Source organism: Pieris napi, chromosome 7 (genome assembly GCF_905475465.1).
Source record: "Pieris napi chromosome 7, ilPieNapi1.2, whole genome shotgun sequence".
In the NCBI taxonomy this organism is placed as follows: Eukaryota; Metazoa; Arthropoda; class Insecta; order Lepidoptera; family Pieridae; genus Pieris; species Pieris napi.
The window spans coordinates 7,234,812-7,378,990 of NC_062240.1; the positions used below are offsets into that span (position 1 = coordinate 7,234,812).

Sequence of the window (144,179 nt, forward strand, 5' to 3'; positions counted from 1 at the left end):
CCGGTAAAACTTGGTCGTGTAATCTGTGCGTGACTGGACGAGCTTGATTGGGGCCTATTCTTTTACGCGTGATAAATGTAAAAACATTTAATACATCATTTTATAGAACAGCATGAAACGGGGAGGAGGTTTATCTTATCACTCATAATGACGGTCACATCCCAGTTGTAGTCATTAATTTTGTTGGTGTCGAATGGCATTAATTAAAAAAAAATTGCTTTCTATGTAGGCTCGATACAACCGCTTCATAGATGTTTTATTTTACTTACACTATATTTTATATAATTATGTGGAGTCTAGTTAATGGCGAGAAGAGTTTTTACAGCTAAGTATGGGCTGTTTGGCAAGTACAGTTTTGCACTCTGGAGCTCGGCACCAAATAGTATCAGTATAGCGGGCTGAAATTGTGTTTTTTTTTAAAGACATTTCACACCAATTGACCTAGTCCCATGCTAAGCTGGTGAAGCTTGTGTTATGGGTACTAGGCAACAGATATACATACAAATTATAGATAGATAGACATATAAATACATATTTAAATACCCAAGACCTAAGCAAAACACCAAATGCTCATCACATCGATGTTCGTCTCAGCCGGGGATCGAACCCATGGATTCGCAGTCAGGGGTACTAACCACTAGACCAATGAGTCGTCAATGATAAAAATGTGATAAAAAAAAACTTTGTAGCGTTTCGTTCTTGCCGGCTGACCACTTTCGATCACGATTTTACCTATTTCAAAATTAATTATTATTACCAGCTTGTAAGTGAATAATAATTTCACTTTATTACATTAAATTAACACAAATTATGAGAAAAAAACTAAAAAAAATGAGACTACTAAAATCAATCTTATGTTTTGGATTATTTTATTCGTTAATTTAAGTAACGTCTTTGAATAGAGAACACTTAAGGTGAGAAATAATTGCAACCTTCCGTGAGTTATGTGACCTAACTTTAGTTAAATTACATATATTTTCGTTAGTAAATAGAAGCGTAAACAAAATGTACGCAATCAACGCAAACTTGAAGCCAAATTGAGCCCTTTAGTTTTTACCACTCTCATAAATTGTAATTTAACATTCTCGTTTCCGATAAAGTCCAATAACATAAGTGTCACTTAGATTTACGAACTCTTCAATAAGTCAAGTTAGTTTTTTGTTAATCCACCGGCGCAACCCCACTCCCTTATATTATGTTTGTTTTAAGCTCGTGTTTCATTTACATTTAACATATCCATACAACAACTGACAACTACACCTAACTTAACAAATGAAAAAATTTAATGTTTTTCGAGCAGAGAAGAAGAATCGCCCCCCTGACTCGTATCGGACAAGCTGTCGTGCAGTTTATGCGAAGTCACTCTTCATATTTTTCCGTTTTTGTATAATTTCCTCCACTTAGCCATTTTAGCTCAAGCCATTTACAACAATTTATGAGCGCCTCACGGCTCGCTAATGCTTCAACGATGACTTGGAGCATTGAAAATAACTAATAGTGTTTTTAAACATTCAGAATCTCCATCTACATAAATTACAACCTTTTCAAGCGAAGTCCACGTTCATTAACTATTGACGAGGTCACGGTCAGGTCGACTTGGGTGTGTGTCTGTGTGTTTACGTGAATGTGTGTCTGTGTATGTATTATTACTTAATTGTTTATCTAATAAACCTAAAACTTTTATACGTCAAATTATTACCTAACATTTAACATAAAATTTATTATCAACTATTTAATTATGGTAAGCATTTTTTCTGTTTCCTCATAGTAGCCACGGTGCAACCATCTTCTTGCACTCATATTGTGTTAGAGGAAAGGGAAGGAAAGGAAAATATAAACAGATAAATATATATTGTACTCAATATAATATCCAAGTGCAACAAAACTAGGTTACACAGATATTATTTTAATAACTATTATAGTGGCAATGTGGTGATAATTACAAAACATCTAAACGAATGATGAATAAGGCTTGGCTATGAAGAACTAGCAACTGAACCAGGTTTTTGACTTCATTTGCAATTAGTTTTTACTTAAGCGGGCCATAGACGGACCGCATGTAGCAGTCAAGACCGACTGCAATATGCGGTTTGCTCAGGAACTGCTCGAGCGGTCCGTGTATTGCGGATATGAATTTAGTATGGAAACTGCAGATCGCCGTGCGGCGACCGCATATTGCAGTCGGTCTTGACTGCAACATGCGGTCCGTCTATGGCCCGCTTTAGACATACTTCAACCGCTTGGACCAAAAACATAGGCAAGTGATTTTAATTGATCTTGATGTATGCATCGAATGGCGATGAAGCGATTCAGATTTAAAGACTATTTGTGCAGAAATTATTTTATAAAGTCTTGCATAGACATAAGAAGCGGTTGTACTAGCCCAAGAATAAATATTCAATATATGTTATACATTGTAATTGTGTACCCTTTACAGAGTAACAATGTAGAATCTTGATGCACGTGATTTTATTTTTATAAGTGTTTTTTCACGTACCCAAAATCCGTATAAACCGCGTGTATGTAAATGTACTAAATTATTTAGTCAATTTATCTCTTGAAACGCCTAGTCGGTAGTACCACTGTAAAGAAGTAGGTAGTCTATAACAAAAATGTTCAAATTAATTAAAAATACAAGACAAGGCATTCAATTCATGAAACATAGTACACACAGTACACGCATTAAAGGTATTTCACGTAAAGGTGGGAGTAACAATAATTAAATAAAACAAAAACTGAGAAGAATGGTTTATTTTAACCACAATAAGAATCTTAATAGTCACAGTTAGTCATGAAATTTTTATATACAATTTCTAACATTAAGTACATTGTATTTTCTTATTTACATCCATAGACAACATTCACACTTACGTTTTCATAAAAGCTAATTCAGTCCAATATGCAATTTGACAGTATGAAAAAACCTGTATTATTAAAGAAATCTGTATAATATATGTCTTTAAATCAGCGTTATCGTTAATCAGCAAAATAAAAAAATCATAAATATATCGAAAATTCGTTAAATTAATATTGATTTTTATACGCCAGTCACGTGACACACAACATGGCACAGATTAGTCGAATCTACAAGACGTACCAAACCATGTGATAATTTCTTCCTTTATCTAATCCGAATACTATCAGGGAGTTGAATATGTACTGTTGGGACGCCATCTTGCCTAGAGCGCTTTGGGTGGTTATTGATAGTATCATGGTTTAAAGAAAATATTTAACAATAACAATTTGTGTAGTTTCTATAGTCACAAATAAATAATTTGAAATGGTTTTTTTAATCTTACGAATTAAATTAAATACCAAGCGTAAACATAACTAAAAGTATTTTAATAAAAAAATGGAATTAGACTGATTTAGTTTTTTATAAAGAAATACTTTTCTACAAACTAAAAGAATATTATGTATAAAATGTTCCAATAAAGGCAGTGATTTTAGTATAGTAACTTACTATTACATTTCTAGGTTGGAAATGCTAAAAATATAATATTTTTGGATTTTTTAAACAAAATTAACCTTAATGTCCCACTAAAGGACTGATAAAATTTTCCAATTTTATAAACTCTTAAATAATCGTAAATTTGCTTTCTAAAAGAACAATTTAGGTAGCCCACAATTTCTAGGTATTGTAAAAGTATTTATTAATGATAAAGTATATATTCAAACTTTGTATTATCACTATTACATATTATAATTGCTTTCCAATTTTATAGAAAGGTAAGAAAATACCGGTAATACCTTATCCCAGATCGGTGCTTGCCAACTGGAAAACCGGCCAATTATCGATTTTTGTATTAACTGTCGAAACTTCCATAATTTAAGCCGAAGTGGTAGGTATATGTTTATGGCCCAGAACAATCTAGAAATGTAGTAGAAAATAATATTTAAAACAATGTTAAAGATTCGCTTGTTTTCTCATTCATATCTCTTATTAAGTACATACAAAACACATCTTACAACTAGTTAGGAACGAAAATAAGTTTATATTTACACAGATTTAATAAAACGTATACGATTTCTATAACTCTTAATTACACATAGAATATACTTCGACATATAACAGACACAATAAAACTTTTTGAAAATCCAACAAAACAATTGCGAAAAACGATACTATTTAAACAATCCGCGACTGGACTAAAAAATTCAACGAACAAAAGGACTACGTCGCAAAATTAAAATGAATTCTTTGAATAAACAAGTCGCAAGGAACGTGCCCGTGAATAGGGCAAGTTCGCGACAGCTCCCCGGTGCGCGATCATACGGAATGATTAATTATTGTGAGTTCACAGTTCACACCACGCCCTAAGACGCTCACTTACTGTAGTACAATGGTACATTGTTTGCTTATACTTCCACCGAACAACAGATCACTTTAGATAGAAAATTAAAAATATTGATTTTGTTTATAAAAACGCTACTATAAACGTTTAAAAAACCCTCGTCTCAGATTTCTGTATTTGTTTCGTGATATTTTTCTTTCTTTCTACCCGATACACGCCATCGACCATTTCGGTCTAAGGCGTGTGTTCCTTTACAAGCGTGTTAAAGTACAAATATAAAGAAAAGTCTACTGGTGCACAACAGGGGATCGAAGCTACGAGCTCAGGGAATAATCTCACGCTCAAGCCACTGACAACACTGCTTAATAAAATGTTTTGTTAGCCGCTTTTGAGCTCATCGCCGGACATCTCAACAAGAGGTCGTTAAGTCGTGGCTGTGTGACGGCACGGCGTGTGTAACGAGGTTAGACGGGTGTCGACATGTGCAATGTGCGGCCCAGCGATGCAGGAACATGCATCCAAGTGAACTCAACTGCACAATGCACTCACTGGTAAATTGTGACGTATGCACCTAACTACTAACTTAACTAGTGTTAAGGGTGTACACTGTACATGTATAGTGTATACTATAAATTGTCGTCTGCGTATCATTTCGCAACATGAGAAGAAACTCGTCCACGAACACATTTTTGTGAATAATACTAAAAAATAATTGTAATACTATAGTATCTACTAAATCCTGGAGCCAATGAGGACACCCATCCATGCCATGATCAGGCGGTTAAAAAAGCTTATTTGAGTCGACCTAGTGGTCGAAGGCCAGTAGGATGGCCTAGGTGCCGCTGGATCGACAGAGCCGTGGAAGACCTGCTGCAGCTGAAAGGTAGCAATTGCTAGGTGGCACATGACAAGGAGCGCTGGAAGTTCCTCGTTTCGGAGGCTAATAGATTTTTTGGGTAGTAGAGATGTAGATATTGAGGGAGTAAGTAATATCTGCTATGATATTTTTCACATCGTAAAATCATGAGTTATCTCAACGCAAATATAATTACGGAAAAAACACGACGGCATTAAAAGGAGTATGGGTTTTAAACATCGCTTATTTAAATCTGAGACCTTAAGGATAATAAGATCAATATACCATGGTTAAATTAACCAAAGTCGAAGAACATTATCACTAAGCTGTACATTCATAATTCGCATTAGTTCTACAGAGGTCATTGAGATAGTGTATCATTTGGGCTACTTAATTTAAAACTTTATATAATCCACTTACTACATACGTTTTCACAACTTTATACCGATATTACGAATCATTATATATGGGGAGTGCATACTTAGATTTTTCTAATAACTCACTAGAAATTGTTACACTTTACACACTCACAGCAACAGAAAAGTATTTGCACTGATATTTGTTCAGAAATCGTCTATACAGAGATCTCTTGTATCTGCACGCGTTTCTTGGGAGGCGGGACGGCGGAGGCCGGTCTTTCTACCAACTCTAAGTCGCTGCTGCGCTGTGGACACCGATTGATATATTCATTCAAAACCACCACACACCCACCACTAAATAAATAAAATGTCCAGCTGAAATCCTATCAAAACTTCAGTGACAACGTAGTAGGAGAAAAAATATAATTTATGAGGCGGCTATAAATTTATGAAGCTTTAGATTTAAAGCTTTGTGTCATTACATTTAGTTTTAAAGGAGTGACAATAAATTTCTTCATTGGTCATCATAACACACACACACACACACACACACACACACACACATATATATAATTCTCGAGTCACAGTGTTTGTGTTTGCAAACTCGGCTTGACCGATTTTTATGTTTTGTTTATGTATTATCGGTAGAGCCGCTATGCCTCCAACTATTTTAGTTAGGATCAAAACCCCAAAACCTTCTATTAGTATTAGCCATTATTTTTATTTTTTTTATGATTTAGCATAAATACATACATACTATGGCATGTTTGCCGGATCAGCTAGTTTCATATAAATAACCATCAGTAACATAAATAGCATAGCTAACACACGCGGCGAGTCATCACGGCCCATTATGCGATCGTTTTGCTCGCATCAATCACACGGAGCTGCATTTATTCGAACCATCGATATTATGCGTCTATTTGTCTACCCCCTACCCCTGCCCCGGTCATGCATTGTTCCGCACCATTTCTTTTAAAGCAATACTTACGCCAATACGCGAACTCAATTCGCTGTTTTTCAATTGCTCTGTGGCCTTTGTTAATGTGTTTTTTGTATTTTAAATAATTGTACGTTTTCTACTTGAAATATTAATCTTTAATTCTTTAAAGATGTAACAATGAATTTATTGCTTTAAAATAAATATGGTTTAATAAGAAATTAGGACCTCTGTAACGGGATTGGAATTTCGGTAGCTATTGGAAATTACCGAGTAAGGTCTGGGCTGGTCCGATGTTCAATCAGATTGTGAATGAATAGAGTGCGTTAAAAGCTCCAGTATTAAGCGATCCTAGGTAGCGTCGAAAATAAAAAAATGCCGTTGCGATTTTTGTAACAAAAAAATTGCATTACGAAGATCAAAAATCCTACAACATCATTGAAACATAACTAGATATACTAGAAACTTAAAAATCTACTAAAAAAACCGTTGCTAAAATTAAGGTTACATATTTAGTACATCTTTAAGACTTTGAAGGCATATAAAACAATTCCTATTCAAACGATTGATGCTCTGAAGTTTAAATTTTTTTTTCACATCTTTTGGAAAAAGCGTTACAGAGGCCCAAGTACTATCACTCGCTTGGTATCAGGATCTCTCGTGCCTTGCATAAGCATGGAAAAGACCCCCGATTTCTCAATACTCCCGTTATACAGAACACATACCTTAATAGAGGTTAGTAAAAAATAGGTTTTATATGTGAACACGTTTACCTTAAGCGTGCTTTTCCGGGGCGACGTGAGTGCCTCCGTAAGTGCGGTTCCTCGGCCTGCCCCGCTGCCTGTTTTCAATATTATTATTAAGTTTTTCTTAATCTATGCTTTTAAATTATAAACCTTATATTACTTTGTATAAACGCTGTGTTTAATGAGCAATTAGTAAGTAGAATTTTATTGATATTTATGAAATGAGTTTTTACATTCTCTTACGACTATCACTAAAACGTACCCATTGAAAGTTCGGCGCAGCCTTACAATTCTGTAACTCACTTTTCGAACTCTCACAGAATAAACAATAAACAATAAACTACAAGCTCCCTCCTTATCAGAATGCCAAATCGTAAAATGACTGCTGAACGACTGATTTGAGCGCGACCGCCGCTGCAAAAACCGCTGTGAGAGTTTGAAAAGTGAGTTACAGAATCGCAAGGCTGTTTTTGTTGCTTTAAATCTAGTAATTACATTTTGTTAATATTATTATAAAATAAATTAAATATCTAGGGTAAAGGCCATAACTGCATATGCTATAAATTCTCGGTACGTATTATAAACGGTAGGACTCTTCTTGGTTTAAATACTTTTTAAATTTATAAAGATATTACAGATTGTTTTTTAAGAAATGTACCAGGACCATATAAGTTTTGTCTGTTTTTACCTTCACGTCGGGGTCTTGAACGAGCGCGCCGCTTGCCGCGCTGCAGATAAATACCAGCGAATACAATTAAGTTCAGCGCCAACAGAAAACATCCTGCGCCCACAGTGACGCCCAGCGCCACCGTATAGCTGCAAGATGATGATGGAGTTAATCTAATATGTATATAAAATTCTCGTGTCGCGGTGTTTGTAGTTAAACTCCTCCGAAACGGCTTGACCGATTCTCATGAAATTTTGTGTGCATATTGGGTATAACTGAGAATCGGACAACATCTATTTTTCATCCCCCTGTTAAGGGTAGTCCACCCCTATTTTGTTTTTTTTTAAATTTTTAGATAAAAAAAATATTTTTATTTTTTTATGATACAGCATTAAAAAATACATACAACCCCTAATTTTCACCCCTCTACGATCAACCCCTATTTTTTATTATAAATGATAAACATGGCAAAACGACGTTTGCCGGATCAGCTAGTACATTATAATAATCTTACGCAGTAGTGGTTTTTAAACAATGTATAACTGAATCAGTATTTTAACAGAAAACTTGAGTATCAATAATAGAAATCTCGTATCAAGTTGAAAAGGTTTAATAATCATTCTTTACATTAAATTAATTTCTTTAGTAAGTACGGCCTTACGTCAACATCAAAAATATTTTCAGAAGAGTTCATTAAATTATCTCGAATGGTTTCAGATTAAAAAATATATTTAATTATCTTAAGAGTGTTACAATGCGGCCAAAAGACCTTGTTTCGTTTAAAATTTACGAAATGGCTTAAGTACCCGTTAAATAATGTACGACTCAAGGTCTACTTCTTCTTCTTACCTCAAATCTATTACGTTCCGTTACTTTAATACAAACCTTATTTTACTATTTTACTTAAGATTTTATAATCAAACCACAAATATAAATATTAATTCTGAAGACAAACTTTCAAAAATTATAATTTTCTTTAAATGATATATGAATGAAATATCACATCTCTACGTTTCTTTTCGCTGTCTAATTTAGCCCACCCGGTGTGTATATTTTCCCATTATCTTCTGGAGTCAGGCGAGTTGAGAAATGAGTCATTTATGTTGAAAAAGACGATGGATATTGAGGTCGATCAATCAGTCTTTGGTAAATTGCTGTCGATTCAATATTTGAAAAGAGAACGTACTCATAAGTTATTATAACTGTCAAATGGAATGGACGGATGTACAGATGTGTACAGACATGATTCCAATTTTACAATTGGATTAGAGATTATTGGACCGTTGACCGTTTTGTATTTAGTTTGAAATTATTATTCCCTTTCACACTTAGAAGTGTGAATCAACAATATATCACTATTTTAAATCCAATAATGAACTTACATGTTTGTATGGATCAGGGCTTTGTGAGCGTATTTGTAACTTAAAAGAATACATACATAGTCAAAATAAAAATTGTGCAATAAACTATTCAAATTAAATGTAAAATCAATGCGTCCAAGCATTTAAGAGAATAACCTACCTGACGAAGCCATCGCAAAGTTAATGGTAAAAAGCTTGATGTTTGTAGTGAAAATTGGTTTACGAAGTAATTAAATTCATAACACGAAAAAATGTATTCCCGCGTAAAAACCTGCTTTTCATACAGCTATGACTGTCATATGTCAAATGTCATTCTGATATTACAGAAACACGCCAACGCCAATATCAGGAAATACTAAAAACCGATCACAGATACAACACCAAATTAAATGATTTCAACAGATTAAACAATATTATTATTCCACATTCATTTCTATGCCTTGAAATTAAAATAAAATTAATCTAATTTGTAACAGTTTTATATTTACATATTTTTTTACAAAAATATCCTATAAGCGATGTTTTTGGAATGTTAATTCAGCCTGTCAGCCCTAACAAAACATGCACTGTCAGCAGGTAAACACATTAGCGGGATTACAACGGAGTCGTGACTTGTAGCCTCTATCCAAAGCCTTCTGTCTCCCTTAAACCTTGTTTGTTTTTTATTAGGCGTCATTTACAATTTATACATTACCTTTTTAGCATTAAAAGGTTTTCATAATGTAATATTGTTAAAATATAATTCGTAAAATAATAGCTTTTGAAATTCTATCCAATTCCGTCGATTTCCATTATGACGAATGTCCTATGTTGTCAAGATAGCGTTGCTTTTTACCACAGACTACAGAGTATCATTTCAGTTAAATTTAAGTAAGCACATGGGGCCTCATAGCCTAGCGGTCTTATTAAGTGGCAGCTAGGTGAGGGGTACCGGGTTCGATTCCCGGTTCGAGTACAAGTTTTAATTTAATTTAAATTTGTTCTCGGCCTTTGGGAGGGCTGTGCGGTACCGGGCGAGTGCTTAAACTGTACATGGAGGACACGGCCGAATTTCTAAGACAAGCACGAATTATAAAAATCTTATATACTTGACGCTGGCTAATGAACAAACCGTGCCAGAGCCATAAAAAAAAAGTAAGCACATTACATACATTTTGAATCTCTGGTTGACCACGGTTTATAACGAATGTAATGAATCTGATATGTCATTATTGCTTAATTTATGCAAGAAAAATAAATAAAAACTACATAAGTTCACATTCAATTTTTGTATATAAACACTATTCACCCTAAACAATATGCATCGTATGTTTGTGTGAAGAATAATCTTCTATAAGGGGATCCGAGCTTCCACAATACGGTATCTATTTTCCTCTTTACTTAATAATAAAAGAACCATATTTCCTTATATTATATTTTCGCTTCTTCCTGCTATTGTTTATGTGACAAAAACTTTACTAGAGAAAATTGGACGGGGTCTTATACTATTCGTAAGATAAGGTCAAAGTTGATCCGAATTTGTCCAAAACATTTATAGAATATAAATATTTATTTTTAATCTGCTGTATGAACTTAATTTAAATTATTTTTATACACTAGCGGGTCGGAAGTTTAATTGTCTGTTTTACCATTCTTTAAACAATAGACATCATGCGCAAGCAACAATACAGCAATTGTATTAACCTGAAAAATTAAAAGACTTTTTGTGGTAGTCGGATTTGCAAAGTATGTCGGTGAAAAACGGTTGAACGAAAAAGTTTCTTACGAACGCTGTCTTAACGATGAGAGATATATGATTGAGTGACAACATATGTCTAACTTTTTATTATATAAAAATAAGTCCTCCGCCGCGTCTATCTGTCTGTTCGCGATAAACTCAAAAATTTAATGCGACTTTTACCAATATCTAGAGTGATTCATGAGGAAGGGCTAGGTATATAATTCAATTTTCAAGGTTATGATAGACTACGCGACGCTAGTAAGAGCCTAGAGCTATAATCTGAGACCTAATAGAAGAGAATATAAGAATATATCCCTATACCTACCCGTACACACCAAGAATTTTATTCAATAGATAGACATGTTATATATTGCATTAACCGCATATCCAATACCTCATTTCCCGGGGGAGTCATTAGCACTTCCTTGTTCCAAGAAGCGCCCCAACTCTGACGTAATATCTAGATTCACGGCGAAATTTACAACAAACACTATAAAAGTAAGGCATTGTTTGATTTTAAAAGTTTCGCAATTATCCAGCTCGTGCCAGCGGGACACGGCTAAAACAATACCTTTATTAATGGCTAAAGTTGTGTTAGGCAGTCGCAAATAAGAGGGATATTTTTGGGTTTTAATCGCAGCCAAATTTATGTATCAAAGTAATTTCATTCTCGACTCTATGATATTAAACCGCACCCCATTGTTCGCTTGTCGAGTAGCTAAAGGAAAATTTTGGTGACTCTTTGTTCAATTTGCAAAATAAGGTTCTTTCTAAAATGAAGGTTACCTGTAGTATTGCGAGTCCAAAGTAAGGGAGTCCTCTTTAGGGGAAGGTCTGGGAGGCGGTAGTGCGGCAAGAGCTGGACGTGCAGAGGGAGGAGGGGAACATTCTTCTGCTTCTAGGCTGTCTTCAGCCTCGCTCTCCTCTTCTTCGTCCAGTGAGGTTGTTGTTGTGTACATCTCAGGGAATATGTCACCTGTGAAAAATATGCGTTATTTAAAGATAGCCAAAACATCTGACACTTTTTTCTTCCAATGCTGAAAAAAAAAAGTTAACAAATTCTGCAAATATCTATTTCTCTGTTCTTACACTTGCACCATATTCCCAGAAGTGTCTGACTGGAATGCTAAAGATAAGGTCACATTTGGCGTAAAGTCGTTCCGTATCTGCTATCTCGTGCGGGACCAATTACGTGCAAAGACTTTTCCGAAATAAAGTTTAAGAAACAGGAATTACCGGGAGATTTATATGACTGCGGGGGTGGGTGGAGCGGTATTTTGTGATATGTGACGTCATTGGCCGCAATTTACTGCTGCTATTTGTCTGACTTTATTGTCGCGTGTGTTTCATTTACGTTCGATAGGTTTTGTGCTTCGTTTCGCTTCTGTATGGTTTGGTGACGTCACCGTAGCGTTTGTACTAGTAATATAAAATGTTATAACGTCAATAATTTAACCTTTTACTATAGAATAAATAAATGTAATAGGTGCTTAAAATAAGAAAATAAAATAATAACGGTATAATATTGGTATTAAATTATATAATTTTAAAGCTACAGGTACCTTGGTATTAATTATAAATCATGCAGTCGTATTAAGCCCCATTTTAAGTATCATTTACTGCATTCATACCTTCAGAAATGTGGGACGGAAGATGCAAAAAACTCACTATAAGTCGTAGAGGCTTGTAAACCTCGAGCGCCTTAAGCGATGAATGCGCTGTTGACTTTTTGAGTCACATTCAGCGGGCTTACAAGAAGCAATAGGAGCTCTTTTAAACTAACATAGTAATCGCTGTTTTGGCTGTAGTTTGGATGTTATGAAATAAAAGTTTTTGAACGCATTTAGTTTTAGATGAGTAAAGTTCCGTCAAATGTTTGAGACTTTTTTTCAACATTAAGCTTAATGGAAATCTCATAAGCTCGGGATAGGCATATACGTATTTGATCTATATGTTTTTAATAATATAAACTGAAGAGTTAAACGATAAAATCTCAATAAATACCAAAGATGTAAATTTTTTAGTATAAGTATATAAAATCAAAATGCATATTTTTAGATTTTTCTTTTAATATACCTACCTAATTTCATAACTTAACACTAATTATTAAATTATAAACACTTAACAAATAACAAACAATATACATATAAGTTCAAAGGTTCATTCATGTTCTTTACGGGGCTTCATAATCATTCCAATTAACGAAACAAAAAATAGTACGTGGAGTTCCTCCACGGGGAAGAAGTGAACCTTCGTAATGTGGAAATGAAAATAGGAAGGGGTAGAAATTATTTTTAGTGAACTCATATTTTAATTAACATTGCTTACAATTCACAATTGATCGCATCTTTTAATTATAATTTTCGAGTGGAGAAATATCCAAATCTACATTGGAATTATCATAACTAAAGCAAGATACGAAATGTTTGTGTTGTATTTTTAAAGTGAAACTTCTAATGCGACTTCCAACAAGGTAGCGTTAAACGTTCATCGCACGTATTAGAAGTTTAAAAACGCGTTTAAAAAGTTTTAAAACGCGGTAGAAGTTATACTTCTTTGGCGTAATAATGTTCTTCCAGCACTTTAGAGGGACTTTTCCCTCTTCGAATTCTAAACACTAGGTTTTTATCACATTGGGATGGGTTTTCTCTTATACGAGAAAACTCATCATTTTGCTTAAAATAAACACGACTCTGAAAAACACGCGATGACAGACAATGCAACTTGTCGATAAAACAGAGCAAGCGCCAACTAGCGGCCCAGACTGTTTTACTGACATTTGAATAGATATTCATCGTGTCGGTTTTATGTGACGGTGTGCGCGCGCATCGTAAAAAAATAATATCATCATTTTTCCCTAACGCACCAAAAGAATTATACCAAAATCCACTTATGGAAGCGTTTTTACATTTGGATATCTAATGAAGGGGTTTGAGACTAAATCACTATTTGACAGGCTGACCCAACCGCCAAACGAATTTGTATAAAATGTACATGTGACAAAGCGTATGTTAGAGGGGTCGAAACCACAGGGACTATTATTAATTACATTAAAACAAAAAGTTGTTTATCTTCCGCTGGCCATAGCGGACAAACAACGACGTTGTAAAGTATTCGGAATGTCGGGTTATGTAAATAATATAATTGTTTCAGACATAGTGTTAAACCCACTAAAAGGTATACTTAATATAGTGAAAAGACAGCAGAAGTGTAAAAGTGCTTTTCATTATTTTTATTTTATTTATTTGATGCACAAAACACATTACAATCTTTACAAAAATAAACTTAAAACTAAGAGATTTGAACTGGATTCTAACGTAAAACTATGTGCACACTGCAAAATTAATGTTACAATAATGAAAAAGCTCATGACTATTAAAGGTAACATAGTAAAAAAATAAGAAGTTCCTCGACACCAGTTTAACGATGAGGGTGGGTCAAGTCATTTAGGTATAGCAACCAGGGCCACAAGGGTCAGCACTTAACCTACGATGGAGGATGTCTTTAATGACACTGATGAATTTATTAATATTGTGACAGAATATGTCCACAAGTAAGTGATTGCTCTTTATACCGATGTACACCCTGCCAGCCAGTGGACTGTGAAATGTGTGTTTAAATTTAAACTTTAAAGGAGTATCTGTATAGTGTATGCACTAGATAACTAAATACATGAGTGAGACCTATGAACCTAACTACCCTACGGATCCCTAACCTCTACTGTATGTACATAAATAGTGAATTAATAAATAGGTCTGCACCAAGGTACCTAAGGTAACATACGGAGCCCTACGGGTAGGATCAAAGGTGGGATTATCTCGATTATCTAAGGGCTTGAAGGAGTCTTCGCTACTTTGAGAGGAAACGAGAAATGAATAAGACGGAGCAACATTCAAATCTCATTTATGGTTCAAAAACATTATCATAAATCCTACTTACACCTATTCACACATACATGACATTCTTTTCGCGAGGTGTATAACTCACCTTCAGCTATTTAGAGCAACCACGTGAGCCATGTCAGGTGTTGATCAATGTTCAAGTAAAACATATTTAAAATTACTCTTCAGTTGTTATAAATTGGGAATTCGCGTGAGCCGTAGCAGTTGGTCAATGTTAAAATGAAACCTGAACAACCGTAATTATGGGATTACGGTATCAATAAGTAATAAAATCCCTATATTAATTTTATATAAGGAAGTTTTATTTTATTTATTAATACATATTTAAAAATACTCTTCAGTTAATTATGGGATTACGATATCAATAAGTAATGAATTCCTTATATTAATTTTATATAAAGAAGTTTTATTTTATTTATTAATACATATTTAAAAATACTCTTCAGTTGTTAAAAATTGGGAATACGCGTGAGCCGTAGCAGTTGCTCAATGTAAAAAATAACCTGAACAACCGTAATGATGGGATTACGGTATCAATAAGTAATATATTCCCTATATTAATTTTATATAAAGAAGTTTTATTTTATTTATTAATACATATTTAAAAATACTCTTCAGTTGTGAAAAACCGTAATGATGGGATTACGGTATCAATAAGTAATAAATTCCCTTTATTAATTTTATATAAAGAAGTTTTATTTGAATAAAAAGTACACAATCAAGACATAAAGGCAGACAGAGCTGTTACCAGACCCGCTATTATTCACGGTTTTGAAATAAGACACTCAGCAAACGGAGGTGGGCGAGTTAATTTCCGTTATTAATGGGGTCGCAGGCTTAGAACCTCGGGAAGGGCAGGCATGAATCAGCACTAATTTACTGCAACTGCCTAAATATAGCCATCAGGTCTAGGGATAGACTCATCTATCTATGGATATAACTGTTACTTCTACACGAGTGCAAATGAAGTGATTATGAAAATAATTTGATAATATGGAACCTTTCGATTCTTCAGTATACTATATACGGCCGTATCTCTTATATTGGTATTATTAAACATTTTAAAACTTGTTAAGAATTATATGTTATGTTATTTTTAAAATTAATGATATTACTTTGACTTTATTTAAATGGAATCTCGCTGCTGGCCTGAAGAGCCTTGATAACTCAGCTCAGCTGTTTGGCTCATAGCTCTACCAGATCATTATAACGCTCATAGTTACTCACTAAATTGCAAAATGAAGAAGACCGAAGAAAATCTGTTGCAATTTCTAAAAAGTGAAAATTCAATTATGTATGACACGGTTCAACTCGTTGTAGTATCGTTTGACATTTTTAACATCAGAACTTCAGATAAATGATAAATTTATCCATATGTGAAAAAATATAGAAATCATCATACACATACGTATACATATCATTTCAATATTAATTATTAATTTAACTCAATATTAAATTCATTTATTAAAGAAAAGCTGTGTAAAAAGGCTTACTATAAAGTTAACGATTATCTAGTTGATAAAAGGGGCTGGGACTAGTGCAAGACAGGCTACTTCTAATTAGTTTGCGATATTTGTTTTAAAATAAGTGTTGTTTGATGATTTGCTACTTTAAAAGAGTACCGAGAGTTTTTTACGCCGGCTTTATCTCTCGGCCTACACCCTCTGTCTTCTTTGCCGATGAGTAGGGAATAATAAATTAATAACGTGGAATAAGTGATACCTGTATCTTATGTCCCATAATACACATATTTATTAAATACTAGCTGGCCTGGCGAACATCGTACCGCCTAACAGTCGATTCTTTATTTTTTTTAAATACTTATTCTGCTATTCGGGACACCGGTCTAGCTAAGACAAAAAAAGAAAGTTGATAAGACAACAAATACATTATGTCAATAAATAAAAATTTAACTTCCCGGAACCCCTCCACTAACACTTGAACTTTATGATATGGTATTAAAGTTCAAATTGACTTTTAAGTATTATTACGAATATTATGCATAGGAATATAGAAAAGTGTTGTTTTTAGACTTTTTCACTCAATTTTTATAATTTTTCTCTCCGTAAGAACCATCCTCGCACTTCAAAGAATATTATAAAAAAAGAATCAGACAAATCGGTCAAGCCGTTTTCATGTTATGTCGTGACAACGGAAAACGGGTTTCATTTTTATATATATAGATAATTTGATGTTGTTCTTATTACAGTAGATAATGAAGAGAATTAGGTTTAGTTAAAATAAGCAATAATTACCCGAATAAAGTGACAATTATCCAAATTAGTAATTTGCATTCACGTTAGACGTCTGAAGACAAAACCTATCTAAAATCGAGGCACGTTCGTCCAGCCGCCCAAATGAACGAAGCGCGCCAGCGTGGCTACGAATGCTACGAATAATTCTTATAACGGAACACACTGAGTTACTAAGCACCATATAGAGAGATCCAGATTCAGATATTTAATGAGAAAAATGCTTTGAAGATTTTCGAGTGACCCTTGTATGAAAGCGTAAAATGCTTAAATGCCAAGAAAATTTTGATGAATTCGGATGTAATGCCTATGCATTTTTTATGAATGACTAATGTGTCGTAATATCGCTTATTTATCGTATTTATTTTCGTCCCTAATTGCAAGATACTTGATATAACATAATATTTAAATACATTGGAAAATTTACAAATAAAATAAAAGTAAAAATAATCCAAAACAATGTTCAGGAATTACGTAACTGTCATTCGCATTTCGTGTTCATCCCGTCGATACGGTAAACTCTCTCCTCAAATTAGAACGTATTTATATAAAAGTTTCGAATCGACAGGATATATCCACAATAATCTGAAAATGGCGTATTTTATATTTTTAAATGTAGAATAATATCTGTAATGACAAAGGATTGATTTGTCAAACAATGAGTACGTTCAGAAATTTAGTTTGCGTTAAATTTTTTTTTAAATATTAATCATACAATCAGTCTTTGCGACTATAAGTAGATACGTTGAGTGCTTCTTGACGTGTTAGGCGCTACTCCCAGCGAAGCCTGCCTATTCTTATTTAAACTCTATCTGTTGGGTTGTCCTGAAACCTGGTGACTGTGTGTTAATTAAGGAAAATATATTAAGGCACTCATTCAACAAATCAAGGCACAGTATAGATATATACATATTTATTTATTAGTAATTTTACAGCTAACATACATATTATAAAAGAAAACCCTTAGACGATACAAAGCCATAACAGATTACATAGATAAACAATATTCATGAAACAGAAAACATAAGTAAGTAGTAAATCTGTAAGTACATTAATAGACAAAAAGAAAAAAAAAACAAAGAAAACTAAAATTTAACATTAAACTAACGACAGTTATTACTAAATATTTCAAAGAAAATACTAAAAAGTTACTGCTAAACAAAGTCAAAGTATTCCCATCGGTGAGGTGGAAAATATCAACATCCTCATAATTAGTGCCATAGTTGGTGATATTATATTTATTGTATTACTTTCAGAAATCAGAAATTAAGGTCAGCTAATAACACGACGCTCATTCACTGTTAGGCGGTAAGAAGTTCGCCGGGTCAGCTAGTAATAAATAAAGTCAACAAATACTTTCATTTTTCATGATGTATATGAGTATTACAAGTCACGAAAGCATTTGATTAAATATTTTTTGGTACAAAAAATACCTTATAACAGATATAAGAGAAATCCCCGATGTAACCCAAGCCGATCGATTCCTATTATAGTCAAGGGACAACATCCCGTGGCCAAAATAGGTCTGATAAATATAATATCTCTCGCGGTTCCGCAAACATTGTAACCCTTTTAGATATTCCGACATCATTAATATTAGCTATCACCAGGAATCGGATACACCTAGTTTGATTCATATCGAGTTGCTACTCGTGTTACATTATTATTATTTCATTCCCTTCGATAGTAATTTAATTAAGCTATTTCCTTACGAAAACAAACAAATACACGTCTACAAAAAGAAGTTATTTGATACCTCGTTTGATATTTAGAAAACTTATCCATAAATTATTGTGAGCGATAAAAAAGAATTGTTGTTTTTGACATAAAGATATTTTTATAGAGAGCTTCATCATAAAACGACAACCCTGAGGTCGAGCGTTCGAATCACAGCTGTGCTGCACACATTTTATGTCTTTTCCCAAAAATCTTTGGCGGCTGACACCTGCCTGATATCGTCAGATTAGTGGATGAGAGCTTTTTTTTGGTGCACTTAACACTCCCTTAGAAAATCTGACGCGCTCGATAATTTTTTTTTCAGCCCTTAAATACAACCACCCGCATCATGCAAACGATCAGATTAACATACGTACATTATTAAAAATACGTAGGGCATTGATGCTATCAATATCTGACGCGCTCGAGGATGTCCATGCAACAGTTTTTTTTTACATATTTAAAAATCTATAGCCGCTTCCCCTACCGATGTAAAGGTATATATCATTTAAAACATTTTCTTCTTATCATCTAAGCTTTGCATCCCAATAGGTCTCTACGACGCTTGAGTAAATCCCCATTTAGCATCGTGGGCTCCCCTACTATTAAGAAAAAATTTAAAGATATCTGAGGACATCATAATATGCTATAGTGCCATTAGTGTTGATTTATTATATTATTCATTAGCTTCCTGTACATTATAGTAAATGTATATGTCATAATAATTTTTTCTCAAACAAAGAAACTTAGTTTTATTTTGCCAGTACCAACTCGTGCAAAAGGTGCTCTGCAAGTGGGTTACGTTATTTTAAAGTTTGACAGCGAACGAATAAACGGTACGTATAGTTAATGACAGAGATGCTAAATTACGAGCGTAGAATATTAGAAGTTTCGAGAAAATTACTTAATTAGTATGATTTTACTTCACACAGCACATTCTTGTTGTTGCTTTTGGTAATATATAATTAAAATTTTAGCCGTAAAAATATACTAATTTATGTATTAACTAGATATTTCAGTGTAAATGTAGTTACGCAATTAGGTTTTAATACCAAATTACCGACAAGAAAAAATTGTGTTAACTTAATGAGATTGTAATAAAATTTATAATATAATGTATATGATATTAAAATGTTTATAAAAATATAAACTTTTTCAAATATAATGAATAAGAAACGAAGCCACGTTTCCATCTGTTGCGGTCACATAGTTAAGGAGTGTGCAGGAAATTAACCATAATCAGTAGCTAATATTTTTTTGCGCGCGAGATAAGAAGAACGACCGGCGCTACCAATTGTACCCTTCACACTGTCGCAATACAAAATGTGTAAGTAGAGGTATACATAAACCCCAACAAATCTTTTGACACATTTCATACAAGGCATTTTCTCATTATTTATTCGATCCCGATTCAATTATAAGTTAAAATTTCATAAAAGTAAAAAAATATATATTTGAGTAATTTGTAACAAATAAAGTCGATAGTGATAAATGTCTTAATCACGTCATTTGCCTCATTAATTTCTTAAATAAATCCTAAAATTTCTACTATTAATTAGATGGATTTTAAAAATTCAACTACATATACTAGTAGTTTTACGTCTAATGGTATGATATTCAATAGAGTCAGTTATCTTTTGCCTTGATTCATTTCAAAAATCACTTTGCTGCATTGAGAATGTAAGGTCATTTGTTTCAAAAAACAAAACAAAAATCCAATACGAATGCTAAATATCCACGAGTGCTGAATACTGTTCGTCGTTCAACAAAAACTGCATTCTTTATTCAGCGTCAGACGAAGGGCGGGCGGCGACGGAAGTACGCCGCGCCCGCCATTAAACCGCCCTAAAATCTCGCGTTTTATAAGTTTCCGTCACGGGCTATCGCTCTAATTGCTCACTCATAACATTTCGTCCATTAAATTTTGCGCCTATTTAAATATAATTTGAACCGTAGATTGCACAACAGTAACTGTATTTCGGGCTTTCGCCAACTTTGTGCAGCGCCCAGCTCAATTTTATTCACGTTTAATGAGCACCCCAATGTAAAAGAGGAAATAAAATTTGATTTTCATTAATTCCGCTAATGATTGTAGCTGAAATTCAAAATTAGAAGGCGCATTATTAATTTTAATTAATGAACTAGTTTCTTTTAAAGATTCATTCCCTATGTATTTTGCAAAAAAATATTATGTTGAACTATTTTTTGTTAATCCATTCTTTGCTTTATCTTTATGTATATTAAAGACAAAATAAATATAAGCTAATTATAAGAAATACGCCCTCACTCATTCCTACACCAGTGTTTAATTTGGTCACTGGTTATAATGTAATTTCATTATTATACTTTTAAATAATCTATATATAGTACTGTTTATGACATTACACAATGAATTTCAGCGGCTCAACGATATATAGGGTAAATATAACTTTTACAATACGATGAGATTTACAACTCTACTTATCTAGAGTTTAGTAATAGTAGAATAAGTGACTGACCGGCAAACATGTCAGGGTGAAGATCCCGAAATTGGTGGTGCGCTGGTGCCGCTCCAGCTCGATGCAACTGCGGTATCAAGTGCAGCCACAGAGACAGCTTATGACCGCGGTAGTGGCTGCGTACACGCATCTTTGTTCCTATAAAACAAATGTATTAGTATTTGTATAATAAGGTAATCTTCATATTGAGGAACAATAAACGACTAAACGAATTATGAAAGGAGTTTCGCACGAATTAGTCTTTAGAATAGCCCGAGGTCTGCCTTAGGATGTGATTAAGACCGAGGGGAGGAGAATTTTATTGCTTTTGAGTGGGTTTGAACTAACAATGTTAAGAAACCGTTTATTAAATCTGGGGGGTAACTGCCCATTTTGTTTTAGTTTCGATTCCGTTCTTGTTTTTATAAAATAATTGAAAATCGAACAATTGCATAATGTATCAAGCGTATTTCCTGTTGAATACAAATCTGCAATGGTCTGCCCTGCGATTCTGTAACTCACTTCACGAACTCACACAGCGGTTTTCGCATCGGCGGTCGCTCTCAAATCAGTCGTGAAGCAGTCATTTTATGATTTGGCATTCTGAAAAGGTGGGAGCTTGTAGTTTATTGTTTATCAGAATGCCAAATCATAAAATGACTGCTTCACGACTGATTTCAGAGCGACCGCCGATGCGAAAACCGCTGTGTGAGTTCGTGAACTGAGTTACAGAATCGCAAGGCTGTACTTGTTGTTTGTGTTTTTTTTTATGTTTTAGACTTATAATTTCAATTTATACTAAAGTTTGTGGCACACAGCCACGGCATGATTGAGCGAGTGTCAAGTTAATTGTATTAGGTTGTTCTTTTGTTTCTTATCTTTATTGAAATTATGTGACTTACCTATACTTAAGTATTGTTGCGTGTTCAGTTCATAACGGGGCCAGGAAAGAGCGGTCTCCTGGTGGTCATCCGGCTTGGGACTAGGGTCTCCTGTCTTGGCGAAGGCGGCGAGAAGCGCTACACAGGCTTCCGCTACGGTCACATCTCCGCGGGAGTAGTTTCGTGGCCCACCCACAAGCGGTAATCCGAGGAAGTATGGCAAAGTCTCACTGGGTACACTGCCCAGCCGCTGCATAACGATTTTTTTATTTTGACTCGTTTATTTTAACCATAGGATATATAACTTATAAATATTAACAACGTTCAAAGCAATTCAGTACTGATATTTTAAGGAACACCCTAAAACAATAATGAATATAATTGTTCTCATTTGAGCGATAAACTTGCTACCACGAAAATAAGCAGAGAATAATTATAATATTTATTTCAACAACAAATTTACTACGCAAATATGATAAAATATAATCATTAATAACATAAATCCTTAAAACGAAAGGTGAAAACGTTTTACTCCTGACTTAAGATAAATATAAAGTTATGTTTCGAGAATAAACAAACGAGTCAAGTTACGTCCTATCATCGGATTTCTCTAACGATAATCTTACGATCTGGAGTTTCAGCGTCATTTTCTAAGGTTATTTATTCTTCATTTGTGTCTTAGGTACACAATATAAGTTGAACAACTCGAGATATAAAGTATAACTTATTTGTTACTTTAATTTCAGGGCACAAATAATATTATAACGTATGTTTATTAAGCACAATTACTTCATAAATATTTTCGATAAATTGTTAACTTTGTAAGAGAGTGTTAGACATAAATTTTATTCAGGGAAATGGCTGTACTGAATAAGAGACTACTTTGTCGCGTGAGCCACTTTGGTATCTAGTTTATATGAAGACGGTCACTAACATATTCTTAGATATGCTGATGCCAATCTATAATATTCTACTATTTATTTTTTATTTTTACTATTTTTTTGTGTTCTATTTCTATCCATTACCATACTTGGGGGCACAATCTATACTAATATTATAAAGAGGAAAGGTTTGATTTTTTGTTTGTTTGAAATGAATAGGCTCCGAAACTACTGGACCGATTTTTTTTATTAAAATACCACCGCTAGAAAAGGCTCTTTATTCGTACCTAGGTTTTTGATCCTTATCAAAATAATTACCAACGTTTCACATAAGTTACAATTTAATGGCAAAACCACCAAAAAAGCATGGTGGATTGGTGTTCTCCTGCCTTTTCTCTTGAATAGTTTACTACTATGTAATATAACAAAAATCTTAGCCACAGCAACGCTTGGCCGAGTCTACTAGTTAATAATAAAGTCACCTGCGGATAATCTGCGTCACGTGAGTGATGTGCAAAGTGGGCAAGGTACGTAGGCGCCCCGCGTCGTGCATGCAATTGGGCGACTCGTAAGGCGGGCGCAGCACCAGCCCCATCACTGAGCGCCTCCAAAGTAGCATCGCGAATATTTATTGGATGCTGTATTGGCTTTTCCCAGTCTGTGTACTCATTGCGAACAGCCGCAAAAATTTCGTTGCGGTGAAATCGGTACACGTTTCTAACGTATGTACGCAACACCCGGTTTCTACGGATATAAATATAAAATATAGCTTCCTCATCATCGTGTTTGTATAAGTCAAACAACTTAATAGACCAGTGCCGATAATTTTTGAAACCTAAAAAAATTACAGTAGGATGAAACCCATTAGAAAAGCAGGGGAATATGATCAAAATGAAAGGAAAAATAAATTACGGTCGATCTGAGGTCGGGAAGGGGTAGGGGGGGGAGTTTTAAGGGTAAAAAACGGTTTATCTCGATTTCCGGCAAAACTACAAGTCCTATCGAAGAGAGTTAAATGGCAAAGTTGGAGGTAATAAAAAGATCTAAAACTTTTGTATTCACACATTTTTCACATAACCTCAAAATTTATGTGAAAAATTCAAAAAACCAAGTTTTTGGTTTTTAATTTTTATCTTTAACAAAAATATTTTTTTTTAACGAAATTTGGTGAAAACTTACCTTTCTATGTCCCAAATACACTGTAATTTATTTGATTAAAAATATTTATTTGTTCACCTTATTTTGAATTAATATCGAAAAAACACCCTAATTTTCAATCGAAAATTCTGACGTCAAAATTTCAGCTTTTTTCAAAAAGTTGGTGTGCTTTCAGTTCGTTGAAATCTCTACTTTCTTTTGGTAAAAAAATATATATATATTACCATAGTAAATCTTCTCAGAAAACGCAAAAAATCGTATGCAGTAACGCCCAGACCCGTCATCCCCTTCCCTACTTCTCTATGAATCTTCTTTAAATTATAATCAGATGCCTATTTATTACTATTTTAAGATAACTTATATATACCTGAGTGACCTAAAAAAAAATTTTGCCTTTAGATGGGCTAAAATTTTCGTATTTCATAGAGAAGTAAGGAAGGGGGTGACAGGTCTGGGCGTTACTGCATACGATTTTTTGCGTTTTCTGAGAAGATTTACTATGGTAATATATATATATTTTTTTACCAAAAGAAAGTAGAGATTTCAACGAACTGAAAGCACACCAACTTTTTGAAAAAAGCTGAAATTTTGACGTCAGAATTTTCGATTGAAAATTAGGGTGATTTTTCGATATTAATTCAAAATAAGGTGAACAAATAAATATTTTTAATCAAATAAATTACAGTGTATTTGGGACATAGAAAGGTAAGTTTTCACCAAATTTCGTTAAAAAAAAAATATTTTTGTTAAAGATAAAAATTAAAAACCAAAAACTTGGTTTTTTGAATTTTTCACATAAATTTTGAGGTTATGTGAAAAATGTGTGAATACAAAAGTTTTAGATCTTTTTATTACCTCCAACTTTGCCATTTAACTCTCTTCGATAGGACTTGTAGTTTTGCCGGAAATCGAGATAAACCGTTTTTTACCCTTAAAACTCCCCCCCCTACCCCTTCCCGACCTCAGATCGACCGTAATTTATTTTTCCTTTCATTTTGATCATATTCCCCTGCTTTTCTAATGGGTTTCATCCTACTGTAATTTTTTTCACTTTTTATTTATTTTAAAGGCTATCTGCACTGGTCTATAATGGCTTGAATGAACACAGTTCTGTCTTTTTATATTTATTTATTAGAATACACCACACCATATATAATGCATTTTTTACACATGTTACAATCTATCTATTCTACAGACAGAATTTGGGAGAATCAGCCGATTTTGAACCTTCGAGCTTCGGTATGAATAAGGGACGACAATGTTTATATTCTGTTAGACATTATTGTTCTGTATTTGACCATTTAACATTTTGTATAAAGCCGCTTGTTTCCTCTCACTCTGCTTTTCTCTACCGTTCGAGGAAGTGTTGTTTGAACATAAAAAAAAACCATTGGTATTTGAAACTAGGATTCGAACCACCTTAGTATTGATAGTCGCATCTAGCCAGCCTTATACTTTAAATTTTATAGGACACTAATTATAACAATGAAACATACTCAATCGTATCTGAAATCACAAGTATGAAGATACAAACACGCTGGTAACTACCTGTACTCTTCTTCAAAGCCGTGACGTATATCATCCTCGCTGAAAAAGTGATAGCTCTCAGTCGTAGTAACGATAACAGCGAGGGCGCAATCTAAAAAGGTGTCGCTGGCGTGCAACGCGCGACTTGGTGACGGATTGGGCAAGTCTTGTGAGCGGGGTACACCAGGACCCCATCCCGCAAGAAAACGTGCCCGGGGCGCCTCTACGGCAACTAGCGCTGCCAGAGGACGGTTCGAGACACACGATACTAACCTGCAATAGATCATTCTCAGAAAATAGTGCTAAAAAAGTGCATGCGTACAAAGTACACAAGTCAGAAGTGAAACTTCTTTGGCAAACAAATTTTTAAGTCATGTTCATATTTATACAAATCTAAAACCTTAGATTTCCGAGACTTACAGGGAGGGAAAAAGGAAGATAAGTTAGGAATTTAATGAATTTAATTGTCATTAAGATATTAAGTGTCGAAAATTAATAAAAAATTTATTAAAATTTAATTATTTTCTATAATAAAAACACGTGCCATTTTAATGTACAATTCGTCATTTGAGATTTCAATAAATTATTTTGCATACAATATAAAACACTAATCTATATATATATAAAAATGAAACCCGTTTTCCGTTGTCACGACATAACATGAAAACGGCTGGACCGATTTGTCTGATTTTTTTGTTGTGTTTGTAATTGTCAGGAGAAGGTTCTTATAAAAGAAAAAGAGAAAAAAAATGCGCGGAAAATTAGAAAATTTAAGAATACTTAAATTTCCACCATACAATTCGAACTTTTTGATGTAACCTTATGGCGTTTGACATACCATTGACAGAATGCGTGCTGCAAATATCGTCAAAGAGGATGTAAGAAAAATTAATATCGTTTAAAATAAATGCTTCGATCGGAGTTATTATATTGATAATATAATAATATGCGAGCCAGAAAAACAAACAAAGAATGTTGTATAACATAAAGCATTAGAATAATAAACACTTTGTTTCTGAAATAAAAATATTACCCTCATGCGCCTAAAGAAGTTTCACTTCAAAAACATCTATTGACCTTTTGTGCATCGAAACCCATTAAATACATGTTGTAATGTAAATGAAGTATATTATTATATATATCAGTTAGCAATTCACGACCAGAAGAGTGAGGACTCAGGACTTTTATAGGTATATCGCTTCGCAAAGCCTTAAAAACACTCGGTCCTCATAAAGCCTTCATGGATGCAATGGAACGAGCGTAAAGAATATGAACTGTAGAAGTACCAATGTTCTCCAGGGTGCGTGTCTCTAGTGCAGCGCAAAGCTTGCGCGGCGTGCTCGCGCGCTAACGCGGGGTCCGGAGATAATGCTGTTGGACTTAGTGCCGACCCGCTTAGCAGCACGATGCGAGATACGAGACCTATGGACAAAGTGTTTCTTTCTTTACTAATTATCTCTTATAGTATTTCTAGTTGGTAAACGGAAATATCCGCTATATTTCCGTTTACCAACTAGAAATACTTAAACTTGTCGGTTGGCTCACAAGAAATTAATTAAGATAAAATCTAATAATATAAATTAATTAAGAATTATTAATTTAGAATTTTTTTTTTTTTTTTTTATATATAATTAATTAAGATCTGGCAGCTACCTCGGATAAAGAATTAGTCTAGCAATTCAAAGGGGGAACGCTGCCAGTATCTTCGGAACCTTGCCTAAAGGGACTCCTTTTAATGATATATTTTAGTTTATGTTAAGTTTAGTTATTTATTTCAATGTATATTATTTTATTATTAGTTTTATGTGTCTATATGATTACAATATAGTAAGTTACTACATATATATATATATATATATACATATTAAGTTAAAATAAAAATTGCACGTAATTATTAAGATTTATACCGGAGTTTAACGATAATCTCTTAGACTGAGATGGTTTGTTTCATTATTCTTATTTGAGCCTTTCAATAATAGAATTACTTTCTTTTAATATATTTGTATTCTTACCTTTTATGCTGGGCAGCATGACGACAGTATTGACTAATGCTGCGGCAGTGGCGTGTCCCAGAAGTGTGACACGGCGCGGATCCCCGCCAAAGGCAGCGATGTTTGTTCGTATCCATGATAACGCCGCTACTACGTCTAACACTGCAGCGCCCCCCGATAGTGAAGCCTCATCATCTTCACCCGTCGTTAAGTAACCTAACCATTTAATAAAATTCTTAAAAACGTTTTTAGGAATCAAGAAAATACTTTTATCGCAAGATTTTGTACTCCATATAAAAACAAGCAAAACTAAAATCATCTTTACTAAATGAAAGCTTTGTTTTAATAAGCATCATGATACAGGTCAAACCTCAACATCAGGGCTTGTGCTACAGGTCCTATTTATTGCTATTGTAGTACAAGGTTGTATAGTCTACAATAGTTTATATTCCAATTATGTTTTAATAATTTTCCATAAGATTGCATATATGTGTTACTAAATTGTTGTTACGATAAAAATGTGCCGTCTTTATTCCCTCAGATGTTTCCATAGTAATTTATTATAATATGAATATTGTAATAATGAAGTCAGTGTAACAACGATTTAGACCGTGGCTCTGAGCGGCGGCAATAAAGTAGCCGTGCCAAACGCCAATAAACCCATTTGGCTGGCAAGCATGAAAACTTAATGCGCTAACTGGCATATTATTTATTTTTAAGGTACTTACCAAGTAATCCTATTCTATAGTTGAGTGTGACGACTAGCAGGTGTGCCCGAGCTGCCAAAACTGCTCCATCTAGAGCGTTGCCCGATCCACCTTCCGGGCCGGCGCCCGCCCAAACTGCAACTGCATAGGGCGCCTCGACGCCACGGGACCCTTCACAACAACAATAGATTTATATTGCATGGATCTTTGTAGGATTCACATTTCTGCAACTACTCTAACGTAAGAATAAGCTTGACATTGTAACAACATTCATGATATACAAGCTCAAATCTTATGTTTTGCTCTATCGTATTTGCTTTCTCGTATTAAATATATTCAAAGTGTACTGCGCTCTGACAATTTTGAGACAAATTTAGAAGTAACATTAAATATTTATATAACTCACGCCCGTTTCCCAAATAGGTAGCAAAAGACCACAAACCTTCACTATCCCTACCTATCTTGCTCACGACACTCGCCTTGTTCAAAGCTGATAATTAAATATTAACAAGATATTCGTGAAACCTACCGCTACCGGGTACATAGATGTTGAGGTAGAGACAATCTTCGCTCTGGTTGACGAGCAGTGGTTTTAATGCCACCAGCTCGTTGTACACACCCAGCGGCATTCTCGACAACGCTGCAGTCCTGTGTTATAAGTTCATGAGCTAACGGTTCATTACGCTTATTACATACATACATAAATGTTATTAGAATACTCTGCGGTTCCGCAAAAATGCGGCTGTAGTGTATTGTTATATTTCCCTCGTTAAATAAAAAAATATATATAATAATTATATCTTATACACGATATAAAGTACAAACTTTACTACCTATTCTGTTTCTTGTACATATAAATTCTTGGAATAAGCATTTTTATCACTAACTTGGTTTGCGACCAGCAACTCGCATCTACTCACTTATAAATTCAAAGAGAAAATATAAAACTCAGATCAGAAAATGTTTATCTTTTTGAGCGTTTGTAACCCATAATACTCTCATCTATTGGCAGCTTATAACTCTCTAAGATATAATTGAACTGCGTCAGAACGCTATTCTAACTTAATCAACACTTGTGCTCCCCGGAGTCCTTGAGGTTGCTAACATATTGCGCTACTATCTCCAACAAAGTTGTAATAACGATATATTAACATGATGATGAAGCCGCTATTCAGATTAGCGTTTTGTAATTTTTAATTACTTCTAAGTCATACACATTTCAATAGGTTTTTTACACTACTTCAAAAAAATGGAACAGAATATACATGTGTGTATGGTGGCCATCGACATAGCATACCAACAAGTATAAGTTGCTATACTTGGTTTAGACTTACTAAGGTTCAGAGTACAATTTAAAGAAATGAGTGTGTCGGTCAATGGCTTATTTAATTATACTGCCCGAGGAGTTCCAGCCTCGGGCACCTATCCCGTTTAGGTTGAATTTTATTTAAACATGAACTGAATATCATAATAACAATAAATGTTTACTTATTTTAACCTTTATAAAATTTCAAATAAAAACTGAACATATTTATCATCCAAGGCCCTTATCCTCCCCTCTATGTCACGATTGTAACAATTTACACATGTGTGCTATACATCGATGGTTTTTAGTAATGTACATACTTGTTGGCTATATCTGGAATGCGCTGTGGACAGACGGGCGCAAAGGTGTCGGCGAGGCGCGTGCCGGGCCAAGGGGTAGGCGGTAGAGGAGCGCGCAAACGAGGCGGCAGTGCGGCGTAAGGCACCCCCCGGAACACCTCCACAGGCTCCAGTCGCCGCGACGCTGGCTCTACTATGATACCACGGATGGCTCCTGCGCAACATTATTATTGTCATACTATCATACTTACGAGTACGGGCATTATTAATTTTTTTATGTCTCATAAAGGTGGGAACTGACCAAAGTTACGAGGTGTAATGTAGCATTCGCATCGAGCGTGTTACGCATCGAGCATGTTACGCTATTGTTTTAAAATCAGCGTAACATGCTCGTCAAAACTCTGTGCTCCACTTTCGCCGCCAGTGTTCACGAGATGTGATAGTGATAATGTTGATATCTTTCATTCTATTTAATTATTGTTTCATCCAAATTAAGAAGAAGAAAAAATGTTTCTGGACATAAAACTTTTTTAAAAACACAGGCGTATGAGGTGGCTTGTTATTGATTGCAATATTAAAAACCAAATGATTACTGGACAGTATAAAAACTTTGTACGCAGGTCTCGATTTTGAAGAACTGTTGAATTTAATTGGACCAAAAGTACTTAAAAAAGACACAATTTATAGAAAATCATAATCATAATGACTCGCGACGTGCGACGCGTAATTACTGAACCGCGTAACAGTCAAAGGATTCGCCAAAAAACCGACAGCCGGGTGGAGCACTCAAAGCGAGCAACGAGCGGCTCGTTGCTCGCTGGTTTCCCCGTAACACGACGAACTGACTGCACGAATGTTCGCTGTGTAACATTACATTACATGTTACATTACACCTCGTAACGTTGGTCAGTTCCCACCTTAACATAACATTCATAACCTTTCACAATTATTTTTAAATTAATTTGTATAAACACTAAGCCAGAGCTTCAATCGATGCTTCAAATTACTTTTAGGATTTAAGTAACAGTAGACATACATAATCATAATTAATAAATAACTATACAATATTTTTGTTGAACGCGTAAAGTGTAATAATGAATGCAACGAATTCATTTTCTCATTTCAAAGTTTTGTTAAAAATAGTGGAATAATTTAATTTAGTGCAATTTAAAAAATTTAATAAAGTCTGGCCACGCTCGTCCGCGTCACACAATACCTAATTTTTCATACATTGCGGCTGTCTCGCATCTGAATGCACGCTGTGTTGTTGTTAAACACAAAATGCAGCGCAAAAGCTGTTTCATGTCACACAAATTACCGAGAATTTAAGGCACTGCAAAATTAAATTTCCATAGAAATAAAAATGTAAAATCTGCAGTTCGGTTGTACAAACTAATCGTTTTAATAACTTATTTAAAATTTATTATTTATTATGAGCGCGCTGGTTGGTAAAATGCTCACCTATGATACAAAATCGATGGCATATTTCCGAAAGCCGATCACAGTGCTTATAAAGAAGAATTAAAAAAAAAACCCGATACAGAAATCTGAGGCCAAGATCTCGCTGTAGCGCCACTGAATCTATTTTGTGAAATGAATGAAATGAAATGTAATGAATGAATATACTTACTGACAATTTTGTGTCCACATTATGATGTAGAAATATAGAAAGCTTACCAAAATTTATAAATCACAATCATCACATGCTGGTAGTAGTTACGAGATAAAATATCAAGGACCCTGTCGCTGAAATCAACCACAACGACTGAGCAAAGTGAACCACTGACAAGAATATGTTTTAATAAAACAGACGTCACCCGCATCGTGTTACGATTGATAGGATATTACTTTAAATAATGTTATTACAACTTTATTACACCGTACACAGACAAATCATCATTTTTGATACAAATTACGAGGCTGATGTAATTTGTACCAAAAAAAAGATCTAGTGAGATTACGCACAGATTATCCAATTACAAGACCGCAAGGAATCCTGGCAATTAATAATTTGACCGGTGACTGCTGAGTACAACGGGCAAAGGGCGTTTTAACTGATTGGATTGTTCTGTCACGCCGTACATTCAAATCAATGTGATCAGGGCTAGGCTTCTTCAATTAGTTTATTGCGTTTGATGAAGATGGAAAGAAGGAAAACAAAAAATCATTAAACATTTACAAAATAAAGATTTTATATTTTCTACTACATTCGCTCCATCGAATTGTGTTGCTTTATGAACTTAATTCAACTGTGAATTGTATTAATACTGTAGTGGTGCACCAGTTCTATTTTCAGTTGGGTTTCCCTCAAGGTTTATTATACATGCATATAATATCTATTACGATCTATTCTATGATCAAATTTAGCAAAGTAAACCACTCTGTCCTTGTACTATAAAATGTCCAACGCTCAACGTGAAGATATGTGAATACTGCCAGCATTTTTATCTAAGTTTACCCTTTTTTTCTAGTAAAAAACGGTCAGTGATACTGTTCACCATATGTCTAAGCAGCTGGCCACTAAAGTATTTCCACACCTGGTATATATAAAATAATAAATAAAAAACTCTATTCGCAACAATATAATGTACAATAATAAAGCCCTCAGCCCTACAAGCGGTTTAGTCGTCCACAGGTTCACTTCAAGGACGGTTTCGTTTGTATGAATTATTTATTAGGAATGAGATCTTAAATCGTTTAAATTTTACCAAGGAATTTGGGGTATTTTAACGAGCGTCTCGCATAGTTCTCCCGAAGGAATCGCTTCATGAGAAAGACGCTAACGGCCCTAATAATATTAATAATAAAGGTAATGTAATATTTTGAGAGTAAATAAAATGAATCTCTCGGTAAATCAGAGCACCGCAAAGCGAAAGATACGTTATCTCCGTTTAAAGGGGCTAAAGTTGTTGGAATGTAAGTTTGCAAGTTTGTTGAAGGTAATCTCGGGAAAATCCGATCCAATTATGAAAATTGTTTTACTGAAGAGCATTACTTCTAAGAGCGAAAGCAGATAAGGTTCTAAGAATTACGTGTGAATTTGTATTGCAACTAATATGATACACTAACTGGTTAGCCCATGCAGTCACCACGTGCCCGAAAAAGATATTTTAGCACCGCCAACCAAAAGTTTTCATAGAAAATACAAACGTTTATATCTATACAATGATGTGATATCACCATACGATCGGTGATCTTTGGCCGGTGTTACTTTTTTGTATGAATTGCTAAATAATCGATAAGGATATTAAAATTGTCGTCGTTACTAATTCCCAAAGTCTAAAATCAGAAAAAAAATCCAAATACCTTCTGCAAAAACTGACATAGGAGTTCAGACACCTCAGTTTTGAATTCTTCGCGATTTTAACGGATTAAACAGTATTTATCCCAAGCTGGATATATTCGGTAGTGGGCTGATCGGTTTTAAAGAAAGCATTGTCAAGTGCCTATCTCGAACCTAATCCGTTGTTTTGCTGCTAATTTATTTTTCTTTGTGCATAACAAACATTTCTGGTATTTTTATTTTATCATGTATATATTTTAATTAATTTTTGTAACATTAGTCATACATTTAAGATAAAAAAAGAGTTTGTAACATATGGTAGGGGAGCCCACGATGCTAAATGGGGATTTACTCGAGCGTCGTAGAGACCTATTGGGATGCAAAGCTTAGATGATAAGAAGAAAATGTTTTAAATGATATATACCTTTACATCGGTGGGGGAAGCGGCTATAGATTTTTAAATATGTAAAAAAAACTGTTGCATGGACATCCTCGAGCGCGTCAGATATTGATAGCATCTACGCCCTACGTATTTTTAATAATGTACGTATGTTAATCTGATCGTTTGCATGATGCGGGTGGTTGTATTTAAGGGTTGAAAATTTAAAAAAAAAATTTTTTATCGAGCGCGTCAGATTTTCTAAGGGAGTGTTAAGTGCACCAAAAAAAAGCTCTCATTCACTAATCTGACGATTTCGATGGGACGCAAACCCACAGCCATTTTCTTAATTTGCAAAAAAAAATCGCAATTTTGAAATACTCAAGCGCGTCAGATTAAGATATATGTGGTTCATCTTTATGTTCTAAACGTACTGTCTCATAATCTGACGATTATCTAGAGGGATTCGCCTGATCTGACAAAAAAAAAATAGAAAAACGGTTCACCTAAAGGGCCATGCCTGCAACTTCCCGCTAATTCCATTCCTGGGCGCTTAAAATTGATATTTTGAGCTCGCTGAGTTCAAAGAAATAACATTTCTATGCATTTGAGCTCTCCCAGCTCGAAAGTCTGATAGAAGTTTCATAGAACACTATTTTTGGAATTTTCAAACCGCAATAACTTTTGAATGGATCAAGCAATTTTCACGCGGTTGGCGGCATTCGACGCAGTTTTATCATCCTCATAAATAATTTTTGCAATTTTAATTGATCGAACCACAAATTTTGGAGTAATCCCGAAAAAACAATTTTTCGGGTTTCTTTCGTGTACGATATCTCTCGAACGAATCAACCGCTTTTGACCAGCTTGGTGGCGATCGACGTGGTTTTTCAAGCTCAAAGGCGCATTAGTTTTTGAAATTGATCCATCAAGAAACCACTTTAAAAAAAAATATTTCTTATTTTTTTAAGATTTTTCAAAATTTCTCAAAATCTATCGGTCCGAATCGGTTCAAATTCACAGGAAATGTAATTTTGAGGGAAATATTTAGAACGCCGTTTAGTAGATTCCGATCGGTTTAAGGAAATGTAGGCATCACGCAGCTGCACGCATTTAACTTTATCGACGAATTTTTGTTATTTCGGCTTGCGGAAATCGTCAGATTATATATTTTTCATTATTCTTGAATTATTTCCTTCAAAATAAAAAAAAAATTAGCTACGCTCGAGAATGTCGAGATGATGTTTTTTTTTTACAACTTTGTTGCCCTCCCCTTTTTTTCCGTCACTCTCAAATTGTCAGATTAGTGGAATATACACTTTTTAGGATGTAATTAACTCACCCTACCTTAATCTGACGCGCTCGGGAATTTCTGATGGTCAATTTTTTTTTACTAAACTGATCCTGTCTCCTTCACGTGCGGCCTTATATATGGGCCTCATATTTTGTGGAGGTACTTAACCGGGTACAAGGTATCTCCCTATATATTAATCTGCCGCGCTTTAGTATATCCCGAAATCCCCTCTTGGGCTCCCCTACCAATATACCTTAGATTTAGTACTGTGATATGGTAAACTTTAACAAATAATAGGTATACAAAAGGCCTCACTAGGCAATATGCCCTACTGCCCTGCGATTCTGTAACACACTTTTCGAACTCACACATATTGTTTATCAGAATGCCAAATCGTAAAATGACTGCTTCACGACTGATTTGAGCGCGACCGCCGCTGCGAAAACCGCTGTGTGAGTTCGAAAAGTGAGTTACAGAATCGCAGGGCTGATCTGCAGGCAAATAAGCACTATACGAATGAGACAGTCGAATAGGTGAGATAACGTAGACTAATGTACGTACCAGGCTGCGTGTGCACGATTCGCGAGCTGTAGCGAGGACCGGCGGCGGCGAGGTGCAGCGCGGCGAGGACGAGCGCGCACCACGCCCGCCACGACCACTCCATGCGCCATCACGCGACAGGGGGCTGCAACAATACAAATGATAAAGAATCTATTTAAAAAAAAAATATGTTAACGAAACGTAAATATTAAATCACCTACTAACACATTTAAAAGCTAATAAACGTAGATTTAAACTAATAAAAAATAAATAATAGTTTAAAAAAACTAAAAAACACGCTTTTAAAGCACATCAAACTAAAAAGTGAAAAATAATTCCTAATTTAGGCTGAAAATGGTAATGAACAAAAAATACTGGTATTATTGTGAAAAAGCGTGGGGCGCTCTGTGCTATATTTTTTGTCTATAGAGCAACGTGTTTGTTAGTTTTTTTTAACTATTATTTATTTTTTATTTTTTAGTTAAATTTTTATTTTTTTTCAGATTATTGCATTGTCATCGATCTTTGACAGGTGCGCAAAATTTGAATAAAATCTGTCCGTTCAAAGTGGGTCAAAATCGAGTCCGAAGGAGTCGGTTACACACATACATACATACATACATACAGGTGAAGCTAATATAAAGCGTGTAAAAATAAAAAAATCAGTGGCGCTACAACCTCTTTAGGTCTGGGCCTCAGATTTCTGAATCTGTTTCATGATCATTTTTCAATCTCATAGGCAAGTAGGGGATCAGCCACCAGTGCCTGACACACGCCGTCGACTTATTGTTTCCTTCACCGTTCGAGCGAATGTTAATACGGACATATACGTATAAAGAAAGTCCATTGGTACACAGCCGGGTATCGACCTCAGGGATAAGAGTCGCACACTGAAGCCAACATTGCTCAAATATTATCTAAGTGACATTTAAATTTGTTATTATACAACAGTTTACTGCTGATCGACTAATTGGAATCGGTCATATTATCGATAACTAGTCATAGGTGCGAATATATTTCATTTAAATCATATCGTTATCTGAGTCCGTGTGTAAATTTCCACCATAAATCTATGTCCAATAAGTTGAAATGTCAGCAGGACGTGGGGCGGGCTACCAATTATTACGACGGGCAGTAAGCTGGACTAATCTCGTGCGATTACAATTGCCGTGAATAATTGCTTAATCAATAATTACTATAGCAATAATACGTTAAGTGAATTAGCGGAATCCTTCTTAACGTATTACTTGGAAATTAATCATCTCATATTTGCAACAGCCTTAACAAACTGAGCTGAATGGTTCAATAAATCATTCAACTCATATACAAAAAATTATAGAGTTTCGCGGAATCCGGAAGATATAATTTTGCGGCAACTGACGGCTGCAGCATCCGACGAGCTCCGTAATGGATACTTGGTAAGAACCCATGTTATATAAGTACATAAAAATATTAATTTTCTATCAATTACAATGTATATATTATTAGCTTCTTTGTATAAACAAGGAACAACAGTTTGAAAGTCACGCACCAATGCACTTATTAAAAATATGATAAATCTATTTCACTTTAAATTTTATTGTTATTTTTTTTTATAGAACAGGGGGCAAACGGGCAGGAGGCTCACCTGATGTTAAGTGATACCGCCGCCCATGGACACTCTCAATGCCAGGAGGCTCGCGAGTGCGTTACCGGCCTTTTAAGAATTGGTACGCTCTTTTCTTGAAGGACCCTAAGTCGAATTGGTTCGGGAATAGTTCAGTGGGCAGCTGGTTCCACATAGTGGTGGTGCGCGGCAAAAACTGCCTTGAAAAACGCTCAGTTGTGGAACGGAGGACGTCGAGGTGATACGGGTGGAATTTCGTATTCTGCCTCGACGTCCGATGATGAAACTCAGCTGCATATATTAATCCGAACAACTCCTCTGAACACTCTCCATGGTAAATGCGGTACAGAGTGATGCAGAGTGACCCCACATCTCTTCACAACGCCAAAGGATCATGTTATTATACTTTTGTCCTAACCTGAAAATGCCACCCAGCGTATGGCACGAATTTTATATAATATATATATAACTGACTTTGCGGCAGCGTATCAAGATTGAACTTTACGAAAGATTTTTCTAGTTAAAATTTTACTTTGATAAACTATACCGTTTACTAGTTCTTGCGTACATTTATGTATCAAAATTGAGTTTTTCCTACAGATATGTAGACTATAATAAAACAAAAAAGTATAAATAGTCTAAAATTAAGTATTTTTCCTTTGCTTTTGTTCATTTACTACATTACTTCTACTTCTCATATCTAGATGTACAAAGTTATGATCCTGACTTGCAAAGCTCTCGTTCCAACATTGACTTTCATGTTTTCCTCGAACAATTTTCATAAACGACAATTCGCTTTGAACTATAGCTAATATAGAAGCTCGAGTCATAATCTGAAGTTTAATTTAGAGTATGCAGGTCAGCCTTCAAGAAAATCTTATGAAATTCAAACGCAAGCTAAATTCCTTTATGCACATACATATTAAATTCAGGTATTAACATTTAAATATGGAATTATATTTAGGCAAATCCGCTATCAGTGATATGATAGCGGTTCTGTAGGTGTGCGGTTGAACCCCTGACCCCAATCTACATAAACCCGTCCCTCGCTAGGGGCTGGAATGACACCCGGAGTCCCAGCCCGAATCAATTTCATTCCCGGACAAAGAAATGTCCGAAGAAATGACACTTTTGAATATTCATTCGACGCTGAGACTGATTGGAAGGCTTACTTATACAGTTTCATCGAAATACACTTTTATTTTTAGCTTCTGACTGACAATGTCATTGATATGAATATTGAATAGTTGGTTTATGAAGACAAAAAAGAAATAATATACTAATAGCGAGTTTGTTACAGAAATAACAGCGCATTTTATATTTTTCTGCTACGATTATCTCCGTCATGCCCTCCATCTATTCATCCTAAACAGCATTTTTACTAAGTGCTTCACGTAAATCGAAATTTAACAACACTTTGACTCATTAAAACCTGGCTACTCTTTTGAAACATAAAATAGAAAGAGTTTTCTTGTTGAAAAATTAAAAAATATTAAATTTTGTCCTATAACTCTCGGAACATTGGTTAGACTTGTTGGCACATAGGTCAGTGATCTCCTCACTCCACTGAATACAATAGTATGTTGGTACAATATTTATTATTTTACAACCTTGTAAATAAAACAAAAGGTTTTGTATCGTTTTCATTACAAATAGCAAATATTCAATGTTGTTATTTAATAATACAGTAAGCGTAGGAGTTCTTTAAAGCAAAACATCGCAAATAATATAATAAATTATTGCAGATATAATCTTATATAGGTTTGAGAAATGGAAATAATGAATTAATTTAAATACCATTACATTCCTAAAGATAAAATATATTCAAATATTCTATTTAAGATACTTGTGGTTTCTTTTTTGGTGCCTTATGAAAATTGTTACGTAAAAAGAGGTTAAAGTTGAATTTTACTATTAAACGGTGAAACAAAAAAGCTGAATTGAATTTAATGGTCATCACAATTCATTCAGTGAACTCATTTTATTTTAAAGTTTTATGGAAATCAGATAAAAAGAGCACTCAGTGACAAAGTGTTCGTGGAGTTTCGGAAAAACCCCAGCTCGCATCAAATGGCATATAATAAGTCAGTTCGGATAGGGCCTGTAGCAGTGATCAATTACACAAAAACGCTCCAACATTATTTTATTTTTTTATTGAATTTACGTGAATATATAATCTACAGGCTCGTGTATCACTATGTGTCGGTTTTCACGGCAGTGCATACTGCGGTCTTTTAACATTTAATATAATATATATTATATGTATATACCGTTTTTGCCTGTACTTAGAAATCCTAAAAGGAATAATTCGATGACATATATAATATAATATTATATTAATACTCTAGCTATAATAAAGATTTTGTTCGTTTGCAAAAGCAGATCTTATAGCTACTGGTTCAAATATAGTCATTTTGTGTTACATTATTAATTTATTAAGAATGGTTATACTTTCTATAATATCTTGCTGCTCTTGAATGAAAAATGTCGCAAAAACGGGCAAAATTCTTTCTTGAGAGCTTCCGCCGCGAGCGTTGCTTAAACTATGAAAGGAACGCAAAAACCACGTATGATGGGATTATTCATTTTTAAAACATGCAACAATCTGCAATAGCATCCTACTAATATCACAAATGCAAAAGTTTGTAAGTATGGATAGATATTTCTTACTCTTTCACTTAAAACTATTGAATGGATTTTAATGAAACTTTACAATAATATAGCTTATACATCAAAGTAACACATAGGCTAAAATTTATAAAGATATTGTGTGAATTGTCTAAACTATCAAGTAAGTAGGAAAAAATCTACCATCTGCGAGCTATTCTAGCGTGCGCTACCAAAACCGCTAGAGTTACACATATGTAATGTATGATGGAAATATTTATCTTAAACAGTCCTACAAAAATGCCCACCACAGTATATATCTATGTCTTGTGTGTAAGCTATTATAGCCAAAATAGTAAACCATAACTACAATAAATACTGATAATTTATTTCAAATGCACATTTGGTAGTAATAAATTGATTCCTAAATGATATATACTTTTATCGTTTCTGGTATTTAAAATATGTCTTTCACGCTACATCATTTGGACAAATATTATTTTAATCCTGCGCAGACGAAGTCGCGGGCACCAGCTAGTATATTTTTATGTCGACAATGCATCACTTGTATTTCGGTCATATACTGTGCAGCAGTAAGGGAGATTATTCCTAGATCATTGATTACGAGTATTATTCCTTATTACTTTTATTTCATATTCAGTTTCACATAAGCTAGGTTAAATTAGTTTATGTATCTCCGAATCAGTAGTTAGGTATATAAAAACGGTGCAGTGCAACACAATTCCTGTTTACAAAATACAATCGATATCGAAAAATGTTGGACTTTTACAGTACAACTTCAACTTTTAGTTAAAAATCCTTTTGACAGCATTGGACCACACAAGTAGACCGGAAAAATTGATTAAAGCTAACAGCGGTACTACAGACTATAATGGAGCAGTGATGTCGAAGAATTTATTTACTATATTGAAAGCGTTTGTATATTTGCAATGCCTTGCAATGCAACTGAATTTAGAAAGCGCGTACACGGCTCATAATAAACATCACGAAAAATTTTCGTTTTATTTAACTATTCTAGCCAAACAGATAATAGAAAATGTTAATATCACACATTAAAATATAGTGCCACTTCATATTATTATTAAAAACAGTGGCTTTGGTACACGGAAATTCTTGTTTAGCCTCTGTCTTAATTTCTGTATCTGTTAATCATGCCCTGTGAAATGCCTGTCTGGTGCTCTATTATGATACTTCAAAATGATAAATCCATGAGATTTACTCTTCGAGTCGTATTAAGTGATTTTTTGAAGTTGTACTGCTTTAGGCGCGTTATGACAAATTGATGAGAGTGAAATTTTACGATGCGCACGCACCTGAGACACAAAGTTGTCAGTGTGATTATAGCGTGCGCGAGCGAGATGGGAATAAGACAATCTACAAGTAAAAAGAAATAGAATATGCGTGAAGTTAGCAGCTATGCCAAGAATTTTGAATGACCATAATGACATTTACCTTTTAAACAAATAAAGGAGTTTTTATTATTTTTTCAAAGAAATTTAGCAATGCTTTTTCACAAAGACCTATTGTTACTTAGTTAAAAGGTTATGAAACATACCTAGTTATTAAATTGAATGAATAATATAATAAAATAATAAATAATAATAATTATTATTAATATTAATTAATAATTGAATAATATACTAAATATTGAATATTATTAAATTATTAAAGTTAAATATTTACTATTAATTATTTAATATTTAAAAAAAATAAAGAAAGCCAATCCATATCATTTGGGTTTGATGACATTTCTGTTGCATAGAGGCCTTTTTAAATTGTTATTGTGATGGGTTATGTGACTGAAAGTAATAGTTCTTAGTTGATTTCCCTTTCCTACTTACCTGAGGTAAGAAAAGTAATTAAAGTAATTTAATCAATATAATAATTAGCATAGAATGTAGGTATTATATAACAGTGAGCTCTTTGTGGACTGGTGGTGCCTCGGGGAGCAACTCACAACAAATTAACCTCATTATAATTTATTCAGAAAGGTGCAACCTGCTATGTTTTTGTTCTATAATTAATAAGGGCTACAAATGCTCTCAAAGATACGGTTCCGCGTTAAAAAATCCGCTTAGTCTTTATATATATAATTCTTCTGTGAGTGTGTATGTCACTGAACTTCTCTCAAACGACTCGACCGATTTTGATGAAATTTTTTGTGTGTTCAAGGGGATCTGGGAATGGTTTAGGTTCCCAAATCAGCCCGGCAGGTGGCGCTGCAGTCGGTACTTTCATACTTTAATATCCTAATAGCTTGAAATATCATGCAGGACAACGTCTGTGGGGTCCACTAGTATCCTATAAAAACATTCTAGATATATAATACAAAGATCTTGGGAGTTTCTAAATGTTTATCGTAAAAGGTCGTAACGGAAAAGTTAGTAAGCCCCGTGTTCTGGCGGTCGCTTTAAGGTGCCCAACTTTGTACTGGGATCAAACCTCCTACGCTAAGCTCCTAATGTTACGGAGCACTTTACATACAATATTGCCTTCATGTTTCTAGCAGGTAAGCGGTAAGCATTAGTTTACTTCTAAATGTGCATCCTTGACGACGGCGAGGAATATTGATAATATAAAATCTTAAAATTAATCTTAGTTATCATTCAAATCAAAATCGTTTCTTCATATAGGTATATAATGTACACTTATGAAAGTCAAAGAAGAAATATATATTAAATGCTTCTAATTTTAGATTTACTGCTCAAATCAAGTGGGTAGAACTGGCAATAAACTCTCCGCCACTCTTTGTAATCGCCAAGTTTTTTGTTTTATACAATGTTTGTAAGGAGTTGCAACCATTACACCATATTCCACATGACATCTAAAGTAATATAGAATACAAAGTAATATATTTATTTAATTAATAACAATTATTTAGATTGAAAAAAAAAAAAAAAAAACTAAACTTAACATAAACTAAAATATATCATTAAAAGGAGTCCCTTTAGGCAACGTTCCGAAGATACTGGCAGCGTTCCCCCTTTGAATTGCTAGACTAATTCTTTGTCCGAGGTAGCTGCCAGATCTTCGGTCTCCTGTGATGTCGACTAACCTTTTTGAAATTTCTTTGAAAAGCCTTAAAGCGTTAGGACCCCACGGACCAAGGGAAAGTAATTAATAATAGTAAAATAAATTAAAAACAAAGATTTGTACTCTATCAGCAGGAGGCATGGTGTAATAGGAGCAGTTTCGTGTTACTAAACGACAACCAAACTTAAAACAAGTTTCATAAAACTGTAGTTATGTTTAATAGTATAGCGTTTTGTTGAAAGAGCAAGTGACAAAGTTAGCCGAGCAAGCTGCGCTTATCTAAGACATAGTTTAAAGGAAAATGCAAAATAAATTGAATTAGAAGAGTGACGTTAAGCCGCTGCAACCGCCCGCCCTACGCGAGTTTCGTTAGACTTTTTAAGTCTGCCTTAGTTGACAATAATAATGGTTCCGTTTTATACTTCGATAATAGTGGGCCTTTTTTTATTAGCGGGCAAACGGGCAGGATGCTCACCTGATGTTAAGTGATACCGCTGCCCATGGACACTCTCAATGCCAGAGGGCTCGCGAGTGCGTTACCGGCCTTTTAAGAATTGATCGTATATTATATGTATAGGAATAGATAGGTATATGCAATATATGCGTGGCGTAGCTATTTCGTTAAAATGTAAATAAGATCAAGATATGAATTCGTTAATTTCTATTGTTTGTAAATAATTACAAGTATTTTTATCGACTCTCATACCTGAGGTCGTAGGTTCGATCCCCGGCTGTGCACCAATGGACTTTCTTTCTATGTGCGCATTAAACATATGCTCGAACGGTGAAGGAAAACATCGTGAGGAAACCGACATGTCTTAGACCCAAAAAGTCGACGGCGTGTGTCATGCACTGGAGGCTGATCACCTACTTGCCTATTCGATTTAAAAATGATCATGAAACAGATTCAGAAATCTGAGGCCAAGAGCTAAAGAGGTTGTAGCGCCACTGATTTATTTATTTATTTTATATTTATCGGAAGTAATTTATAATTTCCCATTCAATTAACTCCCACGAGAAAATAATACAACTTAAGGTAAACATTTTTCTAAAACAACGAGTAATTCGCGCAAAAGCATGGACGGATCTCTGAAAGCAACAAGGCTAGGGAACCTTTATCAAAGTATGACAGGCGCGGCTAACTTGGGAGTTTCAAATTATTTGAGTCCCCACTACCCACCCCCCTTCCCACACTGCAGCTTCCTTAATGCCATGCTTAAAATAACTAAGTTTGACGACATTATTGTCTACCATTCAGTATCCTGAGCCTCATAATTCCACGCTTTAATGTCTATTAATTTGGTAATAAGCTTTATTTTTCAGACGCACAGATTTTATAGTAAATGGTAAGAAATATTTTAGTCTATATACTTACAGCCCTGCGTTTCTGTAACTCACTTTTCGAACTCACACAGCGGTTTTCGCATCGGCGGTCGCTCTCAAATCAGTCGTGAAGCAGTCATTTTATGATTTGGCATTCTGATAAACAATAAACTACAAGCTCCCACATTTTTAGAATGCCAAATCATTAAATGACCGATTTGAGAGCGACCGCCGATGCGAAAACCGCTGTGTGAGTTCGAAAAGTGAGTTATAGAATCGCAGGGCAGTACAGTTACAGTAATAAATATTAAATAGATAATATAGCCTATATAGTAAGTATAATAGCAAAGTACGAGTTATTTTACACTAATATATAATAGTTGCACACTGGCTGAATTTAAAAGAATTGCATTATTTATAAATAGGTTTAGGTTTTAGTTTTTTTGTTTTGTTAAAATAAACATTTGTTTTTAGTTTAATTTTTATATTAATAATTTTTATTATATTATTAAGTTCCTGTAAAAATAGGAAATAAATACATTTTAAATATATGATTATACTTTTGTGTGCTTAATATGTATATATATTCATTTATTTTAAACGGTGTACTAGAATTTCTCAGTAGTTTAATTTAAAAGTCTAAAACTATAGTTTTTATTGGTGTAACTGAAAGTAGTTCGCGACATTTAAGTTTCAATAAAAGACTTCAAAATCTTGCCAAGTTACGTGCCGAGACTATCTGTGTCAATTAGTTAGGGGATGGAGCAGCTCGACAGGAAATTAAATTTTATAAATGAAAGGAGGATAAATTGGTCAAAGGCATGTTACTGTAGTTTTAATATATTATGTTTCCCTAATAACTGCAAAATGATAGTTAAATATCATAAGCTTATAAATATATACTGTCTTGTTTCAGCTTTCAACCGTGAGGTCGTCTTTTAAGGATGTGCACCTTTTTCTTTTTATATCTTTCATACTGTGAAGAAAACCAGCACTCATAGGCCTATAAATCGAGTATCAGATAGGATTTTAGTATAATATTAGATGAAAGAAGAACAATGATCAAGGATACTCCAAGACCAAGTTTTGTATCTGTTTGTCTATGTTTAATCATCGAGAATATATAAATATATAATAAGATATATAATATAATAAGATAAAGATTATAATCGTGATATATAAACAAAAATACGGTGTAAAGAAATCTGTATTTAAGGCACAACGTATTTTTGTTTGAAACAAAGCGTCAAAGATGTACAAAGCTCTTTCAAAAGTAAGGGTTGGGTGCGGCCTGGAACGTCCGGTAGCTTTGTAGCGAGTTAATAGAGACTCGCTTTCATGACACCTCATCAATCACACAACTCTATAAAAATAACACGTCACTGTTAGCGGTTAAAAAATCATTCCATAAATTAAACAATGTACAATGAACCTATCGAATACAAATCACACGAGAGAAATGAGAAGACAACTTATTAAGAAGAGACAATTTTAGAAGACAATTCAATTAAATGCAACTACAACTATAAACAAATTTATAAAGTTTGATTTCTGTTCCCTGTGCCTTTAATGCTGGCAGCATTTCTTCGCTGTATTACGATACTTATTCGTTGAGCGAGGAAAGCACCAGCTCTAGGGTCGGGAGTATTTTAGGGGTCTGTATTTACTAGTCTAGGGTTACCGGTACTATTTATCAGCTGCCAACTTAATCAACGCCTATACCTTGAACACCACGGCTCAAAACTGCTACTAAAAGGGAACAAAATCGAAGTTGGAAATACTATTCAAGCCACGGGCAAACTTTCTAACTATCAATATTTAATAATTATTATTATTACTATGTAGGCTAAGAATATTGCTCTTAATTATTGATCTAACACATAGCTCGTTTGATTCCCCACTGCAGTATAATAATATCTAAAGTAATCTAATATGAAACCTGTGGTATAGCGTTAACAATATCGCATCTAATTAGCGAACTTAATTTCGGTATTTATTTGTAAAGGTCGAAAAAAAAAGCTCAATGTTGACTGTATACACAAAGTTTAAGTTGAACAATGAACATTGGGCGAATTCCGAGGCAATGGGAGGAATGGGGGGCGATTTCCCGCGCTATTGGGCCGCTGAACGAATTCTGACGAAACTTTTCGCATATTCCACGCTTCACTTAGGATCCGTTTCATTAGCCGATAAAACTTCTAACTATATATCACGGAGATGTTTAAAAATATGTATATTTATATGACTGTAGACTTCTTTTTTCTATTAGATATAGGATGTAGCAAAAAATCCGAGACGCCTTTTTAACTTACTTAGTTGATAAAAACAACAAACAAAAAAAAAAAATTTCCAACGCCGATAAAGAAGTTTCACTTCAAAATTTTGTGTTACATTTTTTCGTTACGCGTCACATTCTTCCGTTACGCGCCATCTTTTGAAGTGAAACTTCTTTATTGACGTATGGGAGAAATTTTGTAGCAGGTTACGCGCCATCTTTTTCTTGTCCCTACCACCTGTGATCCGAAGAGATTCGAAGCCATTTGTAACAAAAATATATAATAACGATAACAATGATAGTAATACTAATAATCTTAGTACTACATAGTAGTACAGTAATAAGTTAAAATGAAATAATTGTATTTGTTTTCATGTCTATGATAATAAAAGCCGTAAAAAGTTGCATATAGTAGATCATTTTTCGAAAAATAAGGTCATAAAGAAGTTTCACTTCTTACCTGTGTACACCTTGTACACGCACACATTTTTTTCCAACCCCGATAAAGAAGTTTTACTTCAACAAGTCAACCAACTATAACAAGAATATTTATTAAATGCCGAATAAATAAGTTGTTTTTGTGATTGTTTAACTGTTACACTTTGTAATACTATACACTACTGACTATTTATGACACCACCATCGAGCCAGAAAGCTTCCAACATTCCTGGCATCAGTATCGTTTACCGCCTTATATATCTCAGATTCCAAATCTCTAACGACGGCGGCTCTGTCCCCGAGATAAAAAGGTGAATCAGCATGGCTAAAGATTCCTTGACACGTTTAGGCAACATCTGGAAGAAAAGAGGAATTGGTATCAAAACCAAACCGATACGGGCTCTAGTGTCTTCCTGTATTGAGTGGAAACGTGGACTATCTTAGCTCGAGAAAGGCAAACGATCGATGCATTTGAGATGTGGTGCTGGCAGCGAATGCTCGGAATACCGTGGACTTCGAAGCGTAGAAAGAAAGAAGAAAAAGGCGTAGAAGCCACACAATACGTAGAGGCGATGAGAACTTGGAGAAACTGATCGTAGTTGGTAACACAGAATGCAAAAGATCACGTGGCCGTTCACCAACCAGATGGACCAATCAAGTGAAACACTCATCGTCCTCAAAACTGTACACTGTCATTAGAGAGGCGCTAGAAAACAAACCGGTGGAAACAGATAGTCCGCTAGATGCTTCGTTGCTGACCAGGACGTTCGGACATGAGCTGCTGATTAAAGAGAGAGACACCACCATCGTTGTTAATTATTTTTTCGGCGGAGGCGGTTACGTTTTGCGTAAAATGTATATATCTAAATTGTATTAGCACTCATACAAAATAAGATGTATTTTATTATCTTCTATGTAGAAAATATATTATAAGTTCGTATGTCTTAATTTGTTATTAAAATTATAATGGCAATTCTATTTTCTAAAGATTCAAATTAACTGTTTGTCACTCATTTGTAAGTTAACATTACTTAGGGGATTAGGTTTACATTTAATGTTTGTTAAAATGTTGTTTATTATTGATAGAATCTTGGATATTTTCGTAGAGTATCCGAAGTATCAAAAGGGTAAGGTTGCGTGAGCGGTGAGTCAGCTATCAAAATGCTGAGACAAACATTTTAAGGACCCTCCTGAGCTCATAACGTGTACCCACACGACTGTTGTACTTCTCTCGTTTCAGTTTATTATGTAATTGAAACAAAGCGGAATTTTCGTTTTTCACGTTAATTAATTATTTCGGCGTAATGTAGGTACAATTTTTATTTCGTAATAAACCCTGAATAGAAGGCTGTTTGAAGTTCTCGCGACGGACTTGACCTCATTTCCTAATTATTCACCTTCAATATTTGGACTACATATTTATTTTTTGGAATAATGACATTCTGGGTTTGTTTCCAGGCTAGTATTGTAGTTTAACTTAATTACTTATATAGACTGCATTGCAGTAAAGTTAGTGTGCTGTGAAATCAAAACTAAATAAATATAAAATCTTACGTGCAAGAATAGTTTTGTATGAGAAATATGAAGATTAAGAGTGGTATGACGTATGTGGGCGGGAAGTCGACGGTACAATACGGCTTTGTGCTCAGAAAACGATTCGCATATTGCCTTCATAGAAGAAATCTTATTTCCGTGTAGATGTCAAATGTGCCGGCTTGAGGGATAGGGGGGGGATGTAATTTATCACTCGTGAAGAGAACTCGCTCGTAAATAATGTGGGACCAATGGAAAATGAAATAACAAGTTCAAATGGCAATATTGCCAGAAATGAAAGGATACGAATGTGAACCAACGCAGGCATCACAGCTATAACGTAAGGTTGTTTATCGATAACATATATTATTATATATGTATATTTAAATAGTTCTGTCTTTAACAATTTACAATATCACCTAAGGGGAAATAAAATTAAACTTTGATGTGAGTAGTGTATTTTTGTAATTATAAGTATTAAAAAAACACATTTATAAATATTTTAGAACTACTTCAAATGCGGTGACAAATCATAAAAAAATAAGTTACGATTAAAGTTAACCTACGCACCACAAACAGATGCCTTCGTGCCTTAACAAGGAATATTTTTTCCACTTTTTGCAACATTTTTATGTCTCTCACTGGCTATTTAAAATCATATAATTTGATTCTTAACGATATCCATAACAAGATTTTTATTTAAAATCGTAGTTTATGAGCGCGCTTAACGTAACATACTTTAGTAATACAAACTTTAGTAATAGTACATCCCTAAAGATAATAAACATGGTACGGGCTCAACTGATGTTAGAGAGATCGCATGCCAGAAGCGATCGCATGTGCGTTGCCGGCCTTTTAAAAATTGGTATTCTCTTTTTTTTAAGGACCCTATGTCGAATCGATTCGGAAGTGGGCAGCTTGCTCCACATTGTGGTGGTGCACGGCAAAAATTGCCCCAAGTAACGCTCAGTTGTGGAACGACGGACGCCGAGGTGATACGGATAGTATTTTGTATTCTAGCTTGACGTACGATGATGAAATTCATTAATCATTGTATTAATGTTATAGTTGTAACATATTTTTCTTCGATACCTTTAACATAACATCCAAATTAAAAAAGGTAGGTCATATCCGTGGGTCCTCCATAGAAATCACTGCAAATAAAATATCAGTTGTCTAATTTAATATTCCGGATTGTCGATTCCCAAGACAGATGATAAAACACGACAAAGCATTAAGTGGAGTGTAATAAAATATAACGTAACGCCTGAAGAGTGAAATATAATTGAACCAAGCGTTGTACCATCGCAAGGAGCGGAAACATTTTCACTTCTTCGCTATATTCAATTACATTAAGCAAGTTTAAACCCATCCTCACGTATTCACTACATTACTTGAATTTTAGCATTTAGTTCTAATTTACTATTAATTAACGAGCTGCTTCATAAAGGTCAGTCTTTTGAATCCGTTTGAGAAATCCGATAGAGGAACAACTTTCAACAGATTTACTCACTTATGTTAGGTATTAAAGATTGAAATTCAGTTCTTTTTCACGGTAAATTAAATTAATTTGGCCTGCATGAGTATTACTATAAAAATTGTCTTTTTAACGTTATGCTATATTTTTAAGCAAGAACCCCTTATAATTCTATAAGGGGCTTCCGGGTTATCTGATTTCTTATCATCTTAAGAAATGCGTAATACTCCAGTTCAAAATGGAAGAATATTATGTATCATCTAGTTGGCAGCTTAATAATAAAGGTTACTTATATTAAAAATTATTCAAACAATCAGGGGTTAAAGAAACAGGGATTGCAGCCGTATTTGAGTATCGAGTAATGTAGTTCCTTAATTGGTATGCAGCGAGGGGTGATGAGAGATGTATGTGTCTCGTTAAGCGTGCGACACCCAAGACTTGAAGTACTATGTACTTAATGATCGGATTTTGGTAGTTTGATGTTCTTTAATTGTCGGTCTGCTAATCAATCAAGAGCTGCTCATTCTTCGGTTTACTTTTTTTAATGTTACAGGAGGCAGACGGGCAGGAGGCTCATCTGATGTTAAGTGATACCGCCGCCCATGGACACTCGCACTGCCAGAAGGCTCGCAAGTGCGCTGCCGGCTTTTAAGAATTCGTACGCTCGTTTCTTGAAGGACCCTAAGTCGAATTGGTTCGGAAATACTTTAGTGGGCAGCTGGTTCCACATAGTGGTGGTGCGCGGCAGTAACAATTTTTACTGTAGTAAAAAGAATTTGTAGCATTATTTACAAGGCTCCAATCGATCACAGCTATGGTGGGTACCGAAACTGACCAAGATATGATGACCACAACAATTAAGTAAAATGTGAAATATAATCAAGCATACATCAGTTAAAAATGTTTTATTCAATCTAACAGTCTTCAGAAATAATTTCTCATATCATTTATCGCCAACAAATTTATCCGTCAAAAAACACATACCATTTATGAAGGGATAAACGAATTAATTTGGTATAAGCGGCTGGCTTTTGGCCGATAAATCAGCATTAAATAAATCGGGTTGACGCGAGATATGAGTAATCCCGACAAGTAATAACGCCACGGTTCTATTCCTCCTCTTCTACCCTGACGTACTTGTTCGTTTTTTTTAATATGAACGAACAAAATGGTTAACTATTAAATAAAAAATAAAAAAGTAATAGTTTATAAATAGTGGCTCTGTAGATTTTGGTCTTGGATTTTAGCACGTTTCATTAATAATTTCATCGAATTAGGTAGCAGCCTGTCATGTCAGTTTTCTCGCGATGTTTCACTTCAGTGCACTAGTTATTAATATAATAATAGTTTATGTATTACATATAATAAAAATATAATACTGTACAATCGGAATTCGAACTAACTATCTCTGGCAGATTAGAAAATTTATCAACTAGGCTCTTAGCTAGTAAACAATTGCACATATAAATATACAAAACTATAATGAAGCAACCATTAATTTCTCCTGTAACGATGAATGTATACATAAATTAAAAATTCAAGTAAATATTGAATGCATTAAAATTTTGTACGAAAATGTAATCCAAGTAACTTTTTTACCTACTTTATATTACAGGCTGACTCGGGAGTGCTTACAGCTTTACTTCAAAGATATACGTCTCTATGTCAGTAGTTTTAGAGAAAATTTTAATTTCATTGGTAACGGACCGTTAGCGAGTACTTGTTCATTCGGAGCTGGATGTTCCCTTCTTAATGTTGAGAACTACTACTTGACATTAAGAAAATAGTATAATGCGTAAAATTTACGAATTCCAACTACGACTAAGGAAAGGATATTTTCTTACAGGCTACTTTGAAAAACAACATAATAATATACAACACAACAACATACTATACGTTGTTTTTGACGGTTTTGTCGCTTCACGGATTCTTCCCAGACCTATAACACATAAACCTCGTACTAGCAAAACATCCTCAAGAAAAGATGTTCAGAATTAATAATGAAAACTTTTCGATGTGCGATGGTTTAAATGCGTGAATAAATTTTTAAACTGATTCATCTTTCCTTGTTCCAATCGTTTTAAATCAAAGAAGCGTTCAAATTAAATTTAAAAGGGAACAAGCAAAATGCCCTTCGGCCAATTCGTTGGAACAAAGAGACATAATGACTAAAACGGAGGCAAACACGAGACGATTACACAGAGATTTAATTGATACCGAATGTTTGACATCAATATTGTTCTAAATGAAATAAGTCTTTCAAAGACGGCACTTGAAGGCACTTGAATTTTTAAAACAAAGGAATATTAATGGACGTTACAAAAATCTCTGTGGAATATTTATAACATGTAATACGCCTTTATAATGTATAAATCTATTAATAGACTGATGTGTAGGTGGTCTCAGCAGGGATTGCTTCGCAAAAATGTGAGGGTAGGTTTGTGGAGAAATATAAGTCCCACCTGGTCTTGTAATAACCTATCATGAATAGTCTAAATAGATACATAGTTATCAAAAACTTGAAAGGAATGTTTCTTGTTAAGCACTCCAGTGTTAACAAGAAACAACAGTGTTACTCCAGTGTTATGTAACCTAATACTGACTCTGCTTAATCTGTATTCTAGATAAGATAAGATACATAAAAATCACTAGTTCCTAAAAATAACCTCAAGATATAATAGAAAAATATTAGGTTAACCTCGGATAGGATTTTCACAGCATTTTACACATAACTCGAATGAGTACCTCATTTCGTCGGTCGTGGAAAAATATTTTTACAAGTACATAATGTAAAAAGCTTTTAAAAGGTAAGCAATGAAACACGAGCAAACCAATCAATTTCGACAAAGTGATTTCGTGAGAGGAATACTGCCTTGGGGAGAGTGTCAAACATATCTTGACAAATCATACCTCACACACGTTCGTTCTAAATTACAGCGTTAAAATATAGAGTGAAAAAAGGTTTTGGATTTTCTAACTAAAAAACTTATAACATTACGCAAATTTTTATGAAGTTTTAACGTTTCAGCTTGGGGTGTCTTCGATATGCGAGTGGTATTAGCTGACAGAAGACTCACTGGCGCGACAGCGCACGAATAAAACGGGATACATAATTTTTTCAACCCGAAAAAATTATTTATATTATTTATTCCCGAAAAAATTATTTATATTATTTATTGCCAACAGGTTTTTATTGCTATTATATAGAAGTAGACCTGAAACAATGTTATTAATTTATCTCTTAATAGGTGCAATTTAATAAATCCGTAATAGACTTCACTAAATCGATTAAATTATAATAATCCGGGTAAATTTAGATAAATCAGGAGAACTATTATATATTTAAATAACAGGCGTAACCCTTGGTAATAAGAGCATGATCTTGCATCGTCTTAGTTTCAATCAGACCAATTAATCGCTTGAGTTTCCTAATAGAGCGGATATGACGGTACATTGGCGCGTTGATCGATGGCGCAGGAATATGAGAAGTAATGTAATGTATCGCCGGATAATCCCCTACTACCCCACACTGACAGCTATCACTCTCCCCCCTCACCCGAGCCCGTCAGCCTGACTGATAGCCCTCATCTCGTTTTACACATCCACAGATTATTGTACACATTTTTTGATGTAACGACATCGCGTTTGGCCTGCGTGAGACCGTAGATTAGGTTTTCCACAAAATTTAAATTCCAATTTATTTTAGCTAGATTTCCAATAACGTGTATTCGATGCAAACCAATCTCAAAATAACTGCATAGACCAAGACCGTACAACTCCGTGGCTCATAATTTTTTTTATTAAACGCTAAAACTAGTATGAAGCGACGCTATTTTATGCGTCTTACGACACTTTTATATCTTATTAATTACAATGACTACATTAACTACTGTTAAATACTCAAAAAATCCTGAAAAATTTAACACACATCACAATGGGATATTTAAGTGAACAATTCGTTTTACAAATTCAAAGGCAAACCTACATTTAGAAGTGTATGATGTCAAACAAATAATATCAGTAGCAATAAGAGACGAAAGCGGGCAGGTGTGTTTGCACAGGATGAGCGACCGTCCGGAATAATATCACTATCAAAATACTCCTTTTGCAAAGGACTCGCGTACATTTTACTACATTTTCAACAATACCTGACCTTTAACAATGGTATTATTTTTGGTTTAATTGTAGTAGTGTTTTTAGCTGGTTCGTAGCAGCTCTACGATAGTTTCTGTTCTACGGCCGTATGTATTCTTAAGCAAAATATTTAGAATATTTAAAAAGTTTATAGAAACAGCTAATGAAAAAAACTTTAAAGTACACCTAAAATCTTTTGTTAGCCTTACATTTATACGCACTTTATAATAACTTAGATGATCGCTCTTATATGTCTGTTCGTTAATGTTTGAACCATACCCAGCCTTTGTCAGAAAGAAAGGTCCATAGGTGAACATCTGAAGTTTAAACTTGTTATCTAAGTTTGAAACCACATACTTAAGGACTACGTTCGCAATGCTCTATAATAAATATATATAATTAATAATATATCTATGATATATATTTATGTGTATATATATATATGTATGTGTGTGTGTGTGTAAGTGTGTTTAATCAAAAATGTGCATAATTGAAACATATTACTTCATATGCACAAATAGACTCATACTTTAATATACGTATATTTTCTACTGATTTTTAGACATTTACTAATACAAATAATTCGACAAATGATACTGAGACTGAGTAATTTCAACCGCAGTTCATTTGCTAATTGGAATAATTTAAAAGGATTGAAATAATATATCTATGGTGAAACGTGTATTCTTGAAAGGGTTCATTATTATGTGATAAAGATACTCAGGTATACACGAGCCGGAAGCAACCAAAAGGTTCCTAACCGGATGCTGGACCACTATAAATAAACTTTACAATAGTAAAATGAATACATAAAACTGGAATGGTATACGAATGGGCATTATTAATAAAACAGTTTTGTTCTGAAATATATAGAAAGGATCTTTTTCTGTGAAGCCATGTAAATATCAAACAAGATCAATCAGTCAATCTTTTTATAACTATTCCGTTTGATGGCAACTCTAAAATTAGTTTGGAACGTCAAAGCCCCATCGTATAAAGGAATCAATTTGGTCATGACCCGAATCCGGTTTCCGGTAATTTTCTAACTACCCTCCATTACACATTCCGATAGTTCGCTGACTGTAGGTAGGAAAAACTCAAAGTGCCACGTAGTTGAACACTAACGAACTGATTATAACATGTTATTGAATTTCATATGCAGCTTTAGAGGTTTTTCAAAATACAATAGTATAGATAACTTTAAATAACTTATAACTATGATAACTTTGACGTTCATAAGTATACTGTTTACCTATATGAATAGAGATATTTTGAATTTAAGTTTTGAATATGCAGAACGCCGCCTCAGAGCATCACGGTTCTATGATTGAATTGAAACTTCGGTGGTTCTTATTTCATTTATACATATAATATATCAAAAATGGTAAAAACTGAATTTAGACAAATATTTTTAAAGGAAGAAAGAACACATTCCTGAAAGTAAATATTAAAAACAAATGATAAAAAAAAATTCAAAAAAAATTAAAAAATTAAAATTAAAATTAAAATTACATATGCAATTATTTTGAAAATAATGTAGAACTGTGTAGCTGCGGCAAAAATGTGAAACAACATGATTCTATGATATCATAGAACTTTCTTGCACATTTAGGGGGTGTAAATAGAACTTTGTTACTCTCAATAGTTAAAGGAAATAACACAGTTTATATGGATATTTTCTTATAAATCCTTTTGTGTACTCAATAATCTACTTTGTCCTTGACAGTCTTTTCAAGGACAAAGTATTAAATATACATGTTTTTTCACCAAGGAAGTATCTTTATAATTTTTATACCAGTCAAAGGTAAACTGCAACCTTAATGGCATTTTAATCACTTTAGGAGGCTTTAGTCTTACCACATAAAGGGGGTTCGGGGTTAAAACTCTTTTATATAACTTTGTATAAATTATCCCAGGTAAAAAAAAAAGTTTTTTATTTATACATTTACGCCTTTTTCCCGAAGGGCTTGACAGAGACCACTGATATAATATTGTCTTGATTAAGCGAGTATTAAATAAACAATATAGTCACCTTATTTAATATACTATACTATATAGCTTCTAAGAGATAAATTTATTAGTGTTAATGTTTTTCTTTGAAGCAAAATCTTACTAGGATTTCAATGTTTGAACATTTCATAGTTGACAAGCGTTAGATTGACAAAACATGCTGAGTCAGGGTACAATGGGTATATCGGTATCACTTCCAATCCCCTGTATCCGTTAACGGATGAAGCAGAAGGCATATGTCACGGCCCACTGGCGCGGAATGTTACACCACAATCTGACCAACACAATTTTCGTGTCTGATTATATTTCTTATAGCTTTATATGTTAACTAGCTGATCCGGCAAACGTTGTTTTGCCATGTATATCATTTATAATAAAAAATAGGGGTTGATCGTAGAGGGGTGAAAATTAGGGGTTGTATGTATTTTTTAATGTTGTATCATAAAAAAAATAAAAAATACCCTACCCTTAACATTTAGGGAGATGAAAAATAGATGTTGTCCGATTCTCAGACATACCCAATATACACACAAAATTTCATGAGAATCGGTCTAGCCATTTCGGAGGAGTTTAACTACAAACACCGCGACAAGAGAATTTTATATATTAGATAGCAATGCCCCGCGTAGATACCGATCTCGTAGTGGAAAGTCTACTAAGTCGGACAATAGATATATTTTTGTTCTCATAAAAGTTTCATTTTACTTAGTTTTTAATTACGTCTTTCAGATTATTAGATACACACATTTTTGTAGATATACGTTATATATTATACGTTCTATAATACTGTAAAAAACATTTTTGTTCTATCATCAATAGTTTTCCGATGCGATGACAGTTTTTTTATGGACATTTAATTTTTTTTGAAAATGTTATATAGCCTATGTCAGTCAGTGAAGCTGCAGCTTTCTAATGGTGAAAGAACTTTTGAATCGGCTCAGTAGATTTTGTGTGAAAACATTACAAACATACATACAAAAACACAAATGTTTCCTCTTTATAATATTAGTATAGATAAAGCTATAAGAAATAAATAATGAATTGAAAGCCAATCTCAAGAAAGCAATAAATTTTATGGTTCGAAATTGTCGTTTCAACCGAAACCAGTATAATGACAAATTTCAAATTGTATTCCATTAAATAAACAAGCTGAGTAAACAAACAACAATCGAAAAATAGTTGAAACTTAGTTACAACGTTGCATAACTAGAAACATTTAGTTCGTGTTCCCAACACGAAACAGTAGGGGCGATTCACATAATATTATAATAATATATGCTTACTTAGAAGCGCAGTTGCAGGCTAGTGTATAAAGTCAGTATTTGTATTCTCTGAAATATATAACACGAACTTCAAAAACTGCGTATGAGAATATCTAAAAATATTCTTTGGTTTATGCAAGTTAATAAAAAATGCGTGGTTAATGATTGCAGCGCCTATGAATCTTTATTCACTTATAATTGTGATATGAATGTGATGAATGATGAAATATGTAAATTCAAAATACAAAAAATAACTCAGTGTTGGCAAAAGATAACCCAATAAAATAATTTCCAGTTTCCGCACGGAGATTTTTTTCATGAAAAAATTCATTGATTGATTAGTGATTACATAGATCAGATAAATCATCAACTCAAACACTTAGCTTAAGAGCTTTATTGAGAGGTTTTGAGACACAAATGTACACTACTTAAAATAAAGCTAAAATATAATAAAGACATTTATATCCTCTTGCCTTTGTATTGTGTCAGAAGCAAGTTATAGAACTAAGACACGTATAACAGAAACGTACATACGAACATATACGGCATATGTATAAGGCATTTTCGACATCTGTCTTGAAACATAAATAATTGGTCACCAGGCTTTTACTGCTGGAGAATTACAGAGCCATTATGTTTGACGTCGAAGATAAAATTGTGATAAAAATCTTGATGTTGCCATTAAAAAGTGAAATTGTAGACGATTATTTTACGAAATGTCGGATTGACGTTTTTCCCATTTCATCGCTGTTCCGTGGAGCGGCGACCGGAATTCTTTCTTCTAACATTTAAGTGAGCAATCTTCATTTTGACAGAGCAGCTATTTTTATACGCAACCTACTGATATAAATCAATGAGCAAAATTTATTAAGACTAAATATTAATATTGGGTCAAACACGAATTTTACAATAAGGGACCATTTTAAATTTGTATTCCTTAATACGAAAGCTAAGTTGAGGCGCAATAAAAATTTAACGCGTTCGTAACCTAGTAAAACGTAACTATCCCTTGATTTAATGAGTGTACTCAAATCAATAATTAAACATTCACTGTAGACAAAATAACGCGGTTCATAATTATTTTTAACGCGTTAAAGTTTTCAAATATGCACAAGTTTTAAATTTTATTCTACAAACACGGCAGTTGATTAGTTGTAAAACATTATAACGTACGAGCCCCAATAAATATCAATTAAAACTATGCGATACTCTTCAGAATATTGCATAGTTTTAATGTATAATACAAATTATACGCTCAAAGTACGCAAAGTTATGGCAGAGATGAACAAATTAATCTAGTTATAATATTATCGGAATTTAACATTCAAAGTATCCAGAACCAATTTGAGCTTCAAGATGAGCTCGTTAATGTATCTCAGTCATATAGAAGTTCTGAAGGCGACTGAAATCATTAGTGGGGATGAAGCAAAGTCTATGATGGATGGCCTCGCCACGGGAATAATAGTAGGAGGAGCAAATGAGCTGAGCGGGCATTCGCTTAATAGAGTCGTAGATTTTACGATTATCTGTCACAGTTAGACAGGCTTCGAATTCAAACTACAGTTCAGTCGAACAACTATTTGTATGCATTGAATTAGAACCCTTGGTTGTCAATTGTAATAAGTATTTACGTTTGGATATACGCCCGCATATGCAAAAATAGATAAATTAGACTACACGTTATTTGTACGGTTTATTTTTCATATTCAATTAACTTAAATAAGTGTATTTATGTGAATAAACATGCTACTTGTGTCGTTAAAAATGTATTTCTTATTTCGGTTTACTATTTTAAAGCAAAAATCGTGTATCCAATATATAAAAATAATAAGGAGACCAATACTACGTAGATTTTTAAAAATTACATACCATTTAAACGTATGGCGTCTTTTTGGACGACTGAATCAAATACGTATTTAAGTGAACTATTAAAGATAATTTTTTTTCTTGGTGATAAGTGATATGATTTTGACTCTTTATAAATTATTAACTTTACTAACAATGCCGCTACAGCTTTTACGATCCTAATTTTAACACCAGTGTTTCCTTGATACAACGACACTTTAATCATTAATTAATTTAAAACAAGGTTAATTAACTAATTTAAAACAAAGTTTAACACTTTTATTAGCCAATTGATTAAGACGCCATGCTGCCGTTGACAGTAAACACCAAAGCTCCATGAAGACATCTACGCGTTGTTTCAAGTAAGTAGTAACTGTCTAATATAGAATAGTAAAATTTTTTTCCTCATTCATTACCAGGGTTCTAAATTAACAGTATCTTCCTTATTCCGTGTGTAACACCAACCTGAATGTTTAGGCGCCCATCACTCGACATCTTCGTGAATACCACGCAAACGCAACTTAATCAGAGCTTGATATATTTAGTAGTGGGTAAGTAATGATTAGGTTAAATCCATAGGTTTAAGAAATAAAATGTGTACAAATTAGATATTTCATTTTCTCTTTTTTGTCGCCTTAGTTGTTGTACAATTTAAAACTAATTCTTTTTTTTATATAGAACAGGGGGCAAACGGGCAGGAGGCTCACCTGATGTTAAGTGATACCGCCGCCCATGGACACTCTCAATGCCAGAGGGCTCGCGAATGCGTTGCCGGCCTTTCAAGAATTGGTACGTTCTCTTCTTGAAGGATCCAAAGTCGACTTATATTCTAACTTATACTTGAAAATTATGTATGATGTGGTGTACTTTTGTAATAAATAAGTAAAATCTAAATATATACTGGGTACACAGGCTGACTTGCTTAAATGAAATTACAAAATCTTAATTAGCTTCTCATTCGTGGTATTGAAACATCAAATTAAACATCATAAATACGTAGAATATCAATTAGTAACTTTCCTTTCATGTTTATCGTCAAGTTTCAAGTAACATTAATGAAGTGTTCACTCAATATCACGACCTTCGTATCGATATAAAAATTAAATAGAAAATACAGTGAAAATGATTTTATATTTGTGAACTTAGATGTTCGAGTGAAGGCATCTGTCCGTTTTCAGAACCAAGGTGCGGAAACTTTAGTTGAACACGAAAATATTTTAAGAAAAACATTCTTTGTTCATAACATTCCTTTTTTAAAACTTATTCCTAATTTAAATTTTGAATAAAGTTGTACAAAAACGTAGCCACTTGAAGTAAATAAATAAATCAGTTAGATACAAAGTTTTAGGTCTGGGACTCAGATTTCTGTATCTGATTCATGATCATTTGTGAATCTAATAGGGAAGTAGGTGATCACCTCCTGTGCCTGACACACGCCGTCAACTTTTTGGGTTTAAGGCAAGCCGGCTCCTTGGTTGCGGCCTATTAACTAAAAAAGATATACAAACATAGCTTGTAAAAATATAGCTTAAATCATATATATAAAACTCTTTTATAAAGCATTTTAAGGTGCAAAACAGCTTAGAACTTTCGCTAAAGCAAGCAATTTAGTAAGTTTAACATTGACTTTGTTAAGTAATTCTAGAAGACAAACAATAAAACTAGCAGTTTTTTACAAAAGACACGAAGCCAATTACTAAAGCACACAAGTTGAACGAACCCTGGCTACAAGAGTAGTGTAACTCATTTAACTATTGTAGGAGCTTTGTAACCTCCAATGAAGTATCAGCCAAAAGAAAGAAAAGAAAAATGACCATCAAAACGGTCAGGGTCGAGATTTAGTGCTAAGTGTCACTCCCGCGTGTCAAAATCGTACTTGATTTGACATATGTGAGTCATACCCAGCACTAAGTCTAGAAACTTAATCTTATCCTAAAACCTACTGGTTTGTTTTTAAGTAACTAAATAAAGAAATTAGCAGTGTTGGCCTAGTGGCTTCACCGTGCGACTCTCATCCCTGAGGTCGTAGGTTCGATCCCCGGCTGTGCACCAATGGACTTTCTTACTATGTGCGCATTTAACATTCGCTCGAACGGTGAAGGAAAACGTCGTGAGGAAACCGGCTTGCCTTAGACTCAAAAAGTGAACGGCGTGCGTCAGGCACAGAAGGCACCTACTGGCCTATTAGATTAACAAATGCTCATGAAACAGATACAGAAAACTGAAGACCAGACCTAAAAAGGTTGTAGCGCCATTAATTATTTTTCTTTAAATAAAGAAATATATCCCTCAGCGTCGAAGTACGCAACGTTATGAAATGCACGACCCCCTGGTTGAAAGTCACATACCATTAGACTAGCACTTCTTTATTATAAATAATAATTATGTATGAGAAACTATCCTCACGGGATTTGTTGAAATATGGAAAATCGGTCGCTGACTACTTGTTATGCGTTAAACAAAATTTATCAACGATAAAACTCCTGTAGTATCAAGATCCACTCTTCAAGCAATCAAATAATACGAATTTTCAACGACGGTGGCCGTAATTGTCATAACACGAATGTCTCAAGTACAATTCACGCTCCTCTCCGTAATTCAATAATTTTGTTTGATTTATTACGATAGCACGAATAATTGCGCACTCGGCGGCGCCTCGATGTTGATTGATGGACAATTAGTCCTAAACAAGCAATAATTATTGGCCGGGTCATGTTTAGTAAATGTTTTTAACAAGCTTTTCAACGTCACATTCAATAAACGTCTTTATAGAGTGATTTATTCTTAAATACATTAACACAGCACCAACATACTGTTGTCGTCCTATCTGTCTTTATTCATCGCAGTGCTAGCACAATTTGATAGAAAGAGACGAAAGTGTACTTGAGTTAAAAGAGTGGAGATAAATATTTACTACGAAAATTTTTCCTTACTTATATGTAACTGAGTTGTGAGAGATAAGCCGACCGATAGACAGCTAAGTTTTGGTTAAAGGTTTTTTATCTGAGTGACTTATGTCAATAGCCCTTTATCGAGGGTATTATGGGAATTCTTAATAAAAACTTGATGGATTTTGATTTGACTTAAGTCTGAATCTTACTCTTGGCGAGTTGCTTATTGTGATATTATGTATATGTCACCGTAAAATTGTAAACACCGTTAGATTGTAATCTATCTCGCGAGATTATAAACTGTCGAAAGATTGTGAACCTCAACGAACTGCTTACAATTTAACGTATTATTATTCGGTAGTTATATGAAATTGTTGGAAAGTAAAATTAATCTGTAATTGACCAAAGAAGTTTGAATGATAACTAAGTTAGTGTAGTACAATCTACCGAATAATAATACGTTAAATTGTAAGCAGTAAGCTGAGGTTCACAATCTTTCGACAGTTTATAATCTCGCGAGATAGATTACAATCTAACGGTGTTTACAATTTTACGTTAACATATACATGTATGGAGTAGGGTTTAGTGCTGGAGTGCCTCTGTGGTCATCTGTCAAAGTACTTCGTTATCTCGAAGCTCAGTTTTAATCGTCCTTAGAGTCTGTTTTTGTTTCAGGATTCCAGATGATAAATGAAACGATTAATCGTTCCGGGGTGCGCTCGCCGTTCGGCCTATTATATTTTTTTATTGATTTACATCCCCACAGATAGCAGTTAATTTGAATCTGAAATATCCGCTGATGGATGATATGGATTTAGGCGGAACATTAATGTTTTCATCACAACAGAAAATCGCTTATCTTTATCCGTGAAACATTATGCGTGTCCCAGGAGACATTTATTATTTTATGCTTTTATATAGACGACCCTTATCAATAAGTTATTAAGGTACCGTATGAAACCGTTTTAAGAAATTATATATTTTCAGGTGATTAGTTCACGTGTCGTAATGAAACGGTGATGTGTCCTGACAAGGACAGTTGTTAAACGTTTTCGTCAAGAACCAATAGTATGTTCTGAAAAGAACAGTTTATAAACGTTTTCGTAAGATACGATAACGTGTTCTGAAAAGAACAGTTTATTAGTGTTATCGTAAGGCTACGATATCGAAATGTTCTGAGAAGAACACGTTCGTACGCTTCGACGGCTGCGCGCAGAAAAGGGTCAACTTTTTGCCGCGCGTTTTATCGCTTACGCACCCTGCGCATTTTGGCACCACATGTTATTACTGGTATTAAGTGTAGGATAATTTTGAAATAAAATTCATTCCATCTTCACCTCTTCTCTGCAAACAATTAGGGAGTTTTATTTTAACACAACTAAATAACTCTGAACCAACCAACCCTAAATATTGATATGATCTGTTTAATTGAAAATAATTGAAAAACAGTCTACACTTAAACTTGTTACATACAAAGTGAAATATTTCGGGAACAAAGTAAATCGCTTTCAAAGAATTCCCATTTCCAAGGTGAGACAGTTGCTAAAAATATTGTAACGAGGGCGGGCTAACGTTAGAGTCGTAAGTCACAAAGTACGCGCCAATCTCGTAAATCCTATGTTAATCCAGGAATCCCAAACTTTCCCAATTTACACTCAAGATCGGTCTCAGTGGGCGTCACAAGTTGTCTGTGAGGAGCCGGCTGATATTGCACCGGGTTCAACCGGGCGCGATTGGAATTGTGGTTAGCGTGAGTCGAATATCTTTAATAGTGGCTGTACACACTCGGCGAGAGCTTCTCGCCGGGAGTCTCGACCGAGAGGACCGAGAGAAGAGCGCAGCCTGTACACGTTACGTTAATTGTATTTAAAACACCGTTAATAATGGACGTGGCAACTGCTGCTGCTGTTTGTCTTTGTGCAATGAGTTATTATAATTTTCTTCACGTTAACCATTAAAAAAAATACAAAGCCATGGCGAAGAAGAAGATGGTCACTATACACCGCAACAGAAATTGGTAATTAGGATCATAAAGGTTTAATATTATCCAAAATTTAATGATTGAACGAGTGTGTACAGGTCGCTCTCGTTTTACTCGCGAGACCCTTTGACTCGTGCGCAAAAAACCGACAGGCGACCGAGAGAGGCGAGACCAACTGCGAGGAAGCGAGACGAGACGAGAGCTCTACTGTACACTCTCGCACTCGGCCTGTCTCGGGGTGTCTCGACGAGTGTGTACAGCCACCATAACAGTTTCATCTATAACCCCACATTCCGCACTCTTGACTAAGCGAGTGGACTTAAACGATTTTTCGTATAACAACTCGAATCTATTTCGATTTCATGAATATACTGAATATAACATTTAATAAAGCAGCGGTTACGGCGAAAGTTTGTAACACATTACGCACACATTTACATATAACAATGGGACTGAATAATGGAGAAGCTCAAGGACCAATGTTATACGTAGAAATTTAAACTGATATAATCTTGTTCTCGTAGCTATATACAGGTAGACTTAATACAAAGAATTCAATTATAATTGTACGTATTTACACAAATAAAGAGGCTAGTAGTCCATTGAAATGTTACAATTTGAGGGCCAAACTTAAAATTTGTTAGAGGACGCAATTTTATTTATGGGACCTGTAGGGGGGGGTCAATAAAAGCTTAACCTCAAGTTTGTGGGGTTGGCGTGATTGTCCCCCGGCCGCCATCTTGGAAAAAGGGGTCCAAAAACCACATTTTTGGCTATATCTCCTAAACTATCCATCGTCCATAAAACTTGTGAAGACACATTTTGTAGCAAATCACTGTGCCTACAATTATGTCTATGTAACTTTTTATCATAAATCCAAAATTCAAAAAGTTATAAGTAAAAAAGTGAAAATATTTCCTATTTCTAAAGTTGACTAGGTGCGTCAATGCTCATGACAAGCCGATCAAAACAGCAGTTTTACCTTTCTTTTAAGATCTCTCGTTTCTCTTAAACAAATTTTCTAAATAATTTTTTTTTTATTTTTTTTTTATTCCTACAATTTTACTTATTGGTATTCCTAGTAGGCCTATTCCACAGACAACTTGCTGTTATGGTAATCTTCGACATAATTATATTATCAATCAGTGATTAAGGTGATATCAGACGGTTCACTCGGATGATTGTTCACTCGAGTGAATGCTTCAGTTTTTTTCATTCTATGTTCACACGGCTTAGACGAAATGATACAGAAATGAACATTCATTGTTCTTTCTTTTAAATATGTCATCGAATGAAGTCGTACGTCTTGGAATTAGTTTAATTTGTGATCATTTAATCAAAGAGTTGACAAAAAAGAAGCAAAGAAAACGTCGACGGTGGTGGGTGCGACCATGGATTGAAAGAAGAAATTTATTTTAAAAAAAAAAGTAATTTATTTTGATCGTTCCACTTGAACACCATTTTGCCGCATGAAAACAATATAATAACACACAGAAAAAAAAAGTTATAACTTCGTCGACAACGTGATTTCGAGTCCTGTAGCCGACGGACGGCTACAGGACTCGAAACAAAATGGCCGAATCCGAATGAACGTTCTCTCAGTGTTCAGACCGTTCATTTCTCGTTCATTCGGAGTGGGAATGAAAGATACCGGATGCCAATATCCAACACTGTTGGATCGGTTCACTAATGAATTCATTCGGCACTCGTGTTTCATTTTTTGTTCAGACATTTCATTTCGAGTGAAATGTACCGAATGAAAGGTGAAAATGAACAAAAAATGAACCGTCTGATATCACCTTTAGACTGGTAGCTAGCTATCACTTTATTAATTGTAACTTTTTGAATTTTGGATTTATCATAAAAAGTTATATAGACATAATCGTAGACACAGCGATTTGCTACAAAATGTGTCTTCACAAGTTTTATGTACGATGGATAGTTTAGGAGATATAGTAAAAAACGTGGTTTTTGGACCCCTTTATCCAAGATGGTGGCCGGGGGACAAGCACGCCAACCCCACAAACTTGGAGTTAAGCTTGTATTGACCCCCCCTACATGTTCCATAAATAAAATTGCGTCCTCTAAAAAACGCAACCCCAAATGTAACTTTTCAATGGACTATAGGTAAGTTTCTGTAACACCCTTTTTTGGAAAACCGTTTCAGTTTAATCAATCTAACCTTTGACACAGTAACGGTTTGCCTTAGTTCTAATTTTGTTTTCTATTGAATTCTTTGGAAAAAAATCACAGTTTATTACAAATTTTTAATCAATTGGGCTTCGGTATATGTCTATAAGGGTAAATATTATAGTTGTTGTCATTGTTTATTTTTCCTTCTTTGAACCGCATTAGGTGTAGATCACCATATGTCGTCCTAATAGTGTAGACAAATTAACTACATATTTTTGTAAAGACAGGGTGGGAGTATGGGTGTTTCGAAGGGAATGAGGGAAGCCCGAGGCGGTCATAGGACCCTGGCCAAGGCCACAACTATGTCGCGATAACCGGAATCAAAGTGACCCCAACTATGCGTGTATGTGTCAGAACATTCGAATGATCCCCACATCGATATACAAGGACGATCGGGTAACCTTTTTATTACATAACCTTTTTATAATTTATATATATCAACCTTATAAAAATTAACAAAACATACGAAAGAAAAAAAAAGGGTGCGTGTACTTATGTACGCGCGTAAGAAGTTATACTTCTTTGGCCTTCTTTATTTTTTTTAAATATAATTAATTAATAATATTTAACGTAACCAATTTAATAATATTTAGTATATTATTCAATTATTAATTAATATTAATAACAATTACTTTTATTTTTTTATTATATTATTAATTCAATTTAATAACTTGGTATGTTTCATAACCTTTTAACTAAGTAACAATAGGTCTTTGTGAAAAAATATTGGTAAATTTCTTTGAAAAAATAATTAATACTCCTTTATTTGTTTAAAAGGTAAATGTCATTATGGTCATTCTTTGCTAACTTCACGCATATTCTATTTCTTTTTACTTGTAGATTGTCTTATTCCCATATCGCTCGCGCACGCTATAATCACACTGACAACTTTGTGTCACGGTGCGCGCGCAATCGTAAAATTTCACTCTCATCAATTTTTCATAACGCGCCTAAAGAAGTATAACTTCAAAAATTGAATCCATTTTTATACTTTTAGTTTCGTTTTGACGTCGGCTATGTATTTTAAATGTTATTTTATTATAACTATTAAATTCTACTTAGAGCATGTTGGCTAGGAGTCGTAGCTTTGTGGCGAAGCGTGGGTCGTACATTCGTACAACAAACACATTTCGTACGGGGAAAGCATACACGACCGCACTTCGACCCAAATATCTACAGATATCAGAAACAGAAAACTGTCAAACAGATTGATATAGTAAAATGCGCTGTAATACCGAATTAAATTAACATGAACTAAAAAAAGATTTGCTATTTTATGATTGAATAACTACTATTAGTTAAAGTCACGAATTGCTATAAAGCCAACCAAAATCAAACTTCATAATCGTTTGAATTGCATGAATTATTATTAACATAAATTAGGAATTAGCGGCTAATTTACACATAACATGTGACAGTCATCGCAATCATTGGTCATAATTATTTGAACGAGATATCACAGAATGTATTTGCAAATCGGACATTAATATTGATTTAATAACTAATGATGGATCGTGAATTATCATTCAACGTTTACGACATTTTTAATGGAAAGTTATGACCATTTATATATATATTCTTACCGTAAATAAAATGAAGTCCGCCCCCTTAGTATGTATGAACGTGAGGTAGTGAAGGTTTAGGTATATAATTGTAGGTTTTTTGTAAGTACTGTTGAAGTGGTGGCAAAAATCTTATACATAATACAGGAAATCTACGAAGCTCAGATACAGGATAGTTTTGCGTTGTTTACAAAACCGCGCAGATTATACGTGTGACATATTGGTTGAGACTTTATAATAAAAACTGATATCTTATGAATTGAAAATTATATGTCTATACTGTTGGAAAGCTTTTATTATTTAGATTTTATTGAAAACAATCAGGTAATCACTTTTAAAGACTTATAATTTAATCATAGGTTCAGTAGACATGTATTCTTTACCACACTAGGGCCCAACATTTTAAACAAAACCGTTTTTTAACATTTATAGATATTTTCCTATTTAAAGAAGATTTTAGTAAACGTAACCTTTATTTCGAAATGTAATTTTTTATATATTTTCAGAAATTCGTCTAACGTTTATTACAGAAGGCGGCAGTGGGCAGACGGGAGGCCAGAGCTCGCTAAAACAACAATTTATCAAGCCGCCCGGCGCTGACGGCTCAGTATTCTTTAATCGTATTTAATCTGCTGAATAAAACTGCTCGAGGGACCTTTTCTTTTACCCTCAAACTACGACTGTTCTTTGCAAACCTTTCTGTTACAAAGTGGAAATAAGTAATTTATATTATTTTACCTTGTGTCAACATGTGTCTCATTTATCTCTTAACACACACTCAACTTATGTATGTGTTTTGGTGCCGCCGTTTCTAGTGCGAAACAATTATTGTTAGATAACTGTTTAAAATTGAAGCAATAATTATACTATTAAATATTTCAAGTAATTTAAAGTTTAATTAGATTCAATTCTTTTCAGATTTAATCGAATGTATACTTCAAAGCTTTGAGTATTTCTGAACTTCACATTTCGAAATTAATGTTTTGTATAATCCAAAGCGCTTTGAGAGGCCAACTGGTGCAGGTTGTCGCTCAGGGGGTGGGCGTGGGTGCCTAACAACCACTGACGTCACTTCCAAATAGGATATGAATATAACACGTATTTCCCATAATAAATCAATCCGATCCGATTTTAAACAAAAAAAAATAAAGAAGGTTTTTAGGTGATATTTTAAACCCTTAGGTTAAACGTTGGAACCCTGGATTTGCACCAGTGGAATTTTTCTGTCTGTGTGTCGCAATTGACATTTGGACCTACAGACACACACACACACACACATGAAAAAATCTAGTGTATAAATGATGATGCAACTGACCCAAAAAATGTGTGAATTTGTGTCACAGCAAAACTATAATAATATTTGATACATATTACCAAATAAACTTAATTACAATGAAAACAAAGTATATTTTGTTTCCGTTAAAAATTACTTTAGATAAGAATTCACAAAGGTCGCATTTTATTTTTCAGCCGATAAAAGTTATAATCACCTAATTACTCTTGTTTGAAACGATTATCGATTTTGTGTGCCACAAAAAACAAAAAGTTGGTCAACATTTTTAAGATCACAGCATTAATTACTTAAAGATTATACTTGTAGTCACAATACAAGTTTCTTATCGTTGTATAATCTAACATAAAATCGTGCCACAATGCTCGTTCCCATACTCCTCCGAAACGGCTCGACCGATTCTTATGAATTTTTTATGCATATTCAGTAAGTCTGAGAATCGGCTTCTATCTTTCAAACCCCTAAGTGATAAGGGGTCCCCATTAAAAAAAAAAAATTTATTTTTTTATGATACACCATACGAAAATATATACAACCCTTAATTTTCATCTGTACTCTTGCGATCAACCCCTATTTTTTATTTGTTAGTTAAGAATTTATAACTTGAACTCTGAGGTTTATATAGAGAAAAATCACAGGAAAACCTAAAAAGTTTTCATTCCGGAAAACCGACCAGTCTCTGGGGCATAGCAAATTGTTCCATGATGGTATGTACTAAAATGGTAGGAAAAGTAAAATCACATTATTAGGAGAAACGAGGTTCGCGCGGGCTTTAGTTTAAATATAATAATCACGATGGCCGGAGAAACTGCGAGGCGACTGAGTAAATTTTTACTACTAACTAGTCTTTCTCTATTCATACATATATCCTTAAACCTTAAGTAATAGTGTTAAAGACTTATATGGAAAATAATACAAAGAATTTCTATAATATAACGCGTTTATAAGCGGTCTTCTCCATAAAAGCGATATTAGGCAAATTTGTGAAAAACACACGAATTGCGTATTTTCATAACATCTCTTTAATGTCAATAAGCGAATCGGATAAAAGCTGATTGGAGCTTTCTGAGGTCGGAGATCGTTTGATAGCCCGTCCCCTCTACGCGGGAGGCAAGACATCTTTACATCTACAAAATATCTAATATCTCCGAAATTGCTTTTTTACAAAAATGATTCTCTAAATTAAAAAATATCTCTACTGAAATATATGTCACCGTAAAATTGTAAACACCGTTAGATTGTAATCTATCTCGCGAGATTATAAACTGTCGAAGATTGTGAACCTCAACGAACTGCTTACAATTTAACGTATTATAATTCGGTAGTTATATGAAATTGTTTGAAAGTAAAATTAATCTGTAATTGACCAAAGATGTTTGAATGATAACTAAGTTAGTGTAGTACAATCTACCGAATAATAATACGTTAAATTGTAAGCAGTAAGCTGAGGTTTACCATCTTTCTTCACGACTGATTTGAGAGCGATCGCCGATGCGAAAACCTCTGTGTGAGTTCGAAAAGTGAGTCGCAGTCGCAGAATCGCAAGGCAGATTGCATAGGTGACGACTGGCTGTAGGAACTGATCACGCTTTCTGTCTGAGACATGATTTTTATGTGAGAGGATTTCCTTCAACATACAAACAAGTATTAAAATGCGCAAATAGACACAAATTCCATCGGTGCACAGCCGGGGATCGAACCTACAACATCAGGGATGAGAGTCGCACGCTCAAGCCACTAGGCTAACTCTACTGGATATAGACTATACAAAATTAACTTGAAATGCTAACTAATGCAGCTTTTGTAATTGTACAGTTGTAACAGTTGTATCTTCAAACACACTTACTACATTTTATTAAGATCAGCGACTAACTTATAACCCTTATAAAACCTTAATCTAAAGATAAGATATATTTAGCATTTGGAGATTATATATACTTGCTGCACTTATATTACTAAATTAAACGAAAGAAAGTAATCAAAATAGGGCAGATCGGTAACTAAAACATCGGGTTTATTTGATGTTCGCGATTGTGGCGCTTTCTACTAACTGATTGATCTATTATTCATCAATCAATGTTTATTTTGTGTTCTTTTGTTGTATATTAATCGAAGACTGGAGATATATTATGCAGGGATATGCTGAGTAATTGAAAAGGGTTGGGCCTTTGTTTCTTAGGTTTGTATAATTCATGTATTTTATTCTAAACGGTATCAGAAAATAAGTTAGAAATTGTGGAGACATCAATCAAAATGATTAGTTAAATGGCCTAGGGAGTCACGCAACTCATGTGTTCCATCACCAACTTTGTAATTGATGGTTATTGGAGCGGAGCGATAAATAATATCAAAGTTGTTTTATATTTTTTTCCAATATTCAGACGAATATTTTATTGATTTCTACCATTTACAGGTTTAACTTAAATTACATGTAAATTGCAGTTCTTTATTTACTGTATGTATAAATTACGGCTCATTGGTCTAGTGGTTAGTACCCCTGACTGCGAATCCATGGGTCCTGTGTTCGATCCCCGGCTGAGACAAACATCGATGTGATGACTGGTGATGATTTGGTGTTGTGCTTAGGTCTTGGGTGGTTAAATATGTATTTATATATCTATCTATCTATAATATGTATGTATATCCGTTGCCTAGTACCCATAACACAAGCTTCACCAGCTTAGCATGGGACTAGGTCAATTGGTGTGAATTGTCCAATCAAAAAAAAAATATTATTTATTGTAGATATCTTCACTCTTCGATACTGGACACCATCACGGAATAAAAAAAACAAATCTCGATAATTACCGTTTAACGATATGGCCTGAAGACAACTGAAATGAAGTGGTTTTTATTATGTCTATTGGTGGGGTATGTTTAAAAAATTACATACAAACTCTGCTGCAATTATGGACATATTTAACTGGCAATGTTAAATTTTACTCTCTGGTTCTGACATGTCAGATTCAAGGACTAAAATAATTCATTTAAATTAGCCGTACGGGGCATTATTATCAAAACGCGTCAACTACAGGGACAGGTTGTTTATTTTATTTAAGCTCAGGGAATAAAATTAATATTTAAATCAAAATCGGCACGATATACGCAAGAAATAAAATTAAATTCTAATTAATAATAGTATTGTCTTTGATTAACATAACTCTTATTACACATTTAAAGAAAAACGCTTTTTACCGGATTAAAGTTATGTATTATTATAAATTTACAACTATTTGACATGTATGGTCACCGTGACCACGCACGCTGTAAAGCACGCGAAACGTCGGATAAATTTAAAATTATGTCAAATAGTTGTAAATTTATAATAATACATAACTTTAATCCGGTAAAAAGCGTTTTTCTTTAAATGTGTAATAATAGTACTTAAAATCAAGGATAATCATAAATCTGCTAAGGGAAACTTGTGTAGAGATTACCAAGTAATAGCGGAGGGACGAGTAGGGTAGTTAGTGATTATTTCTAGCAAAGAGGCTTTTATTGTCCGTCAAATAAATCCGGACGTCGGCGGTCGTTCGTCTAATTGATTTAGTGTGCGCCGATTAGTACTGCTTAGTATTCAGTTTTGTCGCAGCGTTTTGGCACTTGTGAATTAATTACTCTTTAGATTGTTCAGACGGAATTAATCGATTCGATACCTGGCTTCGACGCGAATATAATGTTCGTCATACACAATAGTTTCTAGTATTATATAGAAATTCATGTAGACAGTTTAAGACATTTTAATACCGTTTTCAAATAAATTGTACCATATGAGCGACATAGATATATCATGAAGAAACTACAACGAAGTTAGATTTGGCCGGGCCGTTCAAGTATTACGTAAGCACCATGGGGGGGGGTCTTTGGTTTTCTTATTTGGTGATTACGTCAACAGTAATTATTTACTTTTTACACATATTACCCAAACATTGTCTATGCTTGAAAACGAAATGCATTTACGAGGATTCCTACAAAAAATTAATACGTTTATGTACTATGCTTCATAGATAAACTGTTAACAATATTGCGTTATCATTATCAATCATAGATTGCTAATAAGCTTCTAAAAAACGTGTTCCTTATCAAGTAATTGTGTAAGGAACACTTTTGTGAAAAAAGCTGTAATGCTCTCAGAGAGCTACTAATGAGAAGGTAACTTAATTGTCTCGTTAGGTGAGCATGAGTTCAGGTAATTATTCACACGGCAACATCGTAGCAATTCTTTGAAATACAGTTAATACTTGCAAAACGCCGTTCATTACGAGATGCCACCCCCGCAACCCGGGTGCTGCGCTAATATTTCCCTTCGTTAATTATGTTTGCACTGGCCTGATTCCCTTTTACCTTTTTTCAAATGTCTATAATTGCTGACCGTGATGCTGTGTTACAGATGTAAATTACGATTAGGTACTTTTAATTCCGGCAAACACAAAATACTAGATAATTCTTACTGGTTTAGTAATGAACACTAGATAAATCACGTTTCAGCCAGTAGGGTTTTAGTGTGCAGATATTTTAATAAATACCTACTATATAAAAAATGTTGCGTGTACTTATGTACGCGCGTAAGAAGTTATACTTCTTTGGCATTATTAAAAATAGTTTTTGATTGCATGCAAATAATTAATTACAATTAAATAATCAAAGACTGGAAAATGAGTCAGTATAGTCAATAAAGTCCAGTTTACATTAAAAAAATTAAATAAATAAATATTTATTATTATTCTCTTACATTAAGTGTAACATAAATTCTATTATTATTCGAATGTTGTTTTTAAATTATGTCCAATGCCGTAGCATCTTCCGTGGGCAACTTCATTCTGTTAATTTTGTGTCACGGTGCGCGCGCATCGTAAAATTTCACTCTCATAAATTTTTAATAACGCGCCTAAAGACGTATAACTTCAAAAACTGTAAGAATAGTTATACCTAACATGGGGCTGTTCAAGTATTACGTAAGGAGATTTACTGCATTTATTCCCCCTTCCTCTTGTCAGCAAAAGTAAGCAAAGCTCACACAAATAATAGTACATACATAAACGTATTCATTTTTTGTAGGATCTTCGAATATGCATTTCGTTTTCAAGCATAGACAATGTGTGGTGTAAAAAAGTAAATAATTACTGTTGACGTCACCAAATCAGTAAATCGAAGAACCTCAACTATAGTGAAACTAGCGAACTGTGGAATCGACTCCCGGGGGGGTCTTCCATCAGAGATACGACCTCCAAATGTTTAAAAAGCGAGTCTACTCCTCCTTCAAAGGCCGGCAACGCACCCACTAAAATGGGTGTCTATGGGCTGCGTAGACTGCCCTTTTTGGTCGTCCCGCAAGCTCGTTTGCCCCCCTATTATATAAAAAAAAATAAAAAAATTGTGCTTACGTAATACTAGAACGGCTCCATACAAAAAATAAAATGGTGAATAAAAGTTCCTCATATATATACCAGCTTATATCTGACCCGATAAATTTTAATACAATTTGAGATATGTTCATATATGTTACACTACTGACAGACTTGTTTATTTATCTTGTGGATAGACTAGAACGTAGGGTCAAAGCATAACTCCTACACAAACTGTATTCACACTTGTTTACTTCTATGACCCAGAATTGTGGTTCCTTTATGAATTGTAACATAAACTTGTACGGTAGTGGGCGTTTTAATTGTATTATAGAAAAGTAACATAAGAAATTTTTCATCGCCATCCATCCATGTGAATGTAATGGCCACATATTTCGATTGAATTATTTATTGCCAATACGATAATATCGAGAATAATAAAATAAAATATAATAAAGTATTATTAAACACATACTATACACAATATCGCTACTGTGAATTCACTCTGCAAACATATAACTATGTCGATAGGGAGACAGCATTCAGTAGGCGCAACGTCTTGGATAACGGGGATCTGTGCAACAGACTGTTTCTTCACCAGGTGTGTCAGGTGTACTTTCTGACTCTAAAGCCCTAATTTCACACCTTTTTTTTGGGGGGCAAACGGCAGGAGGCTCACCCGATGTGAGCCGCCGCCCATGGACACTCAATGCCAGAGGGATCGCGAGTGCGTTGCCGGCCTTTTAAGAATTAGTACGCACTTTTCTTGAAGGACGAATGACGAATTTGTTCGGAAAAAAACCACAACAACCTCCACAAGGTGTGAAATTAGGGCTTCTAGAGTCAGAAACTTAGCACTGTTATATTTAACTTATTGACAATGTCATCTATGTCTTGCCAAATTTCACTGGAAAATGTTATTGGTGGGATTGTTTTTTTGATAAACCATGAAAATAACCTTAAGCTTAACCCCAGCAATGAATACACAACCAAAATTTGATTATTGGTTTAGAGTTGTTGAGCAAACAAACAAAATACACCATCGTTTTCGTATTTAGTGTCATATTCTCATCCCCATGTTTATGTTATAAAGATAAAAAAGTAGTGTTATTTCAGAGGTTACTCGTATATATTCACATGGAGTGTTTCAGGCGTAATGTACGAAATACACGCGATAAAAAGAAGATTGTCTTCGTATATACGTAGACATAGAAGATGCAATATTGGCAAGTCAGTATACATTCCTGAGCTGGTCAAAGTGTCTGTCAGCGGCGCAGAGCTACAAGCTTTAAGACCCGTTCTCTCGCTTCTAACGAAGCAAAAAGAAGGTGACTGGCGGCGGACGGCGCTCGCACTCAGTACTGAGCACGTTCCGCAAACAAGTTTAGGAGCTTTTCCATCCGGGAAACGATACTTTTTTATATTTAACGACAAAAAAGGTTTCACTTGTGACTTAACTTTCTGTAGCTCTCTCGAGCAGGTCACCGATCAACGAGTACAAGGCACTTTGTTATTGGAAATTCGAGGAAAAATAACGACTTTATGAACATTCCGTAGACATTGCTATTTTTAATAAAGATTTTATTTGATTTCAGTATATGAAGTATTCTTTATATACTAATAAAACACTAGAACTAGTAGTAGTATTCTACTAATTTATGCGTATAGTACGTTTATAACTAAGTACCATTAAGTTACTAAACGTTAAGATTAGTTATTCTATATCCGTTGAGCGTATATTAAAGGCTATACATAGTATTGAATGTGTAAAATACAATTTAAACTCGATAACTATAGGACTGTTTAAGTATTACGAATAAAGAATAATAGAACGATTGTAATTAAAAGAACTAACACAGTCTTACCGAAGGAATCTACTTCGGTCAACGAACCGCAGAGCGAAACTAATCGTTCCATCGTAATACCTTTCATGAAAAAAGCATCGAAACAATGGTGCAGCGAATAGTTGAAGTTTGGGTTTAATTAAGACGAGTACGCTTCCCTCCTTCATTAAAAGTTGAATCGGTTTTAATTAAAATTCAAAGAAATGTGCGTCGATACCGATCGAGATAAAAACCTCCTGTTAATAGCTTCAGAGTTTTTAAAAGCCGCTATTTAGTGGAGGTTTCTGGGTAAATTGAATTAAAGTTTAATGTGCCTTGATAACCTCTTTATAATATCGGATATTGTTGTAATTTATTGCTGCTTTCAAATAGAAATAAAGCTTTTAAAGGATAATGAATTTCATAAAGATTCACCGCAATAGATGGCTCATTGGTCTAGTGGTTAGTACCCCTGACTGCGAATCCATGGGTCCCGGGTTCGATCCCCGGCTGAGACAAACATCGATGTGATGGGCATTTGGTGTTGTGCTTAGGTCTTGGGTGTTTAAATATGTATTTATATGTCTATCTATCTATAATATGTATATATATCCGTTGCCTAGTACCCATAACACAAGCTTCACCAGCTTAGCATGGGACTAGGTCAATTAGTGTGAATTGTCCAATAAAAAATATATATAACTAATACTTTGCGGTTACAGCGTTTAATTGTTATCTATCAATTAGTGGCAGTTTACTGGCCACAGTTAACCAGTTGTAATGTAAATAAATAAATCCAATATGTTTCAATAAAAGTTTAAGCCAAACATAATAGTGTTCATTCCATCACATGGAGAAGGATTTTACTTCCATGTTGAATGGGCTCAGAAATTGAACCCTTCCTATATTGAAAAGAAATACATAAACATATGTCACATCTTAACACGTGAGTTCACATTCGTTCTTTAATATGTAAGAATTTCAAGAACCTATTAGTAAAAAGTTACAACTATATTATTAAATGCAAGAGATTATAGTGTTAACTTTTTAAAGAACGTAGTTTCACACAGAACACAGATCTCGGATCTTACATACATGGTTAATAAATTACCTATATAGACTATGCGCCCCCCTTATTTATAAAAAACCTAGCTGATCCGGCAAACGTCATTTTGCCATGTATATCATTTATAATAAAAAATAGGGGTTGATCGTAGAGGGGTGAAAATTAGGGGTTGTATGTATTTTTTAATGCTGTATCATAAAAAAAAATCTAAAAATTAAAAATAAAATAATCATTTAGGAGTGGACTACCCTTACCATTTAGGCGGATGAAAAATAGATGTTGTCCGATTCTCAGACATACCCAATATGCACACAAAATTTCATGAGAATCGGTCAAGCCGTTTCGGAGGAGTTTAACTACAAACACCGCGACACGAGAATTTTATATATTAGATAAACCCTACTAATTACACTGCTTCAAATAAAGTACTCATCTGTGTCAACACAGCGTAAACATAATTTGAAAGAGACGCAAAATACTGTTGTTAAAAAGTGCAATTAAACTAGTTTAGTTGTTATATTTGAAATATACGCATACACATTGATATTCTAGCTTAGAATCGGTATCTCAGGAACATCAGTGCATTGTTAGATATTTGTGTTGTTATTGTGTGGTTTGCGGCCGCGCGAGTTGCCGGCCATTACACGGGCCATTTGTTCGGCCCGACGACTGACTAACACTCACTGTCTACTACAAAGGGACCAAGATATTATTAATTTAGTTAACAACTCGATTTCAGCTTGAATGGACAGAGATGAGCCGACCCAGTGTGGTCTAACTTCGCCAATAGCCGTTTGTCACTTAATCCTTCAACAATTTGAATATCGTAACAAAGGAATTACGTAGGTATTACGATTTAAATCTTAACTTCAGAAAGCGACCGCCACCCTCCATTACACACAAGAAACGAAGAACAGGATCCACGTCACAACAATTAAAATTATACACTTTCAACGTTGGATCCCTATCATCCAAAACAAGGTTAGATCTGAACAATGCATTGAGAAAAATCTGAATAAAAAAAGGCCATATAGTACTACACCACTAAAAAATCTAACTTAACTATAACTTATACTAACTAACACAACTAATAATCATATTAAGAAATGTGAACTAACCAATTTTTGTATGGATTAATAAAGCTCTTATAATAATGTAATGTGATGCGAATAAATATTAGAAAATGGATTACAAAGTGTTTAATTATTACCATTTTATCGCTTTGTCGTTGTAAACATCCTTCAATGCCGACGAACTTAACGCGTGATAAAGTTCAATCTCTTAATGTAGCCATAAAATTTTAAGCTAATATCTATGTTCATTGGCTCTATGGTAGAAGTTTGTGTCAGTTTTGATTGCAGTCTGTGCTCACGTTAGAGTTTGAGCACTCATATATTAGTATAGTATATATATTATAGTATATAGTATTGTAATCTATTTAATAAGAAATTATAATGATTCAGTAACAGCCGAGGGTGTTTTTTTCTAAATGACTTAGTTTTTATTTACCCTTAGTCTAAATAAAAAAAAAACTTTTTTTGAACGGATTGAAGTTATGTATTATTATAAATTTACATTTACACCGTATTATATTTCTTTACAGTGGTCACCGTGACCACGCACGCTGTAAAGCACGCGAAACGTCGGATAAATTTAAAATTATGTTTAAATAGTTGTAAATTACTAATAACTTCAATCCGTTCAAAAAAAGTTTTTTATTTAAATATATAAAAGTTATGTCAATCAAAGACAATACTATAACCCTTAGTCTTTTAGGCACGCCTTACAATAAATGCATTTTAACGATATTCTGGGAATATAACACATTAATAGTGTATATATTAGGTAAATAATAATGATAATGAAATCGTATAGTGAGGATGCCTGGGAAGGGGAATGTATTAGTGCGGTGTGTGTGGTCTCCGGTCTATTTAGCAAGCAATTTGCTTTCAGTAGACGATTGTGTTAGGTGACGGTTGTGGTATTAACATATATAGTTATAGTACAGAGTAAAAACTGGAATATCCAATAAATGTCATATATATTATTATTACAATTTATTTATATGTACATGTAAAAATTGTAATTATTTGTATTTATGTTTTTAACGATTCCTGAACGGAAAAAAAAATCTTACTTTAGAAATCTACATTATCTCTTAGTATTAGTATTACGTAACCCCCCCCCCCCCCCCCATGCGATGCGAAAAAATTCGTTATATATATATAGCTATCTCCCTAACATATACATATTCGTTTCTTAGTTATTAAGAAATAATTGTCCAGCTATAGTTTTAAACATCTATATAACGAAGAATCATACAACATTTATTCCATCGCGTTGCGTCAAGTTGGTTTGGACGTTCATATGTCCAAAATAAATTCAAAATTTACTTGTTACATATCCTTAATCGAAACCAGAACATGGTAGTGGTTATACGTGCATAAGAAGGTACAGATACCGGCAAACTTCTTGAGCATTAAACAAGGGAGTGGGGGAAAGTTTGCGCATCGTACACATACGAGCAAAAAAAGTGTCTAACAATTTTATTTAACTGTAGTTTTTACGTAGATAACTTTTAAAATAGTTAGTTTTAATGTTTGTTACTGTTTATCAGATATTAATGTATGTGTACTTTAATGTAACTTTGAATTCAGTCACGACAATCGTAATATTTAATCTTAGTTTGTGTGCCTTTATACTTTCTGCAGAATATATTTTATTCACCATGTGCACATCAACCTGCACTGGCTCGTTACACTGAGGATCAGGGGGAGGAGGGGGAGCTCAATACATTTGCCCACAAAGCCAACTATATTACCACATTAAGCCCACTATAGAGCGAATTCCCGCGGCCCTTACTGTTACAACAACAATAATTGCTCATATTATTGTTTCATTTGTAACAATAACAGTATCAAACATGTTCGTGAACATAAATGTGTGTAAAATAATTGAAAACATCTCCCAAAAGTCGCATCTGTTGGTATCACATAATTTATGCCATAGGCTGATGGGGAAGTGGTAACTGACCTCTCCTGGCCTACCTTATTGTCTTCATAATATTATATGTTCTATAAATAGTTAATGATTATTTAATTCTCTACATAAGACATGTTTGACATTAATTTCACATGTTAACGCGGCTACGGTCATATTCGTTGTTAATATGAACTTTCCAAAAGCTGTGACAATATGCTAACTTCAAAAACAGTAGACATTAGGTATATGTAAATTCACTAATATTTATTTTTATTATACGCAATAATCGAAGCAAAATCTATCATAAAATATTAAAAAATACCAGAGATCGTCGTTATCTCAAAGGTTTACTGGACTTGACAGTACATCCAAACCAATCACTGTTACGACTGTCACATCAAAATTACCCGGATCAAAACTTCAAAGCACTGTTCTACTAACCGATACATTTACAGAATACATTTTTCACCTTTTACATGACCTAGGGACTGGGACGGTATTATTTTGGTTCGTTCGCAGATGTTTTAGAGAATTTGGGGCTGCAAATACCGATTAACCACACGGACGGAAACTATTGCTGTGCCCTGAGCGCGCTTGTTCAGAAATGCACCGGTTACGCGTGCATTGCGCATACTTCGTCATTTCAAACTTTACAGGGCAGCCATTTCAAAATAATATAATCATGTTAGTTTTTGTCATAACTATTTTAATTCATATTCTGTTATTATGAAATTTGTTATTCAAGCAAACATAATGGTTTGTTTTGAAACAAAATAAAAATAATAACATTAAACGACACAGTTTTCTAGAAAAATCACATGTTTCTATTAAATTCGTCACTTTACTAATTAATTTGAAATTTAAAACACATGGTTTTTTTTAATGTAGCCGTAATATTTAGTTGATATAGTATGCAAATATGTTAAAAAGTGAAATTTGGATTTTTTTCAAATCCTTGTTCTACGATCATGACGACTTAATAATAATGCTAAAGACCGATAAACTCCCAAAAACCAGGCGTGTACTGACGTAAACGATTACTTATAAAATATCTTTGGTTAAATTTTCTATTGCATAGTTACGACACCTATTACTTTTGTATGGATACTGTTTATACATAATAATCTACTGCCCTGCGATTCTGTAACTCACTTCACGAACTCACACAGCGGTTTTCGCATCGGCGGTCTCTCTCAAATCAGTCGTGAAGCAGTCCTTTTATGATTTGGCATTCTGATAAACAATAAAGTACAAGCTCCCACCTTTTCAGAATGCCAAATCATAAAAGGACTGCTTCACGACTGATTTGAGAGAGACCGCCGATGCGAAAACCGCTGTGTGAGTTCGTGAAGTGAGTTACAGAATCGCAGGGCTGCTAGTAAATAAATGGGACGCTGTTTTCAATTTGACGCAAAATTGAAAACAGCGTCCACAAGTCCAAGACACAATAATCTCAATAACGTAAACGACTCGCGTGAACTGTTACAGTCTATCCCTCGGGACGTGAGCCAATATCTTGCCCTTCACACAATATCTTAAAGGAGCAACTTGATACACGCTACACGGAGTGACAACGACAATATTTACAAAGAAATTTTAGCTCATTTATTAACAAAGTGTAACAAGGTTAAATGGTAGTAACAACGTCGAAGGGAATAGTGTAGCATCTAATAAACTATGCTCTGAGCGCAATCAATAATAAATAATGTAATATTTACGATGACCAAATGCTTCGATATTCACCTGTAATTTATATTCATTTTACATTGGGCCAGAGATCGTTTTTGTATTTAGACAGGATTCTAGCGATTTTCTTCCTCGCGTTACGTGCACATGTGAATTGTGCGCATAATAAGACGTAATATAATATATTGATGGCTACGTACATGATCAGAGTTAGATAGTACTTTATTAGGCTAATACTGCATAAAGTTCATATTCGTACACAAAAAACATACTCAAACACGTCATTGTCCTATACCGCACACCGTATCATCCGAGGACAACTAAATAGGATTTGTTGCATTTTATGCCATAAAGTTTCAGTAAGAAATCTCATAGGCAAGTTTTACATAATTATATAATAAATTATTTAAGGGTAGATTACACTTAGACATTATAGGTATTATTTAACTGTCTTCTATTATTTGCACCTCCACGATTGCTGAATTGTAAATAAGTTTTATTAAAAATATACTAACTCTAACGTAAGGTTTTATTATATAAAAATCGTAGATCGTATTTCCCGATAATCTGTATTTCTCAGTAAGCAAATAGCGTCAATAAACATCCGTATTATAGGCTTACGGGGTGTTCACCCGGCCCATGCCATGCTATTGTACTAATACGGCTTCTTCTACACTCCGATAGGAATCCGCACAAATTATACGATTAGGTTGTGTCGCCTCGATCGCATTGCGCGATTCCATAGCAACAAACAACCAACAACTTTATTGTCTTGAATTTTTAAAAGTTTATCTATCACTTGATTTTCTGTATTTAAGATTTCTAGTCTTCTCACAATAAAAATGTTTTTTTTTTTAAGTAAACCTCTTTTTATATTTTTTCAGCGGTGTTGGATTAGTGGCTTCAGCGTGAGAGCAAGCAACCCCAGCTGTGCAGCAATAGACTTTCTAAGAACGCTTAAACACTCGCTTGTACAGTAAAAAAAAACATCGTGACAAAACCGGATCGAAGCAAAAAATATATAATCAGGACACAGATACAAAAAACTGAAGCCCAGACCTAAAGAGATTTAGTGTCACTGGTTTTTTATATGCACCATATGCATTTGTGTATCAAACACTCAAGGATATGAAAACAGTAACATAAATATAATGAAATAATCGCCAATCTAATAATACTATTTAAAATAATGTGTCATACATTTGCGCTTTTAAATAAATAATTGAAATGATTATATTGTACTAAATATTGAATTTATCAAACAAAATGCACTTCTACTACAATAAACTAACGCCATCTAAAGATTTTTGAATTTGAATTTGAATTTATCAATCTAAATAATACCCATTCCTAGTATACCTACTAGAAATGGAGTAAGTAGTAGCACTAAATTTATCTAAGACATATCGCATTCAGAGAATGTGTAGAAATAGAAATAGCTAGAATAAAACAGAATCGGCCATCATGTTAGGCTTAACGCAAGCTTGTTCTTTTTATGACTTTCAGTACTTAGCGTTACTAGCTAAAGCTTCGTTCTAATGAATACTTTATTTACCATTTAAAAAAATCATTATTTATTTTTCAACCAATTTATGAGAGAGTTTTCCATAGTTGCATATATGAAAATAGTGGTATCATAAATAACGATAACTTAGCATTTTATAATTCGATAATATATTATCTTATCAACAATAATCCTTATTCTTAATTCTAACATATACATTTATAATTTTAATACAACTCGACATTTTGATTCACGTATACATACGCATTTAATGATTTTATGTTTGACTATAAGATGAGAATAAATAGCTGTTCCTTTAATGATTAAAAAACAGTTAAGACATCAATTTAATATTGCTATATAATATATAAAATTCTCGTGTCGCGGTGTTTGTGGTTTAACTCCTCCGAAACGGCTCGACCGATTCTCATTAAATTTTGTCTGCAAATTGGATATGTCTGAGAATCGGACAACATCTATATTTCATCCCCCTAAATGTTAAGGGTAGTCCACCCCTAAATATTTTTTTTTTATTTTTTGATATTTTTTTCTGTTTTTATTGTTTTAAGATACAGCAAAAAAATATACATAGAACCCCTAACTTTCACCCCTCTACGATCAACCCCTATTTTTTTATTATAAATGATATACATGGCAAAACGACGTTTGCCCGGTCAGCTAGTCTTCATATAAAAATAGACACATTAATTGACGCATATGACGATTTTAGTTTTGATTTTCAACGAAACTATTGTATCAAGTTAATAGCCAAAGACTGAACCTAAAAATAATAAGCGTCCCTAAGGGCTTTTAAAAGCGTATGTTTTTGAAGTATCAGAGAAAACCACAGTTGCTTCAATCTCACCCCTGTAAAAGGCAGGGAATGCTGCCCCCTGCCCTTATTGGGACCGGAAACAATTTTAGAGACATTTAGGTGGTTTAGACATAATATTGTACTAGCTGTGGGTATGTACGCGGATCAAGCATTACAGTGAGCGGTGCACGGACGCCATTTCAGATTTTATTGAACCATAAAATGCCGCAAAAAAACACACAAGATGAAAGCTTTTAAATGAGTTTCGAGCGAGCTTTACTCTAACGAAATTTTTGCGAAACAGCCTATATATAACTAATGAATACTAGCTACAAAATTAGCAATATTAAAAATATAAATGACCATACAGAACTGAGTTATTCTTAATTCATACGAGCTGGTTAAAGATATTTTCTTTTACCTTTTATCATTATAGTGTAACGTTACCAGAAAAGACGGATGGGTTCTTCAGCCAAATGAATGTAACATATTTATATAGCTTTTATGTATAAATACGGCGTACAAAATGGATTTTGCAGAACGCAAGTAAGAAGCTTTACACAAAACCGTTGAAATTAATTTACAATCAACAATTTATAACAGTTTATTTGACCTTGTCACGTAATTTATTTGTGTAAATTTAGTGGGATTATTTTTTAAGCATTACGTAATATTTTTGAAATATACAATCTATGTTGTTACCGGCATTTGTTTAATAGACTAATGATAACGCAGCACATGGTATGGTATAAAATACAGCATACCGATGCAAACATATTGTTACACTAATTGATTGAGGCTTAGTGAAAAGATTACATGTCAAAACAATGAAACCGGGTGAAACGTGCGGTTTATGTCGATTTAATGTCGAGTAAACTGTCGTGTGTGCTATGTCACATCATATATACGTATATGTTAAACCCGATAGCGCCGCGCGACATTGTTGATCATAATTTAGTTTATACATGCGTCAGCTATGCTCTGAACATGGATTAAAATTAAACATCAGTGCTAAAACACGTTTCCGGCAAATCATATTATTGTTGTTTGATTTTCATTTATACTAATATATGAGGCTAATTTTCAGAGTTCGTAGAGGGAAATCTCTTACTAAACCGATTTTGTTAATTCTTTCACGAATAGACACGTTATTTGTGAATATCACAGGCTATATATTAAAATGAAAATACTTTTTCATAGTCTGATTTGCAAGGAAACTCTGAGAAAAAGTGGTCAAACGACGTTTCTTACGATCGCTGCCTAAACGATGATTGATATATCATTGAGTTCTAGAGTAAAATTTTAGAATAATGCCTAAAAGAAGTTGGCTTTTATATTATAAAAAGCAAGTTCTCCACGTCTATCTGTTTGCGGAATTTATTGCAGTTGCTAGAATGATTAATGAAGAAAGTTTAGGTAAATAATTTTATAAGGTTTAATATAAAACTAAACGCGTTTAGTTTTCTGTCACTGACACACATAACTTATTCCAAATGGTTTTTTTTAAAATTAATTCTTAATTGCATAAGGTTCTATATTGGTATGAAGATGACCGATACTGTTGTAAAGGGCACGAAATGTTATTTAATGTCGTAGCATATACGACAGCTGATAACATTATAATGAGATGCAAGTAAGTACTTTATAGTTCAGTGGTGAGTGATTACAGTCGCGCACAACTCAATGTGGTCATTGTAGGATCCCTAAGGTTTAAGTTACAATTTTGAACTGACAGGCTTTTCATTAATCGGACGTGGCATGTCGTCATGTATAGGCCGGCGCTGATCCGCAGTTATTCCCCTCACGCGCCGACACAAGGGCTTTGAGAGCCGTAAACTCCGCCTCTCTCAGATTGTATTACTCGACACATTTCCTATTGTTCCTAATATTTCATAAGTTTTCCCGCCATAGAATCCGAGAAAATGAGATCGTCCAGTCATAAAACTTTATTCGTATGTCGTTGGGATTTATTAAATTTGATATGGATATCTTATTATAACGTCTTATCTTCTAATGTAAATAGACTGAAGGCTAGATTACCTTTACAAAAACAAGTTGCATGATAAAGCTTTTTGAACTTAATAAAAGGATATCAGTATAAGTGTTATGCTTATGTTTTATGAGAAAGTTCTCAATTGGTAATATTACAAGCAGTATTAAAACAGGTAATCAATGCGGCTTAACAACAAAACCATAATGCCGCTTTGGGTAAAACTTTTAGGCGATATTTCAGAGAGCCCTACGTCATTAAAGTTCGCGAAATTACGATATTATAAAATACTAAAATACTCTTGTTATATTTACACGTTTAATTTATTTAAGATAATTTTTCCCTCATGTTGTTCTTGAATATCAATACTTTAAAGATAGGTGAACTGGATCAACAGTATTGGTTCAAAAAGACTTTCTCGTAAAATGTGTTCTCGTACTAATAACAAGGCAATCATTATAACCTGTCATACCACCAACATGGGTCAAATGGGCAAGAGAGTCTTACCTGATGTTAAATTATACCACCAGTAATACAATTGCCAAAATGCTCGCGAGGTCATTGCTCACCATTTAGTGACTGGCAGTCAAACTGGGATATCATATACGAATTCAAATTCTGTACTTGATTCCTTCACATTATTATAAGCAAGTATGTGATAAGGCTCTTGTGCTCGCTGCACCAGAGCAAAGTTGCACGTGTCGTCACGATGTTTAATCTCACCGTATGAGCAAATATTAAGTCCACCAAGTATTGAGCGCACACTGTTGGTGCACCGGTGGAGCTCGAGGTCGTAGACACGATTCTCAACTATTTCACAAATATCATGAACTAAACTGATTTGTTAGTAGCTATAGATATAGGTAACTATTGGAGGCAGTGTTTTAACTTCATTTCACTGACACAGGCCATGGCAAAAAAGTGCGGATTTTCCACACAAAAATATTGAGTTTCAATAGAAATTGGTATATTTGCTCCATTTATTCCAGTTAAGGTGCCGTGAGTAAGCTCAGAGTGAAAAATAATGTTGATCCTAATTCAACAATGCATAATAACACATTATTTTGAATTAAATAGGTAGGCGATGTATATATTTATTTTAATTATACATTACTAATTTTTGTAACTATTTTATGAACCGTTTATAAAACAATATATATTATGTCGGAGTAATGGCGCTGGTATCAGCTGCCATTGTTATTATGATTTAATAACATCAAAAACAAATTAGTTATGAGGTCTATTTGATTTGCCAATATTAATAGATCAACGAATTAACAGACTATTTGATAGTCTGTAGTAATAGTAACTTCAGTCATTATTATTAATGGCGGTAGCGTCAGCTGCCACTGTCATTGTAATTTAATAGTATCAAAGTCATAAAAGTCAAAACCGTTAAGTGGTTTATTGGTAAGGCATGTGGCTACCTATAAATTAACGACTATTCAATATATTAATAATGACTCCATAGTCATTATTATTATATAAGTAATTTACCATAACTTTAAACATTTGAAACTGACAATCAATATTAAAGTAATCTTTGACACTCGTTCCTATGACTGCTGTTTGACTTTGTATTCGGTTCGGGTTCGGTCGCGGATGATTGACTTGACTCCTGCGATTCTGATGTTATTAAATTATAATTACAATGGCAGCTGATACTAGCACCATTGCTCCGATATATACAGGTAACATATTTTTATTTATAAATATTTGCTAAAAAATAATAATGTAACGGTCTGACAAAATATGGAATCAAATATCACGACATCCCCAGCCATATCAATACCATGTGAAAAAAATTGAATAACATAACGAATGTATAAAATGATCATTACAAAATTATCCAAAAGAAATATTTACATAAAAAGAATCCGTCATAGCTAAAGATTGATTCGAAACGTCAAGATCTCGCTATTGACCCCTCAATTGAAGAAACTACGAATTATTGGATACAAAATACATTTCTAAAGGTCTAAATATTCTGTCACAAACAGGGACGTGGGTTCAAAGGGACTTATATAGCACTACACCATTACAATTATTATACCCACATATTCCACTGCACGCCAAGCTCAAGTCAGCTTCGTTAATTAATGGCACTGCTATATTGCATATGTTATTTGAATTAAAATATAAAGCGGATAGAAACTGCTGTAGTATGTGAAGTTTTGACGTTTTTGTTTGACGACGCTAATCTTGATTAGCTTTCCTTGAAGCTTAACAATAAATTTTATTCGCCTACTCAAACGTAATACAGCAGTGTTGGCCTAGTGGCTTCAGCGTGCGACTCTCATACCTGAGGTCGTAGGTTCGATTCCCGGCTGTGCACCAATGGAATTTATTTCTATGTCCGCATTTAACATTTGCTCGAACGGTGAGGGAAAACATCGTGAACCGACATGTCTTAGACCCAAAAAGTCGACGGCGTGTGTTAGGCACTGTAGGCTGATCACCTCCTAGCTAGGATTTAAAAATGATCATGAAACAGATTCAGAAATCTGAGGCCAAGACCTAAAGAGGTTGTAGTGCCACTGATTTATTATTTATTTAAAACGTAATAGGAGTAAATAACTCGAGAGACAGCCCTTATCTAATATATAAAATTCTCGTGTCGCGGTGTTTGTGGTTAAACTCCTCCGAAACGGCTTGACCGATTCTCATGAAATTTTGTGTGCATATTGAGTATGTCTGAGAATCGGACAACATCTATTTCTCATCCCCCTAAATGTTAAGGGTAGCCCACCCATAATTTTTTATTTCTTATTTTTAGATAAAAAAATATTTTTATTTTTTTATGATACAGCATTAAAAAATACATACAACCCCTACGTATTTTCACCCCTCTACGATCAACCCCTATTTTTTATTATTAATGATAAACATGGCAAAACGACGTTTGCCGGATCAGCTAGTTGTTATATATATACATACATACTTTACTTAATAATAAAACGCCAAGAAGTTTTGAAACAAGGTCGCTTTAAAATTTACAGCATAATAGCAACAAGATGCGAACCACGAACCGAGATATTGCGGGCATAAACCAACTTTATTACTGGCGCCACGAGCGGAATCTGACTAAGAAGCACAACAGAAATATATAAAGTATCTTCTGATTATTGAGGGCATCACATAGAAGATACTTTATTAAGCTTAATGTTGTGCGTGAGGCAAGACAGTGAACCGTGCGCTGCGGTGGTTGCGGCCTCCGCTAAAATCTGAAATATTTCTTTTGTTTAACGTGGATTTTAAAAACACCGACTGCAACAGTAACGAACGGTATGTAATGATTAATATCTCACACACTATTAATGCCCGCTTTATAATCTTTGTACGTCGAGACTAATTACGCTTAAAATTAGACTCAAAATTCCATATCACCTAAAGTATAGCGCTTTTAAATACTGGTGGAGACTTATTATTAATGTTGTGGTATTTCTAGAACAATGACAAGTTGACTTGTTATTGTCAATGATAATATTGTAGAGGTACATCTTATTGTTTTATTAGTAAGTTGTAAGTAAGTAGGAGACAAGGTTCCGTGCTTTCTTAGATTTATTAAGATTTCTCATTATTAACATTTGCTCGAACGGTGCGAAAACATCGTGAGGACACCGACATGTCTTAGACCCAAAAAGTCGACGGCGTCTCTGTCTTTACCTTCGCATTATTAGTAAGTATTGTGTAAAAAATATCCATGGTGACACCGCCGGGGTTTGAAGTCACGACTTCAGGATTGAGAGTCGCACGCTTTACCACTAGGCCCACGCTGGCCTTAAATATAAAAAATATGATTATTAATTTCTGAGGTTAATTATTATCAGAATAGGCGAAGCATGATAAAGAGCACACTTAGGTGCTATTACCAATAGGGCACAATTGAAACATTTCGCTTTGGAGTTTCGAGTTCCAAGTGAAACAAATTAAATTGTTAAAATCGTTCATTGAAACGGAAACAAAATTTCAACTTTTGCTCACATTTTAACATCTCTTCACCAATTAAAAATAGAACTTTAATTGAATGTAGTCTTTATGTAAAGTGAAACGTGAAAAGATTTGTACTGCTATGTATTATTAAGGTACATAGAAATAAACAATACGAAAACATCCAAAGAAGAATGTAGTGCTAAACAATTTTTTTTAATTGAGATCATTTCGTTTGTATAAATTACTATTATCAATGCAAGTGTGTGCTTAGTGGTTAAGCGTGTGATCCTTAATTTCTTTCTTTGTAAAATAAGAACCATACCGTAGCGGCCCTTGATTGATTACAATTAATATCATCTTTAAATGTCCTACAATTTTAGATTAATACAGGTCTTGGCTTAATCAGATGCCTAAAATGATACAATAATAAGCCAAGGTGCCTATTAAGTACATACAAATGACCGATAACTTTCTTCTTTCGAAGTTCTAAAATAATTAAAACTTGCTAAATGCTTAATAAAATACTTACTAAAATTAAATATGTTTAAAACAAAAAAAAATCAGAGGCGCTACAACCTTTTTAGGTCTGGGCCTCAGGTTTCTGTATCTATTTCAAGATCATTTGTCAATGTACTTGGCAAGTAGGTGATCAACCTGTACCAGACACGCAGTCGACTTTTTGGGTCGGTTTCCTCACGAGGTTTTCCTTAAACAGTTAGAGCGAATGTTGAATGCGCACATAGAAAGCAAGTCCATTGGTGCACATCCTACGACTATCGTATGAGATCGCACACTGAAGAAAACACTGCTCTTAAAAGACGTATAGCCATATATTTATTCTTGTCGACACAAGGCTATCGGGAACACACGATTGATCTTTAGAAATCCTTAATTACGGGTGAATTACCGAAACCTCAACAAGAGATAACATCGACATTTTGCAGTAAGTAGCCCGCGCGCCATTTGTCATCCCGTACAAGTAATTAACGGCTATCCCTTATCAAAAAGAGTATCGAACCGATGTAAAAATCATTAAGTCGTATCTTTTAATGCCAATATTTATTTACATATGACAAATTTTACTTATATAAGCTCGTATGAGATAAATAATCCTATTGCGTGTTAATCTATTTCAGGCAACTCTATGATATGATAATGATGGTAATAATTATAATTAAAAGCTGCGTTTCAGATAACTACAGTTAAATGTTTGTATAATTAGTAGCAGCAGTGTTGGCCTAGTGGTTTCAGCGTGCGACTCTCATCACCGAGGTTGTAGGTTTGATCCCCGGCTGTGCACCAATGGACTCCTGTATATCCGCATTTAACATTCGCTCAAACGGTGAAGGAAAACATCGTATGGAAACTGGCTTGCCTTAGACCCAAAAAGTCGGTGGCGTGTCTTAGGCACAGGCGGCTGATCACCTACTTGTCTATTAGATTGACAAATGGACATGTAACAGATACAGAAATATGAGTCCCAGACCTAAAAAGGTTGTAACGCCACTGATTTATTTTTTATTTTATTTTTATAATTTGTAACAATTTTGATTAAAATCTATATAAATAGTAGGTATTAGGAACAACAATCATTGTTCTAACCTTAATTAAACAACCACCACCTCCTTAACTCTATAGATTTGATTTTTTTTTGTATATTTAATTAAATGTTGCACATCGAGTACGTGAATAGTTAGTTTGCTCAGTTCTGTTGAATTTCAAAGCCAGTGAACAAGCCAATCAAGCTTTACATAGAATTTGCTTCGGAATTTGCTTGCAGTCGGATTTATTTACTTTATCTTAATTGTAAATAAATTTTATTAGAACTGTATTATAAATTTAAAAAAAAAATTTACCGTCATTAAAATCCTTGAACAGATCCAATGTTCAAAATGTTAATCATATCAAAATATGAAGTCCCCTGGATCCTGTCAGTTGGGCAACTTATCTGCGGGACACAAAGGGCGCTCGCACGATGAGGGTCGACACAATCACGCGGCTCGCTCTGCCTTCACTTACATACATAATTACACACTTCACTCAGGACTAATGTGACGGGTGATGAGTGACCTCAGACGGGGCCATACTGCGGGACATAGCACAATATCACGTGGGCTAGACCACAACCCGAAAGTTTAAAGACGTCGTCAGTCAAATTTATGAAACGAAATTATTTCGATACTTGAAGGCTATTCCGAAAAGATACGTGCGGAGAATGCGGCGAGCACCACGCGACTGAGTGGCGAGTGCGTAGCTCGTAGCACCTAGGAGCTACGAGGCGCGCGCAAAGTTTTCGTTTGAGTTCCCGTAAGCTAATATGGCCTAAGGTTGACCTCACTCAACTAAGTGGTCAAATGATGTCCAATTTTATATCAATCACGTCTCCTTCAGATAACTTGTTTGGAAAATATTAGGGTATGAAATCGTATTTACATAATGTTTGGGTCACAACTTTAAAATATCCTTATAGCCCAAGCTACTTTATAGCTCTTTCATTACCTTTACCATTACCATTACTATTACCATTAATATTAGTATTTCAACATATTACTCAAAGTAATCAATTTACACTATATACAATAAGATACACCATATCTACATACATACGGTAAACAATATACTCAAAAACTATATGTTTACAATATTTTTACAGAATAGCGCGTAATAAAACGTTAAAGCAATGAGAGACAGTCGAACAAAGTATAAAAATAATTGAATTCAAATTCTGAAGGAGTGGTGGCTTGCATAGTTGTATTCTAGAGTTGGTCAACAGTAGTAACTGACTTGCGGACAATAAACGTTGCCGGCAATTTATGCGAAAACTAGCACCGTCCACGGCGTTGTGCAACTTGTACTCGCCAGTCACCACTGCCTTGATTTATACACAGCCTAGCACCAGTAATCACTGACTTCTCATTCCATATGTTCATTTAAACACCATTTATACAATAAAGTCTTTAAACTACGTCTTTGCTTTGATTTATTAATATCATTTGTTTTCGTGTCATCAAGTAGGCCTTATAACCACCCAAGCACCTTCTGGGAGTGAATTGCCAATATTATTATATCCCGTATATAATAGGTATGAAAATGATGTCGAAAACGATAATTTACAATTCATTTGTAACAAATTAATGTGTACTAACTCCCAACTTTAACGGTTACAACTGAAGTCTGAGACAACTAAAGCGACGCAGCGATAATGAAATTTTAATAAGAAACAACTTTTCTTATTTCGTTTGTTAAACTTTTACGAAATTTGTATTATTTGGGCGGAGTTGCGGAAAGTTAAACCTTTTTGCGCGTACCCGTTTAAGAAAATCGTTTCGAATCGACTTCGCGGTGCTTCGTAATATACGTAAAGTGGAAGGCTGTTTATACGTGAGGGTTCATAGAATAATTTAGTACCAGCTGTGTTCTGACGACCCCGTGGTCTATTGTCGTTGGGACCTTTCTATTGTACGTGTTTTTTAATTAATGAAATAAAACATTTTTACTTAGACGTTGTTTTTGTGTCTTTGATAATATCTTGTTTGGAAACATTTAAAAGGATTCCGAACATGAACCTGAAAACTCATTATTAGCCACGTACATACAGCATTTACTTATATTTTTTAGAGCTCTATAATCTAATCCCACTTTGGTAAAAATAGTGCCATAAGTCAAAAAACGAGTCCATTTGCACTATTTTAACCAAATTACTCTTTCGTCTTTTTCTGGCAAATTGAATTTATGCTGCGTTTAAAAGAGACAGGTCAGTGACAGTACTTTAAAACGGAGAAGTTTGAGTAATTTTTTATGGGATATGACAAAACCTTTGGTTGACAAGCGCAGGTTTTCAAAGGCAAAGTCAAAGTTTAGGGGAATATCTATCTCTGGACTGCCAAAATAATATTAATATAAGGTTAAGAATACTATAGTATAAATAATTGTGTTTGCCGTAGTACTGGGTGATTAGCAATAAATTTTGTTCCCACAATCGGGCAGTGAGGAATTAATTGTTCTGCAGAATTGCCCTTAAAAAGCAATTGAATCGTTCAATCCAGTTTTATTTAGAAGTGGCTATTCTCGTGAAATTGATCGCATCAGATTGGCTGCCATTTGATTTCCTTCGCTCGGTACGATCATATTACTGCATTGTCCGAGATCAAGACGTCTATGCACTTTCAAGTCGAAGAGGATTTCTCGAATCTTGCTGTCTTTTGTTGTACACGTACTGGAATATCCTATCGCGTACACACTTCCGGCGCTTGTTAATATGAAGGTTAGACATATTTAATATAAATAATTCTGTACATTGTCTGTAATCTATTAATTACTTTAAACAAGACTTTTTCATCTTTTTCATGACACAATCGAATATTATTCACGACCAATATTATATTGTGTTACAGAAATTCATTACAATAAACAAAACAGGAACAATATTAACATGAATGAGTTATCGCGACTTCAACGTTGAATAACACTGACTTAAAGTTTTCCTTACGTCTAAGTAATTAATAATCCTTGAGGAATAAATCTCAGATAGCTAATTGTTTACTGGCGAACCGAGTTCATTACAGAGTACAGGCACTTCCCACTCCACTTCACGCTGCGCAAAGCTACGCTATCGGCGATAACAGATAAATTATAAAACAACATGCGCGGCTATACTTCTCTGTCGGCCGATACAAGAGCCGCCCGGAGCGATGTAGCACTCTACTGGTGTCTACGGAATTTCCACGAAATACGTAGCACGTTCGCCAAACTTGATAAATTGCATTGGCTCCCTTCATTGTGTTATTCCTTTGAAGCTGTGTTATAAAATAATTTTTCCGCAAAGGGAAAAAAGAATGTTGCATGTGGATACAACATTATCACTTTACTCGTCGCACACGTGAAAGAATGTTTTTATAAAAAGCTCTTTATGTGACGACTATTAGTTAAAGCTGCTCGCCGGGTGATGAAGTAGGGAGGGGGTTAAAATATGAATACCGTTCATTGCGGTGAGAGCCACATTTATACTCACTTAGTTTATAAGTCCGTCCATTAATTTACAGTAATATTTATTTTAAAAGCAATCTCTTAAGACAACATTTATTCAAGCGATATTAAAAACTTGTAATTAAAAATAAAAGTTGAGCGGTATAAAAGTATATCTGCTTTAGCAATTTGTCGAGATGATCCATCACCCTGGTTTGCTTTTGTCATGGCTTAGTTTCTAAATTTAATTTGTTGGAGAAAAGGAAGCAACATAAAAACTAATAGGCAGCAAAATTATCTCTTCTTAATTCGTTCTTCTTGCTCCTAAACTTAACTTTATTTGATTTATATACTTTACATTGAGTAACCTTATTTTCTAAATAAACTTAGCAATAGATGTGTTTTCTATATTAAAATAAGATTGCCTTGACAACAAAATTCGATTTCTAACCGACATAACATACGCCTTATATACCTACAATATTTTTCTTTGACGTACAAAAAATTGTTACGCCTCTTTTCAGCATGAGGTCGTAAAGTTGTCACATGATCCAGAGATGAATGTGCTTGCCATCATCTATCCAAAGACGCAACATAAGCGGTTCACTATTTCTGCCAATAGCACTGTCCCAAAAGCTGGATGGTGGTTTAATAGGAAAAAACTATAATAACTCAAAGCGCCGCATTTAGCATTAAAAACTAATCATAAACCTAAGCAATACCCTTTTCATAATAATTTAATTTTGTATGTTAACCAATATGTAAATATATTCCCTAAAGTGTACCTACAAATTGTGTTAGGTTACAGTTTGTAGAATATGTAGGTATTGTAACAAAAACTTACTTTAACGGGAAATGTTAAATCCGTTAAGATTTTTATTACAGCTGGTCAAGTAACATTTATTATTAGTAACCTATTGTGTAAGCTTCTCGCCTTGCCTCCAGCGGCTGAACCTCGAATGAAATAACTCATTAAAGTAGTAATGAAAGCTTAACTATATTAAAGAAAAGTTATTGCTTCGCATTCATTGTAGATTTTATTTATGCGATCTTTTATTAATACTTATGTTGATTACTCTCAGTGCTATCTTCAAATTAAAAGCTGATTAGATTAAAATAAATACTTTAATCTATTACTACTTTAAATTAGAGATGTGTCAATCAAGTACGATGCTCAATACAAATAATTTGAATTCGGCTGTGCACTAATGTCTTTCTATGGCCGCAATTAACATTAAAGGGAAGGAAAGCCGACATATCTAGGATCTAAAAATCGATGATGTCCGGCTAAGTAGACTGATCATCTACTTTCCCATAAACCTAGACCTTATATACTTGAACTCTAAAGTATTTCATATAAAATAACAGCAAGTGTGTGAAAGGTATATAATAGTATAATTATTATAAGTAAATAATCAACCGATTACTATGTACTAATGCGATACTAATTTACAACGTAATTGCATTGTAATTAGTCAATCTACAGTGCTTTAATATGCGGTAAATGTGTTTGGTTTAGTTTAAAAGCTTTATAAATTGTAGAGGCTGATTGTTGTTTAGGCGGTTAATCGCACCGGAAGCGGTATGCGGAAGAATGTTGGGGCTACTTCCGTTACGGAAGGCAAAGCTTACAGCAGATTACAAGTGCAATATAAAACTAACTTTCTACGGTTAATATAAATAATTACAACGAAGTATTTGTTTGTATAAACTCAAAATATACATTTAGGATTACTAAGTAGATTATATATTTTTTTCTTTTCATTTTTTATTTATTTGCTCAACAGTATTCCTACAGCTACTCACTAAACAAACAATAACATTGTACACAAAAGCCAAAAACGGAATACACATTCAAACATAAACAAAGCACAGTTTTATACGCACACCTATATGTACAAAAAATATAACAAAGTATATATGTATTTATAATAAATTCTAAATTCTAAGTTCTATGATTCATTGATCACTATAATATATGTATATTTAATATTATTAGCAAATCACTTATTACAAATGACGTTTTATGTATTAATGCCACAAAATAAAAAAAATAAAAATATTTATCCATAAAATAAAGAAATAAAAATTGGGGTGGACACCCCTTATCATTTAGGGGTTTGAAATATAGATACATAGTAGGCGTTTCTCAGACTTACTGAATATGCATAAAAAATCGGTCGAGCCGTTTCGGACGAGTATGGGAACGTACATGACACGAGAATGTACATATATAGAGATTAACATGCCCAATTTCTGGTTCGAAAATCCAGCCCTCCAGCCCTTTTATAACCATTTTTAGAAAAAAAAATTGCTAATAATAATAATGAACAAATTGAAGTAAATTATAAATATTTTATTTAATAAAGTCCTCTGAGTTCACAGAAAGTATGGAATAATGGAAAGATTCACTGGCGAGGATATACGGCACACTTAAGAGAGGCCATCAATATCCAATCGGGCCTTCGCGCCTCGCCAATGAATGGCGGACTCTAGAAGTAAATCCTTTTAACGGTTAGTATCGCAAAGATTTACCGTTCCCCGCCGCAGGGCTGCCTCCAGCTCACACTACGACTTAGTGGCTGAGGCTAAGTAACGATAGATATAAATACGAGAATAATTGTAGCCCTAATATGAATACTCGTAAATGTAATAATACCAAATGCTTCAAGAACCTAGGTTCTTAGAAAGCGACAAGTGGGAACCCTTTGGACCGCGTGATCACGTAGTGACTGCGGGCGACCGAGCCCTATCTTTAGACTGCTATGGCGCAGCCATCTCCGACACTTTTACCGCCGTTTTTCTTTAATTGATACTTACGGCTGAATGGCTAGATTGTGCGAAGCCCACTAACGAGATATAAATGGATATTTTTAATGAAACGCCTCCGGGGTCTGTATTTAATTAAATTTTTTTGTGGTTTATATGTATGTATGTCAGATAAATTAGAATTATGATTAGTGAGGTGGGCAGTGATTGTTATAAAAATATATTTTAAGGAAAATATAATTTTAAATACAATAGTTAACTAGATAGATTTATTATTACCATATAACTTAACATGCTTATAACTAAAATAATTGCAAGTAGTAGCAATGATAGAACAGCCCAAAATATTTTTTTTTTATTCGAAATCGATTTTATCAAAAATTTCATTTAACTTAATTATAATAAGTTTTAATGCGAGCTAAAAATTTTACAATACCTGTATTGCAAAAATATCAATTACTAATAGTTATTACTATTTATAACTAACTATTACTCCCATTAATTAGAAAAATACGTTATAGTTTATTCAGTGAAAAAGTCGTTCAAAATTAATAACAGTACAATTATTACTTAAGACGTCAAAAACACACCCTTTTAGGTAAATATTTATTTTCATGTGATGTCTCAGTGACGTCATCAACGCGCCATATCGTGCAAACTATACAACAAACAACACGCCTGGACGACAACAAAGGAATAAGTGAACAGCACAAAAACACAATTATATCTTTCAACGTAGTAGTTTAATAATAGTTTCTAAGCAAACTTTGTTTGCTTAGAAACTATTTTACTGAAACACCGTGTATACAAGAAAAAAGTAATAAACACCTTTATGCATCTGTTTCAGACCAATGCAATGTTGGCCTAGTGGCGTTAAGCGTGCGGCTTTCAGCACTGCGTTCAAATCACGGTTGTGACGGATTTTTCTTTCAAAGTATCACTTGCGAACGAAGGAAAACATCGTGAGGAAACCGGCATGCCTTAGACGCAAACATCTGAGTTGTCAGGCTCAGAAGGCAGAACCAACTTTAAGTAAAAAAAGTTTAAGTGCGTGCGTACAAAGTACACATGTTAGAAGTGAAACTTCTTTGTTAAACTAATTTTTAACTCTTCATGTTTATACAAATCTAAAACTTTAGGTTTCCGAGACTTAGGAGGGAGGGAAAAAGGAAGATATGTAAGGAATTAAATGAATTTAAATGTCATTAAATAATTAAAAGTGTCGAAAATTAATACAAATAATAAATTTGTATCGTCGATAATAAAAACACGTGGCATTTAAATTTACAATTTTATGCAAATTGTTTTGCATAAAATATAAAATACTAATATTTCATAAATTCTCTATACGAAATATAATTTAAAAAATAGAATTTCTATCAGGTAATTCGCCCTTCTCAATATCTCTCATCGGTCTCAATCGCTCTCTCCCTTTTCTTCGACAAAAACGTTTTCGTAAAAATTTACCCTTATGCGCCTAAAGAAGTTTCACTTCAAAAAATAACATTATTATCAAAAAAATTACCAACGTTTCGGCACTAGATTTTAATATGGCAACATTTTTGTCTGTCTAACTTCTTATAAAAGTGTTTGATGGAGTGATCTTCGAACCAAGAATACTATTAAGCACTCGAAACATGCAGTTATTATATTACGTACAAGAAAGACATTAAGAAGTTGAAGCAAATAAGGATGAATATAATATTAAGGTGAAGCAAGATAAGCTCAATTATGGCAAGGACACCGTGGCTGCAGATACACAGTTCGCGCATATTTGGCCAATTTACACCTGAATATAACCGTTTGTCTGTTCTTAGTCCTCTATTATAACGTCTTGTACAGCGTTTATATGAGTAACTAGCTGGCCTGGCGAACATCGTACCGCCTAACAGTCGATTCTTTATTTGTTTAAAATACTACTAATACTTATTCTGCTATTCGGGACACCGGTCTAGCTAGTAAGATAAAAAAAAGAAAGTTGATAATACAACAAATACATTATGTCTATATACTATTTTATAAAAATAAAAATTTACCTTCCCGGAACCCCTCCACTAACACTTGAACTTTATGTTATGGTATTAAAGTTCAAATTGCCTTTAAATATTATTACGAATATTTTGTATGGGAATATAGAAAAGTGTTGTTTTTAGACTTTTTCACTCAATTTTTTAAATTTTTCTCTCCGTAAGAACCATCCTCGTACTTCAAGGAATATTATAAAAAAAGAATCAGACAAATCGGTCAAGCCGTTTTCATGTTATGTCGTGACAACGGAAAACGGGTTTCATTTTTATATATATAGATTATTAAGGACAAAATGATTTTATTAGTAACTACTTTATCATGTCAAGTACAAGGATACTTTTACTTACTAAAACATTTTTTAAGATAAATAATCTTGTACTAGCTATAATTAATAATTCCTATGTGTGTATTATACACTAATTGGAGTCATTATACATTTAAATGGTCAATATAAACAAAGAGCTCTTTAAAGTTTTACAAATAAAAGATCTAAAGCAAAAAACAATAAAAGAAAAACTTTTACCAAAGCATTTTAGGTTGACCGCCTTATATTACGTAATGTAGTGTCAAGTGTGTAGTGTATCAGGCCGAGCACTGACAGTTTAACTCAAGTGCCGTTAGTCTGTTCTGTGGAGCCTCTCGTACTTAACCACGTCTTAACCCTTCACCGGACCACGACATCACAGAAACCTCTCACTGCACCTAATACATCTCCAGCCTTTTACTACAATTGCAATTTGGCACTAGTACAGACCCGTCAATGTATAGTTAGTAAATACATGCCCACGTGATACTGAATTGCGATGCTTGTTAATAAACGATAGGAATGTCTTTGAGCAGTTGAAGTGAGATGTTGTCAAAAGCAGAAATGAATGTGTTCTACATACGCTATATTATTTAGAGTGACATATTCATTTAAAACCGTTCGGCTCGAAAGGGAAACTTGGAGACGCAAAATTTACTACGTATAAATTTTTCCTTGTATATTACGAATATTGTTGTATTCAGTGATGTTTTTAACGTAAATGGACCATTATATGAAGCTTTTAAGCATACTTTATTAAAGCGGGAGTTTTATGAAGAAATACATAGAAACGTAGTTTTGGCTTTTGTTTCTGAAAACAATGCGGTGTACGTGATGTAAATGCAAAGTTTGAAAATGAACAAGTTCGTGGCGCTCTGAGGCACAAGTTGGGCTGGGGTACCTCCACACAAAAAGATCTAAACTATTCAAGTTACTCACTAATCATTACATATTTGGCTCCGAAGAATGTTATTGAAAATATGCATTCTTTAATCAACAAAACCTATAGTAGAAAAGTATGAGGAATACTTATCTACTATAGTTACAAATAAAGTAAACAAAATATACGTAACAAATAAAGTTAAAATATTAATCTTGAATAGGTAATCTTGCAATGTAGACAAAAGATTTTGCTATTTACAAATGTACACTAATAAACAAATACATATTAAATGCTTCTAATTTTACATTTACTGCCAGTTCTCAAATCAAGGGCGTAGAACGGACGAGAAGAACTGACAATTTCTCCGCCATTCTTTTTAATCGCCAAGTTTTTTGTTTTATAAAATGATTGTAAGGAGCTGTTACCATTACACCATGTTCCACATGACATCTTTTAGTAATTAATAGTAAATCAATAATAATAAAAAATCTCTATCAGCAATAGGCATGGTGAATTAGGAGCACGCACTAACATTCTCGTGGGAACAACACGCAATAAATAAAACAATTTCCATATTGCCAAAAAGATTACGAAAAATAAGATTGTTTGGTTATACATGAAGGAAACAATAACTAATAATAGATAATTTTTTCTTACATCTACCCCTAACCTTCACCCCTCTTCGCTCCATTCACCACGGCTCCGGAAATGACTAGTCAAGACTTGGGATTGCTTGGCGTCTCCGAGCTGCCAAAATGTTTATAATTACTGAGCTTTTATTAACTTGTTTCAACAATGTAATTGTTATTACTTCCCCTTCAATATCTTTGATAAAAGTAGAGCTTTGACAATCTACAAATTTACAATCTACGTTTTTACGTTTTAGGACATTAGTTTACATTATTATTATAGTTTATATAATACTTATATATGGTATGGTATATGGTTGGTGGACTCAGTTTCCGCAGTTAGACTCGTACTCGGTCCGTTGTGCGTAAAGTCCTGGCTAACTAAGCCAGCCTAGATCCTTCCAGAAGCACAGAAGTCTCCTGGGCATTTTGTAGGCTTCACGGAGCGACTTCACTGTTCCGAGGATTTCTGCGCGTTGTTTAGCCTCAGCCTCGCATTCCAGGACTACGTGGGTGGCTGATTCTTCTGCGCTGAAACAGCCTCCGGACATGGGACTGTCTGTCGCTTATAAAATACTTAAATAGAAGCACTAGAGGAAAGTATTTTATTGAAGACAATGTCTGATATTTATAAAGCTAATATTTATCTAAACTTTACATTGACGCATATATATGTAGTGCACAAATTTATGCGTCGACACAAAGTGAAAAGAAAGTAGTGTATTCTGAATTCCATTACTATCATACTGATGTGCATGATCGGAGAATAGCAATATTTAATTTAAATGTGTGGTTACGCCTCGATCCTTACACGTGTACGCGAGCATACACGCAATCATCAGATTAACGCACTACACTTATCTCTGCGAACGGACACGTGTTTTATATCACACATTAAGGGAACATACGTGTATGGATGTTTTAGGAATAACTGGTATTCATTGCGGTAACAAACAAAAAGAATCGCTATACATTCTAACCCATCATAACGTTCCATTATTTGTATAAATGAGGCCTAAATTTGTAGTTGTACAATTTAGAAGAAAAATTGGTCTACGAAATTTGAAAATATATAAAACACTAAACACGTAGACAGCAGAGGCGTACAAAGTTTTAAGTAACGTTATGTGGAAAAAAAGGGCTGATCTTTCCTCCACTGACCGAAAGCTCATTTTTTTGGAATGGATGGGACTTCACTGTTGGTCTGGAGGGCCTTGCCTGAAGCTGACTGGACTGATTACCCCGAAGATACTATATCATTTGCTGCCTGGATAATTTTGTTAGCGCATTTTAGAGTATGACGTCATCGTAGTCGTATATTGTAGGTGTCGCTACAGTTACAAATTGTCTGCTGTGGTTTGGCTTAGTGGTTGTGGTATTGCTTTAATTCTCATATATCCATTCGGCACGTAATAACTGTTTCTATGAACCTTAGCTTATGTTACATATCTGATGTATTTCGGACTATCGTGATTTTTATCAGAAATATGTAATTTCAAAAATGTGCCATTTCATTTATGTATTGGTTGAATTATAATTTATAACTCCAAATTAACATTCATACTTGAAAGAATCAAAACAAACCAAAAGTAAAGTAAATACTGATTTTAAAAATATAAGTACCTACATCATTTTCTGTGTTCATACAAAGTACTTTAAAAATTTGCGAGTTTCAAAAAGGTTGCGTAATATAAGTATTCGTTCAACACGTACATAGCAATAGCAGCTACTGCAAAGCATGGACACAAGGAAGAGTAGTATTCTTGCCATTATTCAGAATTCCACATTACAATTTACAACTATGATTTTCAGTACATCATAAAAATATTCCGAATTGGCATTGAATCGAGGTGATAGTATTGTTGGTTTCCGTTAGGTGGCGCTGATTCACATTTAAGATTTTTGTTTTAATTTTGATTCTGATTAATATCTTAATATATATAAATTACGTGTCACGTTGTTTGTCCGCTATGGACTCCTAAACTACCGAACCGATTTCAATCAAATTTGCACACCGTGTGTAGTTTGATCCAACTTAAAAGATAGGATATAATAGCTTTCATCTCAATTTAAACCCGCAAAATTATTTTATTGCAAAATATTTGTTTATTATTTGATAGTCACAATTCTAACAGATGACGCCTGTGTTGAAAGTACCAACGTTTTAAATAAGCTACAATTTAATGGCATTACCACCAAAAAAGCATGGTGGTCTCCATGACTGGTGTTCTCCTACCGTTTCTCTTGAATAGGTTACTACTATGTAATATAACTAAAACCTTAGCCACGCAACGCTTGGCCGGTCTGCTAGTTAAATAATAAATAATTCAGAAAATTTCATAATTTCAAATTTCATAAATTTCATTTTTTCTATATATTTCTCCTCATTGGATTGATTTGGGAAAATGTTCAGATAAGACGTCTTCTACGTTAATCAGCGCACAACGCTTTTAAATTATAGTATTATTATGTTCTTCAAACATAAAAATTAATAGGAGTTCGGACAATGGTCTGTCAGCTGAGTCTTACATGATCTTCACTACAAGTCAGTATAAATCTATTATTATGTAAATCAAACTATGTGCAATCTATCAAGACAAGACTTTAGAGATGTTTAATGAAGATATGAAATGATAGCGCCGAATACCGATTCTAATAATTCCCTGTTAGAGCTAAATTAGGTATGAACACATAGCATTACTGCGATTGCCACAGCCGTGCACTAGTTTACAATATATTGCGATCCAATTTCAGCGTAAACGCTGAACAATATCTCGAATGAAATTTCATCGGATATTCTGTTACGACTCTGTCTGTATAATAATGTTACGGAATGTCGCGTCGCGGTAACTCGGCTGTGTTTACAACAGTGACAATATGCTTAATAAGAATCTTTGCTGACGGGTTCTCATACATTACAGTTTGCGCTCGCGGCGATTATCTTTTGCTTTCTGGACATGTATTTTATATTTAGGTCAAAATTGAATTAAATTTAATCATAGTTGAAGTTCATCAATTCATGCGTAATTGTGAGCAACACATGGACACATTCTATTTATTTATTTCTTTACACTCCGTTGCAGTTATACAGAAATACAGTACAGTTATAATATTCAATAAAAAGGCGAGCGCTTTCGAGCGATCTCACCCAAGCAACAACTATAGGAAGAAAAAATAATTAGATAAGGTAAGCGCAATATTATTAGTCTATATTTTGTTAAAAAGAGTGAAGCTGGTATACCTGTTAGTAGAGTGAAATTATCGCAATAAATAGTTAATTGTTATAGTTTGCTTTGATTTAAGTTATTGCCTTGCAAACATTGTTTTATCTTTACATAATTTTTAACATTTTGTCGCTGTCTACTTTGCTATATCAGAATAACATAACTTGTAAGGAGACGGATACAAGTTGTCGTAAACATCAGGAGTATGAGCAGTATACACTATACACACAATGAACATCCCGATCCCGGTCGGAAGATACGACTCCAATCCACTAAAATCGCAGTCCAATCGCTACGTGACTGAGAGTCGCGTAGGCACGTTTTTCCCCCTGTCCAACAAAAAATAATAATATAGGGTATTGTTTAAGCTATGCCTGTTGCATATTATATATTGTTATTGTTAGGGTTTCATAATTAGATTCATTCGAGACGATACAGTGTAAAATCTTTATAACGTCCTTCATTATGCCGAAGATCTCTCTATAACGTAAAAATGAGTTAAATTTGTTTGGTTTAACACAAAACCACCATCACTCTTTATAACGCAACAGCCACTGTCTATTGCGAAGAAATATTTTCATATTTAGACATCAACAACATACTTAAGTGTAGTTGTTTTTATAATTAGATTACAAACTAACTTATTGAGGTGCCGAAATTTCTAAGAAAGACACCTGAGGTCATAAACAGCCTACTCGCCTTGGTTATTGTTAATTATATTAACACGTGTGCCATTATTCTTAGATTACATTGCCTGTAGGAGATTTTGGTCTCAGTTACAAACGCACCATCGTCACCTATCGCGTATTACGTCAGGCAAAGTTAGCAGAATATGTGTTTAGAATAATTTACCTATTGATAGTAATAAAATTAGAAATTATTATAATTGGTTAAGTTTGTTTTTTTTCTCTCCCTATAACGAAAAAAATGCTCGGTTCCTTGAAATTCGTTATAGAGACTTTACACTTTTTTTTATTTTTTTATTAATGTTTTCTAGATAATTCCCCGACTTTGTAATCGTCGGAGGTATTAAATAGCTTTCATAAATGGTATCGGTAACCCGAACGATTAAACACTACTACCTTTTAACAACTTTTTGTATGACCCTTATAGCAAATCCTAAAAAGATGCCCCTTAACCCAATATTGAACATTATTTCCTTTAAATTCGAAACTTTACACGGTATATAATGTGTTTTGATTTCAATTTCTTATTCCACTCAGACATCATACTATATACCGTCGATCAAAGACGCAATAGGTTGCTAGGTTAATGGAAATATAACTTTATGTAACCTGTGTATGTGAAGCAAAATTTGCCATCAAATTAGTTCTCATAAAGTACAACGTTGTTAGGTGAGTCACGAAGCAATAAGGAAATGACTTTAACAAATAAGCGAAGACCGCGGTTCACCCTCTTCTTTTACCGAATCACACAATAAATCCTCATAAACATTATCCGAGATGTATTAGGAAAAAACGTGTTCAACTTTTACGGCTCGTATGCCAAAGACAGAGAAAGATTTTATAGATCTTGTGACTCGATATGAAATCTTTCTCTGATTTTATCAAAGCAAGCTTAGCGCCTTATATGTCAAAAATGTGTTTATTATTATTGTCAAATTTTTACACATGCGAATTATAAGTTTAGATTTTGAGTCTCTTTAAATTATATACATTTTAATACAAATAATGTATTAGTAGTTGTACATATAATAGACAAAAGTAATAAAAATATTCTTCTATTAATAATAATTGTCCTAATATAAAATAATCCTTATTCGCGAATATAACAAAATTACCACTACTTATCCAGAGTTTGAAATATTCGGTAGTGGGCTGATCAATATTAAAGAAAGCACTGTTGGTGCCTATATGATACCTAATCCGCTGTTGGGCTAGTTATTTTTATGTTTACTATAAGTGACATATGTTTTAGATAAGGTAGCTTGTAAAATACTGAAGATAAACATAATAGCATTATGTATAATGCGATGAACTTAATAAATTAATAAACACTTATATTTTTACTGTCTTTGATTGACATAACTTTTACTCATTTAAATAAAACACTGAAGTTATGTATTTATTTCCCTGGAGTTGGTATCGACTAAAAGATGGAGGGGAGGAGGAACCCTCCAATACAGATAATGCAACTTTCTCTGCAGCTGTGATACTTTTTGACATTCAACACCTTTTGTCTTCAGTCACCGTGACCACGCACGCTGTAAAGAACGCGAAACGTCGGATAAATTTAAAATTATGTTAAATAGTTGTAAATTTATAATAATACATAACTTCAATCCGGTCAAAATAGTGTTTTACTTATATTTTTTTTACTATTAGATGTTTTATAAACAAAGCGTCCAGATTATTAGGAACCCAGTAAAGTGGTTGCTGTAGCGATCCCCGTGGCGTATATCACAATCAAAAGTACTGAATATATTAATAATTTAACTGGTGAATATATCACCGGGGCGAAATCAATTATCCCGGTATAAATAAATAATCACCGAGTGGATATTTGCACATCAAAGATTTACATTAGTACCGGAGAGGACTCAGGGTGACATGCTCTCGCCTAACTTTGCTGAGAAAATTCTAACTCAGGTAGTTGAAGCGAGATATCAAAATATCACCTACCTACTTGTTGAATTTGTAAACTTTGACATCACAATATTTCACTAAATTGTTACTCAATTTCAAATAGTAAGGCATGATATCTACTGTGATAATATTTGTTTTTTATATCTGTAATACAATACACAATAACAAAATAATATTTTTTTTGACTGATGGTCTCGCGGACTATTGATGTCTTCTATAAAACTGTAGTTCAACATCACTTTGCTCTGTTGTCAATAGTTTCCGCAGGCTCAGCGATTTAGGAATGTTTATTGGTTTTTTGTACACCTTGGGTTACACTATCGTAACTAAAAAAATATTCTATAGCTTATATTCCTCATACATAACGTATGTTAGAATCGTGGAAGACTTTTTCAAATTAGTTACTGAACTACTTAGTTATGAACCTATTTAATTCAAACAAACACTCAAATCTTTCTTTATAATATTAGTGTAGATATAGTCCAGTCAAAATAGGCATTTGACTTAGCCAAAATTCGCATAGAGCTGAAAATTGGCAGAGACGTTAAATACATCATTATAAATGAAATGTCAAAAATCCCCTTCGATCCTACTTCTGCAAAAAAATTTATTCAAGGTCAAAAGTATAAAATTTAGGTTTTTTCCATTTTTCTCGAAAACAGTTATCGTAAAAATAGATCGGACAAAAGTTGTAGATCATACAATTTTATTCAAACTACTGAGTTATGAACCTATTTAATTCAAACAAACACTCAAATCTTTCTTTATAATATTAGTTGTATACGTGCAAACGTGTATATCCTAAGGCTGTGTTTCAAATATGTAGCTTCAAATCCGATTTCGCGTTTAATTTCCAAGAAAAACTTGCTATAAGTTCTCCAAGATATAATATCCTTCGTCGAAGTCACAATTCCTCTCAGCTTGTAATCTCTCGCACGTGATCAGCTTGTGTCAAGTAGACTCCTGTGTATGAACATTATTTCCGTGCTTTTATATTGTTCTACTTTAAAAATCCTTCAAAGTTATAAGCAATAACGTACTTGAAAGTTTTTAAACAACAATGTCATAATATTATATAAATCACATCCTAATATTTACGTCCAATTGTCAGAAGTTGTGTTCGTTTTCCGGCAAAACAATGGATACAATATGAGAAATAAACTAAACAAAAAGTTGTCTATTTACCAAAGTTATAGCTTTATAGCTGTGTGCTTATTTATGTTCTTATGTTAATTTAACAAAATAATTAATATGACTTATAATTAGTGATTAAAGTATTGTGCAGTGTATGAGCTAAGGCTGTACATTTTGCTGATTAAGGTACTCTTGGTAAATGCGTGGCGATTGTCTAAATTGTTGAAATTAGGTTCCCGCGAGTATAGCTAGACCCAGGCACTCTCTTCAGCATTTTACTACGACCCATCAATATGTGTATTAACACTCGCTGCGGACACGCGCAAAACATCTAACAAAAAGTCGACAACGGCGGTGTCAGACTGATCACCTGTTGCCGATTAAGAAACAAATTACATACTTGTTTTACACATAATTATTGTCTGCTGATTCAATAGTTACTCTCCATATTCGTTAATTATTTCTCGATACTTTCGCGTTCATGCAATGCTCAATGTATGTGTGGGTTAACGTGTAATAACGAATCGCTTAAATTAATTACCAACATTGCTCTCGCGTTAATACGGTGCGAATATTCAAGTGGGATTAAGATATAGTTCATTTGCATATTAAATTGTTTGCGTTTCGCTCTTCATTACTATTTATTTGAGCTAGTGCTGCGCGGCCGCCGCGCCCGCTGTTGTATAATATTCAGTCAAGTCTTAGTGCATGAGGATAACGTCGAGTATTTAGTATGTTATAGAAATACTAAGAAGAATCGCCTGGGTGAGGGGCGGGGGGCGGGTAGCGTGATCGATGCGGCCATTACTCAGCGGATAAGATCGCGCTTCGCGGATAAAGTGCTGCTGCATAATCTTACTAATGTCAGTGTTTCACAGCCTTATTTGCTGCAACGCTTACCGCTAAAACGATGCAATTATTTCTAGTTCAGTCAAGATGTTGAAGCAAGCGTACGTGATATAATACACGGAGTACAACATTTTTTTATTATTTAAACCTGAGCACCACGTTTCAAACCGAGGAGGTACTAGATTATGTTTAGAGACGCTTCAAACAGGACAGTGAGGTTTAAGCGATGAGACACATGCTCGCATATTCATTGTGCATAATCGCGACCCCAGCCACCGGACACGAGGTATCTTATAAATACTGATATTACATCATTGGTATCAGCCCTGCGATTCTGTAACTCACTTTTCGAACTCACACAGCGGTTTTCGCATCAGTCGTGAAGCAGTCATTTTATAATTTGGCATTCAAATAAACAATAAACTACAAGCTCCCACCTTTTCAGAATACCGCCTATGCAAAAACCGCTGTGTGAGTTCGAAAAGTGAGTTACAGAATCGCAGGGCTGATACCAATGATGTAATAATCGTGGTGTAATTCAAAAGTTACGTGCTGTCTTTAGAGCGTGAACACAGGGAAACACAGACTACTCATTTAGCGTGTTGAGAATGAAACTCCAATGATTGTACAGTTTTTTATAACTTACGACACTTTAACAATCAAATAATAATACATCGCTGTTTTAAGTTTTGATTATTTAGATAATTTGGGCACTTGGATTTTATTACTTATACCATATACCGCTATTAGATTATCCAAAAACTAAAATGATTGTTGTGTGGGTCAAGCTTTATAATCGTTTACGACATAATATATTTTTATGAGGACCTTAACGTTCTCCAAATGTTTATATCACACCGATGTGATTTGAGATTTGTGCTTTTATTTGACGAGGGTGTCTTTTGTGGTACAATTTGTGACGCGACAATCTGTTACCTGGCTACTTTATTAAATCTTTCTTTATTTGACTCAAGCTAATTTAACGGCCCATCAGTCTAAATATAGCGTTAACTCGATTAATCCATAAACCTAGAAGTGCTCATAAATTTTAACGTATTTTTTATAGAAAGATATTTTTATATACAGTGTAAACTCTTTATAACATCCTTCGTTATAACGAAAAACCCTCTATAACGGACAAATAAGTTAAATTTTTTGGTTTAACCCAAATCCCATACATTAATTCTTCCCTCACTATAAGAAAATCTCTCTATAACGATAAAAATGCTCGCTCCGTTTAAATTCGTTATAAAGAGTTTACTCTGTATATCGCCGGCTCCGGTGAATAAAATGATAAATGCAAAATCACAACTTTACAGGAAAATTAAAAAACTGTTTTAATAAGATTACTTCTTTTGGGTCCTAGGTAGGAACTTGGGAGTTAGCTTAAATGATAGCTAATTTTTAGCGTTATCTCTATACTCAGTTAAATTTTAAAAGATTCCACTGAACTTGAGATATTTAGGAAATAAAACATTAGACTAAATTTAACAATAACATGTGTTGCTAATATGCACTTATCATTTTTTTCTCAATTAAACTTCATTCATACGAATATTGTAATATAGTCCTGTCATGCTATTCTACGATATACGAACTCTCCAGCAATGTCGATAATGTAATATTATCATCTTATTCGCGTTACTATTCACATAATGAATTTACGATATGAGTAAATTAGACGTATTTAAATTAAACTACTTAATTGTAATCAACTGTTATTTATTTTGGGACAAACATTTAAAGCCAACAAAGATGATGACAAAAATAATACTTTTCAAGAAAACAAAACATAACCAAACAAACATAACATAAAGTCACTCTCAAATAAATCAGTCTATAATCAATCTATCTATCTCCATACTCAAATCTTCATAATTAAGTGGCATCTTCGAGTAAACATTCAAAATCACAAAACCTAATATTCCAAATAAAATATAAGCGAAATCTAAGTAATTTCTATCCAAAAGTATATTATAATTTAAAAAAAGTCTTCTTATTAGTTGCTCAATATTTAAAAAAATTAGTCTTCATCAGCACGGTGCTTCTGCCTCATCATTAAATTTAAGAGATTCATAGAAACCATGATAGTAGCTTGGTATGTCATTTGTTGTACAAAGACTTATGAGATCAGAATGTAGGGCTTTACGTAATGGCAGAGTCTCCGTGTATACAATTTTTAATTCAGGACTGTCATTAAATATTGGGTGTATTAGAAGCATGTCTGTGTCACCCCGTTTGGATCTCTGTTGGCATTCCACGTTGAGCTTAGAATACTCAGCGTCAAAACCTTATTTAAACCGCAAGATGAGGTTCTGAACTGGTTACATTGATTTCCATTATTTTAGACCACTTTATTTTCTTACCTTCATCATCTTTACCCCAGTGTTTGTCCTCGAGTAATTCTTTTAATAATCTAATCTTAAGAAACTATTGTTACTAACTCACTAATCAATCAATGGACTGTATTTGTCTGATTAATAAAATTATTATTATTATTATTATGTCGTAGAAGTCACTTTGTAACATTTCTTTAATAATGTATTTCTCGCCATTTACTTTGGCACAGGGTAATTATTGCGTACATTTGATCTGGAGTATACACAACTTGGTTTTTCAGCTTACGTTCTACGTATAGTAGAATGCATCGAATCGCCCTCACTCTGGCCATTACCAGTCAGTGCCGTATGAACTGTCTGTTTTGATATACACAAAGTGCTTGCAAAAAAGGTCCTACATACCTACTTGAACTTCCTCTTTCTGTTAATCAAAATAGTATTTGACTGTTTGGGTGCGATTATTCTTTCGATCTAACTTGATTCTCTTGAGCTTCTCAACTGTTGCCATTGCCGCTCATGATCTCCTAATTTATAATACTGCTGCATAATGTCTTCTTTCTGGCTCAATGTAAATTTTTCTTCGCATTTTCTTCACATAAGTGCCTTTGTCATAGACGCGGTAGGTATTATTTACTAGAATATTAAGCTAAAAGCTGATATTGTGCGTAATTATGAAAAATATTTTGCTAAAGCAATGTTATCGTATATTGTTACATCCAAAAAAATCGTTGAATAAAATAATATCTTTTTCTAACTTTTTAAATAAACAAAAGAAAAATCTGAAAAAAAATGGTAAGATGTATTAGCACCTCAGGATCTCAAATTTGCAATAATAATAAAACTATGATAATAGCGGCTATCATTTTGTTCTCCGGAGCCGTCGATATATTTATTTCTACTTCGAATCCATTCAAATAATAAATTATAACAGTATGTAAATGTGACATAGGACATCTAAAACGTTCCGTAATTTTAACAAATATAGATGTGTGAACTAAAATTTAATTGAATCATAAATTGCACGTTTATTATATTACTGAAGTATCTAAGTTAAATAAATAGTAACGGTATTAAGAGCACCTTTGCATTTATGAGGCTAAATTACAGTGTTTAATATAAGCCAAATTTAATCAAATGAAATAATAAAACATTAGGGTCTAAGTGAAGGATTATTCAAATATCAAATTATGAAGACGGTCGAGTGGTGCAGGCACACACGAATGTCTAATTGTCTAATAATAGATAATTGTCGCTGAGCTCGTTAACTAACCTCAATGTATAATTTACAAGGCAGTGAAATGTTATTCATCTTATTCTTCTATTGTATGTACATATGTATTTTAAACGTTTGTCTATACATAGTTCTATTTATTATTATTGTTATTTTTCCTTTAGACTTTACTTTATTTTAGTTATAGTAACGGGTTATTTTGAGTTTTTATTTTTATTTTTTTCTTAATAATTTTTGCAATTCTTGTAGGTGTTTCTTTTTCATTGTTCCACATCAGGGTTGCCTGGAAGAAATCGCTTGTTAGCGATAAGGCCGCCCGTTGCCTTATAACTTTTGTAACATGTTTTTTTTGTATTTTTGTTATGTGTATGTTTGTGAATAAGGTAATAAAGCATAAATAAATATGTCTATTCTATCAAGCAAATGAATACAAATAATAATAAAAAATGCTAGGAACGGGTACATCGATTATTATTTATTCAAGTCTAGATGCAATAATTAGAAGATAATTTTTTAATGTCGAAATCATCGCCACTACAATGATTATTAAAGACATTGGGCGCGTAATCTAAATTGCTTATTTAAAAAAAAATTAAACATTCCCGCGCTTTGGGTTGTATGTCAAGTGTCAGTGATGACTTATTGTATCTGCACCATAGATAGATTCATTACACATATCTGTTTAAAATTTAAAAATGTGAGTGTAATATTATGAGTAAATAAATAGTAACACTGACGTTTTAAAATTGGAATATGTGTGTTTTATTACATCGGTATCAATATAATAGTAAATTCAAATGGAATAAGTAATGTAATTTCATGTACCCGTGCTGATTCTCGACTCGATAAGTGTAATTCGTTGTCTCCCATCAAACAATCTACATCTATTGCTCTAGACGCTAAATCATATAGAGTTATTTTTCGTATGAGCATTTTTCTTGTAATTCAGCGTCCTTTATGGTTCGATTCAATCTTAGATCAAATGTGAGACGTTCGGACCTCTTCCAATATCCTTTATTGGCTGCTACAAACTAATAAGTAATATTGTATTGTTAAAGTTTGCATTAAAACCGCATCACGTTTCTTAAATTATATATAAGTTATTTATAATGTAACAAGTACCCACTAAGTCTTCCGTCTTTTGTTTATAATTCTAAATTAAATAAAAATATTTATATTTATATTTTTAAAAATATAATAACTAATATAATATTTTTCGTTTATATACAACTATTAGGCACATGCACAAAGTAATCTTGTCATTGTATTTTACGTAATCTCTTAAAAGTATTTATAAACGGTTTTTTAAACATAATATTATTATTAGTCGTATCTACCATGGAACACTCCAGAAAACATTTTCATAAGCATAAACTCGTCTTATTTTGTGGGAAAACAGTACAAACTTTGACGCAAAGAAATGAAGAAAGCCTAGTTTGTGAAGTGCGGCTACGGCAAGTTAGACAAGTTTCCCTTTGCGCCGTCGCCAAACTTATCCACAAACAATATGTCAGTGACGTCAAAAGACTTTCCCAAATTATAAAGCTCCAAATAATTGTGAATATTTCCAACCGCGGCTTTGAAGTGAATACACATAGCGAAGCGTCCTTTACCTCCAAAGCTATAATGGTTTTGGTCTACTACTTACGAAATGTGTCGGTATGTACTGTAAGGCGTCTAATAAAGCCTGGAACAAGCTAGTAAGAATAAGGAACAAATGGGGAGTGACTCAAGATTCCTACTAACCAAGCCCCAAAGGATTATAACGTCTTACGATATGACTGTTACCTGAACGTTGTTGTCTCGACGAGTGCTAATAAAAATTATTCTCATTTTAACAACGTGTTTAGAAGCATTATTTTATACATTTCCTAATACGATATTGGAATTACATACAATTTCTAGGATTTGTGCACATTTCCTAGGACATTTATATATTAAATAGTTTTCCAAATTATATTTTGTACATTTCCTAAATAGCTTCGGAATTATATAAATTTCCTAGGATTTGTATACAATTCTTAGATTTCATACATTTCCGGTAACATATATAAATAGACCTTAGTCGAACAAGTTATATGATAAGTTAACATATGGTAGTACTGAAACTGAATCAGACGCTTTACGATAAATAGTGCATTAAATATTATAATTGAGTAGGCTCGGGCGGGTAATGATATGCATTCATTTGTCGCGTTTCCCCTCCCCCGCATCCCTTCCGCGACTCTGTTCTGCCGATAACAACGCACAATAAATTATTATTTGTCCGATTCCATTTTACTCGCGTATTTATGACGAATGATAATACCCACGAAATATATTGTGTTTTATTGCTTCAAATTATTATGAATGCTTTGTCACATTCCATTCTACACTGCTCTGTGATGTCGCGAATTATTTACCTTCGATACTCTGTGGAATATTATGGTGTCGATATCATTTTTTTTTCCTACTCATTTTTTTCTTAATACAAAGATGACGAATAGCACCGATGGTGTTTTTTTAAAAGCGCTTTTGGGGTTTACTTGCCTCATAATGCATAATACAATCACAGCAATTTTAGAATATAACTGCGAATTTAAACTAGGTGCCTTAAATTTACAAATTAAAGATGGATTACAATTAAAACTGTTTAATTTTTGCGATACGTACTAATGTATATTAACTATTATTACTTATGTTATAGAAGATACTGTTTATAATTTGATACATTTGTAAATTATATAATATTAAAACTACAGATTGTATTTACTTCGTATCATTAAATAGTTTTCAGAAAGTTTCAGCGTGCGAGAAACAATACTGAGGGTGCAATTATTACGATAAGCTTTTTTATGAAAATATTAGCGCTGGCAAGTATTGGAGGTATATGTACTGGTACTTGGTAAGACTAAATTTTTAGAGAAGCTACCATTTTTATCATAGACATTTAATGTCGGGTCCGTTTTTACTGGCCATATATTCTCCTTTAAAATACAGCGTTCCATCTTTGTAATTATTACATTATTATTAAGGGTGTGCCCTTAGCCGATTTTAACCATGATACCTTAATATTTATTTATATATCTATTCCAGATTTTAAGATGATTGACCGCCGCCATTTTTTTCGCTCCGACGCAAGACCTGGAATAATATGAATAAAATATAATTAGACATTGCCATGTCAATGCGATCCATTGAATCAAACATGCTGACGTGTATTAGATACGTATGTATCAAAACTATTATCTGTTTCGCTTTATGAAGGTTTTATTTGTTTATTATGGTAGGGGAGCCCAAGAGGGGATTTCGGGATTTACTAAAGCGCGGCAGATTAATATATAGGGGGATACCTTGTACCCGGTTAAGTACCTCCACAAAATATGAGGCCCATATATAAGGCCGCCCGTGAAGGAGACAAGATCAGATTAGTAAAAAAAAATTGACCATCAGAAATTCCCGAGCGCGTCAGATTAAGGTAGGGTGAGTTAATTACATCCTAAAAAGTGTATATTCCACTAATCTGACAATTTGAGAGTGACGGAAAAAAAGGGGAGGGCAACAAAGTTGTAAAAAAAAACCGTCATCTCGACATTCTCGAGCGTAGCTAATTTTTTTTTTATTTTGAAGGAAATAATTCAAGAATAATGAAAAATATATAATCTGACGATTTCCGCAAGCCGAAATAACAAAAAATCGTCGATAAAGTTAAATGCGTGCTGCTGCGTGATGCCTACATTTCCTTTAACCGATCGGAATCTACTAAACGGCGTTCTAAATACATATTTCCCTCAAAATTACATTTCCTGTGAATTTGAACCGATTCGGACCGATAGATTTTGAGAAATTTTGAAAAATCTTAAAAAAATAAGAAATATTTTTTTTAAAAAGTGGTTTCTTTATTGATCAACTTCAAAAACTAATCCGCCTTTGAGCTTGAAAAACCACGTCGATCGCCACCAAGCTCGTCAAAAGCGGTTGATTAGTTCGAGAGATATCGTGAACGAAAGAAACCCGAAAAAGTGTTTTTTCGGGATTACTCCGAAATTTGTGGTTCTATCAATTAAAATTGCAAAATTACTTATGATGATGATAAAACTGCGTCGAATGCCGCCAACCGCGTGAAAATTGCTTGATCCATTCAAAAGTTATTGCGGTTTGAAAATTCCAAAAATAGTGTTCTATGAAAATTCTATCAGACTTTCGAGCTGGAAGAGCTCAAATGCATAGACATGTTATTTCTTTGAACTCAGCGAGCTCAAAATATCAATTTTAAGCGCCCAGAAATGGAAGTAGCGGGAAATTGCAGGAATGGCCCTTTCGGTGAATCGTTTTTCTAAATTTTTTTTGTCAGTTTAGGTGAATCCCTCTAGATAATCGTCAGATTATGAGACAGTACGTTTAGAACATAAAGATGAACCACATATATCTTAATCTGACGCGCTTGAGTATTTCAAAATTGCGATTTTTTTTGCATATTATGAAAATGGCCGTGGGTTTGCGTCCCATCGAAATCGTCAGATTAGTGAATGAGAGTTTTTTTTTGGTGCACTTAACACTCCCTTAGAAAATCTGACGCGCTCGATATTTTTTTTTTTTTTTCATTTTCAACCCTTAAATACAACCACCCGCATCATGCAAACGATCAGATTAACATACGTACATTATTAAAAATACGTAGGGCATAGATGCTATCAATATCTGACGCGCTCGAGGATGTCCATGCAACAGTTTTTTTTTACATATTTAACTATCTATAGCCGCTTCCCCCACCGATGAAAAGGAATTTATCATATAACATTTTTTTCTTCTTTTTATCTAAGCTTTGCATCCCAATAGGTCTCTACGACGCTCGAGTAAATCCCCATTTAGCATCGTGGGCTCCCCTACCATTATATTATATTTAAAACTAAAATTGGTGACTTAGTAGGACAAGATATAATTAAACAAAGTTATATATGTTATCATTTATCACATACTTAGTATACGGGAAAGCATAGCACGTGTGACTTTTAAAATAAAAAAGCTTTTAGCATAAAGCTTTAAAAATTTTCTTTTCTTTGGGGTTTCCTTTCGAGTGTGCCCTCAGTCCTAGTCCAACACGTGACATGGTACGACATGATGCTACATCCAATAACAATAGAACGTTTCGTATAGGTTTTATCCTCACCATTAAAAACCTCGTACTTCTGGGCAATGGGTCTGGTATTGATAACCATGTTTTTTCTTCTCTTGGCTTATGTGTTTGGACTGCTAGGAGCGGGTGGAGTTGGTTCATACATGGCCTTAAGAGCAGCATGGAGGCGGTTCAGGTCGACCTGCTGTGCCTGCACTTCTCGTTGCACTTCCTCTAGAGACAGCTTGACACACAACCATTCCGACTTGTGTTCTAACGCCTGCTAATTGCCGACTAACTGCTAAATCACTGGATTTTAAAATGTTAGGTAAGAGTTTTTTGTGAATATTTTCTTTTTTTTTAAACGTCATGCGTTAAAGAGATAATTTGAATTTTTTACAAAATTCGGGACATCATCACGGTGCGATTAATTTGTACATTAGAAAGTTTATCGTAATTAAAGTGTTGTAAAATATATATATATTTTTTTTTAAGACAATTCACACCAATTGACCTAGTCCCATGCTAAGCTGGTGAAGCTTGTGTTATGGGTACTAGGCAACGGATATACATACATATTATAGATAGATAGACATATAAATACATATTTAAACACCCAAGACCAAAACACAACACCAAATGCTCATCACATCGATGTTCGTCTCAGCCGGGGATCGAACCCGGGACCCATGGATTCGCAGTCAGGGTTATTAGGTTTATTAGGTTGTCTCATGTCTGTGCTCCGTGGCGTTAAAGTAGGTAATGTAAATAAAAATGAAGGATTTGTGTTCTATTCTGAGGGAAATTCTTGCAATAAGTCAAGCGTAGACAGTGCAAAAGGCGTCTAATATATTCGCATATTGACTGTATCATGAGGACATTTTTTTATTTGGAATAAAACTGATATTGAACTAAGTTAACTAAAATTTGATCACCTTAGCCTCCTTAATTGCTGCTTGGCGGTTAACTTCGAATATTACTATCATCGAACCAATTAAGAATATCACAATTTCACCTAAAAAAAAACAAAAGCGGTTATGAAGTAGACAGTGTCGAGTCGCTGTGTACAACAAGGCATACCGATAAGATCTCCTCCTAGCTCCAGGGCTCGTCGGCGTGGCATTGGCGGGGCACGCGAAGCCACCAATGCGGGTGATGCGGTTCCTGCAAGACGCAAAGCTGCGATGCGCGCGCGCCACTCTGCTTCATGATATAATATCGCAACCCGTTCACATATGGCGATGCTGAAGCGGGGATGTGACTTCGCATAAACCTTAACTCGACTGGCCACTGGTGAACTAAGCTGGCGTGCTATCTGCGTCGCCAGCTTAAACAAGGGAAAATGCTCGGCGACCATTATTCTGTCTGCTCGCCTCCCTGCTTTCGTGACTCCCGCGCAACCAATTTGCACATCGGACCTGACATTGTAATAATCATAATAGGTAAATTTCTAAAAATAAATTTCTTTGCGTTATAGTTATTTTGACATTTTATAAAAAATAAACATTAAATATTATCGTTGTCAGAATCGCACGTTACCATAGACCGTAAATATTGTACAATAGATAAAGGTTCTCCAAATTACAAAAATATTACAATATGCTTAGACGTATATGCGCTTTCCATGAATAAGATATATTATTAGATACTTGTAAATAGCGAAACAAAATTAATTTTATATATACAGATAATATTGCGATGTTTCTGGCTAAACATTTTCATAAAAATATTGAAAATATATATTTGACGTTTTATGAAAATGATATTATTGTTATTTGCATGTCATATTGGCGCGAGTTTTCTATGAAATGAAATCAGTAAAGGATTAGTGTTAATATTAGGATTGTTTTATGATATTATAAATATCATTTGTCGGAGTAATTGGTTAATCTATAGTTGTATATAAACTTTTTAGTTGCTTTGTAGAAATAAAGAATCATGGAGATTACGTTTAGTTATACAAAGAAGAGATGCGAATTCGGGCGACAGCCTCTATTTTGCGAGCAGGGCCCGGAGTTATGTGACTCGGTGCCGCCTAACGTCGCTGAACATAAGCATTATATTCTACGCAACCCGGTGCACCAACCTACCCAGAATACTCCTTGCTTCTCCGAGCACCACATCAACACAATAAGGTAATTGTAACTTCTGTCTAAATCTACATTCAAAATTGCGGTTTGCGTTTCGTTTCACATGTACTGAAATACACACTGCTTGAAATATTATAATAATTAATAGAAAAGTATTAAATGTACCTTTTGTTTATCGAATTTGGATAATATTCCGTATCACGCCACCATGGAGGGGCTGGTCTGCATTTCCCGCAGCGCCGGAGCTGTCCAAAAAACAGTTTTCTGTTTGGTTTTGTTGTCCCCACAAGTATAGGTAGCCACAGCACTTATGCTTGTGTGAATACAGGAGAAAATTGGATTTTTTTATACCCAAAAAAAGTCATGCGCCATTATAACAATACTAGTTATGATGTTTACAGATTATAACGCGACTGTAAAAAAAAATCAGCCTCAAAATCGCTGGTGGCGCGATGCGGAATATCTACCAAGAATTTCAATACAATACACCAAATTATTTTTAATTTATAGACGCAATTCCGGTAGTCAAAATTACTTGGAGGGGTTCCAATCAAGGTCCCCCGAGACACCTACGTAATCAGTATCATCAACTTCAGGCGACGTATTGCTAAATCCAACCCGATATTCCCGCTCCTTCTCCACAATTTTACTCTCCACCATGTGTAAGTTAGTACCTATGTCGTTATAGAGCAGAGTACACAACTACTGGAGCCAATCACGCTGAAGGTGGGTGGCCAAAAGATGTGAATGTGGTCGACCCCGAAGCAACACAGCGATATCGAAGAAAAATTGAGAAAGACGACAATTACATCCATTGTGTTATGTCCCTAGCACCAGTACGTATGATTGTATCCTTATAGATATATTGTATGTATCTTTATCTATACAATATATGTTTTCAGGGTATGGATCACTATGTGTTGCAAAACAATGCGATCGATATGTACCGCACATATTACGCTGAAATGGCGACACTGCCGCAAGTAGAGCGTAACAGTTGCCGTACTGTCAACGTGTACCGCGACCCCATGGGCCCGCGCCCCATCGCCGCCATCAGCTGGCAGCCCGATGGTGGACAACGATTTGCCGTCGCCTACTTAGATGTGGACTTCAATCGCATCTCACGAGCTTCATTACTTTCTTACGTCTGGGATGTGGAAAACGCCAACGATCCTGAAGTAGCGTTAGTGCCACCCGTACCACTGCTTGACCTGCAGTTCAATCCACGGGAACGAAATACTCTGGCTGGTGGACTTCTCAACGGACAGGTAGGCGTATGGGACCGGCGGCGCGGTGGTGTCCCGGTCTTGCTTTGCGCGCCGCACGTAGCACACCGAGATCTTGTGCGTAACGTGATCTTTATCAACTCAAAGTCAGGGCAGGAGTTCTTTTCGGGAGGGCCAGATGGTGCCTGCAAGTGGTGGGACATGCGCAATATGGATGAACCCACTGATGAGATGATTATCGATGTAGTGAAGTCGTCGTTTGACGTGCAAACAATGGCCAATGCGAACGGCATTTCTGTGATGGAGTACGAATCCACGATTCCGACGCGATTTATGGTCGGTACTGAAAACGGGCTGGTGGTCGGTGGCAACCGCAAGGGCAAAACTCCTATGGAAAAGCTACCGGCGAAGGTGAGTACATGGCAATATGGCACAGGTTCCTAAGTGTATGCAGTAGTATCCTATAAATCCTTTTTGTCGGTAGTTTGAGGCGCACCTGGGCCCAGTATGGTCGCTGGAACGAAACCCTGGATTTCTTAAAAACTTCCTCACAGTAGGAGACTGGACTATGCGTGTTTGGAGTGAGGATTGTCGTGAGTCTGCTGTTCTTTGGTCGCCACCAAATCGGCAGAAAATAACTGCCGCAACTTGGAGCCCCACTAGGTTAAATTTTTTTCTTAATTAAGTATTAACTTCAATCAGGGGGTGCGGTACATCTATCACTATACACATACGGATGTGGTAATATCTCGTTTCAATAACCTATTTATAGAACGTCGAAATCGCAAATTTACACCAGAAATAAGATTAGAAACAAGTATAGTGGAATGCAAAACAACGATTTGTATACGTAAATTCAACGTTAAATTATATATATTATTCTTTTTAAATGATTCAGGCTGATATAGGCGAGATTCATAAAGTATGTGAAAACAATCAACCGAACCAACATTACTGTTTGCGCTAAATCGGTGTCAGTCAATGAAGGATGACAATTGTCGATTTTGACTTTGACACGCGGACCGGAAATAGTAGGGGGGTTCCGGCGTAATGGCGCAAGGATCATGGGTTAAATTTTAAACGCTGTCGCGTGCGCACTGAGTATAGACCACACCGTACCGCATTTACTTTTATTCATTACTAGCTGGCCTGGCGAACATCGTACCGCCTAACAGTCGATTCTTTATTTTTTTTAATACTTATTCTGCTATTCGGGACACCGGTCTAGTTAAGATAAAAAAAAGAAAGTTGATATGACAAAAAATACATTATGTCAAAAAATAAAAATTTACCTTCCCGGAACCCCTCCACTAACACTTGAACTTTATGATATGGTATTAAAGTTATTATTACGAATATTTTGTATGGGAATATAGAAAAGTGTTGTTTTTAGACTTTTTCACTCAATTTGTTTTAATTTTTCTCTCCGTAAGAACCATCCTCGTACTTCAAGGAATATTATAAAAAAGAATCAGACAAATCGGTCAAGCCGTTTTCATATTATTTCGTGACAACGGAAAACGGGTTTCATTTTTATATATATAGATAAACTAGTGGACCCGACAGACGTTGTCCTGCATGATATTTCAAGCAATTAGTAAAGCAAAGTATGAAAGTACCGACTGCAGCGCCATCTGGCGGGCTGATTTGTGAATTTAACCATTCCCAGACCCCCTTGAACACACACAAAAAATTTCATCAAAATCGGTCCAGTCGTTTGAGAGAAGTTCAGTGACATACACACTCACAGAAGAATTATATATATAAAGATAATAGGATCCAGTGGTAGGAGTGGGTCACACCATCGTTGATGGTAAGTGGTACTCTTAGTCTGATCGATTAGCGACAGCCCATAGACGCTGGTTCGGCAGTATTAACTTCAATCAGGTATTGTACCGAGGGAGCATCCTGGATATAGCTTCCGGATAGCCAGGCCCACACAATAACAATACATATTTTACGTAAAATAATCATGAATTGTGTTCGTCAGGCTGTCGCTGCTTGCGGCGGTGCAGTGGGATGGTTTGCTGGCCACGTGGGATCTATTACGGCGTCAACATGAGCCTACTCTTACAATGCACGTGTGCGACGAGCCTCTTCTGCGCTTGCGCATGCATGAGGGGGTGACTAAATGTTTTTAAAATCATTTAAAGTAACTATTATAACGAAGTGGAACTTTATTTTAAAGAAATGTAAAATTAATATTATTATTTTTACTAGTTTCAAAATAAATTAATAAATACTATCAATAATCTTTGATGTTCTATTACTCGTATCTTGAACAATTGTGTCGACTTTAAAATTGGTGGGTTGCAGGGTGCGTTTGTGGCTTGCGGCAGCCGTAAAGGCAACGTCTACATGGTAGAGTACTCACAAAACTTGACACAGTCTGATAAGAACGACAAAATACTTCTGACTGCGGTAAGTACGTAGGGTCCATCAAGAAAAGAGCGTACTAATTCTTAAAAGGCTGGCAAGGCAATCGCGAGCCCTCTGGCATTGAGAGTGTCCATGGGCGGCGGTATCACTTAACATCAGATGAGCCTCCTGCCCGTTTGCCCCCTGTTCTATTAAAAAAAACCGTAGAATGCCTATTAGCCTATTTACTAAGCGCGCGAATCATTTCAGAATTTGCGGTCGTATTACATCGTTACTTTTCTTACAGATGTTAGAGCGTGAGAGTAAACGAGAGCGTATTCTCGAAGCGCGTATGCGTGAGATTCGTCTTAAGTTACGACAGGCGGAGGAAGGCAGTCCAGCCGCATCTGTCACTGAGTTTGACCCAAGTGTTGGAGATCGCGATCTGGCGGAGGCTACGGCGGAATACATGCAGGGCGTGAAGAAGGAGCTCGCTTCCATGTAGCCGCTCCGATTATATTCTTTGAACATATTACGTTTATTTTCGTCGCAATTAAATGAATTGAGAATCTTTTGAAGACTTTCATTGGCACACATCAGCTACCCTTTAATATACCCCTTTATTCATTAACACGAAATCCAGGCTAATAGTTGTTTAAACTATAGTACTTTTTAGTCTATTTCTGTCAAACTGAGCTCTAACTTTAGATATTATTGCAAATGCATTTTTCTTGTCTTGTTATCGGTAACTTTTTAAATATTTATTTACTCAATTATATTCGACGACTCATTGGTCTAGTGGTTAGTACCCCTGACTGCGAATCCATGGGTCCCGGGTTCGATCCCCGGCTGAGGCGAACATCGATGTGATGAGCATTTGGTGTTGTTCTTAGGTCTTGGGTGTTTAAATATGTATTTATATGTATATCTATCTATAATATGTATGTATATCCGTTGCCTAGTACCCATAACACAAGCTTCACCAGCTTAGCATGGGACTAGGTCAATTGGTGTGAATTGTCTTTAAAAAAAAAAAAAAATATTGCAAATTTAAACAAAAATGTGTTTATCACACTCCTACTTGTACCATTTACAGGTACTTTCTTGAAAACCACGTTACTCAATAAGTGTATTTTTTATATATTAATAATATTATATTATTTTACAATATTTTAACGAAAGAGCTATTTATCGCATGGTGCGCCGCTCGTTGCTCGCAGGATAGAAATAGATTTGGAATTCGGAACAAATCACACCGAGCTTCAGACACGAGGTAAAGACTGTTGTGATAATATAAAACGAAAACGTTTCTCTTTAACCACTTTCCTATCTAACAGGAGTATATAATCATAGGAGAGGAATACTGACACTTTTCTCAAGATATAATTAGCATGGAAGAGGTCCAAAATAAGTGGAGGAACAACGATGGTTCAACAGTAGCTGTCTTGCAAGCTGTGTTTTGGCATATGTCACCATCAGATCTGAGCCGAGCCGCCGCCGTTTGTCAGATGTGGCGCGGCGTTGCCTCTGCCGATTTCCTATGGCGTCATTCTTTGATGCCACACATCTCACCGGACGCTATGCGCACACTACGAAACACATCGGCGAATAACCAACACATAGGTAAACAAATAATCCCAAGGCAAATAAGTTGTGCCTTCTGCGCCTGACACACCTCTAACTTTGGTTCTAACAAATACCGGTCTCCAATCGTGGATTAATTGCGCATATAAAAATAAAAAAAAACCCATTGGCGCGGTGCCGAAGTTTACACGCATTAATTTGAGTTGACATTCCTCACCAATACTAATTAAACATATGTATAATCGCGTAGAAAATTAAACTGTATAACCAAGCTTTGTGTTATACACAGCATCATGGCAGGCGTGGAGCTGGCGACGCGAGGGAGCACTGGCGACAGCGCAATGGACACGGCGTGCGAAGTTGCGACCCACGGCCGGAGCACCTCTCTTGCACGTTGCTATAGACAAGACTGGCACTCATCTCGCACTGCTCGCGGAACAAGCTCAGCTTTCTGTAATACTGACTGCTTAAATTTCATTAGTAGAGAACTTTTTGATATAATTTTAAACATTTAGTGGAGAAGAGAATAATAAGAGAATTAAAGTTATTTTCAGATATGGGAGCGGGATGACAGCCACGACGTCACCGGCTGGCATGAGGTGTTGAGCAAACGCGTTAGCGACGAATGGGGAGTCGAAGGCGCCGCCGAGTGGGCACCAAACTGTCGGCGCCTGCTTATTGGTGGCCCACTCATACTGGCTGACCGTTGGGAATTCCTTGTGATTGATTTTACAGGTACGATAGCTAAAAACTGAGATTTAAAAGTATCTACCACCTATTTCAATGCTCTTGTGCAGCGGACTGGAACTGTTCAGTGGTCTGTCGCGCGTCGAGTTCACCTGGCACGTGGCCAAACTGGTTAGACGACGCTCACTTCATCACAATGCACGCGCGTCTTGCTGCCCCTCATTGCGCAACGACCACTGTCTGTATCAACGCTACTACACAGGTACAGCCACCTTCTAGCAGAGCTCGAATTTGGCGCTTCCTAGTTTGATCAACTTTTGTTTTGCCATAGGGAACCCATTCGGAGTACGTTGGCGTAGTAGCGCCATTACTTCGCATCTACAACGAGGCCGGTGCCAACATCACGTGAGCATAGAACGCACGCTTTTACATGCCAACATATAACAGGACAGTTTTACTTAACTTAATTTACTTTGTAAAGACACACTCTTGTCGTAGATTTGCCTGAGTCTACCACTGAGGATCGTCAGCATGATGAATCTCCCATACAATGTAGAGAGCCTCACGCACTTTATTATCGCTGCTTACGAGAGGTATCACCATTTAAACAAAGAAATTTTTTTTTTTATGTAACACGAAAACCGAGAAAATACTAAATAAAATACCAAATTAAAAGTGTCGAAAACAGTACCATCTCAAATGATTTAACCTTAACTTCTACTAAGAAAATGTAATAAAAAGATTAGTTGTGAAAACATATTTATCGTTTTACAATTAAAACTTAACTTTCTACAGAAAAGCGGTTCGGGGCAGCGCTACCTCATAGTGAGTGGGGGGTTACGTGGAGGAATACGTGGTGAAGCTCGCGCATTACTCGGCTGGCACTTACCAGCCTCCTTTGACATTCCACCCGTATTCCTACGGGAGGGGATTGCCGAGCGACTTCTCGCGCGCCGACAGCGCGAAGCGGAGCCCCCGGAAGAGCCTCCTGGGGAGGAGGCCCTGCGAGCGTTGTGCTCACTCCCTGATGCCAGCTGTCCGCTCCCCGCCACTGTGCTTGGCCTGGTTTTGCACCCGTCGTATGTATACTTTTGTTTTTTTTTGGTTTTTTTTTTATTTTTTATAAAGACAATTCACACCAATTGACCTAGTCCCATGCTAAGCTGGTGAAGCTTGTGTTATGGGTACTAGGCAACGGATATACATACATATTATAGAAAGATAGACATATAAATACATATTTAAACACCCAAGACCTAAGCACAACACCAAATATGCTCATCACATCGATGTTCGTCTCAGCCGGGGATCGAACCCGGGACCCATGGATTTGCAGTCAGGGGTACTAACCACTAGACCAATGAGTCGTCCATATTGTATAGACAATATATTTGAGTTTGACGAACTACTTCTTCCATTTATGAGTTATTAAGTTTTTACTAACACACATTAAAGTGATTATACTCTTGAAGCCTTTTCTCTCTTTTCTTATCTTTTAAAAAATACACGTTGAATTGATAATCACTTCACATTAGGTGAGCCTTCTGACCTTTTGCCTTCTGTTCTATAAAAAACCTCCTTCTCAGTTTATTTGTATTCGGATAAAACGTGTAAATACAGTTAACGTGATTATTCATTTAGATTAAGTTCATTAAATTTAGGTAACAAAAATTGCTGTTATAGGGGCAGAAGCGTTTGGGTGACAACCACAGAAGGCATAGCTTGCGTATCACTGCCCGCGATGCAGCCTGCATTGTGGCTGCCATTAGGTCCTAAAGGTGCTTCGTTATACCGAGTGCAGCCACACGCTGATCATGACTATGTGGTTAGTCCGGTGGGTGGAGGTTCAGGTGCTGTAGAAGTGTGGTCAGTGAGAAGTGGGGTCCACAACGCCTCGCTTACCCATGAAACCCCGGCTCTAGCTGCACTGCTGCTTCCGTCGCCACCCTCGGCTCACGCCCTACTCGTCCTTACCACGGAGGCGTTACATGTTTGTAAAATCTGAATATATTTACATCACAATACTAAGAATAGTTTGACCAGACTTCTTCTCGCATTGCAGAAAGGCAATTCTATTGAGTTAATTTGCAAGCTTACTTTACCCAGTTGTTGGATTGGCCATAGACAGTAATCGACCAATCACTGCGTTGGATGAAGTAAGATCGCAAATGAAGTCAATCATTGACTTTTACAGTGTTGGATGAAAGTTGTATAGTTGTAATATGAATTATAATTATACATATAATTATAATAACATATAATTATAATAACATACATTTTTATACATATCCATTATTCATAATCAATTCTGGGTATAATTGTATTGTGTTTGTATTACAGATTTGGCAAAGCTGCGTACCCATTTAAGATGTGGCGTGAAAAAAGTATTTTTGAGCATTGTTTGAATTGTTAAAATTTAATCTAAATATGTCAAATATAATTTTAGTATAAAAAGTTTTATTTTTCAATTGTCTTTGAGGTTCTATCAGTATAAATAAGCCAACTAGATAATATTTTTTTTATCCACGACCACCTAGTATTTGAGTCCTTACTATAGTTTAACTGTCTACATACGTGCTGCACACGGTTATTCACTCACCCAACAAGCCGGATATCCTAAAGAGACATGGTGTCGGCCGTCACTAGCCGCGGACTTGCTCGATTCACAGCCATTGTCACTTCGGCGCGTCACGCGGGTCATCAGCGCTCTTGTCACGGCATACGAGAATCGTGCACGCCTAAAGAGCGACCACCGTGCCCGCCATGTGAATCACCACCGCCACCAGCCTGCCGCGAGGCCACCCAAGACTCACAGTGTGCTGTCCGCAAAGTGTGCTGCGCGCCGTCTTCCGGACTCCGCCCACCGTGCCCACCACCAGAGCCCCCATGCGCTCTTACATGCGAGAATACATCGAAGGTACATATTTGTTGAATCGAATCATGCTTAAAGCCTAAGTTTTGTATTAAGATAAATATATTTTATAAAGAAGCCGCATTATTTTGTTTTTATTTAACACTGCTATGCAACAAGAGGCTAGTTAATGTCAAGCGTTGTATGTATTACATAATTATTTGAAATAAATAAAATTTATACTTGCAGGTTGCGAACGTGACTATGGAGGCACGCCAAGTGGCGGGATGTGGCGTTCAGCTCGACCGTGTGGCGCAAAGACTTGCCGCCGCCGAACACCGTCGGCGTGAGCAGTACGAGGACGAGGCGAGGCAGTTATCGCAGTCGAACCTGTCACCCACACCTGCCGAACCTTACAACCTGAGGGGCGTGCAACATTGCGCACGGGCCACTGACGGCCATGACTACGTCTGCGCCCAAACACCAGCTCCCACGCGCACCTGTGTTAACGGCGTTCCACCGCCACCGACGCCGGTGCCACTCAAGTCCTCTAAAGGCTGCGAAATTAGAAGAAATCACTACCTCGACCCCTGCGCTCATAAACCACGAGTCTTTGTAGAAATAGATCGAAGTGAAAACATTAAATGTACTGAGAAAACTAGTAGCGAGAAAACCGCTACTAAGTCGACTTGTGCACGTAAACAGTGCGGGGAAAATAAAAAAGAGTGGTGCAAATCACCGCCTCAGTTGGCTAATGTTCCGCCACCCTGCCGAGAGCCTAGTTTAGTTGAACGACTTCGCCGTGGTATCGGTGGCACCGACGGTAAGCCCTCGCACCGTGCCTTGCACACTCGCCCCAACACAGGGTCCATGCTGGCTGCTCTCGTCGTCTCCGGTTCTGAGAACACACCTCAGTCCGATAAGCTCTCGGCTATTTTGAAAGATACAGAAAAATATGAAGAAACCGGAAGAGGGCGCACAATTGGTTTGATTAACAATAACGCAAAAGCAACGAAGTCGAACTTCGGGTCTCTTGAGTTACAGATTCCATCAGATGCTGATTCTGTGAGGGTCAGTGTGACTCTAGATGTCGCACAAACCGCTGGAAATGCAACGGCCCGGCAGGCGACAACGAAATGCGCGCGCCGCGGGTCTTCGGACACGTGGCTTTCTATAAAAAACATACAGAAAAAACTTTCAAGCAGTAAAAAGAGAGATCCGAAACCATCTGAAAAAGAAACTAGCTGCCCCGTGCCACCGCGGGTCATTCCTGCCAATCCTTGCGCCCCTTCCCGTTCGCAGCCTCCTAATCCACCCCGTACTCCCTCCAAGGCCGACCCCTGCGCTCCAAAGGATAACCGCACACGTTCCGTTTGTGCCTTTTACCCACTTCATTTTTTATCGTGATATAGAAAATAAATAACAAAAATTATTATAAAAATGTATACTTCGGAGTGTTGATATAAACATCAAAATTCTTGTAGACGTTTAAATATATTATGCAGTGATATCTCGTCTTTTAGTAACATTAGTACACCATAAAATTTCACCGATTTTTTTAGTGTTCTCATGAAGGCTTTGGATTCAACATGGACCAGGCCCTGTTAGCCCCTGTTGGGGAATTATGTTAATTGTATGTGTTATGCCCGTCACATTGTGTTATCAGAGGCATCTGTGCAATTTTGTCGCAACTACTATCTAAGCTGAACTGGGGTGTTCATTCGATTTGTTAAACTTACGTGGGTTACACTAAAAGCTGCTTAAGTAACCTAAAGAATAAATCATTTATTTTATTAATAACCATTTAAAATACAGCCCCCAAACATATTTGTATAATTTGTAATTAGTAACAGTAAATATTTTAATATATTTTACAAAATGAATTGTGTTTAAATTATACTCGTAAATAATTCGAGTACCAACGCCATCTTCTGGATATTTCGGGATCTTGCTTATCAACATAAAGTCATACAACCTCTATTTTTTATCTTTAAGTTAATACTATTAAGTTTACCTCAATAGTAGGTACAAATATTAATATTAATAAAACATACACATTTTACTTTTATCAACTTATAAGATTAATCATGTGGAAAAGAAAGCTCAAGGTTGATAGGCAGTATTAGGAATAAAAATTCCTTTTAAAAGATTTGACAGAATCTATAACAGTGAAATCCACACAAGTTTTTAGCTTTTGAATAATAAAACTATTACGTCTTAGTTGAAAGTCGATATTTTTATGTGACCTAAAAATTTAAATGCATTTTATTGGTATATCAGACATTTTCTACATTACATGGTAGTACGTACATAACAATTTAAACAAAACACTTATCTTCAATGTAAAGCTCATTTGGCTTCCATTCAAAGACATTTTACAATCACTCAAATAAGATCACACTCATAACATTAATAAAACGACACAAAATGAATTACATATTTATTTGCTCACAAATCACTTCACTAATCTAAACCATTACTCTCACAGTAACAATCACATGTGAACCAACCAGAACCCGTGGAACTACACCGATCTGGCCCTCGTGCTTCTGCTTCGCAGGCTTGCTGGCAGCTTACTCCGAAGCCACTGCGGGCAGTGGTATAATAATTAGCAGAGACGCTCATAGCAAGAATTAATATTATGAGGTAAAACAATGTGACCTTCATGGCTAAGTCTGACTGCGAAGTGCTCGCCGTAGCTGCGTGGGATGTATATATTAGCGATGTATTAAGTATGTTGCTTTGTCTAAGAGCTTGTTTAGGAATAAACCCCTACATAAGATCTTTCATTTTGATATGAATATTAAAATAACATAGGTGATTTTTATTGCAATCCTATAGAGCAAGATCCCAGGGCCGCCAGACATCACGTATTTTCTGACGGATGAAATGTGGACGATTGGGTAGTGTTAGTATGTACTATGATCGTATGCCTACCTGCTAGCTTGGTCAAACGGCCAATTTCCAGGTATCAGGTAATCAAGGTACACAAAAACATTACTTACTTCACGTAAATTCTCATGGCTGATTTTTATATATGTTTTCGAGTGTATAGTTAAAAATAAATTGTCAATACTCCCAGACACTTTCCGTCGGCCATATTGCTTAACAGACGCTTTAAGGGTCTCAAAATAATTAGTCAACTTCACGTAAATTCTGACGCTCCATTTTTATATATGTTCATCCGACAACTATTTTAAAAGCTTTGACAAGAAGACAGACCGATCCAAGGGGCCAATCATCCCCTAAACTAAATTTTAATATCTCTATGAGTGAGAGAGCATTATCTACGCGCATGAGACTGAGTGAGACCGACTGCGCTGTTAAAGCCATGAAAATTACTTGAACAGATATTTTATAATTTTTAGAACTTTTGTTGACCAGTAAATTGTAGCAACAAAAATAAGAAAAAAATTGACACATAATAAATAATACTAAAGTTAGCCGACATTTTTTTTTTTCAATTTATTAATTAGAACTAAAAAATATTTTTTAAAAATACCACTTATATTTAAATAGCAGCAATTTTTTAAATTAATTATTTATTGGAAATTTGGAAACAAAGTGGAAAAATATTAATTCTTCAATATTTCTTAACAGTGGCTTTTAATCTTCATTATCATCATCATCAAATATCAATCTTGAAATTGAATATCTAAATCGTGATCGTCATCATCAGCATTATCCTTATTTTCTTCCTCTGTAAAAAACAAGTTAAACAATGAAGGTCTGAAAAAACTAAAAAGATACAAATAATATGAGAAACGAAAATAATTTACCTGATTGTTCTTCCAGCGACTCACTGACAAAACCCGGTAATTGATCTCCATCGAACCAATGAAAATCATATTTACCATCTTGTAGTGTCCAGCCATTGTTTTCGGGGTTGAAAATATTTATTATCTTCATACTTGCATTGTTCCAAAGCTAGCCCGTCGAAACTGTTGCCAAAGATCACTTTTACAAGGTGGTAAGTTACAGGCATCGAAGTTTCTTAAATTCTTTCGATTGAATTCTTCATTTATATCAGATATCATGTATGTAAATGATAAACAACTGTAGTCTGGCAGCATCTACATCAATTATTCCAGGAAAATTGTAAACATCACAGATAAATTTTTGTATTATGTTGAATACACGTTCTTCTTCATCTACATCACCAACAAAATCCAACGTACCAAAACGGTGAAATGCTTTGTTGGTACTCTTCATTTTTCTTCAAAATATTAAACGGCTTTTGCTTGCCCTTTTTGAATAATAATAATTTTTCAAGTAATTTTCATGGCTTTAACAGCGCAGTCGGTCTCACTCAGTCTCATGCGCGTAGATAATGCTCTCTCACTCATAGAGATATTAAAATTTAGTTTAGGGGATGATTGGCCCCTTGGATCGGTCTGTCTTCTTGTCAAAGCTTTTAAAATAGTTGTCGGATGAACATATATAAAAATGGAGCGTCAGAATTTACGTGAAGTTGACTAATTATTTTGAGACCCTTAAAGCGTCTGTTAAGCAATATGGCCGACGGAAAGTGTCTGGGAGTATTGACAATTTATTTTAAACTATACACTCGAAAACATATATAAAAATCAGCCATGAGAATTTACGTGAAGTAAGTAATGTTTTTGTGTACCTTAATTACCTGATACCTGGAAATTGGCCGTTTGACCAAGCTAGCAGGTAGGCATACGATCATAGTACATACTTACACTACCCAATCGTCCACATTTCATCCGTCAGAAAATACGTGATGTCTGGCGGCCCTGGGATCTTGGACCAACTAATACTACTGCTACCCGCTTCTTTTTAATATTATATCACGTTTATCACACGGCTCAGTACATTTTTCTATCTAAACATATTCATATCGGTTAGATTTAAAGTTAAATTGTGGTTATTTATCTTGTTTGTATATTAGTTAAAACATTTATGTGATAAGTGATAACCTCGTATAGATAATTAATATTTATAGATGTCATTGGATCTTATACTATGTGGGAACCAGTTTCATCCCACGTCATGTCAATATGGAAAAGTTTTCCTTATATTTTGCAAGAAGGAATGTTTGTTTTCAAAACATGTTTATAACTTTTATGCATATGGTTATTTAATGTTTCTGCTCACATTATTCGTTTTTTATATAGATTAAAATGTTTGTGAGCTGTCTTAACAGACTAGCTAACTCGAGCTAGGAAACTCGAAAACGTAGGTGTAATAAAACAAACTAGATTTTAATTACAACATCAGCACTGTTCAATCACTTATGGTTCAATTTTCAATAACTACCACAATAATATTAAATTAAAACACGTCTTTTCTCTTCACTTCATTTATTGCAACTTAAAGACTATAGAAGCACTAAATAAATCAATTAAATATTGTTTAAATTCTTCCATTTTGATCGAATAAATGACTCTTACATTTGCGTCGTCCTTCTCAACAAATGTATTTGTATTCCGGCCCCTTTTATCACCTGACAAAAAATATAAACAAACATATAATACTCCATAATATAAAATATAAAAATACCCTTTTTTATGGCTAAAAACAATAATGCAAACTAAATAAGTCTTAATAGGTGTACTTAATTTATGTTAAGTTTATTACGGTAGTTGTAATATAATTTTTCTATTTATATTTGAATTTGTAATTAGACCCTTTTAGTTAGCAAATATTGGACCTTCATACTTTTATATTTGTGTTAATTATAATAAGTTTATTTATTTATTTTTCATATAACGCAATGGCTTATGTATAAGGAAAAGCCGATATAATATATCAGTCGATGGTCATAAATAAAACCTGTATCCTTCACATGGGTTTTTTCCTTCTCCAATCCAATCCAATCGGGTACAGACTGTGTCTTTAATGAACATGATCAAAGATAAGTGAGATCTAAGGCCAATAGTCCGGTCAATTTAGACATCCAAGATGCATATTATGACGATTACAACTCTTTCAAATTTTTGAATCGTTATATCTCAAAAACGGTGGCTCTTAGGAAAAAAAGTATTTAGACATTTTTTATAGATAATTATCTGATCTACAATTTTTGTCTAAACTAATTTTATGATAAAACTTACCATTTTGCTGAAAATCGCGAAAAACCCGTTTTTGTGATCTTTGACCCCGATTAAATTTTTTTGCACGTGCCGGATCGATGTGGACTTTTCACATTTCCTTTATAATAGTGTATTGAGCAATCCTACCAATATTCAGCCAAGTGGGAATTTTTGTAACCTTGGATGTCTAAATTGACCGGATTACAAGGCGCATAAGATAGTGCCTACTGTATTTATTTGACATTTACATACCACAAAGAACAATATCATTTTTGGCGTATTTATACTCTCCAACTAATTCTGGTCGAAGAACAATGGCTACTACAGCAGGATCAAGAGCGTGCCATCTATCGCTTTTAGGAAGAGTTATTCTTTCATATAAATTCAGAGTCCTGACTATGTCCGAGTCCATTGCACCAAATACCTCTTCTCTCCATTGCTGTAAGTATAAACCTAGGTGAGACTATAATACCATTTATATAGGCTATTTAGAGGTTTAGCCTTATCAAGAACAAGCAAAGATACATTGACCCCAATACAAATTTTTGTATGGAACACTTTAGAATAGCTCCGTGGACATCAGTTTATTAGGAATAAGAATAACATGATTCAAATAAAACTATATCCTTAATAAGCTGGATCTTGTCATGTTATATTAAAACTTTAAATATTAAGTTGTGGAATAGGCTGGCCGACTCTAAACGATTGGCTATCTCTCTATCAATTTTTAAAACTCTTCTGTATAAGCATTTCTTAACCTTATCTTATCCTGATCAATCGTGACTTGTGTAATTCTTGTATTTCCTTTTCTTTCGTATTGCATCACTATAGTATTCACTGTTCATGAATCTGTAAGATTAGCTTTTAAGTTTTTAGTTTGTTTTTTTTTTGTATTACATTTGGTTCTGCACTTCTTGCACTCATGTTTTTTTTAGTTTTTCTCTTACTAGGGTGGCCTGGAAGAGATCGCTTATTAGCGATAAGGCCGCCCGTTGCATCCCTTATAATTTGTATGTATTGTGTTTCTTTTATTTTTATTGCAACGTGTGAATAAATAAATGAAAATAAATACAGTGTTAGAATGTAAGTCTTACTTAAAATAATATTTAAGACTCAAAAATCGATCGAGGACTACTCAGCGACTATGAACAAATCTGAAGTATACAATATACATGCATGTGGCGCATATGAAATGCCTGCATGATTCATATGAACTTGTAGGATCACCTACAATCACTACGATGACGTCACACCCTGCACGCAGTCAATGCGGTCGCTAAGAATAACCTCTCAACCTTAACCATTAGGGCCTTCGGGCTTGTCAGTAGTTAGACTGGTCAACGATCCAGCCTTTAGGTTGGAAGAAGCGCACAACATCCTTTCTTCACTAAGTCATGGCCCACTGGATTTATTGTGAATTTTGTTTTAATTATTTAACCTAATGTACCTACTCATCGTATAAACTTACCCGTGAGAGATTTAAATGCGCCATAACTTGTGAAAAGGGCAGAACAGTGACTTTTTCTGGAGTCGCGTGTTTGGCTATTATGTGGTAGGCTTCCACATCCATGTGAGCATTGAATTCTGCGTCGGAAACTTCGTCATCTGATAAAGGATATAATTAAATAAAAAAAGGGTGCGTGTACTTATGTACGCGCATAAGTTATACTTCTTTGGCATTATTAAAAATAGTTTTTGATTGCATGCAAATAATTAATTACAATTAAATAATCAAAGACTGGAAAAGGAGTCATTATAGTAAATAAAGTTCAGTTTACATTTGAAAAATTAAATAAATAAATATTTATTATTATTCTCTTACATTAAGTGTAACATAAATTCTATTATTATTCGAATTTTGTTTTTAAATTATGTTCAATGCCGTAGCATCTTCCGTGGGCAACTTCATTCTGTTAATTTTGTGTCACGGTGCGCGCGCATCGTAAAATTTCACTCTCATAAATTTTTCATAACGCGCCTAAAGAAGTATACTTCAATAAAAAAAAATCTCTAATTTATAAAAAAAAATTTAATATATTTTTTACAATACTTTTAAATGTTTAATATTATGTGTTTTGTGTATATTATGTTATTTAAATAATTGTGGAATTCTGAAGACTAAATGTTTTATGCTTGCACCAAAACTAAATGATAGTGATACGGTTGGATGTTTTTAACTTCTGATAAGTTATCTTTTTTTAGCTAATGTATAAAAAATATGTCATCCATAAGATAAGAAATTTGTTTATTGAATATATAGGTTTGGAAATATCATATAAAATTTTATATTTTAACCCTACAATAAATTCACCCCAGCAAGAACACCAACGATTCTTTACATATTATACAAACAAGTTTAATTGATAAACAACACTATCTATGCCTCACTAACACTAAATGCGTGGAGCTTATGATCAGAATTTTATATATAGAATAGGTGACATAAGAACTTACTATGTATATGTCCAGCACCAACATACAAATGTTTTATCCGTCCTAAGAAATTAGGATCCAAGGTAATTGCCAAAGCAATATTTGTCAATGCTCCCATTGTTATCACTGTGAGTTGTTCTATAATTTCAATCCAAATTATTAAATATTAATAAGTTTAATATAATAAAATAAAAATAGTTTAATTCTGATGTTATTAGATAATATGCTAGTATTAGTGGCTTAGGCTGTTTGCCAATGGAAATTCAATATAAATACTTATGTGTTCTAAGTTATTATAAGTGCTTCTTAGGTGAAGGCAAACAAAGTAAGGACACTTAAACCAAAGTATTGACAGACATCCGGCACAGAAGGCGTTCTTGTCCCTTAAAAAATGTAAATGATTGAAGAAACGGATCGATCGTAAAGCGTATAGAGATGTAGTGCCACTGGATTACTGTGTTACTTCATGATAAATATGAGAATCAAAAGTGTTTTTAGTAATATTGTGTATAAAATAACACCTGTCACCATAGCATAAGGCAATGCATTCAACATATTTGTATTGTGTCATAAATATTTCATCAAAAACAATATAGCACAAGACTTGAACTTATATTTCTGTGTATAACTTAGCACCTTTGTGAGTTTTCGAAAGTTCTATCAAAGCTGAAACAGCATCTTGTTTTGCAGCTGGAACTAAATCTGTATGGACCTCGTCTATGTCTCCCAGGCCATCAAGTCCAAAATAGTCTCCAGCATATGGTGTGGTGACTAGTGAGGCTTTGGATCCTCTATATATAGGCACCTGAAAATAAGAAATGTTTAATTATTATTTATTTAACATTGCATTGAAAATATAATATTGGATTGTGTTGTATTGTGTATGTGTTTAAAACTTACATCTTGCCGCTTTGCAACTTTCAAAATCTTCTGATTGTTGACAAAGACATTGTTTTCATTTGTATTTCCATTCCCAGTTGTTAATCCTACCAATTTAGGCCTGTAATATAAAAACAATTATATTGTGATTTAATATTTTGTTTTACTTCTACTCCTGGTCCTGGTCACACTGTATTATCAACTAAGCCATGGATATGTTTGATAATAGTATAATATTATTTTTAAAATCTATAAGTAGCAAAAGAGGATTTACCCATCATAGTACTTCTCATTTAATAAGGCTAAGAAAATAGCCATTGCATCATCTGCTCCGGCATCATTGTCGATCAATATTTTAGACTCACACCTGAAATAAAAGGGATAAGATTAAAATACAACGTTTTTATATAACAAGGTAATAAATACTTACAATCATCATCTTAAAATAAATAAAATAATAATTAATGGGTTAATCATTAAAGTTTTTTTTAAATTAAGTATTTATCTCCAACTCTATTGTGGTTTAGCCCATGAGATAATTGTTTGAATGTTGGTTTAATATCATTCGAGTAGTGTACTAGTAAGTTACTAACTAATGAAAACTAAATTCATAAAATTATAATTAAATATAATTAGAGTACTTACTTCACACAGTATGTCACTGAATTTAAAATCAAAGCCAAACCAATAACAAATATCATTTTTTTATTGTGTTATCAAATGCACGACATATTTCTCGAACAGACAACAGATAAAGACTACATGTTGTGATTACATTAAGATTTAGGATGATTACAAACATGACTACAAAAATCTTAAATTTCAAAATAGGGATTTTACTTGTACTAGTAAGTCCTCACTATATATTATATAAACTTTGTTAGTATTATTTCATATGTATTATATTAAATACATGTCAATGTATTTCAATGTCCTTTTTTTTCAGGTAAATTACGTAAAAAATAATAATAATTGTAAAAATAATATATTAATTTTGTTAGTTAGTTTTTTTAGTTATTATTGTTAATATTATAACTAGCCGCGATATAGGTTTGAGATATTCAGGATATAATTTAACAAAGTTAATATAATATATAGTGAAAATGTTATAACATATTATCTCTATCACGTTTAAATTTACTTTAATCACACTTTGATTTTTGTAAACTACTACTCACATATTATGTTATAAATTTTCTTTACTTGTTCTTTTATTCTACATTAATAAAAAACCGTCGACGTGTATAGATATTACAGAATATATTAATGTAGGTTTTTTTTGTTCTAAATAGTTCTAAATTCTAATAGTTGGCAAATGTTTTCAAATAATATAATCATTGATAATATAATATTTTTATTTTCGCCCAAAGGGCAGGCTAAAGTCTTTCGACCATAATATGTCACCGCCATAAACATGTTCTTTTCCAAGATTATTTGGTATTTTTTTTCATACCACAGACTACAAGACTGAGGTATTGGGGCTTGAAACAAAGTCACTTTGCGACAGACGTGACTACTGACTAATGGCAAACGAAATTGTATGGTAGCTCACGTTGTTTCACAGGACCATTGCCATGCGTGGGTCACGCCTGTTGTTTGTATGTACTATTAAATACAAAAGTATACTCAGATATTTCAACTAAAAATATTTTTAAGCTATTGCATAGATTTTATCCCGGGCTTTGAGCGCGGCGACCGAATCAAGAAATTCCGTAACGTAAAAAACCGATGACATAGACACGATGACGTAATATAGGTGCGGCAAATACGCGTTAGAGTGGGACAGAACGCATACTGCGCATTCCCATCTCTCTGACGAGATCGGTGACGTAGCGTGAGCGCGGCCGGTGCAGCCGGTACGCGTTAGAGTAAGACAGACTGTTTAGGCGTTTTAGTCTGATTCTGGTAGAGTGGTAGATTGAAATAATATCAAAGAAAAAACTTGAATTAATATCAAAGAAAAACAAATAAGTACTGCACAAATAAAAAATAAATAAATAATTATAACTGCATAAGTTGATAAAAAATGCTATGCAATAGCTTTACCGCGGCAGTTCCCGAGTGCCACACGTTTTTTTTTAATTTAAGACAACATTCGTTTTTAAATCAAGGGCGGAAGGAAAAAACGGAGCGGATAAAGGAGCCTTCTTCACTTCGATGTGTTTGTTTATTTAAAAGAAAGTTTTTTAAAGCTGTATAGTATGCAACATAATAAAAATAAAACTTGTATATAATTTTCCTTGGAATAGTCAGACATTGTGTAGTCGTGGAATATGCTTAGGTATATAGAATCTCTTTTTATTTCCAAACTAAAAGCAATATAGATGTAAACTATGCTAGCTGAATATTATATTATTTTCCTATTTTTATGGCATTTTACGATCGGGATTAACGGGTAAAATGTTATTATTTATATATTATTAGAATCGTCTACAGTGTCGTTATTGTCTTCATTATCGTTATCGTCAGTTTCATTACTATTGCTAGTATCATTAGTATTTGTATTGTCCTTCTCATTATTTTGATCGTTTATATTAGCGGAGAAAATTTTTATTAGGAAATTTTGATAAACATTCTTGTCAGCTGATTTTATAACTCTTGCGTTTGGATATTTTGATTTAAAATTATAAGTTGTCCTGCCACGTAATTTACCTGAAAAAAAATGACATTGAAATACATTAACATGTATTTGATACAATATATATGAAATAATACTAGATATTAAATTGAATAGATAGGTATAATTTTTTGTACGACATATATTTTTTATTATAACAATAATTTTGGAATATGGTTAAAAGATACTATCTTCAAAATAGTATGAAATTAGCCGTCCACGGTTGTTTCTTCTCTACACAAATTAATGCTCCACAGATAAGCGCTATTACCCAAATAATGAAACAATCTTTTCAGCTCTATAATATTAATACTTTTTGTATTAAAACTACTCACCACACAAGAAAATAGATGTATTTGTTAATTTCTTTTCTAGAACCAGTGACGGTTCGAGTACTATAGCCATTGCAGAAGGATCTAATGGCCTCCAGTCCTCCGATAAAGCCATTGATATTCGCTCAAACGCATTTAATGAACGTACTATATCTGTGTTTATTGCTCCAAAAACATCCCGACGCCATGCCTAATTTTAAACTTCTGTTAATAAGTCAAATTAAGAGTATGAAGTGATTCAGGCACTAGACACGAACTATGTTCTAATAAAAAGTCAAGTCAAGGTTAGTTTACTCCCGTAGGTGTGTCAATCCAATACGTATTTGACCTATGGAAGTCATACTTAGCATTATGTCTAGTCTCTGAATTTGCGGGTTAGTTTAAAGTATAATTGTATTAGTGCAGTAATATAATACCTTTCCTAAGTTTAAATATTGTGTGACCTGAGTTGAAGGAATAATAGTAACTTTATCAGCTGAACCATTTTCGATCATGATATAGTATGCTTCAACGTCCATTTTTATGTTAAACTCAATTTTATTTAGTCCTTGACCTGAAAAATATAGTATTACTAAATTTGAATGCGGCATGATTTCTACACTGACAGTATAATATATTATACTTTATTCAAAATGATTTTAAACATATTATTGTTTTAAATTAACGTTTATTGCTTTAGAGATAATTTTATCACCCTAATGGTTTGTAGAGCTAATAATGATATTTTAATTTGATTTGATTTAAAAAAAAAAAAAATATGTTTACTTGACTTTAAATATACCATTTATAATTACCGGGTTTGAGTAGGTACAGTAAGTCTAAACGCAAAATATTTTGTTAATTAAAAAAATCCTTGTTTTGATTAAATGTACTGTCTTGAAACTACCCCCTTATTTATAAAAAGTAAATACGTTTTATTGCACTCTTTTAACTAAAGTATTATTCCGTCTCTTTCTGTCAAAAACAATAAATAATAGTTGAAATAATAGATTTACTTACTGTTAATATAACTAGCCGCGACATAGGTTTGAGATATTCGGGATATAATTTCTGGATCCAATTTCATCGCGAGAGCTAAATTTGTTAAGGGACCTAGAGTAACTATTGTTAGTGCGTCTGAAAATACGAAAAATATTAGTAAACATAATAAAAAAATGTTTTATATTTACTTCTAGCCTACGGTACAACAATACTATTTGGCCAATCGTCAGTCGATATATTTTGTTGCGCCTACTCAAATAAACTGGGTGGTAAGAAAGATTCCATTGTGGAATATCACAAACGGGCTTAGCCGGGGTTAGCCCTGAAACAAATATAACATCTTGATAAATAGTTAGGTATACATGATTTCTATACCTTGGTATTTCTGGGATAGATTAATTAATGCAATTGCAGCAACATCAGTTTGGGCTTCAATAGGTTTAAAAAGCGTTGTTTCGTTGTCTCCTAGTCCATCACGTCCAAAATAGTAGTCAGACGGGGCATTCTTTATAATAGCTGTTTTAGATCCACGATATATTGGTATCTTAAAAACACATAAAAGTCACAAGGAGATTTTATCGACATATCGTTAATATTTAGCATCACATTGTAGTAAATTCAATGGCTAGATAAATTAGATTATTACCCCTAAACACGATAATAAATAATCCCATCCTCAAGGCGAAAAACTTTCCGTGCGATGATATCATTATCTCCAACATTATTGTTAGTTGAGAGTTTTTCCAACTATTTCGTACTTACCCATTAAAATATTTTTCATTTAATAATGCCATGAAAATTGCCATAGCATCGTCAGCGCCACCATCGTGATCTATCACTAATTTTGGTCCAAATCCATTTACTGCACTAGAAATTATAAATAGACTTACTAAACTTTACACTTTAATTTTTCAAAGAATTATATACTAGTTTATCCATATTTGCTTCGTAATACAGTTCGATTAAAGAGAAACGATATATATCTATATATATAAAAGAAAGTCGTGTTTGTTACAACACTTATAACTCGAGAACGGCTGGACCGACTGCCATGGTTTTTGATTTGTTGGATTTGTTTCCATCCCGAATAGCAGAATAAGCAATAAAATATCGGATAAGTTATCGAATAACAATAAATAAATAAATTAATTTTACGAATGCAAAACCATATGGTGCCATCTGTTGACAAAACTACGCATCATTTTACGTCGAATTCGTGTCAGTTCAAGAAATTCCGATCTTGAGGTGAATGAGGAGATGCATAACCAATAACCATGCTTTGATCCTGATCAAAAGATGTTGGATATCAGAAAGTGCTTAACATGCAGTATCGCCATATTGACGCTAGAGAGAAGATGCCTAATGTGTAAAACTGCCATTCTTCTTTCGCAATGGCAAGCAATAAAACATTTCTGTATTTGCAAAAAAGTTGTATTAATGTAATACTTAACATCAATGAAATCCTAAAATAAGTTAAATTAAAGTAACAACGATATTATAAGGTTGTAGGGCAGAACGAAGTTAGCCAGGTCAGCTAGTATTTAATAAAGTAAACTACTATAATTACCTATAAAAGCCAGACATACTATATAGATATAAGACAGATATAATTATCTTCATGCTCGTAGCGTTTTCTTTCACTCACCACCGGTATAAGAGTAACTGGTAAATATTTATTAAGCATCTTTCGAATTTTACATTTTCTTAATGCAACAAAATTACATATTTATGTGAAACAATTAAAGATAAAATATAAATGTGATTTTAATGATATAGCAATTTAGATATAGAATTAATTAAAATGTCATGTCTGTTTTATATTTTTCTTTTAATTCATTCCTTTTAATAATATTGTATAAGAAAA

At 34.4% G+C, this 144,179-nt stretch overlaps 5 protein-coding genes and 3 long non-coding RNA genes across 9 annotated transcripts; 4 read left to right on the plus strand and 4 right to left on the minus strand.

The window, feature by feature from the left end:
* Positions 1-5,067: 5,067 nt before the first annotated feature.
* LOC125051250 (neuroligin-1-like) lies at positions 5,068-92,384 on the minus strand. The gene is made up of 15 exons (XM_047651462.1): positions 92,019-92,384; positions 35,559-35,682; positions 30,063-30,255; positions 28,966-29,084; positions 28,458-28,607; positions 27,751-27,945; positions 27,025-27,160; positions 25,760-26,011; positions 23,536-23,797; positions 22,194-22,422; positions 21,313-21,450; positions 11,731-11,920; positions 7,885-8,012; positions 7,224-7,291; positions 5,068-5,815 (listed from the first exon to the last, which is right to left on the minus strand). The coding sequence occupies exons 2-15, from the start codon at positions 35,659-35,661 to the stop codon at positions 5,726-5,728; spliced, it is 2,253 nt and encodes a 750-aa protein (XP_047507418.1). The 5' UTR covers positions 35,662-35,682; positions 92,019-92,384; the 3' UTR covers positions 5,068-5,725.
* A 23,364-nt stretch (positions 92,385-115,748) lies between these two features.
* Positions 115,749-120,011, minus strand: LOC125051325. The gene is made up of 4 exons (XR_007117264.1): positions 119,299-120,011; positions 119,154-119,233; positions 118,273-118,527; positions 115,749-116,246 (listed from the first exon to the last, which is right to left on the minus strand). It is a non-coding gene; the product is annotated as an uncharacterized LOC125051325 (long non-coding RNA).
* An 11-nt stretch (positions 120,012-120,022) lies between these two features.
* LOC125051323 (dynein axonemal intermediate chain 2-like) lies at positions 120,023-124,453 on the plus strand. Its single transcript, XM_047651562.1, has 7 exons — positions 120,023-120,353; positions 120,997-121,144; positions 121,211-121,945; positions 122,019-122,197; positions 123,525-123,657; positions 123,851-123,955; positions 124,200-124,453. The coding sequence occupies exons 1-7, from the start codon at positions 120,157-120,159 to the stop codon at positions 124,395-124,397; spliced, it is 1,695 nt and encodes a 564-aa protein (XP_047507518.1). The 5' UTR covers positions 120,023-120,156; the 3' UTR covers positions 124,398-124,453.
* An 827-nt stretch (positions 124,454-125,280) lies between these two features.
* LOC125051247 lies at positions 125,281-128,617 on the plus strand. Its single transcript, XM_047651459.1, has 9 exons — positions 125,281-125,515; positions 125,766-125,929; positions 126,031-126,211; positions 126,274-126,425; positions 126,495-126,568; positions 126,645-126,756; positions 126,959-127,242; positions 127,847-128,153; positions 128,504-128,617. The coding sequence occupies exons 1-9, from the start codon at positions 125,284-125,286 to the stop codon at positions 128,528-128,530; spliced, it is 1,533 nt and encodes a 510-aa protein (XP_047507415.1). The 5' UTR covers positions 125,281-125,283; the 3' UTR covers positions 128,531-128,617.
* Positions 128,618-128,771: 154 nt separating this feature from the next.
* Positions 128,772-130,524, plus strand: LOC125051248. Its single transcript, XM_047651460.1, has 2 exons — positions 128,772-129,080; positions 129,264-130,524. The coding sequence occupies exons 1-2, from the start codon at positions 128,790-128,792 to the stop codon at positions 130,419-130,421; spliced, it is 1,449 nt and encodes a 482-aa protein (XP_047507416.1). The 5' UTR covers positions 128,772-128,789; the 3' UTR covers positions 130,422-130,524.
* A 916-nt stretch (positions 130,525-131,440) lies between these two features.
* LOC125050987 lies at positions 131,441-134,207 on the minus strand. The gene is made up of 2 exons (XR_007117231.1): positions 133,789-134,207; positions 131,441-131,849 (listed from the first exon to the last, which is right to left on the minus strand). It is a non-coding gene; the product is annotated as an uncharacterized LOC125050987 (long non-coding RNA).
* A 117-nt stretch (positions 134,208-134,324) lies between these two features.
* On the minus strand, positions 134,325-139,714 carry LOC125050986 (inosine-uridine preferring nucleoside hydrolase-like). 2 transcript variants are annotated; one of them, XM_047651099.1, is made up of 8 exons: positions 139,564-139,714; positions 138,660-138,752; positions 138,407-138,506; positions 138,143-138,311; positions 137,528-137,644; positions 136,542-136,678; positions 135,326-135,512; positions 134,325-134,484 (listed from the first exon to the last, which is right to left on the minus strand). In XM_047651099.1, coding segments are annotated over exons 1-8 (948 nt in total). In that variant the 5' UTR covers positions 139,566-139,714; the 3' UTR covers positions 134,325-134,341. The 2 variants fall into 2 exon arrangements, with proteins under 2 accessions (XP_047507055.1, XP_047507053.1); XM_047651097.1 differs by lacking the exon at positions 139,564-139,714 and adding an exon at positions 139,031-139,244.
* LOC125050988 lies at positions 134,685-135,496 on the plus strand. The gene is made up of 2 exons (XR_007117232.1): positions 134,685-134,918; positions 135,282-135,496. It is a non-coding gene; the product is annotated as an uncharacterized LOC125050988 (long non-coding RNA).
* Positions 139,715-144,179: the final 4,465 nt, after the last annotated feature.

Excerpts from the sequence above, each read along its gene's own strand:
- LOC125051250 (XM_047651462.1), bottom strand. The coding sequence starts at position 35,661 with ATGGAGTGGTCGTGGCGGGCGTGGTGCGCGCTCGTCCTCGCCGCGCTG. Across the intron at positions 26,012-27,024 it reads ACGCACCCTGGAGAACATTG|GTTAGTATCGTGTGTCTCGA; the intron begins GTACTTCTACAG and ends GATCTATTGCAG. Across the intron at positions 21,451-22,193 it reads GCAACAATACTTAAGTATAG|GAACAAAGATGCGTGTACGC; the intron begins GTAAGTCACATA and ends TTTGTTTTATAG.
- LOC125051323 (XM_047651562.1), top strand. The coding sequence starts at position 120,157 with ATGGAGATTACGTTTAGTTATACAAAGAAGAGATGCGAATTCGGGCGA. Across the intron at positions 121,145-121,210 it reads GTGTTATGTCCCTAGCACCA|GGTATGGATCACTATGTGTT; the intron begins GTACGTATGATT and ends ATATGTTTTCAG. Across the intron at positions 121,946-122,018 it reads TGGAAAAGCTACCGGCGAAG|TTTGAGGCGCACCTGGGCCC; the intron begins GTGAGTACATGG and ends TTTTGTCGGTAG.
- LOC125051247 (XM_047651459.1), top strand. The coding sequence starts at position 125,284 with ATGGAAGAGGTCCAAAATAAGTGGAGGAACAACGATGGTTCAACAGTA. Across the intron at positions 126,212-126,273 it reads CCTTGTGATTGATTTTACAG|CGGACTGGAACTGTTCAGTG; the intron begins GTACGATAGCTA and ends GCTCTTGTGCAG. Across the intron at positions 126,426-126,494 it reads GTATCAACGCTACTACACAG|GGAACCCATTCGGAGTACGT; the intron begins GTACAGCCACCT and ends GTTTTGCCATAG.
- LOC125051248 (XM_047651460.1), top strand. The coding sequence starts at position 128,790 with ATGGTGTCGGCCGTCACTAGCCGCGGACTTGCTCGATTCACAGCCATT. Across the intron at positions 129,081-129,263 it reads CATGCGAGAATACATCGAAG|GTTGCGAACGTGACTATGGA; the intron begins GTACATATTTGT and ends TTATACTTGCAG.
- LOC125050986 (XM_047651097.1), bottom strand. The coding sequence starts at position 139,086 with ATGATATTTGTTATTGGTTTGGCTTTGATTTTAAATTCAGTGACATAC. Across the intron at positions 138,312-138,406 it reads AAGTTGCAAAGCGGCAAGAT|GTGCCTATATATAGAGGATC; the intron begins GTAAGTTTTAAA and ends TCTTATTTTCAG. Across the intron at positions 137,645-138,142 it reads ACTTTCGAAAACTCACAAAG|AACAACTCACAGTGATAACA; the intron begins GTGCTAAGTTAT and ends TTGAAATTATAG.